The sequence below is a fragment of the Perna viridis genome, chromosome 15 (genome assembly GCF_037379345.1).
Source record: "Perna viridis isolate PV_CMFRI_1.1 ecotype Kerala chromosome 15, ASM3737934v1, whole genome shotgun sequence".
Lineage (NCBI taxonomy): Eukaryota > Metazoa > Mollusca > Bivalvia > Mytilida > Mytilidae > Perna > Perna viridis.
In genome coordinates this window covers 14,072,091-14,175,864 of record NC_142459.1, presented here as the reverse complement: position 1 = coordinate 14,175,864, position 103,774 = coordinate 14,072,091, and the positions used below count along the sequence as shown (strand labels likewise).

The 103,774-nt window shown below is 33.2% G+C and overlaps 4 protein-coding genes and 4 long non-coding RNA genes across 27 annotated transcripts in view; 4 read left to right on the top strand and 4 right to left on the bottom strand.

The window, feature by feature from the left end:
- Positions 1-7,803: 7,803 nt before the first annotated feature.
- On the top strand, positions 7,804-33,851 carry LOC148597049 (uncharacterized). 2 transcript variants are annotated; one of them, XM_088562675.1, is made up of 7 exons: positions 7,804-8,456; positions 9,143-9,204; positions 12,872-13,020; positions 16,738-16,821; positions 25,782-25,934; positions 26,308-26,448; positions 30,116-33,851. In XM_088562675.1, the coding sequence occupies exon 7, from the start codon at positions 31,845-31,847 to the stop codon at positions 32,433-32,435; it is 591 nt and encodes a 196-aa protein (XP_088418801.1). In that variant the 5' UTR covers positions 7,804-8,456; positions 9,143-9,204; positions 12,872-13,020; positions 16,738-16,821; positions 25,782-25,934; positions 26,308-26,448; positions 30,116-31,844; the 3' UTR covers positions 32,436-33,851. The 2 variants fall into 2 exon arrangements, with proteins under 2 accessions (XP_088418801.1, XP_088418802.1); XM_088562676.1 differs by lacking the exons at positions 7,804-8,456; positions 9,143-9,204; positions 25,782-25,934; positions 26,308-26,448 and having other exon boundaries at positions 11,836-13,020.
- Positions 9,612-14,025, bottom strand: LOC148597050 (uncharacterized). The gene is made up of 3 exons (XR_015918800.1): positions 13,540-14,025; positions 11,703-11,838; positions 9,612-9,871 (listed from the first exon to the last, which is right to left on the bottom strand). It is a non-coding gene; the product is annotated as an uncharacterized LOC148597050 (long non-coding RNA).
- On the bottom strand, positions 14,028-65,445 carry LOC148597048 (uncharacterized). 9 transcript variants are annotated; one of them, XM_088562673.1, is made up of 7 exons: positions 64,806-65,445; positions 57,773-57,819; positions 57,330-57,401; positions 46,561-46,692; positions 43,257-43,332; positions 38,044-38,098; positions 37,146-37,572 (listed from the first exon to the last, which is right to left on the bottom strand). In XM_088562673.1, exons 4-7 carry the CDS (start codon positions 46,569-46,571, stop codon positions 37,550-37,552), a joined length of 165 nt encoding a protein of 54 aa, XP_088418799.1. In that variant the 5' UTR covers positions 46,572-46,692; positions 57,330-57,401; positions 57,773-57,819; positions 64,806-65,445; the 3' UTR covers positions 37,146-37,549. The 9 variants fall into 9 exon arrangements, 2 of the variants coding, with proteins under 2 accessions (XP_088418799.1, XP_088418798.1); XR_015918782.1 differs by lacking the exons at positions 37,146-37,572; positions 38,044-38,098 and adding exons at positions 39,556-40,626; positions 41,084-41,963 and having other exon boundaries at positions 64,806-65,411; XR_015918784.1 differs by lacking the exons at positions 37,146-37,572; positions 38,044-38,098 and adding an exon at positions 39,556-40,626 and having other exon boundaries at positions 41,084-43,332; positions 57,335-57,401; positions 64,806-65,423.
- On the top strand, positions 46,151-69,203 carry LOC148597047 (3'-5' RNA nuclease TATDN2-like). 2 transcript variants are annotated; one of them, XM_088562670.1, is made up of 3 exons: positions 46,151-46,288; positions 53,639-53,814; positions 68,406-69,203. In XM_088562670.1, the coding sequence occupies exons 1-3, from the start codon at positions 46,232-46,234 to the stop codon at positions 68,779-68,781; spliced, it is 609 nt and encodes a 202-aa protein (XP_088418796.1). In that variant the 5' UTR covers positions 46,151-46,231; the 3' UTR covers positions 68,782-69,203. The 2 variants fall into 2 exon arrangements, with proteins under 2 accessions (XP_088418796.1, XP_088418795.1); XM_088562669.1 differs by lacking the exon at positions 46,151-46,288 and having other exon boundaries at positions 52,941-53,814.
- LOC148597046 (uncharacterized) lies at positions 67,352-73,895 on the bottom strand. The gene is made up of 2 exons (XR_015918801.1): positions 73,672-73,895; positions 67,352-68,514 (listed from the first exon to the last, which is right to left on the bottom strand). It is a non-coding gene; the product is annotated as an uncharacterized LOC148597046 (long non-coding RNA).
- Positions 73,896-79,215: 5,320 nt separating this feature from the next.
- On the top strand, positions 79,216-83,791 carry LOC148597045 (uncharacterized). The gene is made up of 2 exons (XR_015918799.1): positions 79,216-82,356; positions 82,992-83,791. It is a non-coding gene; the product is annotated as an uncharacterized LOC148597045 (long non-coding RNA).
- Positions 83,792-86,454: 2,663 nt separating this feature from the next.
- Positions 86,455-92,650, bottom strand: LOC148597044 (uncharacterized). 3 transcript variants are annotated; one of them, XM_088562665.1, is made up of 2 exons: positions 92,509-92,650; positions 86,455-88,295 (listed from the first exon to the last, which is right to left on the bottom strand). In XM_088562665.1, the coding sequence occupies exon 2, from the start codon at positions 88,289-88,291 to the stop codon at positions 86,777-86,779; it is 1,515 nt and encodes a 504-aa protein (XP_088418791.1). In that variant the 5' UTR covers positions 88,292-88,295; positions 92,509-92,650; the 3' UTR covers positions 86,455-86,776. The 3 variants fall into 3 exon arrangements, with proteins under 3 accessions (XP_088418791.1, XP_088418792.1, XP_088418794.1); XM_088562666.1 differs by lacking the exon at positions 92,509-92,650 and adding an exon at positions 89,416-89,533; XM_088562668.1 differs by lacking the exon at positions 92,509-92,650 and adding an exon at positions 89,120-89,380.
- Positions 92,651-93,175: 525 nt separating this feature from the next.
- LOC148597043 (uncharacterized) overlaps positions 93,176-103,774 on the top strand; it is a 13,004-nt gene continuing 2,405 nt past the window's right edge. Inside the window, exons 1-8 of one of the 8 annotated variants that reach the window (XR_015918792.1) lie at positions 93,178-93,465; positions 94,701-94,794; positions 95,108-95,243; positions 96,342-96,476; positions 97,582-97,799; positions 100,870-101,005; positions 102,104-102,238; positions 103,345-103,696. This is a non-coding gene — a long non-coding RNA (uncharacterized LOC148597043). Of the gene's footprint in view, positions 93,492-94,700; positions 94,795-95,107; positions 95,248-96,341; positions 96,477-97,581; positions 97,800-100,869; positions 101,010-102,103; positions 102,239-103,344; positions 103,697-103,774 lie in introns of those variants that run through there. The other 7 variants (XR_015918796.1, XR_015918793.1, XR_015918791.1 and 4 more) reach the window with 7 other exon arrangements.

The following is a 103,774-nucleotide window of genomic DNA, read 5'->3' as shown; positions in this document are numbered from 1 at the left end:
GCGCTGTGCCCAAGGTGGTGGAATGGGGTACCCCTGGCGTGTTACATGCTGGGGTTGTCGGGCTATAATACGGAAAACCTTACCGCAAACCATAGTAGTGCACCGTGTTGAGAAAGGTGCCACGTTCCTCGCACGTTAAAGAACCCTGCGGTAGTATTCGTGGTATTCGCCACAGGAGGCTAAATTGCCCGACCCAACCCATCCCTCCATTTTTCTATTGGCAATCTAAATTTGTTGACCCTATTATCCTTGTGTCCTCTCCCTTTTTATCATTTGATCGTCATTATCATTTCATGTTCATTTTATCATCTATTTCATGTTCATCGCCGGAATAAAATTGAAATATTGCTGCTCGGGCGTTAAACCACAACAATCAATCAATCAATCAATCCCTTCACGTGTGGATTTCGAATCGTTGGTGCTTTACACCCGAGAAGAACTTGACATATAACGGGCGTTTGATAAACGTGTTCATCGGAGATTTGATTCACGCTACTATGAACAGTCACATCATTGGGCGATTGTCAGTTGCCTTTCGTAAAATCAGGTTTTGGTTTCATGATCTCGGATGAAATCTCATTCACGTGTGATTTACTGTTAGAAATAGATTGAATAGATGATTGCACAATTTTACGACGCTCTACAGTAGTACTATCAATAGTAGTAGTCACCGATTTATATTTAGACAGGTTTCACTTTATTATGAAATTGTGGATTACATTTGTTACTTTGTATGTGTTATTTTAATTACTTTATATTCTTTGTTGTGTGTGTCTATTATCCATGCCTGGTCTTTGTCCCTGGTTTCATTGTTTTGATTTCCACTATAGTCTTGGTTTCCTGATTACTCTTCCAATCGAGTTTGCCATTCTATCTTCCAAACAACTCCCATTCAGAGAATCAGAATTCACCTTTTGTGATTTTGAAAACATTATTCAAAAGGATTGATTGATTGTTGGGGTTTAACATCCGAGCAGCAATATGTCAGCTATATTCAGACGATGAACATGAAATAGATGATAAAGTTAACATGAAATGATGATGAACTAAAAAGGGATGGAACACAAGGGCAATAGGGTCGACAAATTTAGATTGCCACTAGAAAAAAGGGAGGAATGGGTAGGATTGGGCAATTTAGCCTCCTGTGGAGGAGCGCAAAGGTTCCTACTCCTGTCGAATACCACAGCAAGGTTCTTGAACGTGCGAGGAACGTGGCATCTTTCCCAACACGGTGCACAACTATGGTTTGCGGTCAGCTTTTCCGTATCATAGCCTGACAACCCCAGCATGTAACACGCCAGGGGTACTATATTTACATTATATCCGAGCACAAACTGAAAGAAACATCCCAATATTTTCACAGAGGGGGAAGTAAATTCGAGATCATTTTCCGATAGTTGTTGCAGTCGAGTTGGACAAAAATCCGCACATTTCATTAGAACAGAGTAATTATTTTCCATCGTGTCATCGCGTCACAGAAAGTCAGATTGGTTTGTATCAAAATTACTGAACCGTTGAATGCTCTTAACACTGACATACAAAACGACGTAACAGACATGCGTATGATTCAGTTGTGTGCATTTTACATAATGCTTCTAACCTAGCTTTTCCAAAGAATGGCTTCAATCCTTGCACTAAACCTTATTGGACGAAGGAAGTGAAAGAAGCCCATAAAAATGAACGAATGCTGCGTATGGATCTCTGATAGAAAACCACGTGGTATGCAGTATGACAGCTACAGAAAATATAAGAGTGCAAAATATGAGTTTAGACACGTATACAAGAAGCTGCATGTGAACGGTATTTACAAAAATGCTTTAACGATTTGAATGAAACCGTGGAGTATGACATTCGCATGTTTCAGCGTCTGTAAAGCGTTTGTCGGAAGTATACCCCGACATTATTTATAATGACAATGTAAGCAATATACCAGAAAGTGTCACGAACGCTTTTGAAGCATACTATGAAGGTGCATATAAAGAAAGTAATGATGATTCCTTTGACTCAAATATAAAACATATATATATTAAATATACATATTCAGACATTTTACAAACATGTTGTAGGGAAGGCGAAAAATTACCGTGTGGTGTAATAACTGAAGATGAAACTTTTGATGCTGTCAGTAAACTGAAACTAAAGAAAGTTCCAGGTCGCAATCTAATTCAGAACGAGCATCTTAAATTTGGCGGGAAATCGTCAGGGTATTATGCAGTTTCTTTAACAGCATTGCGCACATTAGTGAAATACCACTACCAAAATACTGGAAACCGGGATTTAGAGTTCCAATTTACAAAGGTGGTGCGAAAAGTAAGACTATTCTACTCCAGAGAGTTACAGACCAGTCAGTTTACTCTCTGCGGTATTGAAATTATTTGAATACGTACTGAAACCCGTATCACATCCTTCATTTTCGACGATAAATTTATAAACCCTCAGCAGCAAGGATATCAGCAACATCTTGGGTGCTCAACAGCTTCATTCAATTTACATGAAACAGTTTACCACAATATTGAAATGTCAAATAAAGTTCATGTTGCATTTCGTGACAGCAAACAAGCTTTTGATTCTGTGTGGCGAATAGGGCTTATGTACAAACTTTTTAAGTTAGGTATTCGAAATAAAATGTGGTGTATTAATAATATGCATTATGAACTTCTAATGCAGTAGTCGGTAACCAGTCTACTTCGCCTTTTTCCCCGTGTCTCATGAAATGAGACAACGGGTAGTTCTTTTGGGTTTATTTTGTTTAGTATTCATCAATAATGCTGTTGGTATTTAGCATGGTGTAAGTTGTAGTCCTGCTTTAGCAGACGATGTTTCCTGCATTAGCTTATCGCCATCCGGACTACAGGACATGCGTAACATGTGCACAAGATATGCGTGTAAATGGAGACACAGGTTCAACGCACAAAATTCAGCTATTGTACAATTTATCAGAATCGCTCATGGTCGAAAATCAATTGATCCTTGGACTATTAATGGTGCCTTCACGTCAAAACCGAAGGAATATACCTACCTCGGTATTCTTATGCATCGTCATTTAGATTATTGGACCGTACATCAAACTCCTGTCGAAAAGGACGCAATTCCTTCAATGCTTTGAATGAACTTTAATGTAAATCCATAAACCTAGGTGTTCTCATAAAGCTTTATAATTCCGTAGTGCTACCATTTGTACTGTAAGGGTGTGAGGCTTGGACAAATTTACAATCTCAGACATTGATGCATTATATCAATTTCAACATTTCATAGCGAAACAAATACTTAATTTAAAAATCAAAACCAGATATGTGTTAGGCAATATTGGGACTTCATACAATTACTTTCCTTTCCTTACAGAAACTGATTTCCTTAAGTGACAGTCATCTTTCAAAACAGACATTTTTTATTCGTCTTTTTTCATTTCTCATCATTACAAAACATAGCAACCTTGGTTTTAATCCCGACGTTTTTGGAATATTATTAACATATGAACTTCATGGATATCTCAAAGAATTCTTACTGACCGGTCTTTTCTCATCTAAACGTCGAAAATCCTTCATTAATAAATCAATTAACAGTCATCAAGACCCCTGCAGGTCCGGGTGTTAAAAGAATAGGCCTGCAGCAGCGCTAAGCTTGTCGTATAAGGCGACTAAATACTGCTCAGAAACCTAGTCGGGGGCTAGGCGCTCTGCCCACAGAGCAACTGTGATGTGTGCCCCAGGTGGTGGAATGGGGTACCCCTGGCGTGTTACATGCTGGGGTTGTCAGGCTACAATACGGAAAACCTGACCGCAAACCATAGTGGTGCACCGTGTTGGGAAAGATGCCACGTTCCTAGCACGTTAAAGAATCCTGTTGTGGTATTCGATAGGAGTAGGAACCTTTGCGCTCCGCCACAGGAGGCTAAATTGCCCGAACTTACCCATCCCCCTTTTTTCCAGTGGCAATCAAAAACCCCAACAAACAAACAAACAAAACATCCTTTTTTTTCAGTTCATGTTCATTTTATATTCCATTTCATGTTCATTGTCTGAATATAGCTGAAATATTGCTGCTCGGACGTTAAACCCCAACAAACAAACAAACAAACAGTCATCAAGATAATAAATGGCAAAGACGTACCAGGTCAGGCAACGACTTCCAGAGATTTAACTTAATTAATAATCAGAAAGAAGTATCTCCGTTTTGGAAACTAGCGAAGACACACCATGACCCTAAAAACTGTTATTTTGTGACTAAACTCCTTGCATTTACAGCCAAAATATACCATTTTGATATGAAGAAATCATTACGTCTTACATAGTTTTACCATTACTATTTCTTATAAATGGACACAAATTTACCCAATTTCTATTTGTGAGATGTTAAATAGCTTGGGTTATCATTTTGTGTGACATACTCTATGAACGTAGATTATTAAGAAGCTGAATCTATCAGGTAAATATCTTTTTAAGTATATTTAGTTTTAAGTCTAATAAACAAAATCAAATACATGTACCACTGGTTAAAAGAAATTGCTAAAAGAAGTATACATTTTTTTTTCATGCTCCCATTTTTAGTGGATTTGGGGTTGCTCATTGACAAATGCTTCCGGGTGTATGTTTTTTATCAGTAAATTCATGTTCTTCGTTGTGTGTGTCTCGTTTCTTTGTTTAGTCGCTATTTTCTGAGTTCATTTACATTACTGTTCTAACTCCAGTTCTGATAATTTCCATTAACCTCATTGTGCATATTTTCCATGCTTTTTTAAAGGGTTAACAGTGGGCATATTTCCTGATGCCATAAATCATGCTATACATAACGACGGAAACATGGTAATTAGCAAATATTTTGTTGATGCCGTCTGTTCTTACTCAAATTTATCAGTCCACGAACAACTAGGATTTTGTTTTATGACAACTGTATTCCATGTACTCATGTATATATATATATATATATATATATATATAATTCTTTTTGTTTCCATATGAATTGAAATGTTTTTTTTCAAAGTTCAAATTTACTTTTAACATTTTTGTAACCTTAAAGAAATGACTATAAATCACAGAAAGCAGACATGCTAAATATAGAACCTTGTAATAGTTTGCACACCCTTTAAAATTGGCTAAATAAAGGACTGAAAATTCCACAATTTATTAATAACCATATATCTATACGTTTATATGGTAAGACCTCATTTTTGTATGTCGCTTCTCCTTTCGCGATAAATTAATAATCATGCCTTTGTGTGCTATAGATACTATACATAGTTGCATCCTCCTTATGATTATTCCGTTTACGTTATTTTGGGAGAAAAAAAATTAAGGGGTCCAAATATTGTTTCCGTTATCGGAAGCACATTTAAGTCATAGACAACATTTTTTTCCCCGTCAAGCTGCAGGTATCAGTCGTTTATTACGTACAAGGAATTGTCTTTTCCTTTTTTTGCAAATGATTATCATTTATTTGGGTAAAAAATATAGGTAAATATAAAACTATGATATTAAAACCTTGTTTTATTTTGTTTTTTTTTTTGGAAAAACATTTTTTTTTTTCGAACAAATAAAGCTTCAGAAAAAGGGTCTATTATATGAACTCAAAATAAAAGTGAAAGTAGAAAAAATCTATTTTTAGTTTAACCTGTTCTGGAATATCAAAGTTTTATTTTCTAAAATGCACCTAAAATGATTTTTTGATATTTCCTTAATTGAATATCGTGGTCAAAAGTTAGGGTTGATACCCCTTGTCTATTAAAAAAAATCATGAACATTTAAGGTTTACTATAGTTGCTTAGAGGGCAAAGAAACAATGCTGAGACTTGATAATCACAGTTTCAGTGGAAAGTGAGATTTTTCATTTATCTTATAAACTTTTTAATTTACAATGAATTATACTTTATACCTACCGGGGCAATTAAAATGAAAAGAAATATGCTAGGCCTCATTTTTTCTCTTGTGGAATGTTTTTACTAAATTTGGAAATTAGCTATATTATTTAGATGACCAATTGTTTTTGTTTTTTGTTTGTTGGGGTTTAACGCCCGAGCAGCAATATGTCAGCTATATTCAGGCAATGAACATGAAGTGGGTGATACAATGAACATGAAATGATGATGAAATGAAAAAAAGAAATGAGACACAAGGATAATGTGGTCGAGAAATGTTGATTGCCACTGGAAATAGGGAGAGGTGGGTAGAGTCGGGCAATTTAGCCTCCTGTGGCGGAGCCACAGGAGGCTAAATTGCCCGACCTTACCCATCCCCCTTTTTCCAGTGGCAATCAAAATTTGTCGAGCCTATTATCCTTGTCACCCATCCTTTTTTTTTCACTTCATGTTCATTTTATCATCCATTATATGTTCATTGTCTGAATATAGCTGAAATATTGCTGCTCGGACGTTAAAACCCAACAAACAAACAAACTGTGGGCAGAGCGCCCTAGCCCCCGGCTAGGGTTCTGATGACTATTTAGTCGCCTTTTACGACAGGCTTAGCGCTGCTGCAGGCCTATTCTTTTAACACCCGGACCTGCACGGGGCGTGGTGTATTAATAATGATATGCATCATGAAACTTTTAATGCAGTAGTCGGTAACCAGTCTACTTCGCCTTTTTCCCTGTGTCTCAAGAAATGAGACAAGGGGTAGTTCTTTCGGGTTTATTTTGTTTAGTATTCATCAATGAAATGTTGTCTAATTTACAACCGTTCATCAATAATGCTGTTGGTATTTATTATGTTGTAAGTTGTTGTCCTGCTTTAGCAGACGATGTTTCGTGCACTACCTTATCGCCATCCGGGCTACAGGACATGCGTAACATGTGCACAAGATATGCGTGTAAATGGAGACACAGGTTCAACGCACAAAATTCAGCTATTGTACAATTTATCAGAATCGCTCATGGTCGAAAACCAATTGATCCTTGGACTATTAATGGTGCCTTCACGTCGGAACAGGAGGAATATACCTACCTCGGTATTCTTATGCATCGTCATTTAGATTATTGGACCGTACATCAAACGCCTGTCGAAAAGGACGCAATTCCTTCTATGCTTTGAATAAACTTTAATGCAAATCCATAAACCTATGTGTTCTCATCAAGCTTTATAATTCCGTAGTGCTACCATTTGTACTGTAAGGGTGTGAGGCTTGGACAAATTTACAATCTCAGACATTGATGCATTATATCAATTTCAACATTTCATAGCGAAACAAATACTTGATTTAAAAATCAAAACCAGATATGTGTTAGGCAATATTGGGACTTCATACAATTATTTTCCTTTCCTTACAGAAACTGATTTCCTTAAGTGGCAGTCATCTTTCAAAACACATTTTTTATTCGTCTTTTGTCATTTCTCATCATTACAAAACATAGCAACCTTGGTTTTATTCCCGACGTTTTTGGAATATTATTAACATATGAACTTCATGGATATCTCAAAGAATTCTTACTGACCGGTCTTTTCCCATCTAAACGTCGGAAATCCTTCATTAATAAATCATTTAACAGTCATCAAGACCCGTGCAGGTCCGGGTGTTAAAAGAATAGGCCTGCAGCAGCTCTAAGCTTGTCGTATAAGGCGACTAAATAGTGCTCAGAAACCTAGTCGGGGGCTAGGCGCTCTGCCCACAGAGCAACTGTGATGTGTGTCTCAGGTGGTGGAATTGGGTACCCCTGGCGTGTTACATGCTGGAATTGTCAGGCTATAATACGGAAAACCTGACCGCAAACCATAGTGGTGCACCGTGTTGGGAAAGATGCCACGTTCCTCGCACGTTAAAGAATCCTGTTGTGGTATTCGATAGGAGTAGGAACCTTTGCGCTCCGCCACAGGAGGCTAAATTGCCCGAACTTACCCATCCCCCTTTTTTCCAGTGGCAATCAAAATTTTGTCGACCCTATTATCCTTGTGACCCATCCTTTTTGTTTCATTTCATGTTCATTTTGTCATCTATTTCATGTTCATTGTCTGAATATAGCTGAAATATTGCTGCTCGGACGTTAAACCCCAACAAACAAACAAACAAAACATCCTTTTTTTTCAGTTCATGTTGATTTTATCATCCATTTCATGTTCATTGTCTGAATATAGCTGAAATATTGCTGCTCGGACGTTAAACTCCAACAAACAAACAAACAAACAGTCATCAAGATAATAAATGGCAAAGACGTACCAGGTCAGGCAACGACTTCCAGAGATTTAACTTAATTAATAATCAGAAAGAAGTAGCTCCGTTTTGGAAACTAGCGAAGACACACCATGACCCTAAAAACTATAACTTTGTGACTAAACTCCTTGCATTTACAGCCAAAATATACCCTTTTGATATGAAGAAATCTTTACGTCATACATAATTTTACCTTTACTATTTCTTATAAATAGACACAAATTTACCCAATTTCTATTTGTGAGATGTTAAATAGCTTGGGTTATCATTTTGTGCGACATACTCTATGAACGTAGATTATTAAGAAGCTGAATCTATCAGGTAAGTACGTTTTTAAGTATATTTAGTTTTAAGTCTAATAAAAAATCTAATATATGTACCACTGGTTAAAAGAAATTGCTAAAAGAAGTATACATTTTTTTCATGCTCCCATTTTTAGTGGATTTGGGATTGCTCATTGAAAGAAGAACATGTTAAATGTTTGCTCTTGTTTACCTTTGTGTAATCAAGAACTACGACTTTGTGTAAATGGCTGTATCAGTAAGCAGATTTTAGATTATTAAGAGGCTCCTTTGTGTTAAGACTAAAAACGGAGGTCCAAACTGGACTTTTTGTGAATATGAGACCAAAAGAATTCTGGTATTCATAGAATAGCTTAGGCATTTTTTTCATTTAAACATACCACTTTTCATGTTAAGCAAGGTAACTAAGTATATTTAGCTTTAAGTCTAATGGAAAAATCAAATACATGTACCAGTGGTCAAAAGAAATTACTAAAAGAAGTTACACACCTTTTTCATGCTCCAAGTTTTAGTGGATTTGGGGTTGCTCATTGACAAATGCTTCCGTGTTTATGTTTTTTATCAGTAAATTCATGTTCTTCGTTGTGTGTGTCTCGTTTCTTTGTTTAGTCGCTATTTTCTGAGTTCATTTACATTACCGTTCTAACTCCAGTTCTGATAATTTCCATTAACCTCATTGTGCATATTTTTCATGCTTTTTTAAAGGGTTAACAGTGGGCATATTTCCTGATGCCATAAATCATGCTATACATAACGACGGAAACATGGTAATTAGCAAATATTTTGTTGCTGCCGTCTGTTTTTAGTCAAATTTATAAGTCCACGAACAACTAGGATTTTGTTTTATGACAACTGTATTCCATGTACTCTTATATATATATTTAATAGTTTATATTTTTCATAACCTGCTCCAATCGGTCTCCTTAAAAAATATCCCAGCAAGCCAATTCGGTTTCTTAATTGAAAACTCTGATAATTGTGAGTGTTTTTTCCTTATTACCGCATCGAATTGGTGAACGGTTTTACGTTTTGGTTTAGACTAAACCATATTCCATTTGTCATTCATCGTTTTGTCATCCGTTTTACGTTCTTCGCCCGGGTATAGATGAAATATTGCCCCTTTGGAGTTAAACACCAATCGATCATCAATCAATTTTGTGTTTGAAAATTCACACTACTGATCATAGTTCAAGGTTTTTCTAGATGATTTGTTTGCTTGGTATCAGTTAGTTGGTTAATTATTCCAGTATAAGTAGTGGAGAGTTAGTTCTGGTTGACTGTGTGAATGAAATAACGCGTAAAGGTAATTCAAAAATACCCATTCATCTTGCGTCTTTTCCACAAAGCACGAACCCTGATAGAAGTAATAGTTCATCTCAGGTCATTTTGATGTGGAATCAGTTTGTGTCTCACAAGGCACTCGCCTTCAAGCTTCTTTAAAAAAATACAAACACTATTATATTGTTTGCTCTTTTACAGTATGACGTTTTAAATGAATTGAAAACAATACTAACGAATCTTTTCTATGTGTTCAAGGGGCTGTACAATAAACCGAACCTACCATGCAAAATCATCATTTCAATCGTCGTGACCTTGTTTTATTTTATGGATTTTTGCACTGTCAATTTTGCAAAGCAAATATTTGTCGTTCCCTCCGCGGAACTCGAACTTGTACCGCTGTGACATCTATGGCAACAACGCCTGCACTAAATCCAGCGCCCTAGACCACTCAGCCAGCTAGGCTATATATCTTTTTCAATGTACATACGAATGGTATACGATTATTGGTCATTTTTGTTTTAATTCATTTTCATCATAAATGGCTTTTTTCTATTTGTTAATTCATTTAAAAAAATATTTTTTAAAGGTCTTTATTTGGAAAAAATGCATTGTACATATGCATGTAATCGTAAACATACAAATAATGACAAAAAGTACAAACAACTATCATATATTTATCATCCTGAAGCCGAATACAACTTAATTTAAATAGTATCCTAAATAGCTCGTTGGAACATCTTACGAATAGGGTATTCGACATAGAAAATAATGAAAAATGAATACAATTGTTTGAAATATGGAATATTACCGTCTATTTATTTGAACAACGTTAAGACTAAAGGTTGGGATAAAATAGTTCGCGTGACAGAAGACTTGACCCTGATTTTTTATGTATTATCTGTGTCAAGATTATAAAAGCACAATTATAGTACATCGAACTAATTAGGAAATAGACCATGTTTCATTTCAGAATGGAATGCTTCATTATTGGTGTTTCATCGGCGTTTAATGTGTTGCTCATTTTCAATGAAGAGCGCTTAATGTAAAAAAGCGCTTTATGTAAAACCTTGATTAAACCCACCATTTAGTTTGATTTGCCTGTACCAAGTCAGGACCATTCCAGTACCAGCTGCTCCAATGGTGTAATATATATTTTGCCAGATTTTATTTTGAACTTGGATTGATTATGAATCGGATTAGTGTTCGGTAACTTTGTTGTTACTTTTTTTTCTAATAATTACAATTTATATTTGTATCTCATTTTGTTTCTATAATATTTTAGATGTACATAGAAATAGACAACTTATAGTGATCAATAAAAGTAGTATTCTTAGTTATGGGCGAGGTCTTTTTTAAATAGCTCCAAAATATGTTTCATTGACTCACGTAACATTCTTTGAAAATCACAATTGAAGCAGATTATTCCATGAGATAAGCGTATTATAAAGATATGCGCAGTATATTAAGGCATGGACGCCATATGTAAAGATATTTATTTTATTCTTATCTGTCAAAAAAAATATTCCATCAAACGGACAGAATTCCAAAATTGACAATGTAATAATAGGCAAAAGCATCATACATTACTTCCAAACAGACTGAAATTATTATTTCGAGAATTACAAGCAATTCACGCGCGTTATAGTACACCATCCGTGACACTATGTGAATGCCTTATAGTATTTATTAAATTTTAAAAATGTTCCTGTTTGATAGAAAATAATCTGTGAATAATATTTGCTTTGTTTTTGTTTATTATTAAATTATTACAGGACAGATGTGTACATTCAAAACTATTATAGAGATCTAATTTGGATCCATTTATAACACATGCAATGATTTTCCTTTATCATGACGACAAGTCGGAACCAATTGAAATTTGAATAGCACTTCAACAGTCAACTGTTTCCTTTTATGCTTGACATGAGTGATGTAATACATTATATCAATACAAAATTAAAAAATCAGGTGAAATTATACTTACCACATTTGTGTCATATTACATCACTTCACGTTAATTACTAAAGGATCCTTGCGTTATTTGCGATTTATCACATTTACGGCTTGAGTCCGTCGAAGAAGTGGGCCTTCTTTGTCATTGGATAACTACTTTCGCTTTGCTATCAGATAAAAAAAAGGCGACCCTTTCAGCCCATGTGCGGTTTAAGGTCACAAGGGTACAAGGGTTTACGTGCATACGGATTTTACCTAGGTCGACCTTTTGCCTTCAAGGCGATATATGTATCGACATCTATTGTTTTTATTATATTCTTTTGATAAGCGCAATAACCTTGGTTCCCTTGATTACTCTTAATGCATTTTGTTTGTGGATGTCAAAAGAAAATATACAGGTTAAGTACAATATAGTAGAAATAATTCAAAGTAAAGGCATATTTCTACAGGGAAAAAAAACATTACGAAAATGACAGCTAGGGGAACTTTCAACCAATATAATAAAACAAAACCTTAAAATGTATGGTTACATATACATCTTCACGTAAATTACAATTGGATATTAACACTAAATTAATCATGCATATATTGTGAGCTACTTATGCAATAAACTGAGGTAGATGTCTACTTAGGTTGCTTGAGGTTTACATATCTAATAATTCAACCAAACACTATTCAATAAGTAAACATATATATAGCCTCATTAACCACGTACAAAAAGGTGTAAAAGTGTAGAAAGAACCAAACGGTAGGTTATTGCAGAACTTCACAAGGTCACCACAATGAAACTGATGATTTTCCATGGTAAGTTTGGTTTTTGGTATAGCCGTTTTAACAAAGATTTATTCATGTTTTTTTTTTTCAAATTACCCACCACCCGGGTATGCTGAAACGAACAAAAAGGCGTTTGTTTTGAAATAATCATCAAGAAGGATGAAAAAGGCTCTCTTGTTAGACACACAAACTTCCTAATTAAAACAACTTGAGATCAACTATTGTTTGTTAATGCTTTTAGAAAAAAGGTTCAAGAAGACTGAGTTTTCCGGCAAAAGTTTAACGCTCTATTTTATTTACAAAGTTAATCAGCACTAACTCTCCGTATTCACAAGGTTAATGTTCACCACTTATAGAGCACACAGTCCAAATAACTGATGCCTACAGAGATCCTGAAGTATGTTCTGTATTTTTTTGACATAAAAGCAAATTGACCAGTGTATGACAGATGAGTCCAACTAAATGATGCCTATAGAGACCATGAAGTATGTTCTGTAATTTGAATAACACAGAAAGCATATTGACCAGTGTATGGCAGATGAGTAAAACTAACTGAAGCCTAAAGTGACCCTGAAGTATGTTCTGTATTTTGAATAACATACAAAGCATATTGATCATGGTATGACAGATGACACATGTATAAATCCTAGAGGGTGGAACAAATCAAATATTTAAAGCAATGATAAACGTAAGCGGAAACCGAAAAAAAAAATCCAATAGTCTTAAATGTCAATGAATTAATCAAATTAGCTTCTGAGACATTTTTAAGCTCAATTATTGGAGAAGTTTAACATTTGTTCCCCATGCGCATAATTTTTCGAAAAAAAACTTGAAATACTACCTTAAATCTCATGTTGTACTTCTTATTACAAAACATGAATAAATAAATAAACAGTAAACTCTGCGCATATTATGTTCAACGTTCTACTGATCACAACCGAGACACTCATTATTGTAGAAAAAAGAAACAAAATGTAACATAACGTTCCCAAACTAGAACACCATTTAAAGGTAAAACCCTTGCCTAAACAGCATGTGTTCTCAATTGTTTGTACAAACACATCGTCATATTTGTAGATTAAAATATTGATTACCTGGTGAAAAGTTGTTGTCAATACTGCATTCATCAGTGTCAGAAGTGTCACATGACCTGTAAACATGTTGTGGAGGACATTCAGACGGCATGTCAGTGTTGTTGTTGTCGTATCCGTTGGTCGTTCATCGAACATCATCACTATATAAATTGTCGTCGCTATATGGATTGATCAGTTTTAAGTTTTTAAGATTAATAACATTTAAATCAGAATTTAATGCTTCACAAATAATTTCTGAACTTTCATTGGCAATTTTGCGCTGTAGAACTTCGTTCATAACGTCTTCAATGGTATTATCTTTCACCGGTGAATCGTTTTGTTTTCATTTGACTCGAAGGTATTTACATTTGATTTCCATTGAACTCGGTTTTCTATTATATCACTAGTAACCTCGGATTCTGAAAATATTTCAGTTTAGCTTGTTGGTGAAAAAAAAGAATTATCTTCAATTATCATGGTTGTTGCATATTATATAATTGTATTATAACTGGTAGACCACTTTTGTGTGTCTTATTTTTACTTGTATTTCATAACGTCGCAGCCTATTTTCTGTGCCTTCATTTTCAATCGAAATGTCATATTCAGGAACTGAATCCATTTCACCACGAAACATCAAATAGTCACACAGTTGTCTGTTATGGTTTTTGATGGATTCGTCGTTATATTCGCTTATTTGTTGATTTTCCCAATCAATGTCTTTGAACGTGATGTCCGTCGAATTATTTGAGGAACAGTCGACACTACCATTTATTGTACCGGTTTCAGAGTGATCATAAACATTTGTTCTTCTTTCATCTGTCCCAAAATACAATTTTCGATATTTCGACTAACCGTAACAGCAAGACATCGTTGAAATTATGATAACTACAGCTCCAGTCTATCTGAAAACAATATTGGAACAGGGTTATGTTGCTACATGATTGAAGTCATCACTACAGAGGTCGTGGATCGTTATGGTGTATCCATCAGCACCATGAAAAATGATTTATTCAACGGGTCATAGTTTTCCTTTCCTCGTTTGTCTACCCCGGACTTGACTTTTTATGAGCAACTCGGTGGGTGTTTCTAGAAAAGCAGAGGACGCTTACCCTACCGGTGCACCTGGTCCATGCTCCCAGTTTTTAGTGGAGTCCGAGTAAAATGTGGGTTATTTTCAGAAATGATAAATCAAGTTGTTAAAAACGATATTTTTACTCGAAATGAAAGGAATTCTTAATCATTGTATTTTAGACGGTTTAGCCGGAATCGATCCTTCAATACATGACCTTGGGAAGCAGAAAATGCACATGATCAATTACAAACATCACCCCATACACAGATATTATCTAGAAGAAATATATTGCACACATGTTACTGATGTGTATCTTTCGCATCTTACGTTGATGCCAACTTGAACAACTGTCGCATAATAAAAAAATTATGACGTAATTCACACAAGTTTACATGGAACCCAGGATACACGCACTCATACAGTACTTGTCTGGTGAAAACGAAACATTAAATGTTATATAGAGGATGAAGAATTGGGGAAGTGGAATGCGAAAGGGGGATGGAGATGGTGTATGGGAGTATAAGGATTTTCAATTTGGAAAATAGGGGAATTATTTCTATGCATTCATTGATATGAACGTAATCAAATCATTGATATGAACATGTGTATTATCTTTTAGTAAAACCAGGAAAATATTTAAAAAAAAAATGAAAATATAAAATTCAGTTTGATAATAAAAATATTCGATTAAAAAATATGCAATAGGATTCTATGAGGGATGGATATTTTTCAATTGTGAATGGGGGATGACATATGATGTAACTGTAAAATTTGTGTCATTCAATAGCTTTATCCGTAAGAGTAATCAAGGGAACCGATGCTATAGCACTAACCAAAGGAATGTAATCCAGGGACAAAGACCAGACATGGAAAACCGACATACACAACACAGAACATAAAGTAACTACAATCATACATACAAAGTAACAAAAGCAAATGAGAAACTCGGACTTCACTAAAAACTGAATCTAATTTTCCATTATGGAAGATGCTCTTAGAAATCTTTAGAATTTCGGTGAATATAAAATGATATTTATTTATTAAAAAAAGTGTGAGTTTCAAAATAAATAAATACCGGTTTGCCTAACCAATCCACTTCGTGTAATAGCGACATGCGCATTAAATGACAAATACCGGTTTGCCTAACCAATCCACTTCGTGTAATAGCGACATGCGCATTAAATGACAAATACCTTTTGCGCTCATTTTCATTTACTTAATCAAACACTTTTTCGGTAACGCATTTAAAGTTTGATATCTAGTCAAATTTGATACAGACAACTAGTGTTACGTTTTGTCACAACTGCACTAATGTTGTAAGTATATATTTTCCAAATTAACCTGTCATAGCAATTCTATCACCGGAAGAAAATAGATAAGTACATGTGTGTACTTCAGGCGTTAAATGGTTCCTATTATTCTTGACATGTACAATGTACTTGAGGTGTTCTACCATTTTGTCTATTACAAATACAATCTAATTTTCGATTGGGGAAGATGCTCTTAGAAATCTTTAGAATTTCGGTGAATATAAAATGATATTTAGAAAGAAAAAAAAAAAGACGTGTCAGTTCCAAAATAAGTACTCTTTTAAGCCAGTGTCAGCAGCAAAGTAGACATTACTATTATAATCTGTTTTTCGTATATATGTCTGCATGTTAACGATTTAGTTTCTGATTTACATGAACATGCCAATCTCTGTCGTATTAAACCTGTCACAATTACAGGTTTATAATTACAGCTCTGCATATTGTTGTGTCTATTCGTACACTATATTTTTTAAATCCTCACGAGGATTTCCTGGTGAAAAGTTGTTGTCAATACTGCATTCATCAGTGTCAGAAGTGTCACATGACCTGTAAACATGTTGTGGAGGACATTCAGACGGCATGTCAGTGTTGTTGTTGTCGTATCCGTTGGTCGTTCATCGAACATCATCACTATATAAATTGTCGTCGCTATATGGATTGATCAGTTAACATGCCAGGGTGTTTATTGGAAATATACCACAATCCCTCTTCAAATGGTTGATCTAAAAAAAATCAAGTTTATGTTTCCTGTTATGTATGAGTTTTATCTTTTTAACTTTCAAACATTTGTTTTGGTTAGTTTTTCAAATTCATTTTTTTAATTAAGTTGCATTTCAGCTATAAGAAGTCTGCAGTTTACTGGTGAAGTACGTGTAAATACTTATTGATTTCAGATAAGTCGTGTCATAGTCATAAAGGAAGGTAATTACTTGTTTTATCAACTTGTTTCGTTCCTGAAGCACCCTTCCTTGTAGGATTGTTATTGTTTGTTTTTTTTTTTCATGTTTACCGTTGTGTTCTCGTTCCTATGTTTATAGCGTTTTATTTTCTTAAAAGGAAACTGAACTGCAGAAAAAGAGAGATTAAGCTTAAATTATCGGGAACAATGAACAATTTCTGTGTCTTGGAAGCCATCCATATACGAAATTGAATTACCAATTATAGCTGCTTGATTTTTGATATTTGTTTGAAGGACGAAGATAAAACTGCAAATTATCTATTTTTATAATTCTGAACTTTGTTTTAATAATTAGAATTTGTAAGGCTTGTGATAGGAAGTGGATTGACAAAACAAATGAATTCTCGGAATTAAGTCATTCACATATTCACTTATACATGTTTTTTTTTAAATGATGACACGAGTATGTACATTATTGATGCCATTAAAGCGCCATCCGAGCTGTCTTCATCGGCACCATTAAATGTGTTGAAACAGTACAATGTGTAACACTTCCTCTTTATCTGGAAAATAGTTTTTTGGGGAAATTAGTTCGGCTTGTATACTCTGCACTTTAATAAAAAAAATTATTACCTGAAACATATACTGTACAATGAAAGTTTTGTATTTTGATGTAATTATTAGAATATGAGACTTTTTTTCTATGCACATTCCCCGTAAATATACTTTAAACTGTTCGAATGACGTGTCGTAAAATTGGATCCTTTAGTTTTTATTAAGCAATCAATACTTAACGGTACAAAAATACAGTCCCAGTATGGGATAACTTTGCACTTGCCGCATACCTTATTTCCTCATCCCCTACGCCCAATTGCCCCATGTCCCATTCCTCGAAGCCACATTGCACCATCCTCCCATACCCCATTTCTCATAGCCCAATTCCCCTTTGCTCCATTCCCCATTGCATCGACTTATTTCCTGTTGTCCAGGGCCTATTCCCAATTCCGAAAAGAAATTGCAAAGTAAATGTTGTACTACAAACATATAATACATTTGGATGTACACAATATTGTGCAATCAATAATGATATTTGAATCTCGCCGCCGGTTGGAAGTATCGAAATCACGCGATACTTGGATTGTGTTTATTCGCAACTCCAAGTCGCTTAAGAAACAATGATGCAAAATATTAACTACAGATGTATGTATAAAATGAGGAATATTTTATTGTTTTAATGATTCTTCATAATGGATATTTTTGTTTTACTTCAAATTAAAAATAAGGAAACAATAATTTGATATTTATACATATTCAGTCCCATTTCCACATGTTTCTGTAAAAGCTAGAGTTCAAACAAATTTAATTTCAATAATGGACAGATATGATTGCTTGAAAAGAAAAACAAAATGTCAAAATAAGCATCAAATGTGTGGCATGGACACTAATATTTATAACATTTCTCAAAAATGACATACATGTCATATTTCTGCAGATTGTGATCAGTTTTAATTTCAATACTGGTCCAAAGTGTTTAAAACATTAAAATAACAACATTAGTCTCCAGTTAGTGGTTGCGACACTCATATTTCAATTCAAAAGATTTAAAATGAGATAATTTCTGCAGATTGTAAGGGTGCGAACAGTTAAAATTTCAATAATGGTCCAAAATTACTGTTCAAAATATTACAAATGGCCATATTGGTATCCAGTTTGTGGTTTCGGCACAAATATTAAAAAATAAAATATTCTGCAGATTCTAAGGTTGCAAAACTTTATATTGCAATAGTGGTCAAAATGTTTTGTTTAAACTATTAAATATTGCAATATAAGTATTCAGTTGATTGTAGCGACACTCATTTTTCAGTTCAAAAATTTTACACATAACATATTTCTGCACATTGTAAGTTTGCGGCGATTTAATTTCAATAATGGTATAACAGAGTAAACAAGGGAAAGTCGGTTAAAGTGGTAATCAAACGAATGTAATCCAGGGACAAAAACCAGACATTGAAAACAGACATACACAGCAAAGAACATAAAGTAACTAAAACCATACATACAAAGTAACAAAAGCCAATGAGTGTAGGTGGTAACAACACTCATATTTCAGTCATAAATCTTCAGAATGACACGTTTCTGCAGATTGGAAATTTGCAAACAGTTTTAATTTCAATAACGGTCCAAGATTATTGTTTGAAATATTGAGAAATGACAATATTATCATCCTCTTCTTTGTTGCAACAACTGACATATTTCTGCCGATTGAAAGGTAATCAACATTTTTGTAAAATAATGGTTTTGTTATTATTGGTTAAGTTTTATTTATCAATATTAAAATCAGGCGTGTGACTCCGACATAAAATTATTTAAGTCCAATTTTCAAAAAATGACGTATGTTTAGAAATCGTACATTTGAAATCTATTATATTTATATTTACGAAAAAAAAAACAAGAATCAAATAAAATCATTACGTGGCGCTGAATGTGTGTCATAGAAAATATCAAAGCTATACATAAATATATTTATGCGCATGCTTGATTTTGTATGTATTCATGCAATCGCGTTATTATTTCTGTATGAGCGTAATTTTAGTATCGCGTAATTAATTCTGCATTTTTTGTATATAATTTTTGTATATGAAAAAAATAGCCGTGATAGTTTACTTTAAAAAAAGATCAATCAAATTAATATTGATGAAATAAAGCCTATCATCGCTAGGGTAACGGAAAAGTTAAACCCGTATCAGGCATACAATAATAATAATAATATCTAACTTTCTATGATTCTAGACTAACTCATTTACAAAAAATACCGGGACACTTATAATGGTGATATATTGTATGCATGCATCATATATGTTGTCTACTCTATGGACATGAATCATATCGCGTAAATATATCATATAAATAGCATTTCCGTCCTTATTATCACATATCAAATGCCACATGCTTTTAAAAATAAACAAACCAGGTCGAGAGGAAGGAAACATTTTGTCATAAAACAGGACAATTGCTATTTTTGCATTTTTGCTATTTCAATTTCCTTTCGACAAGAAACAGGCAGAATGTATCTAAATGGAATACGTTTTTAATTCATCTATATTTGTTGTAAAATGCCGCAAAGGATAATGTTTTTTTTTTATTAAAAAATATCAAAATCATTACTTGTCAAATGTACAGCAAATAGGTTAATCTCTGTTTCTTTTTTTTATAGTAATACATATATTATATATGTGATTGCTTTACTGTATTGATTCAACTATGCCACTTGTTTGCACTAAAATGACAGGTATACGCATTTTAGTATGGGATATCAATTTGTGTTTCTATGTAAAGAACCATTCTGAATCCAACAGGTGTTAAAGTCCCGTGTATTTTATCACAAACGAATGCTATGCATTTGCAATTAAAAACTATCCGTCCATGAGCAGATCTCACCACTTAATGCTATTATATATGTCTTATGGATAGTGCAAAACATTACACCTTAGGTGTATATAATTGGTTTTTACTTTTTTCAACATATACAAATTACATATAAATTTGAGTATTTCTTATAAAATTCCATTTAAAAAACAAAGATGAAAACTTCTGTTTTGATCTTATAAATGGAAACATTTTTTTTCAGTTTACAGAAAGGAGATGATTTCCTTTCTTCTAGTAGGCACTATAGAGCTTTATGTACCCTCATTATTTCTTTCATAATTTGAATTTGTTTTAAAAAATGAAATGATTTTTTTTTTGCCCAATTTTTTAGCGATCCAAATTCACTACCTTCGTGTACATAAACGGGGTATATAAACCATATGTTTTTCCTTTAAACGCAATATCTAAGCAAATTTATATATCCATTAAAACAATTATGATTTCAATAAATTAAAATACTGCATCATATTATATCCTTAAAAAAATGGCCCCGTGCAGGTCCGGGTGTTAAAAGAATAGGCCTGCAGCAGCGCTAAGCTTGTCGTAAAAGGCGACTAAATAGTGCTTAGAAACCTAGCCGGGGGCTAGGCGCTCTGCCCACAAAGCAACTGGGATGTGTGCCCCAGGTGGTGGAATGGGGTACACCTGGCGTGTTACATGCTGGGGTTGTCAGGCTATAATACGGAAAACCAGACCGCAAACCATAGTGGTGTACCGTGTTGGGAAAAATGCCACGTTCCTCGCACGTTAAAGAACCCTGCTGTGGTATTCGATAGGAGTAGGAACCTTTGCGCTCCGCCAAAAGGAGGCTAAATTGCCCGACCTTACCCATCCCCCTTTTCCAGTGGCAATCAAAATTTGTCGACCCTATTATCCTTGTGACCCATCCTCTTTTTTCATTTCATGTTCATTTTATCATCCATTTCATGTTCATTGTCTGAATATAGCTGAAATATTGCTGCTCGGACGTTAAACCCCAACAAACAAACATATATCCTTAAATAAAAATATAAACATGATGTTACTTTTGACTGCAAATGATTCGCCGCCATCCTCAAATTTATTGAAAATTTAGTAACAAACCAATGATAAAAATATATGCATTTAAAGTTTAATTTTAAGAATGGAAGTAAAAACGTTATTTCAATATACCGTTTGAAACTTAATTTGGAATCTGGTTATCAGTACTCTATTTTGTTTCGTTCAAAAAAATACAGTGAATTTTTAGAAAAAAAAAGTTTAGGAGGGCTATCTTTCAAATCATGACAAGTCAATGATGAAAAAGTGTGGTTGACGTCTAATCACGCGCACAAAACGTGACGTTTTAAGTTCTTTCCGGAAGTAACCAAAATCTTTGTAAAATAACATATACGAATATTTTTAGTATTAGTAGACCAGCAGAATGCAAATTGATTGACCAATCATAGTTGTTTAACGTTCGATATTTACTTATTTTGAAAATAAATTTATAGATAAGAAAAATGCTGAAGGTCCTATTATTTATCTATTTATTTATTTTTTTGTTTTGTTTCTTGGTTTGTTTTTTTTTATGTACTTCCTTGATAACATTATATAACACTTCCTCTTTATCTGAAAAAAATGTCGGAAAGTTATTTTAGATTTAAAAAAAAAATCTGATTAAAAAAATTCATAACAATTACTAGACAAATACACTGTTCAATGATGACCTTGTTGTCAGTTTTGTATTATGAAGTAATTAGCTTAAAAGTTTTTTTACATTCTGGCATTGTCATTATCATTATTGATTTTCTTTTTTTACTACCACTTGACCTTTCCTATAAAAGTGTCATCACATTTAAATAATTTCGATTGGTTCTTTTGTAACTGTTTTTTTTTTTTGTCTTGTTTTGTTCTGTTTTTTGTTTTTGTTTTTGTTGTTCTTGTGGTTGTTGTCGTTGTTGAATGTTTATGTCTGTTAACAAAGCGTTTGTGTGTATGTCAAATATTATATCAGAAAAAAAAGGATATACACTTTAAAACTATTATGTTAAGCAGTTGTGGAACAAATGATAAAGCATAACAAAGTTTGTGTATTATTATTTGTTTTTTTTATCAAAATATTAATTAAATCATAATTCATTATTTGCCACATTTATCATAAATGTAATATTAATTGGAAACGATGTGTTTAAATATTATATTACAGTTATGACTGCTATATTTGTTTCGGTCTATGAGTAAATAACCTCAATCACGTGGTGCACACACATCAACTAATGTAGCAGGTTATTCTTATGTGTGCGTCATGGAGTTAATGTTATTTCTTTCTCTCTCTCTCTTTGCCTTGATTATTCTTTCAAATGAACAGGAAAAATATATATGTCATTTTTATAATTTAATTTTTAAATAAAAAAATAAGGAGTAAATCAGTAAAAAAAAGGTTGAAAACGTCACAGTCGAATTTAAAAAAAAATGTTTAATGAGATGATGTAAAAAAATCGCATCCATTAAGATCGTGTTACATCAGAAATTAAAGTATTAACATATCATGAAAGAAATTTGAATTGATTACGCTTCAGTTCTATATAACATGGACTTGATATCAGGCAAATAGTGTAGTACTTTTAAATGAGAAATGTTTCCTTACATATACAATCCGTAAATATAATTAAAATTATGCAAGTTAAGTTCCGTAAAATTGTATACTTCTAGCTCTACCTAGCAAAGGTATTACAGATTGTAGATAGATGTCAAAAGAAGTATATTTTTTGCTGCTAAAAAAATGTGATAAAACAATAATGTCACCTTTCTAGTATCTTAATTATAGGAAAATGAGAAAGACTAATTCTCAAGCCTATGTGCTTATGTGATGTGCCCCAAATTCTCGACTTTGTTTAGCTATATAGCAAAGTAGTGTTCTTTCCAGTCAAAATCAATGAGAAAACGATGAGCTTTCAGGAGAGAAAACGACCCGAGATAACTACCTAGAAATGTGGGCAATTTCCATTCTTTCCAAAAAAGAAAAGAAAACAGTTACTCTGCTACTCGTAGACACACAAATCCAAGCAAATTTACGAATAATCAAATACAAAAAGCAACATCATAACCAACACTAGAAAATTGCCTGTTCAAAAGACGGTATAAAAGTATTTTATTGTTAAAATAGGTCAATAATTATTTGGGAATTGACTAAATATAGCATTTATATCAATTTTCCAAATGTATTTTGTTCATTAATAGTATCACAACTCTTAGCATGTTTATATGATACTTCAATCGAGCGACAAATCGATAATACAAAATAAAAACGTTTCAGTACATTATGATAAAACACAAAAGCTTTATCGAAGTCTATAAGCGAAAGTAAACTTCCTTAAGATATTCTTCTAAATGATGCATGGATAAAAAACATATTAAAGTGTTTTCCCAAAAAGCGCCCTTTTATAAAACTTAAATAGGCATAACTCACAATATGTGTTAAAAAGCTCTTTAATCAGATGCATGTACTGATGTGGCTATCTTCATATCTATATACATAAAAATAAAAGGTCGCCAATGTGACATATATGTCCAACCCCCCTCTTTTAGAAAACATTTAATCATACTGATATTGTACATCTGAAAAAAAAGTCCCTCCTCATAACCACAACTCTGAAATCTGTAAACAAATAACATGTAACTCCCCGAAAGATTTTTAGAATTGATAAATAAATCCATCGGACCAAAGTCTCGTTATTTTTAAAATATTTTTAGAAGTAATCCACATTAATCATAAGTAAGATAACCCTTACAAGAGTAATCCATATCGTCAGAGAGGTGAACATCATTATGAAATAAAACACAATAGTTATTCTGCTATCAATTTCAGTGAGGCTAAATATTATCTCCTTGAAGCGTATAAATTATCATAAAAATGTTTTTGCTCATTCTAAATATCAGTAGCATTAAAAGCAAAAAAAACTCATTTTCTAAACATAAAATATAATTATCAATACGTTGATTTCCGTATTTTCATCGTTTGTAAAAAAAAAAAACAAAAACAAAAACTAAAAACAAAAACACTTTTGATCATTATATGCCAGCTCAAAATTATTATTATAGCATTTGTTTTTATATCTCCAGAAGTAGTCTATTTGATTTTGTAAGACAAGGTAATGTTGTCGCCATGTAAATAATCACAAGGTAGGATTACAGGTCCTCCATGGATCTAGTAAATTAAATGTTTCCATAAATTTTTAGCAATTTTTCTACTTATCGGGTTTAGTATCCGAACTATAATTTTGTTCAGGAAAATTATGTGCTCGAGCACTGATGATAACAGCCGATTTCTTAATTTCGTAACAACAAGTCCAAAACATGAACATATACGTTCTGATGGAACGGAAGTTCCTGATGTGCTCAAAAACTGACGGGCCAAGACTGAAAGAGTGGGGTGTTTTACAGAGTTTCCAAGAGACTGAAACATTTTTTTTTTCATATTTGATTATTCTTAATATAAGAAACTTGATGTGAATATATATACTTGTGCAATTACCTTGCTTTCTGCTATTTTTTTTTGTCAATAGTCAATCAAAACTCCCTGCGAAAATTCATGTACCTATTACGTACATTTTACTTTGATCCGTAAGGATATTTTGAATATCGAAATTACTTTGTCATATAGAATAATTTGATGGATGTTCTAGCCGCACTAAGATATAGCGCGAACAGCTCTTTTTTCTCCTCGCAGTTGGGCAATCCTTGACACAGGTGTATATTTGGGATTGAAAGACAGGTGTACATGTAGGATTTCGTATTGTGCAACATGAATATACATTTATGTTATTGAGATTATAACACGAAATGCAGACAAAAATGAAACGACACTACCTTACATAAACACACGTGTCTTAAGAAAAAAATTGGTGAAGTTGATTTGACGTACACAAAATATTTTCGGGGTTTTCAGTAAAAATATAATTTTGCAAGAAATACTTGCAGGAAAATGTGCATTGCAAGACCATAACTCTCTCTGTTTATTAGTTTTTTTTGTTTTTTTTTTAAATAGTTCAGGACACGAAAAAAAACGAGATTTTATATTTGCATGTAAGTGGATTTCCATTGTAGAATGTGTGCACATGTATTTTCATAACACGATTCCGTAAACAAACATCAATGTAAACTTTGGTTGTCGGCGCGAATTGATCCTCCAAAAATATATATACCATAATAATAAGATAAAATAAAGATAAAATAAATAAATAACGGTAATTTTCATCATAGTTATCACGAAAAAGTGCACGTAAAATATATTGGAGGTCAAAGGGAGATAAATAAATTAATATTTCTGTACAATGAACCATACTAAACAGACTAAACCGTAACGGCTACTAAACACACTGAACCCTTTACTGAAAACGTCTTTAATTAATCGCATTATATTTGTACTGAATTACTGGAAAATACTTTACATATTTTTATTCAGTTAATTCCAGTTATGTTCAGAGCATTTTGGCCGTTTTAGTAGATATTTGGCTTACAAGTGTAATATATCATTATTTTGCAATTAAAAATGACAACATACAACAAATCAACAGGAAGTGATGCTTTTTTTAAGAAATGCTCATTCTTACTGAAAAAGAGATCAGAACATAATTACAAACAACCAAGAACGCTGATGGATATAACATAGACGAGCAGTGCAGAGATATTTGAAAAACAATGATAGATATACATGTGATAAGATAACAATGAGTCTTATTATCTTTAGGTAATATATAATGATCGGTAATACATACGGTGCAATTATCATAATCGTAGTGAAACTTTGATATGAAAAGTGAAATATGCTCTTAGGCCATATTATATACATGATATATGCAACGAAATTTAATAACATTTGAACATTTTAAACGTTATACATTCTTATATAATAAAATATGTTGTTAACTATCAATCTTTGTCTAAGTGTGTCAAGCACGTAAATTCGGATTTCACAATTATGAAGTTAAGTACAGCCAGTGTTAGGATTCTGTTCTAGTAAAATTTATATTTAACATAAACACATTATTTCCATTAAAGTTGAAGGAGTTTTACCTCTCACCTGACAATCTATCCTTTTTCTACTTTTTTCAAACCTATAGATAATTCATGGAAGGCGAGTGAATATTTATACCAAGGGGATAGTTTTGTCATCGTCAGCGTGACAGATGAACACGAAGGATGTTATGTGTCATACTATTATTCCGAGTTACCACGGTGTGTCATTATCCTCAAGTTATATGGTAAGAGTTGTATCCCCGGTTATTTATGCATCCTAAAACCATGACAAAAATGATTGAAGGCAAGTAAACTAAGCTAAGAGTATGTTATGGCAAAACAAGTCGTTGCAAAGATTTATTTTTACTAAGTAATACATGTAAGTATATTATATGAGCAACAAGGCGGATGTATCTAACAATCATATCACGCTTACCCCGCCGGTGCAATTGGAAAATTTGTTTCCAGTTTGTAGTTAAGTCCAAGTTGTTCATTTATTTCTGTTACCTTGTATTATCTAATTTTGTTATTTTATATAATTTATTGGGAGTTTCTGTTTTCCATGTCTGCTCTTGATCCTTGGATATCATTTCTCTTACTTATAAGGAGCATATGAAAAAGGTATTTGTGATCTATATATGTATGTAAAAGTTTAAAGTGTATGAAACAAATAGAGCCGAAATATTATAAATGGAGATTATGAAAGTAAACAACAGCTGCAATGATATAATCATGCAATATCATTTTTTCCTGTGAAAGATAATGATTACCTATACAGAATCGTTCCCAAATGGTAGGTTAAAGGTACGCTGGAAAAATTGCACCATGCGTTTTGCTCATGTAAATCAGATCTTTTGCCATTTTACATAATTAAACTGCGATCAGTTCGGTCACCGGTCGTCGCTCATCGATCCGTCAGCGATTAATCAGTCAACAGTCATCAATCCGTCAAATTATGGCATGGATCGGTTTAAGGACTGTATTTTGAGAAACAAACAGAATACCTATGGTTCCAATGGACCTAATGTTAAATATAAATGGCCTAAAACCTCAAGCTCAACTGTCCCCCTTTCTAATCATACAACAGTAGTTTATTCATTCATGATCATATGCATATCATGCCAAACCTTCCTAAACAATCATTAAAATTTAATGAGCAGTCTAGGAGTCAAACTACTACTTGTTTAACTGTAAAACCTGTGAGTTAGATAATCTCTCTTTCGATTCTTCTGACAATATTTATATTCCTTTTTGCATTTTGAAATGTGATGCCTAAACTTCCAATTAAGTTTCATTAAAATGTCATAAAAGGTTTTTGGAGATGTCATGCTTACAAGAAATGTTGACAGACAAGTGGAAGGACAAGCAAATAGACTGATCTTTACAGAGGTTCATATACGTCCAAAACTTTCTATGCATGGATATATAAAAAATGAGTCCTGATTCACAATACTTTTGAATATGTTCCATATCTTTCTTATTTTCCTGCAAATCAAAATAACCTTTTTGGAAGTGCTGGAAATTCCATCAAAAGAAAAGCGTTTAAATAAGTGACTTTTCAAAGTTAAATACATGTACATTTCATTTAATGTGTTACTGAAGTTTAGATGATGGGTACATATACCTTCTGATTAACATGTATATAGGATCTGATGATGATGTTCTAAAATTTGTGTTTACTATTGCACTGAGTTACATAGTGACATACATGTAATCAATCAAATGCTCCATATGGAAATTCAAGTTTGGTACAAGATAGAAAGTGAATGACTTGTCATAATATATTAGATATCGAAGTATCCTTCATAAAATCTTAGGGGTCATTGGCAAGTGGGCCCCTGCTAATTTCAAACCCTGGGTCATTATATATTCATTACACATAACATCAAATTACATTGATGTAAACAGGAATTGTAGTCTTTTTTATAAGAATGTCTGATTTGGTGGGTCCAGATAGGGGCAAGCATTACAAAGTTTAATACACAGCTGCACCACAAGCATATGATACGCCCGTAATCTCGTGAATGAAAATAAAAACATCATAAATGTTGTTGGAATAACATGGGGTAGTACAGGATGTTGCTAAGTATATCCTGACTCATTCCTTAATCCTGCTCTTGATAAAAGAAAGAAACATAAATTGTTACAACATGCTTCGGTGTTCATGGTATAATGTTTCTCAAAGTGAAATTCTCCATATTGGTTCTTTCTAAGAGCTATCAACCAATAAACGTATGGGAGTCTTGCAAGGCAGTTTTTGGTGACCCAATCACCAATACATATTTTTAATGAATTCTTCTCAATTGGCAAGAAATGTGAAAGCCTCCCCTCTTTTTTTACAACAAAACTCAATAAAAATTTTAATAACTCAAAAATCAATAAAAATCATCACAAAAATTCATACATTTTTTTCAGATTAATATAACTAACAAGTGTGTAAATTTTATGCAATAATCATAAATAGTTCTTGAGATACGGTGCAACATGTAAAAAAAATATGACAGATCAGGTATTATAAAATTGTTTGGAACAAACCTGAAACTGACCTGGTACCTTATCAAAAATACATTAAGGCTAATAAAAGAACAGCATTCCAATGTCCCCCGCAACAAAAAAAAAGAGGAAACCTTTAATTCACTGAAATTGTCTAAGTCGAAGGTTTTGTGATCTCCAACCTGACAGATGAACAAGAAGGATGTTATATGTCATTTCTTTCTCCGCAATTAAGAGGTTATGTCATCAAGTTATGTAGTAAGAGTTGAATGCCCGGTTAGTTTATTAAATCCATGGTAATAATGATTTGAGGCAAGGAAACTAAATTGTTATAGAGCTTTGTTATGGCACAACAAGTCGTTGCAATTATTTATGTTTACTAAGTATTAAGTATATAATATAAGCAACTAGGCGGGTGTTCCCAGTTTGAAGTTGAGTCCAAGATGTTAATTTATTTTTGTAACTTTGCATTTTCTAATTTAGTTATTTTATATTGTTTATTGGGAGTGTATGTTTTCTACGTCTGGTCTTGATATGGATTACATTTCTCTTACTAGTAATGCAAATATAAAAATGATATTTGTGATTAATATCTGTATGTAAAAAAGTGTATGAAACAAAAAGAGCCGCAATATCATAAGTGGATAATATGAAAGTAAACAACAGATGCAATAAAATAAACATGGACTATCATTTTTCCCCTGTGAAAGATAATGATTACCTATACAGAATCGTTTTCACAAAGGTTAGGTTATAGGTATATGAGAAAACATTATACTTTAATTTCTTGAAATGGTTTATATATCAATATATCAGTAGAAACAAAATGGTGGACGTATAGAATAAACAGACAAAACCCACAGTTGAAAACCAATAATATGGAAATATTTTTATCTCAAATATAAGAACCTGAACAAAAAGTTTTGTCAAAGAATCGGAGTACAGAACATCATTAATAAAATGACTACCTTTATAAAGACATGTATAAGTAATAACGTAAATTAATATAGTTAAAAGAAAAAAACAGTAATAAGTAAAAGGAAAAGGTAATGTGAGGTAAATTTAGGTATAGCTTGTGAAGTTTAACGATGTAAAACTATTGAACCAGATGCAGGTAATAAGTAGGAATGGAGAAGAATTGACAAACACATTGTGATGGTTATATAACTAATTGTTATACAGTAATACAAAACAATACTAATACACATAAATTCCAAACAAATTGTAGAAACAATTCTTTGGTAAAAGTCTTGCAAGTCGTCTTTGTAACGTTTTTAATAATTCAGCATGTGTTAATTGGTAACATTATTTCCATTACATCTACACTACTGGCTTATATAATGACTCATTTCGTGCTTGTAATAGTCGAATCCTTATTGTTAAGGACAAAATGAAACTTCAATAAGTTATTATTTTCAGATATAGAAATATTGATAAATCAATACGCAGTCATGTGCATAGAAAAACCTACCGAATCTGGTTTAATCAAACGCCTCGAACACTGGTATGATGGTAACCTTTTCAGGCAGAATGAAGCGCTTGGGAACAAACCAGTCTCTTTACCAATGCAGCCAGTACCTTACGGCAATAACGGTGTTCATCGGTGTATAAGTTATATAGACAACAATTGTAGGTCAAAGAACACGTTATTTTTACGTATGGTGTAATTTGATAAAGTACCTTAATCAATAGTGTTATGTAATCACCTACACTATACTTTAATTGAATTATTTGCAGCATGTTTTGCCGCTTTTAAAGACATTACACTATACATTTTTACTGTCGTGTTCTGACTAAGACTTGTGCATTTAGTGCTGAGTTATTCATATTTCGTAGTGTGGGTGCATTTATTAATGATATACAATGTACTGTTATATTCAAATGTCCTGTTGATTTATGTAAATATGTTTTTTTTTATTGTTCTATAAGACATGAGTCATCAATTTTGTTTTGTTTTTGTTTATGTTTATGTTTTTTCTTTTTGTTTGGCGGATCCTACTCAGTGAGAATACCACAGTAGGGTTCTTTTACGGACGAGGAACGTGGCATCTTTCTCAACACGGTGCACCACTATGGTTTGCGGTCAGGTTTTCCGTATTAAAGCCTGACAACCCTAAAACCTTAAACTGATGAATATATGGGTGAACAATAGCGCTGGATTTAATACTTTCCAATTTTTGTTTAAGCCGAAGGTAAGTATTTACAAATTACTCGGCAAAAATTGCACTGATTTAAAATTAACTAATTATGATAATGGGCTAAGTTAAATAGACCAGTAAGTATGTGAATACATAAAGTTTGCAATTCAAAATTAAAATACAAATTAAATGAAATTGTTTAGCCTAAACAACTCATCAACCCTGATTGGTAGCAGTGATAGGCTGAGTCCGGAATATGCATTGAGTATTAAACAAATATCCAGACCTTTTAACCTAATTTTATATTTTGTTTAACCGTGTAATACTCATTTCCACCGTAGCCAGTTTAAAAAATGGGGAGGGTTTTGATCACGCCAAAATACTGCATTACTATTTTGCCTCTGTCCCATGTAAGGAATTTGTGGTCTCTGTATTTCTTGCGTTGTTTTCACTTTTAATCTATTTTATGCATTATAGATGATTAGTTCATCAAGGTTTTATCAATTACTATTCTTTGAGGGATTTCAATAGTCAGAAATAACTTTCAGTGGATCAAAGCATTCAAATACAAATGAAAATAAAGTTTACAAGAAGGAAAACATAATAAAATGATACACAATCTACATTTACATTATCAGATATAATATATTATTATTTTAGAGGAGCATATAATTATCAACAAGTACTCCTTTGCTAGTGTCGTCTTGAGATTTGTTGGAGTTGTAGTTATCATAGTTACAGCAATGTCGTGCTGTTTACTTCCGATGAAACATATGGTGACAAATGAGAGAAGGGAAAAAGTGTATAATTACGATGAAATAGGTACATTGGATTATCGCGTCTTGACCGTCCCTCCACCAATAATCAGTCGAAAGGCGTCTCCAAGGGAGACCGCAAGTAGGGACAATCAAATTATTAATGAATATAGCGACATTTAGGATTTCATCGAAAGCCAGATTGGAAGTTCCATAGCTATAGAGACCAGAAATCCCCCTGGACAACTTTTACCGATGAGTGATGGAATACATTTGATAACTAGAAATGAATTTGTGGATGAAATTGAAGGCACTCTAAATCGGTCTTCTAGTAATGAAAGACAAGATAATGATGCTATGCATACAACAGACAAATGCTACAATTTTCATAATAACGTTGATTTTTGTCAACCAGATCAAGCTGAAACACCTTCAGAATCTAATATAATGGACAACATTCTTCAAGGGAAAACAAATGTAAATATCTTCGAATTAACTGATGACCTTAGAGGTTCACTATTGGAAGAGGTCACAGTTTTAACCTATAAGAACGACGTTTTTTCTTTGGAAGTCGACAAAACTGTTTTTGAAACTTTGATTTCTGATATAAATATCAACGCTATCAAAAATGAAATTCAGGACCATCTAAGTAGCGACGACGACAATTCCTCTAGTAATGATGTTCCATTGACGACAGATGGGTACGATAATCCTTATACTCTCATGCCAACAAATATACCATCACAACATATTTATAAGTCATGCGATCCCTCTGACAAATGTGAAAGAGATAATGTACACAGCAATTCATCGGATAATAAATATATCAATCTGAAAGTATGGTAATGTTACACAGTAAATGTGATGTTCAAACAAGTGTTGTATATTGAAAGTGAAATTCAGTTAATGAAAATGAATCACAATAATTTATATTTTCGAACAGTGGTATATGTTGGTTGATTTTAATAGAACGTAGGACAATTTACTGATTTTTTCGAGTTTACCGACTATTGTTATTACATGCAGAAACACTCATGGGTAAAACATTTTACCATTTCGTTAAATTTGCACAGGTATATAACGTAACTTTAACACATTCCCTTCAATAGTTTGTTTGTGAAGAGAACCTTAAAATATATATATTGTCAAGACAACTAGAGGACACAAATATTTTAGGGTTTCATGTTTTTTCTTCTGTTTTCATCATATGTTGCTATTTATAAATGTTTAAAAGATTACTGGGTTTTATGATTCTAACGAACTGATTTGTAATCGCACAGTCTTTGTAAGCAGATAGTGTTTCTCTTTCGATAATTTTGATAAACTTTTTTTCTGTGCTTCTTGCGGATAAATACTCCATTGTATCAAACTGTTTAATGTGCGTTGTATTTTTGACATACAATCCCTTCAAATATAGTTTAAGAGCGTCTCCAGGAGAATGTTGGTTTGGAATCGCTTAATTTAGCGACTGCACTAAATGTAGTTAACATTTGCTATGTTCTATTTTATGTGGGGGAGGGGGCAGAGCATGCAGCCGGTTACAAATACCTTATTTCTCCTTTTATGTTCATTTTCTTTTTTTTTTTTAGATTTTTGAATTGAATATGTTTTTATTCATGTGATATCATTTTTACTGTCGGTATGTCATTGTTGAAAACGCACACACTCACTTTAAACCAAGGTCATTCCCAGGTAGTCCTGCGGGGGAATTGTTTTTATTCTCACGATGAAGTCAACGATGAAATACCAGTTACAACCGAAGTTAATGATAAAGAACATATTGCTAACACAAAACATATTTTCCTTGTTATGACTCCAACATAACCACCAATCTGGAACCAATTGAAATTTACAAATATGTCAAGTATAAACTGTGTTCGTTAGGATCAACATTAACATGTGTGCGTGTAATATATTCCGCATTATGTACTTCATTACCATCATGGCAATTTGTTGAATTGAAAAAAAAAATCCAACTGTAAAGTGCTTTTTTACAAATCACTTTATATCACTCTAAACTAGGCATTTGATATAACATGGTTTTTTGTCTTATTTTATTTTCATCCTTGTCATAGTTGATTTACTTCATCCATATACGTGTACATTAGATGCTTTTATTCAATTAAAACTGTTGATGTTTATTAATTGCAACATGTATAATTATGTTTTATTTAAACATCAAACTAAAGATTCCTACTTTTTGGTCGAATGACTTAAAACACATATTGATACATTTCAAACTAGATGGAAGGTTCCTTAAATATAGAATTTACAATGATAACGAGTTGATTAAGGTATTTCTCGCATCGAGTGAAATATATGTTATAGTTTTGATCACATGATGTCCGAAATTCATAATCAACAAGCTTTGTGTATATATTCCGTTTCTCTAATGCCCGAATCGTCAAATTTACCCAAACATGATAACAAACGCAAAGATCAGACATTGAAACCAGACAAACACAACATATAGCATAAAATAAATATAATGCATACAAAGTATCACAAGTAAACGAACGACTCAAATTACACTTAAAACTGGCAATATTGACCGGGTGTGCCGTCATTAATTGAGGAGCCCGATAAAGTTGAAGAGTAATCAAGGGAACCAAGGTTATAGCGGTAATCAACATAATGTAATCCATGGACAAGGTCAATCGGTAGAGTAAGCTTCCCCTGCTTTTCTAGAAACATCCGCCGAGTTACTCATGAAAAAAGTCAAGTCCGGGACAGACAAACGAAAAGAAAACCATGACCCATTGAAAAAATCAGTTTCCATGGTACATATAGATACATCATAACGATCCACGAGTTCATGATGACGACCATAAAACTTCTGTAGTGATGACTTCAATTTTCTGGCAATATAACCCTATTCCAGAACCAAGTTTTTTAGAGTTCTAGCGCGATACAAAGCCTGTGTTGTTTCGGTGAGCTCTGGCATAACGTATGAGTTATGATATGAATATTCCATACGAAGGTCGTGAAGAGATGTTGCCAAATATAAAGGTAAAGTTGACCATTCTGAATGAAAAGTCAACATGTTTGTCGTAAAGAGTAATCAAAGGAACCAAGGTTATAGCGGTAATCAAACGAATGTAATCCAGGGACAAAGACCAGACATGAACAACATACATACACAACAAAGAACATAAAGTAACTAAAATCATACATACAAAGTAACAAAAGAAAATGAGCAACTCGTAAAGTTTGGTTAATAATTTTCTGTTACCATCGATAAGCGTAGGTCAAGATATGAGGCTGACTTCAAAGTATCTGTAGTATCCTTTATTTCAAGTTCTTTGGGGTAGATGCAATGTATCAAATCCCCGTAATTAGGATTGTTTAAAGATAATACGTCATCTATATAGCGGAAACTGATATTACAAACGATATATTTTATTTCGGAACAGATCAGTTATACAGTCAGCCTCATAAAACCGAAGGAATAGGTGAGCAAGTAAAGGAATACAATTTGTTTCCATTGGAATGCGGACCGTTTGTTGAAACTATCATCTACGAAATCTTAAGTCGTTCTAAACATAACTTAAATTGCTTTCCGCATTAATGAATATTTCACTTAACCATTATAAGTACAACAAACCTAAAAAAAATACATACAATGCAATTACAAAACTGTTAACGTCGAGCAACACTTTTTCTTCTAAATCCAATCAGATTTGGAGCTGATGGTTGTCAAGTTTATATCTGAAAACTTTACATACAGGCCAACATATAATATATTCACTCCCGGAACAAGTAATCAACTTCTCTAAGACCTTAAATATACTTTGGTCTAGTTCAACTAGTACTTAAACGTTAATGTCTCAAACAGCTATATCGGTCTGAACAAGTTTGTCCTGTCTAAACAATTCTTTTTTATATTAATTCAGTCGTTCAGTAACTGTAAATACTGTTATTGGCCGTAACCATTTTAGTCGTGTTCAGTATTGTTTAGTTGGTTCAGTCTTTCTTATCAAGTACCGGTTCATACACTTTCAGACTATTTCAGACATGTGCCAAAAAATGTTAAGGCGGTGTCAGTCTGTGATAAGGTGGTTGAACTCTTTGTTCCGTACTATGTAATTTAAACAAAGGGCTTTAAACTCCGTTAAGTTAAGTTATCATGATAATGTGTGCTACTTATTAATTTCCCTTGTAAAATAAATGAAACAATAATAGTAAAATATGGTAAATAATGTTTGGATATGAATATTACGTTACCAAATAGAAGTAGTCGGAATGTCTCGTAAAGCTATATAAATTGCTGTGTTATCACATTCATCATGTTTTATTAAAACAATTTGTAAATTGTGGGCCGATGGTGGACTGCGGGACCTTTTAGTTACCTCTGACGTTTACGCTGGTTGATCGATTGCTTTTTAGCAATATAACTATGATATCGTTATGTATGTTATTGTATGAAACTCACATTGACCCTTTTCAAATCCGATCTAAATCATGGGGCTACCAACAATCTCCAACTTTTAAGTACTGGGACATGTTTTTTACAGCCGTTGAAAAATTGCTTCAAAATACAGTTTAGCTCACAAATGCACGGAAGATCTGGATGGATAAACAACCGCGTGAATTTTCATCAGGAAACAAAGACATCAGGAATGAGTCTATGCGAAAAGCAAGAAAATGTCCTGGTTGAGCATTTAGATCGACGATAGAAAAAAATGGTTGAGTTATTCATTGAAGGTGCCCTCTCGCTGAGGACAATTCGCAAAGTTTTTACGGGCCTATTTAGGAGTCAAAGCTAAAACATTTGAGGACATGACTCTAAAAAAATGAAGCTGAAATGTCAATCCGGGGAAAAAACTCGATGTCCATATAAACTCTGAACTAGTTTTTAGGCGTGCCGTGGTACTTGCAGACATATACAACGTAAAGGTGGAGTCTGTATTGTCATTTCCTATGGACTCCATTGGTATCTATATCTTTGTTGCATGACTGATTTACTTCATAAACTTTAGAAGGATTGAGAATTTTTTACAAATCTGCCAGGATGTGAACGAACCAAAATTGTTCATATTCGAGATGGCATGGTAATATTCATATTGTTAAAAACACAACACCTTAGGCGATCTTGGGAGATATCATGTTTGTTAACAGCTTGCCGATCTGCAGCATGCTTGTACAGTTGAGGACATATTTGACCGGTATAATTTGAAAAATTCAACTAAAGCTACAGTTAGGGAGCGGAGATCCGTATCTGGATATTCTGTTAATTCTTTTTCAAGTAATCGAAGGGCGAGTCATTCCACATTGGAAAAAAAATCCTTTGTTCAGGTGAAAATAAGAAGTAGTTGATAAGATTTTCGGATGAGTTCATTGTCAACGAAGTACGAGAAAGAAATGTCCTTAATGATGAGAAAACAAAGATATTGTCCGAGTGGTTAAAGGTCGTGAGGTCTTTAAATTTAAAACATATGAACATTTTAAGTAGGTCAATGCTACATGGATTTTCATAGACCACGATGTAGCAAAAACATTGTCTACGTCTACTACACATGAAAATTGTGTTGCCGTACCAGCAGACAAAGCTCAAAATGAGTTACATCCAATGTTTATTATCAACGATAGACATAGAAAATAAAAGCAGTGATAAGACTTATATTGCCGCTACACTTTTCTTAGAAAAGAATCATGCGACGAAAACAAAAAACAAAACAAAACAAAAAAAAATATAAAAAAAAAACAAAAACAAAACAAATAAAAAACAAAAAAACAAAACAAATGAAAAAAAACCAAAGAAACAACAATTCAGTTTACCGAGCAAATTATCAAACAAAAAATAACAATTACCAAATATCAGTAACCCAACAGTATGCACACAGGAATCTCACAGTTAGTTCAAATGCTATATGTATATATGTACATATATTATTATATGTTTTAATACTATTAATTTAAATTAACAATACAATGCAAATTTGACTTAACTTTCTAAGTGTCTAGTTCAATGTGTTCCACAAATCTAAAACAGAAACAACGGAAAACAGTAAAAAAAAACATGAAAATCGGGAAATGAATCACAAAACAATTTAGAGATTATATGTGGCACATTGAAATAAAGTATAGGTTATTTAGGAGTAGCATTATAAGGCTTTAAAATAAACATATCTTTAGAGGAGATGTTCTTTGTTTATTTTTGTTTTTGTTTTGCTGTATACATACTTTATTTAAAATTTTTAATTATACTACATATATGTTTTAATGTTGTAAATATATAGACTATGATGAGCAGCTGGGTAATATTCACATGAACATAAAAAAACTGAGTTAACAGTTATACTAAAATGTGGGATGCCGTCGGATGTTCAAGCTTGTAAACAACGCCGTTTTCCATATATGGGAAATAAGCAGAGCCTACTAAAATCGTACGAAATGCAAAATAAGCAAATTTCTGAAGAACATTTGAGCTGAAAACTGAATTTCAAAACATTACCTCCGGAAACAGAAAATGGATCAATTATAAACAGCACCCCATACACAGATGTTATCTAAAAGAAATTTATTGCAACCATTTATTACTAATTTGTGCCAATTTTACAACTGGCGCACAATACAATTTTATGACGTAATTCACACAAGTTAACAGAGAACCCAGGTTGCACGTACGCATACACTACTTGTTTGGTGAAAACGTAACATCTATGTTATATAGGGAATGAGAATTTGGGGATGTGAAATGGGGAAAGTGGGTGGGGATGGTGTATGGGAGTATGGTGAAATCATTTTTAGGCAATTCATTGATATGAACATATGTATTATCATTAAGAAGAAACATTGAAAAAAAATGAAAGAATATAATTAAATTTCAAAATGTAAATGTTCGATAAGAAATATAGGATCCTATTAGGGAATGACGATTTTCAATGGGGAATTGTGATGACAAGTGATATATGTGTGAAGTTTGTGTCATTAAAGAGCTCTATCCATAAATATTGGTTTGTCTAACCATTCTACTACTTGACACTTGCACTTGTTTTTAGAAAATAACACATTTATGTTCAATTTACTGCATGTATTTAAAAAAAGCAGAATGTTCGTCTTACAATATGGCTAGAGAAAGATTTATTAGAAGTCAAACAAATGCAGGAGATTATTGAAAATAATATCTCTATTGCATACCCATTTTTAATAATAATAAAAAAAAAAACCATATAGATACATTTAAGTGCTAGCGTTAAAATTAAAGTATTTAATTTTGCACTTGCGCAAAAAAAGAAGCTCTTTATTACAGTACTTTGTATTACTTGGATCAGTTCAGATACACCATATACGTATAATTATTTTATGTTTATATGTATGTAGAACAAAGCTATAATGATAAACTAATGTATTTTAATTTTCTACGTATGACCCTTTCAATGTGTTTACTTTTTCATTCACTTTTACCACTGCAAATTAATAAATCTGTTTTCTACAAGAGTTGCATAGATTTCTCTATCCATATTATTGGGAAATGCTCATGTGTATAAATGTAAAAGGGTGCAGTTGTTACAGTAAATGTAAAACCATAAATGTTACTAATTAAGAATGCTATCAGTGCCCTGCAAAAATGGAATACACAGGTCCATAATACTACATGCATGTGTCTAAATAACTAAACATACGGTTCATACAGACTCTGAGGAAATCAAACTTAGTCTTGTTCTTCTTTGTAATTTCATGTTCCTGTGTTTTCTGTTGACTTTCTTTATGAAACTGTTTGGCCAAGCCTTTAAAACCTTTTTTATTGCAACATCAGTGTGAGTTATGTTCTTTGTTGATGACTATATAGTGTTCCATAAGAACTCTCTCTTTTGTTGTTTCAAAGAAATGTTATGTACATCTTATATGAAATATAAGGTTTGTCCTACATGTATATGTTGCAAGAGCATGTACTAGCGAACTAATTTGCTGTTTGCAGTATCTTATCATATACAGTATACACGTACCTCTTAACATGTATATATATATATATTCGCCCTTGGCTTTTTCGGCGAATACGATATTTTTCCGACGTTAGAAGTATTTGTTTGGTCGAAAATATTGATTAAGTAATGAGGCATTTTTTTTAATATCGGATGTTATATAGTGTTATTTTTTGCTGGTCAATCGATTGGTCAGTTGTATTTTTAGTTTAATTTGATAAAAAAAATTCTCCCAATCAAATTTTGCCCTTATTATATAATATTCAAGTGAAAAAATATGTTTTGAAACATGGATAGGTTGGGGGACCAGGAAAAGAGGTTCATTTTTAGGGTAAGTGTAACACATTATCAACAGCAGCATTTTCGTTGAGATTTTACCACCATTTCAATAAAGAAAGACACTTATTCAAAGAATTGAAGCGCAAAATTTTCTCATGAAAAATTCTACGATTATTTGGGACTTGAATGTTCCACAACAGAACCTCGAAAGATAGCCACACCAATATACGCGTTTTTTTTTTCTGACTGTTATCTGAACATAAATCATTCCAAACAGGTAACCATCCTTTTTGCTATAAGGAATTTATCGGACATTTTCATAATTGAGGATAATTAAGACCCGAGTCTCATAAAAGCATAAAATACAACTAAAACAACGCTTTAACCAAATCCATTCTGAAATAATTGAAAAAGCACACAAAAGTTTATAATAATGCTCCTCCCATTAAGTTAAAGCAAAATATATAGCTTTGTGTTAATAAATAAGCAAACTTTTAAATAAAGAATAAAGTCTTTAATTTCACATGTATTTATTGTTAAAAGTTTTTATGTCTTCAGTAGTTAAAATATTATTGTTGTCACATTTAGTGGCATTAACAACACCAAGGACAGTCATTCTCAAAAGTGTTGAAGGATGAAATGACGATTCTCTATGATTTAGTGGTTCATCTTCTTTTATGATGTCTTGTGTAACATATGTACCACACAATTGACAATTTTATTCAGATGAAATTCCAGTTTTGATTTGGTCTCATCGTTAACAAAATATGATTCACTTGAAAGCCATGTTTTTACTTTTGTATGTTTGCGTGTAAAATTGGATTCTATAATTCCTGCCAAAGCCAAACAGAAAAAATATTAATTAACAAAAATCACAGAGAAGAAACGTTTATAACTTGTGAAACTCAAATATTGCAAACATCTTTATTTAATTATTTCAACATCATAACAAACTGGCCATGACTACCTTATAATGATGTTGAAATTAATTTTCAGTTGATATTTTGCAATATTAAAATTTTCAGTCATTATGAAACCTAAAATAGTGCTGTTAAAAAACAGTTATTGAACATCCTAGCAGTCAAACTTATTTGATTATATTTAATTCCTTCAAATTTGGTTTCAATACAAATTATATGAAATATAAGTGAAATTCATATACATATTTCATGTTATGGAAAGGTTTACTTTGACAGAAATGATAAAAAAAAACCTTCAATAAAATGTATAGTTGTTAGAATGGTTTGGACCAACATGCACACCATAGAATCAAGGAGAGGTAGTTTTTACCTTGAATATCTTCCGAGATTTCAGGTACTGTAGTACTTTTCCGTGGTAAACAATTGGGTTATTTTCCTCATCATCCCATACATGTGTGATATATTTTTTCCTTTATAAAAAGTAGGTGGTTTATGTTCGTTAACAGAGTCTGAGGAAAATGGTTCTGATACAGGATGAGCCAATGGTTTTGATGGAGGTTATATTGATGATGGTGGATAATCTGAAGCTGATGATGAATTGCATGATATTTTTAATGAATGATGTGATGAAACAGGTGGTTGTATCTCCATTAATTCACTTGACTGACAATTGTTATTTATGTTGAGTTCTGAGTTTTCAAGTAAAATTAGCTCTTTTAAATTTTTTACCAATTGGTTTAAATCAGCCCCTTTTCGAAAAATAAGTTTGTTATCGACTTTGTTTTGCTTCTCTTGTCTTTTCTGTACGTAATTTGTTGTTTAACAGATAAAATTTTGTCCTTTTTATAAGTAAATGTATTCAAAAAATCTTCTACTTCGCTTTCTGACTTCCATTTGCCACCCATTTTTGAAATTGCCTGATGGAGTAAACAAGTTTGGACATTATTTTTTTTTAATTTGGCTTCTTTTTCCTCAATTCTCGTTTTCAAAATTGAACCGCTCTCTAACTGTAAGGTCAAAAATTCCCTTATCTCTTTTCGCCTCAATTTTTCACCATTTCTTCTTGCTATTTGGATAATTTTTGCTTTGTCATGTTTTGTCTCTAACCAGTCTAAAGTTTTATAATTACGCAGCATAAGTTTGGCATTTATAGATGTTACATTGATATTGGTGGAAACAGTTTTTTGTCTATCGAGTTGTTCAAACATCCTTTCCATGGTTATGTTAGTTGCAAAGCAGCTTCCACTTTCCTGTAATTTTTTCAGGGTTGGTTGATAATATTTTCCATTTGGTAAACAATTTGAAAAAAACTTCCGACATTTTAACAACATAGCTCCAGTAACATCTTTAATGACTTCAAAAACAATTGAGCTGCATTCTTCCTTTAAAAGTGCCATCTGATATACTGGTGTATCATATTTCTCATCATTAAATAAATCATAATCATTGTTCAAAATAATTTCTGGAGTTTTGGTAATTTTTTCCAGTTCTTCAACAAATGTATTAAATATAGGACCCATTTCAAGTATGGGTATGTCCTTTGATGCTATTGAAAAATAAGGAGCTGTAATTTTAGTATTATTAGTTATCAGTGCCAAAAGAATGCAGTTGATAATATCATTTTCTAGAAGTTGAAGTATGGACCGTCACTAGAACTCACTTCAATGTAGTTAGAAAATTTATTATTTTCATAACTAAAAGGAGGCTGAATTTCTGCATCACTGAAACTTACACCTGATGAACATGCAAGAAGATCAGGTGGCATTTGGGTTTCAGCATCAATGAAGGATACTTCCTCCTGTTGGTTATATAAACAGTTTGGAGGCTGAGATGCACAGTGACTGTCACTGAAACAAATGCCAGGTGATTCTGCTACATGTTTGACAGCATATTCAGAATCAGACCACAGTTGACTGTCATAATCATCAAACAAATTTGATTGTGTTTGTGATTCTAGATTAAAGCTACTGGAATCTGATTCTGAAATTGCCATACTGCCTTCATCTGATGTACAGCATGTGACATCAACAGTGGATGAATCATCTGACCACGTGTCACTTAGATCAAACAGGGAATCAGATGAATGCACTGTTTCTGGAGCAACTATAACCCTTGCATTTGCCCTGCAATGGCAACAATTACAGTCACATGGGTATGTGCATGGATCAGCAAGTTCCCCTGCAATATTGAAGTCTGGGAAAACATCAATGTTTTCTCTGCAGACAAATCTATATAATAACGCTATTCTTGCATCATTGCATTTCCAATAATTGTGTCCTATATTGATATCTTGCCATTTTCTGTAAAATTAACATCTCATCAAATTTTCTATAAATCTATGTAACGTTATATATTTTCTTCAATATTCTAGTTTAAAATCTATAATGTTTGGATAAAATTAAAGCCAAAGACAGATGGAATTAATAAATGGTTTTAGAGTATGATTGTTTTCATAACTAGTCTAGGACATAAAGAAGAGAGCTCTTTATATGTTAGCCCAAGCAACTGCACAATGTTTCTAATAATACAAAATAAGTACATACCAAGTAAGGCCTGTTATACAGGAAATGTATCGTGTAATACAGGAAATGTATCGTGTTAGACCGGAAATGTATCAACCTAGAATAAATAATGTAATAAAACATCACCAAGGAAAGGAGAAAAATACTATGTTGTACTGTTTTCATATCAAATAAAAAAATTATATCATGCATGATAGATTTATTGGTTGCATCATGAAATTTATCACTTTAAAACTTGTCAAACAAGATAAATTCAGTTGTACATGTATTAAAGTTGTTTTAGTTGTCAAAATAAGGTTTTACATTACACAAATTAAAACATAAATTGTTTTTATTGAAATTAATAGAATTTTGACCCAAATGTATAGAAGAAAAGAAATGAATGGATGTTAAAATTCAAAAGAATGTTACATTTATAAAGGGGGATTACTCAGTAAAATTCATGATTTTTTTTTTGTCAGTTTTTCTTTTTTTTTTGTTAATTTGTAAAATGTTTTAATATGTAGATGATTTTTTAATAAATGCTGAAATATTTAGTATTTCTAAAATTAGGTTATTATATAAGGCATTGTTATGGGTTTCCATCAAGTTAATAGGCTTTAGAGTTATCTTCCTTTTCCAAAGGAAATCTGAAATATTTATGGTAAACTCAAAATAGATTATGTGAGACTATATTAGATTTCTATTTCTGCTATAAATTAAAGCTCAAAAGTATTTTGTTGCAATCTGTGGTAAACTTTTGCTATATTGATTAAATTATCTATGCACAACAACAGAAATATATTCAAAATTTAGAATTTAATTGACATACAAAATCATTATTAATTGGTCAATGAAACAAACGTGTGAGAAGCTGAGCCTGATTGTTTTTGTGCTAGACCAAAGAAGAAACAGCCCACAGGTAGGCAACCCAACCAGACACATTATTTTGATTCTTTAATCTCAATTTTCAGATAACTTCAAAATGTTTAACCTTACGAAGTGACTATAAAGCAAACATTTTCAAGTAGAATCTCCGTATACTATGTAATGTGAAGTATTTCTGAAAAATAAAAGATTGTTTCGCTGAGAAAAAGAGCCATACTTAATATTGATGATAATTTGTATATATACATACTAAGGGTTCTTCATGACCTCTTTTTGTATGTCGCCATATATTACTTTCCTTGCGCCATGAATTCAAAACAAGCGCGATGTGTTCATTTGACGTGCGCCATGTATTCAACAATTTGCGTCACACATTACAAATCGACAATGTATTTCCCAAGTATGCTTACTTATTAATTACCTATACCTGTCATAAGTTATTCTGGTTTAATTATTAAAAAAAAAACTTTTATAATGGCAACAACACAATGACCACACCTACTTTAATTCCTCTAGAGCTGTGGACCTGTTGTCAAGCCTATAGGGAAGGGAAAACTTCACCTTAGTATAACTGAGTTGGACAGTGCAGATAGAAAGATTTACCATAACTGTTGTTTATAAATTTTTATGTTGAAGCTTGTGCTATTAAATACGTCTCGTTCAACCTATTATACTTTCTTTGGCAATTTATTTTCTGTGTTAAAGGACATGCGCCACAATGAAAATGTGTCCAACCAGAGATTGTGCCATGTGTTCATTTTGATCCATGGAAATCCCTGATACTTACTTTAATTGAAAATGAATATTCATTTTTAAAATTTCACTATGTATTGACAGCAATATTTTATAATTATGTTTATTTCACATCAGTTTGACATCTATGGAAAAAAATGTATAATTGTTGATAAAAAATAATTTCTATAGTCTACATGTATTATATGTAATTGAGGTGCACAATGGATATCCAATTAAATCAACCATGTAGTGTGTTATCATTAAGGTAATATTTGTTTACTATATTTTTTCGAAATATTTTCAAAACTTCAGATATAATTGAAAAACCAGATTGTCATGAAGGTATAACTAGAAGCATGATTATCTGTAAAAAATGACTCTTATAAAATTGTACTAGTAATCTTCTTTATATACAATTTAAATAACTTATTTCTAATAATTTTTGCTAATAACAAGGGAAGCAATGCAACAAAGGAAAGGCAATCCCAGTTGAAACCCCCTCTATTGAATAAATAACCTACACTCTGTAAAACAGCATTCATTTAACATGCCAATGTATGTTTCAGTGAAGATGTATACTTATGCTAGTTGTCTACTGTTATTTAATATATTGATGTAATTGTCCAATTCCCCTCTTTTCTTTGTGTTCAATTTGTATATGTAATGTTTTCAAGTGTATGTAAAAAATATTTATATAGTTTTTTTTATTTTGATGATTTTTATCAAAAAAAAGTTTTTAACAATACACAGAGAAAAAAAAACTATAACCAAGGGAGTTAACTCTTAACCTCATATTTCCCAAATCAAGTTTTCACACGCATTCACATAATAATTTACAAACATTATCGTCTATTGGAAGTGCCGTTGAGTGCCAGCGCATATTACAAAAAATATTTGCAAAAGAGAAGAAAACCTCTTCAAGAAAAAAAAACAGGCAATTGCGCGTATTTGATATCCTTGTTTAATGTATGTATCTGTTATAGCTTTTATTTGATCTATTTCTTACCTCCAATTCAAAATGTCAACCTAACAAAATTATTCCACAACTGAATCATACGATTATGTCCTGCACGTGAAACATGAGGAAGACCAACGCAGGAATTTTCATCTAGAGTTGTCTTCCCTTTCCGATGCAGACATAAATTCCGGTAGTATTTCTGAAGTAGCTACCCGAGACGATTTGAATGTGTAATGACAGTACAGGCAGGTGACCAAGTCAAGTAAACCTTATTTAAAGTCGATAAATCAAATAGGAAATACAAGCTCTGTACAACTTTTTGTCGTATACACGGGTCATTAGTTATTCCCCCAATGGTAACCTCAATACACCGGCAACCTCCGGAGATAAACGAAGAACGAATAACATCTATTCGGGAACCAATTAGGAGCTTCAGATGAGACTTCGGGACACTTTAGCAACAACTCAGCAGATTCACTTCAGACTTCAACAGGTACACATATGTAATAAATTACTTAGTAATTATTCGGGTTTGGTAGGTTCATTAAACCTCGCCCCTTTATCGTCCACGCTTACGACAATTGGCGTCGTCGACAAGCGGTCATAATTAATCGTTTGTAGTGATATTTTCACTTTCATTTTAGTGAATTGTTTACCACGTGTTTCGTATCTCGGACTTTGTCATGCTCTAGATATGCGTTCCTTACACATTGAAAAATGAATGCATACATGACAAAATAAATACACTTCCATGCCATGAGTCACCTTTTATTCATATAAATAGTTCTTCCTTGGAATCTATCGTCAACATTTCTTCCTTGGCATCTATCGTCAAGCGTCTTTCAGTGAGAATCAGATTGTAACAGGTCGAGGTCGCCATTTTATTTTTACGATGAGCTATTTATAAAAGTTGTAAATAAAAATAAATCGGAAGTGTAAAAATGAATTGAAACAAACAACGTCTGCTATAGTTTTTAGGCGTTACGCTTTATTATTAAATGAATGATTGTCTGTTTGCTACAAATACACATGATAATTACAATGTTATACATCTATCATGTATTATTGAAATGATTGTTGCAATAAAAAAAGAAAACAATGGAGAAGTGCATGAGACAAAAATAAAAAAGGAAAATCAGAGTAAATCATGTCGGGCACTATACATGAATGCTAGTATTTAGGTTAAACGCCTTGTCCTCAGCATAGTAAATTATCAACAGACAGATAATGAAAATAATTATATTACATGAATATTAAATTATACAAATAGATAAAGCATACAAAATTTATAATTGCAAGAACTATTTCATCAGACTATTACTATCTACTTGTACCAACTGCTTAGAATAATATAATGGCGTACGCTATCAAATATCAAATATAATTCTTGACATAAAGACTATTAAAGACAATAAAATTGAAAAATGGCATTACTTCCAACATTAAATGTTCAAATCGCAACCGAGACTCAGTTTAAAAATTTAGAGGAACTCGACTTATCTAAGGCAAGACGTCTTATCAAGAAAAGAAATGAGATTGGATATTTGACCCGTGAATCTCTTGCTGAGTGTACAAGCATGGATGTTGTGCAAGTTGAACAATTAGAGAATAAGGGTTTATTTAGTTTTGAACAATTTGTTACAAGAAAAGACCTGATAGATGAAGTTAAAGCACAAATGGACAATTATGTTACAAAAGTTGAGTTTGAAGGTAGAATGGACATTTTAGAAAGAAAATTAGATGCTGTAATACAAAAATTAGATATAAAGTCTGAACCAGTAATTGACCAAATACAAATAAAGAATGCCATGCAAGAAGAAATTATGGTAGATGTCCATAGATTAGAAGATAGGGTTACTAGGCTAGAAATGTCTCATGATCAGTTTAGACAAGAAGTTAGGTCAGACATTATTAAACTTGTTGAAACAGTAGAGAAAAAATTAGTAATTAATGATATGCTAATACAAGATCAGAGAAAAAGCTTGCAATTCTATGAAAGTAATAATAAATCAATGTCAGAGGTCAATATCTATGACACCGAAACAAAGGTCGATGCTATCATCACAGAGAGCTGTATTAAACCTGCATAAAAATACAGTATCATTTGCACAAGAAGAAATTCCTTTAAAACTGGTAAACACCAACTCTGAAGTTAGAGTGTTGAGAGTCATAGTTCCTAACACCACAACTATACCAGCTAATACAGTCATGAGCATTCCTGGTGAGGTTGACACGCCTCCTACGGAAGATTATATAATAGAGCCATACGTAGTCAATAAAACATTTTAATATCCGCTGCACTTTGCAATGGTGAAATAGGCAGAGTAAATGTTATTAATGATTCCAACTTCTCAGCAAAGTTACATCGAGGTAAATGTATAGGACAAGCAGAATCTGTTGAAGAGATAGTTAAGAAAGATTCAAAAAAGGCAATGCAAGTACGGCAATCCAAAGTAGCTGTTGATCGGACAAAAAATTGAAATTAAAAGAAACACTAAACATGACTTAGACTTAGGGTGTCTTACTACAGTTCAACATAAGATAGATACTGGAAATTTGTCACCAGTAAAGCTTAAAATGAGTAGAACACCATTATGCTTCCAAGAGGCAGAAGAAAAACAACTTAATAAAATGTTAGAGGCAGGTGTGATAAGACCAAGTACATCTGACTGGCATCAGTACCTGCATTAATTAGAAAGAAAGACAACTCAGTACACTGGTGCTTAGATTACCGTCTTTTAATAATGTAAGACCGTCAAAGATTGCTTTCCATTACCGATAATAGAAGAATGTTTAGACACGTTGCAAGGGAACAAGTATTTTGGAATTTTGGACTTAGCCTCGGGTTATTATCAGATCAAGATTGCAGACGAAGACTGTAAGAAAACAGCAATCATAACCAAATATGGATTATTTGAGCATATTCGCATGGGTATGGGGTTATGTAATGCTCCAGCTACATTCCAGAGAGCCATGCAACTAGTTCTTAGAGGTTTGATATGGACAGAAGTATTGGTATATATTGATGATGTAATTGTTCTAGGGAAAAAATTGAGGATGCATTACAACATCTGAAAAATGTATTTGAAAGGTTCAGAGAGCATAACTTGAAATTAAAACCACGAAAATGTGAGCTTTTCCAAAAAGAAGTTATGTTTGTAGGCAAATTAGTCAATGCAAATGGTATTTCTGTTGCACCTTCCAAGATAGAAGCAGTAATTAATTGGCCTAGACCAACAAACCAAAAAGACCTAATGTCATTTTTAGGTATTACAAATTATCATAGAGATGATATCAATAAATTTGCAGATCTAACATACTATCTATATGAACTAGCACATGCCGAAGAATTTTTATGGCTTAAACGCCACGAGGAGGCTTTGAAAAGATAAAGAAGGCATTAACATCAGCACCTTGTTTGGCATATCCAACGCCAAACGATGAATTTATATTAGACACAGACGCTTCTTATAACACCATAGGAGCGGTGCTTTTACAAGTACAGGATAGACAAGAAAAAGTCATTTGCTATGCAAGTCATGTACTTTTAAAACCCCAAAGGAAATATTGCACAACAAGGAAAGAATTGTTAGCTGTTGTAAAATTTTGTAGACATTTTAGACATTATTTATTAGGAAGACGCTTCACTCTTAGAACTTATCACAACAGTTTAGTTTGGCTCTTACGGTTTAAACATATTGAAGGACAACTAGACAGATGGTTAGAGGAGCTAGCACAGTTTGACATGGAAATTATACATAGGCCAGGTAAAAACCACACAAATGGTGATGGGATGAGTCGAATTCCAAATGAACTTTCAGAATGCAATTGTTACATTGCAGGTGAACAGCTAGAAAATTTGCCATGCGGAGGATGTAAGTACTTCACAAGAGCACATAACCAATGAAGCAGATTTGAAAGTAATGTGGATGATGTCATTTCTTTGTCAAAGAAAGAAATTAAAGAACCACAAGCAGAAATTAGGATAGCAAAATCAAAAGAACAGCCTGTAGGGCTTGACGCCCTTTCAACACCCAGTGATCAAGATTTAGATATGACATTGCCATATATAGATGGTGAACCATTGCAAATAAATCATTCAGTTGACCCTAATGAAACTTTGTCATACTCAGAAGAAAACTTAGAAACACCAAATAGTAACTGGGCACTAGAATATTCCAGTTCAAAGCTTAGGGAAATGCAAGAAAATGATAATGACATATCACCTGTGATTCAGTGGTTAGAAACAGGTGAACAACCAACACAAGCAACCCTGAGACTTAACAGTCCAGCTACTAGATATATGTGGCTAAGTAGATTTTGCTTAGAATTCCATAATCATGTTCTGTATTACAGATATTTAGAAAAGACAGAAAAAAGCTTATGTTTAGTAGTTCCGTCAGATTTAAAGAAAGAAATATTACACCACTGTCATGATGACAAAGTAGCAGGTCATGTAGGGGTAGAAAAAACCTTACTACGAATCAAACAGTCATTTATTTGGCATCGCATGGGAAGTGACATCACAGACTATGTTCTGACATGTAATATCTGCAATAGAAATAAAAAGACAAATATTAACCCAAAATTTGGATTAGGTCCCTTCAATGGAAAGATTGCATATAGACATACTTGGTCCGTTAAATGAAAGTGGAGATGGTAATCGTTATGTTCTCATGATGATAGACCAGTTTACTAAATGGACAGAAATGGCTGCCATTCCGGAACAGTCTGCATTACTAACTGCTAAAACGGTACTAATTTATTTCATCACTACCTTTGGATGTCCTTTAGAAATACACACTGACCAAGGTAGGAACTTTGAAAGCAAATTATTTGCAACCTTATGTGAACTTTTGGAAATAGCTAAAACAAGAACAGCACCCTATAGACCTTCATCAAATGAACAAATTGAAAGATACAATACCGTAGTATTAGCAATGATCCGATGTTATATTGAAAAGAAAAAAACAGATTGTGGGATAAAGATTTACCATTAATTGCAATGGCACTACATTCTACAGTGAATAGAAATACTGGGTTTACAGCAAATAAACTAATGTTAGGAAGAAAGACAAGACAGCCAATACATTTACTCCTTGGTTTATCACCAGATGTTAAAACAGGCAAAGAAGAAGACCTTTGGGTTATTGAACTAGCTGAAAATATGAGTAAAATCCACCATTTTGCAAGAGAAAAACTGAAAACAGCACAGCTGAGGCAAAAACGGGTTTATGATTTGAGATTTGTTGAACATACATACAATTTTGGAGACATAGTGTATCTCTATGATTCATCGATTAAAGTTGGTCATAGCAAAAAACTTAAAGCACCCTGGAAATGGCCGTTTCTAATAGTAGAAGCCAATGCACCATTATACAAAATTAGAGATAGGAAAAATACAAAGATTGTGCACCATGACAGAATGAAACATTGCAATGACAGACATATTCCAGTTTGGATCAAAAGACTGAGATAGGAACTTTTTAATAGAGATGAGACAATTCCTGCAGAATTACTGGAGGATACAGTACTTGAGCCAATACATGACGATGACTTAGACAAAACATTGCCATATACAGAGGAGTTTTCTTAATAGCTTAGGTTTAGACAGTGAAATTGACAATCAAGTGGATACTAATAATACTGTTGTTCATGATGTAGACAATGTACATACTACTGTTGATGATTTTGAGGCAAATGCGCTTCATGAAGACAATGTAGATACTCGCGATAAAAAAAAAACACAAAAAAGGAAGGAAAGTAAGGAAACCTGAGTATTTACTCAACTATGAACTTGAGTGATTTTAAGGCTAAAAACCACTAATTCCACTTCCCATAGGCTTCTATGCTAATTTCACAATATTCAATGGCTTCTCTGGACTTTACCTTAACTTTAACCTGCAGAGGACTATATATCAGCATGATTCTACATATGTCAGCTCACAATCCTCAGAATGGCATGTGGGGTTAGCAGACTTGCAGTGCAGTACTGGTCACCGGAAGTGAAGTGTCTATAAATAGCATGGGAAATCCCAGTGTTTTCACAAGATAGGGGTATATTTAGAAATCATTATGGAGATTAGGCTTCACATCACAAGAAGCAAAATGCACCTATAAAATGTACAGAAATGTTTTTCCTTTCAGAAACTGTTTAATTTTTTTAAATGAGATGAGAACTTTTTTCACAGCACTATGAGGAACAGGGGTAATTTCTGCGTAGGACTATTTTTGCGTACGTTCCAAATGCTCATTGGTTGAATTGGTGGTCTGTAACCTAAATTAAATGCACATTGTGTATATCATTTCATAATTTTTTATCATTACAGTTTACAGTGTTTCAAAGATGTCTGATGAAGAAGATATACTTTCCGTCATTGCGTTTTCGTGGTCAGAAGATGATACCAGGGCAGAGAAGTCAGAATTAGGGGAGACAGCAGATGAAATCTCAGATATAGAGGATTTTATGGAAGGTGAAGATTGGCTAGTGGTTGATGAAGTGGGAGAAAGTGAGTCAGAGACACATGAGAAGGATGATGATGAGTCTGCTAGTCACTTCGATGGATTTGAAGTTACAGTAAATAAAGATGAGTGGACCAGAACTGTTAAGGTTGCACGCCTTAAGTCCGACATTAGACTCGGAAACCATACAGGGACATTGAAAAAAGCCACGTGGAGATCGTGAAGAGGAGCCAACTACCTCCCAGACTAAATTTCATGTCACATTTCCTTCAGACAATAGTTTACCTAAAGGTTTATCGTCTTATGAAAGAATTCCAAAAGAACTGCTACCAAGCAACATGAAATTTTGTCCAATTTGTGACATACCTAAAAAATCGCATATCAAGAGGCACATTCTTAGGACACATGTCCCATGGTTTTGGTCACCAACTACGGCGTGTTGGTAATGTGAGGCACAAGCTTGCAGTAAAAATAGTTTAATTTATCTTCACACAGTTCCTCATTCTCAAGATACAACATCATTTAATGAGCAGAATTTAAATCAGTGGTGTCAATTAATGAATGGTTCTCTTTTCCTCTTGTTACAATGGTTGGAACTTAATACATTGGATGAATTAGTTGATTTTATCACCAGTAGAAATATTAGAGCCAATGGCACATTCACAGAAAATTAAATTAAATGTATGAGATTTTATTCCAGATTTTACAGTAATACTCCTACAGAAATATTTACCATCAACCCTCCAAATCATGTAATATGTGTTCTTCATTTTGAAATTATCACTAGACTGTTACAAAGATGTCGTACTCCAACCAGACTCCAACAATTTGTAGACTCAAAAAATAGGCTAACTACTGTAGGACCAGAAATTAGACTGGTGACTCCAATTCAACACCAGACATATTACAACTTTATAGATGCACACTTTCATCTGGACAAACTTATAGCCCGTGTCCGTTCTTCCACAACAAATTTGGACTTCGACGATATTGAGAAAATGATAACTCCATTTCATGAACATCACCTCTTATTTGGCATTGCAAATTACGTTTTCCCTTATAACTGGCATTTATGGAAAGAACAGACAAATTTGAATGATAGAATAAAAACAACTTTTGGCATACATCCACATTTGGCAACCTTTGGCATTCCAAATTATCAATGGAGATCACTAAATGAATATTTGCATAGCCCACAGCGTGTAGCAATAGGTGAGACAGGTATTGACTATACTTCAAATTGTGAATGTATAAAACAGGGTCGCATATGTCAGTCACCAGATATTTGCAAAGAAATAAGACAAGCCAATCAGGAAGATTCCTTTATTACTCTTCTTCAACTTGCAGCTCAGTTTAATCTGCCTGTTGTATTACATTGCAGAGATTCAGGAGATGGCTCAGCAGCAGCCCGAACCTTACAACTTATCCAGCAACACAATTTCACCTTTTTGGCCTTTCATCGTCATTGCTTTATTGGATCCATAGCCGAATTAGATACCTGGAATTCCACTCTGCCTTATGTTGTTTTTGGAATCAGTATTGGATTAGACACAGGAAGTGAGATGATCTTAGAAAATTTAATTGCAAAAATTCCCGACAAAAACCTGGTTTTGGAAACTGATTCTCCATATTTAACACCTGGAAACACAAAACAGATCAACCATACGTGGAACATAATCAAGACTGCTGAACTGGTTGCTAAAACTCGTAACGTAATTGGATACAGTTAACCAAAATGCTAAAAGAATTTACAGACTTTAAATTTATTCAAAATTCCATAATTACAGATAGTTTGACAGTCCTTGTGAAATCAAGAACATTTCTAGGCTTTACGCCCATTCCGTTCATCTATTTTTCATTTGGTTCTATTGTTTCTTGTTGGATATGTCTTTTGCCACTAATAAGGTTCCACGCCTTTCATGTGGATTACTACTGTCAACTAAAATTTTAATTTCTCCACTCTTCATAGTGGAGTCACTCATGTCCTCCACTGTGATTCCACCAAAGTGAAAACTGGGATAAGAGTGCTCCATTTCAAAAGTTTTCAATTCTTATTTCTGTCAATTACTGAGATGTTATTAAACTGCTAGAACTATACAAAATACCTTGGTATACCAACAGGAGAAGCTAGTTATAGACAATTTTTGAAATGGTGACTCCACTGTGGAGAGTGGAGAAATTAAAATTTGTGTTGACAGCAGTGTATGAAACATATTTATTGTTTCCTTCCACAAACAATTCTTATTTTTTTGGGTTCAACCATTTGACTGCCAGAGTTTTCACTAAGAGTGTGCCAGATGTATTTTCAAAAATGTTTTCCTACCTGTTCCTCTGTGACATTCGTTGTGCAACGATTGTATGACGTGACAATGACGACTCCAATAAGAGGCGTCAAGAGGGTGGAATGAATACCACACACTTGTTTCCCATTGCTATTTTTAAGAAATTAAGAAAGCTATTGACAGATTTTAAAATTCACATTATATTACAAGTGAATAACTTTCCGATCCATTTGATATATGGACAAAGACAATGCCGATTGATTTTTTGGGAGGGGAACACTTCACCTTTTGTTTTGCCAAAAGTTTGATTATTGTGATAGAGGTGTTTAAGTTGACAAACCTAAATGTACAATGGTTAAAAAACTCTATTTTTATTATCTATTTTTTCTATCACTTTATACATGTATGTATCATTTTTTAAGAATATGAATATGGAATTTACAGTGTTAATCTTATTGACTTATGTAGAGTAAATTATGACCTGAGTATGAAAACGAATTTCAAGGAATGCTTAGATTTAATGAGTGTGAGGAACTTGATAATCCCGGCTCCAAATGGATGAGTTTGTGTCAAACTTTGGTGTGGGTTTATAAGGATGGGGCATACGTTGTAAGTGGTTTTGGCTGATCTCAACTATCAGCTTCCTGTACGAATTTTGCATGCCTAGAGCAAAACAATGCCTGCAGCTTGTTTTGGGAGGACCAGACGTGTGGCCTTCGGTTCTGTAGAAGAAGTAATAATAGAAAAATAGGACAAAAATTAAAAATGAAACATTTATTTCTAGCAACTGATATAAATCATATAACGGCTCAATTGCAATCTTAAAAGAAAAACAATTAATTGGGAAAGTGAGGTTCATATCAGCAAAGGCTCATATATTTAAATGAATGTGTGTACAATGTTTATTGAATTCATATAACTTCTTGTCTAGCACTAAAGGGTATATAAGCTTTTCATTAAGATAATATGTAACTGTCAGTGATTTAATTGTTATGATAACCATTACATGTAACAGCAGAAGAGAAACACTTGTTGACACTAGGCCCACCAGTCATCCAGCCAAGTAAATTAAAAAAAAATGATATTGATTGATAAATGACTGAACTACCAAAACTTTCTTTTATGGACCTGCCCCTTTTTGCCACTAAATGGCACGTTTTGTCTTCACAAAGGCCTTGCTACTTTGACACCTGTAAAACAAGTTTTTGATGTATCAGCCCTCTGTCACAGAAAGGAGTACTACTTTGGGCCGATGATCAACCCAGTGTAGCACCGAACTCTTTAAACTTGTTTGGAAAAAAATGTATTTCAAAATATAAATTTCTACTCCACAATTAATTTGAAAAAAAACTGTCATTTTAACAGGTCTCAAATTTGTAGAACCATGGGTGTATACCAATTTTAAAATTATCACTTTTTATACAAAATGAGTTACCTCCCCTGCAGTCTTCACATTTCCTGTAATTTCAACAGTACATTATTTTTTGCATAAGTTTTGTTTGCAATAGTTAAAAGAAATACTTTTTTTTTCCAAAATCCCAATCCCATACCCCACTTTCCCCTTGCTGTCATAATGGTCTATAACTTTATAGTACTTCACAAGGCTTCACATTTATAACCTTAAGAGCATCTCTAGCAAAATCTTTTTCAGTTTTGGCCGGTTAGATTAATGTGTACAGATACTGGAAATATTACAGTTCTCGATGGGTGGTGGGAATATTTTACACATATCATGTGACGTAAACAAAATTCAGATACAGCTGACAGCTGAGAACAAGACAATGATTGCCTTTCCTATCTTAGAAAAGCTATGCTTTGATTTGGATAATACATTTGGAGTTATATTTTTTTTCCAAGGCGAGGTAGGTTCTTGACAACAGCAACAGTGGAACAACGAAGATACACGTACATGTACATACATCCTGAAGTTTTTAAAAATATCACATTCACTGCTTGAAATAAATGTAAGTAAAAAAATAGGAAAAGGCTTGAAAACTATCAGAAAAGATGAATTTATTTTTACCAAAACGTAATCTTAACCTTATTATATATATTCATCCAATGACAGCAGAGCAGTCTACATATGAAGATACATGTATATACATGTATATTAAATTAAACCTAGTTCATACACTTATTACGTGACAGGATAAATAGTAGTTATGCAAGGGAGATTGTACATTTGTATTACTTGTACAGGGCACAATGACCAGTGTAGTTTATCTGCGTACATGTACAAATGTATATTAATTCCTACATATTAAAATATACATGTATCAATGAAAATTCATGTGTAATCGCACTATGTTAGGCATTAGTCGACACAATGTTGTAAGGTTCTAGATAATTTATTATGAAGCATTTAGAAATAAACCCTGTAACAAAATATCACAATTCGTAACAAGAAAATATATGTATAAGTTTCTGATTTTCTAAATATGAAATAAATCATTCTAATAGATTTACAAAACGTTTGTAATTCAAAAATTACAACTTGAACTGTAATTGCGTCACAGATTCATAAAATTAATAAATTGAATACTTAAATATTATCTGATCGAAAGTTACTTTTCTGTGTCCTTAGAAACAGTATAACACTTGCCAAAAGATGAAAATGAAAATAGTTACGCTCATTCGTTAACTTCAATATTATATAAAAATAAGCATATTAAAGAAAACTGAATTAGCAAAGCAAATAGCAAAAGCATCTAACTAAGCAAAATTAAGCTAAGCAAATCAAAAGCAAATCAAAATACTAAGCAAATGTAAAATAATCAAATACAAACTTACCATACCTTTTATGAGGTACAAAAGTTATGCATCATTACTTCATAAGGTAGATTACCAAATCTGTCATAAAACCTGTACAACAAATGTTATGGTATAGTTACTTTGCACAGACTTGTATACACTGAAATTCATATCTGCCTTAGACAAGTTTAATACAAAAAGTTTACCCATTTACCGCTCAGTCGCTCGTCATTCATTACGTTTATTTAAAATCACGTTTATTCAGGCATACATCAATAACTCTAACCTTAAATATTATGCCTGTTACAAAATTACATGTACTTTTAAAAGTTTACATAATTCACACACCATTCGCTCAATATACATTCTGACTACGATAACATGTTGAAATGGAAAGTTACCCGTGCGTGAAACGATGTACATCAATAATACAACCGAGTAGAATAATGACCGAAAATGTAAAGATAAAATAATAAACCGACCTGAATTAACTGTAGAATTCCTCCAACATGAATAAGAAAATATCAAACTGCAAATTAAAGCAACAGAAGAAATGAGATACGTGTGTTCAGCTTAAACATAAATCTGCAACTACCTGGACTTCAAAAGCGATTAACTCCCAAAAGAGATATGACCAATGAAATAGTAAAGAGTGTGCGGCTAAATCTAGCGTAAAAACTGACCATATAGAAATAGTAAGAGTGAACAATAATCAAGACGAAAACTGTCAACCGTCAAAGTCCGTCTATGTAAAATACACATTCATTATCAATTACAATCTGTAATTAATCTATGTTAAATAAAGACAAATGTTTCATATGAATATATTAATGATTTTATTTCAAACTAAAGTCAATATAATGAAATTAATTCAAATTACAAATAAGTATTCAAATATAAATTTTAATACAAATTCTGAATATTTACACACTATCACACATGTAGAGTAGATATAAGATAGAAATAATGTCAATTGTTAATAAATAGACCAAGAATTAGTTTGCAATTCTAACTATTACTAGTCTTCTCTGTTTGTCCAAACTTTAAAAGTTTATTATCCAACATAAAATGTATAGAAATGCCCATCATTTACAACTGGTAATTACGATTTGGAAATTCCTGCAGCCGGTCACTAGGAAACCACAGCCATGCATTACTAATTTAAGTATGGGGCATTAATAGTTGACCATTCAAAATGGTGAACATTTCTTACATTTAATAAGTGACAACTTTAATTAAGAGTGACCTAATAATTCAATTACGTGTAATTAGATTAGGAGATTTAAAGTTGTTGAAAGATGGTACTGGAACTATATAAAACTGGAACTGGAGTATATTGAATTATTATGTTTAATCTTGTACTAGAGATTAATTATTATTTTATTCATTTTTTTATGATTATTAGAAACAACACCATCATGATTTATTTTCATAAATATTTGATTCATCGAGATACAGATTTATTTTAAATTAAGGTAAAATCATATGTTTCAGTAGTAGATATAAAGTTGGTTAAAAAAAGTATCAATGCAAAGCCTTTTCAATATTGGCCCTGTAATATGTCCTTTGTATTAATAATAGCCTCGGATGGCTGTAATGGCCATTATTAATACCTCAGGCATGTGCCAGGACCAATACAGAAAAAGCCATACATTAATACTATATTAACATGATGCCCTTATTTTTTGCCTTGTGCAGTCAAATATGGTAGATATATATAGATTTGTGATATTAAATATCTGAAATCTACACATTTCATCTTCAGTGCTCTTAGTAATAACACAAATTGTATGTCTTTAAATGACATGAAATGAAAATACTTAATATGAGTTTGAATTTAAAAAAAACATGGCCACCATTACTAAAATTAAAACATAGGGGTCAGACAGCAGATTGTTGCATATACAACATGTATCTCCCAAACCAATTGCTGATATATCCTTATTATAAGGCCTACAAAAGTCTTTGAGGGATCAAAGTTGTCAGACGACTCTCTGTAAGGGTTATTGCCCTTGAGAGGTGAAAAATGCCTTTTTTTACAGTTTCGCCTATATCTTGAAAACTATATTAGATAGAATGAAACTTTCAATTGCTGAAATGATTCTTATTATAACTAATATAAGGCCTATAAAAATCTCCAGGGATCAAAGTTGTCAGACGACTCCATATTGCCCTTGAAAGGCAAAAAATTACGTTTTTTTTTGCAGTTTTCAGATAATATCTTGAAAACTATAATAGACAGAATGAAACTTTTGATTGACGAAATGATCTTCATGATATGTCCTAAAAAAGTCTTCATGGAGTCATAGTTGTCCAACAACTTTTTGTTACAGTTATTGCCTTTGAAAGGCAAAAATTTAAACAGACGAGCGATTTTGGCTCCTGGGAGCCTCTTGTTTATATGTTTCAGGCTCATCCGGTATTGAGTCATAAGTCAAAAATTCCTGATTGCAGAAACAACTCTTAACTTTTTTTCACTTTTGGTGTCTTTTGTCTGTTTATCATATTCATATTTCTCATTTTGTCTTTTCAGCTTGGTGACTGGATGCGAATTTGTCGGAAGTGGCAATATTCCCCTGGTCCATGATTAATCCTGCATGCACTTGTAGTCAGACAGTAGTTTGAATTAGTAGGAGCAGAATAGCTCCTCAGGTGAGTGGATTCTTTTGGATCTGACTTTCCATAGCCTCGGTTTACAGCCTCACACTTTTGCGTCACTGTCCCAAAACGAGTCTTAACCAAGTTTGTCCGACCAAATCTAATGTTGATTATATTACGCCCAAGTCTCTCATCATCCTCTGTCATGTGCAAGCATTTTGCTTCCACATCTGGCATAAAGTCTTTGCCACAGTGATCTAGCTCAGTATCTTTACATACATAGGAATATGATTTATACTTTTCTAAACAGTGTCTTGTATAACACGCAATGATACTATCTGTTGCATAGCTAAGTCTGTTTAAAAGTTTGTTCATATCTCCTGCACACTCCCTAAGACTAAGAGCGAAGTTGAACCCTTTGTGCAGCTGTTGCTTAAGTCAAAAGCAAACTGTTTTTGGAGCGTAGTGCAATCTGCTTTAGTTACAAACTGTAGCATCATTTCATTAAATTTGGTATTGTCACAGTCTCGCATTTGCGATTTGGCTAAGTATCTGGTGTCGCGAAGGTTCTCAGGTATGATAATTAAATTTTCTTCTTGTTTCCGGCTAAATCCTCTGAACGAATGACTGTCACCATCTGTTGTTAATTGTCCAAATATAAGTGGTCATTTAGCATATCAGCCAGTATTTCAAAATAACTCTCTTCATTGCCTATTGTAGCACTCCATTTCATGTTAGCTGAACAGTTACCAGGATAGCCTGGACACTCTGGATCTCGTCCAAGTGATCTTAGATTGCTTGCTGTCTTATAAGTTTGTTTGCATCATAAAGTTCTATAAGTTTCTTCTTTACTGTCACATTTCTGCTAGTGAGCTTCTAGCTTGGGTAGAAGGCTGACACTGAGTAGTTCTATGGTGACCGAACAAGTATTTTTTGTATTGTGTGTCAGTTTCAGCTAGTATAGGTGTGTTTTCTGGGAACCCATATCTTCAAAGTGCCATTTTAGCTCGCCTGGCCAAAGGCCATATGTGCTATTGTCATCACTTGGAGTCCTTCGTCCTTGTCCGTCGCCGTTAAACAATTTTTCAAAACTCTTCTCCTCTCACACTACTTGACCAATTGGTATCAAACTTTGTATGAATATTCTTTGGGGTATCCTGCATAGAACTGAAGTGGGGAATTTTGATCCATAAAAATGGCCTCCGTTACTAAAAATAGAATATAGGGGTCAGACAGTATTTTCTCCAAAACTGTTAGCTTTAGCTGATTTACAAACTGGATAAAAGTGTTCAGCATGATGAGATCTATCTGTGGTCAAAGTTTCATTTTTTTCATTTTCATCTGATAAGCCATGTTGGAGTTATTGCTCTTTTTCAATGTTTTTTTCCTATTTTTAATGTTATTTCTTTCAAAAATCTTCTCCTTTGACACTGCTTGACTAATTGGTACCAAACTTCTGAGTGGTCTTTGGGGTATTCTGCATAGAACTGATGTGGGGATTTTTGATCCATAAAAAATGGTCCCCGTTAATAAAAATAGAACAAAGGGGTCAGACAGTATTTTTTCGCATATATCTCCAAAACCATTAGGTTCAGCCAAATTCTTTCAAAAGATGATACAGGTTACAGACCACCAATTCAACCAATGAGCATTTGGAACGTACGCAAAAATAGTCCTACGCAGAAATTACCCCTGTTCCTCACAGTGCTGTGAAAAAAGTTCTCATCTTATTTAAAAAATTTAAACAGTTTCTGAAAGGAAAAGCATTTCTGTACATTTTATAGGTGCATTTTGCTTCTTGTGATGTGAAGCCTAATCTCCATAATGAATTTTAAATATACCCCTATCTTGTGAAAACACTGGGATTTCCCATGCTATTTATAGACCCTTCACTTCCGGTGACCAGTACTGCACTGCAAGTCTGCTAACCCCACATGCCATTCTGAGGATTGTGAGCTGACATATGTAGAATCATGCTGATATATAGTCATCTGCAGGTTAAAGTTAAGGTAAAGTCCAGAGAAGCCATTGAATATTGTGAAATTAGCATAGAAGCCTATGGGAAGTGGAATTAGTGGTATTTAGCCTTAAGCTGAGGCCATGGCAAAATGACAAGTTTCTTGAAATAGCTTTAAACTACTTGAAGATCTTGTTAACTTTGCCATGACAGGAATACACTACAAAAATCCTTCAAAATATGCATTTTTTTAAGTTATAGGTCCAAATTATGGAAAATTGGTCTTTTTGGCTGATTTTTATGTCCTATCTTGTAAAAAGTGTAGAAAATTTAGTAAAAATATCAAATATTAAACTTTGAGGGCTATATTTACCTAAATATGGTAGTAATAAGCACTTGAAATCAAGTTTTGTGTAGATTTGAGCAAAAATTAGGTTAGAAATGAGGAAAAACTCACTTTCATTACTGTGGTTAAGGCCATATAAGCATTCCCCTATGGCAACATGGAAAATCCATTATCGAGCACTTTTTTTGCTTTAGGTGCCCTTTACTGGTCATGTTTTAATGTGAAAACACTGTATTTACAAATTTAAAGCCAAATATATCACCTTTTGTGAAAATTTAAAGATTTAGGGTTTTTGACATGTGATCAAGAAAAAGGGGGAGGCATGTCAGAAATAAATTTTTAAAAATAGACCAATTTCTCAGAATATGATTACTTTTAAAACTATTTCTTCATTAATATTGTTAAAAAACAAGTTGTGGTTGATATTTTTTATTTGAAAAGTCAGAAAAAGTTCTTTGCAAATATTTAATGCATTTCAGTATGGTAGAATATTGTCACTTTTTTGCTCGCACAACTTGGTTACTCTATATTTAAAAATCAAATATTTAAAAAAGTGCTTGTCACATTTCACTGAAACTTTGCAGATGCATTCAGTATGTGTGTAGGAAGATACCTGTATAGTTATTAATTTTTTCTAAGACAAAAAGTGACTCTTTAGGTTACAGACCACCAATTCAACCAATGAGCATTTGGAACGTACGCAAAAATAGTCCTACGCAGAAATTACCCCTGTTCCTCACAGTGCTGTGAAAAAAGTTCTCATCTTATTTAAAAAATTTAAACAGTTTCTGAAAGGAAAAACATTTCTGTACATTTTATAGGTGCATTTTGCTTCTTGTGATGTGAAGCCTAATCTCCATAATGAATTTTAAATATACCCCTATCTTGTGAAAACACTGGGATTTCCCATGCTATTTATAGACCCTTCACTTCCGGTGACCAGTACTGCACTGCAAGTCTGCTAACCCCACATGCCATTCTGAGGATTGTGAGCTGACATATGTAGAATCATGCTGATATATAGTCATCTGCAGGTTAAAGTTAAGGTAAAGTCCAGAGAAGCCATTGAATATTGTGAAATTAGCATAGAAGCCTATGGGAAGTTGAATTAGTGGTTTTTAGCCTACAAACCTTATTTGTAGGACTACAAAAGTCTTTAGGCATAAGAGTTGTTAGATACCTCCTTATAAGAGTTATTGACCTTGACAGGGGAAAATGACAGGTTTTTCTTTTTTCAGTTTATAGCCAATGTCTTGAAAACTATGATAGATTTAAACTTTCATTTGCTGAAATGATACTTATGATAAGTCCTATCAAGGTTTCTTGAGTCAAAATTGTTGGGCAACTTCTTGTTTAATTTATTCCCCTTGAAAGGCAAAATTCAACCACGTGAGCGATTCAGCTCCTGGGAGCCTCTGGTTTTCGGTGACTTTGACCCTGATTTGATCAGACTACACACAGTATGATGATAAGAGTTGCCAGTGCCCTTGTTGACTTTATGGACTGGCGTATGGATTCAACTGGAAAAGTTCCTCGCATAGCTTACATTTGCTGGTACAGTACTTCTAATAGCGTGATTAAGGGGCCCAACTTCTTGAGTTGTAGTGTTTTTAGCAGCCTTATATGTAGCAAGCATCACTTTACCTAGGCGGTAGTTTATAATTTGTTGTAGAATATGTTTGGACTTCTCATTTGATTAAATTTCAAAATTTCCCCGCTTTAAGTAAGTATTTTTTTCAATCCAAGTCTTAGATTTCTTAATTTTTGAACATGCAAATAAATAAAGTTAACATTTTGAATGGTTACCACAGGAACAGTTCACTATGATACTATAGCATCAGTAACATATAATAGTTTTGAAAGAACCGCATCAGGAATTTTGTAGTGTCATGTATATGCCTGTGTGTATTCTGCTTGTCACCTTGCTGCTATGTCAGAAGCAAACAGCCCATTCAGGAGTTTTGGAGGGTTTTCAAGCGAGCTGGTATTATATCACACACACTTGACAGATTTGTCACAAACTTCCTATGGTTGGCTGACATGGGTCTTTTGTTGAGGTAATGTACTGGTTCAGTTGAAGTAAGGCCTTTGTTGACCATGCTTTCTGCGGCATTATATGCACTACTCTCTGGGTCTTTGGTTACTTCATTAAGCTCTAACCCATCTCGCAGTTCTTGCCCAGGCTTGTTCATTTCCAATACTGTCTTGCATGTTAATATTCACCTTTTTAGTTTTTTACTGTATGCTTTTTCTTTTTGATGAGCACAGCTTTGATTTTTGATTTGTGGCTACAACATAATGTTTGAATGTTTCATTTTCAGTTACAGAGAAGTTAGACTGTATTACTAAATGGAATGGCGTTTTTCCAATACCTTAATATATTTTGCTGATATAGGTTCCATCGGCCTGGACATTTATTGTCTTAGCCGCGTAGTCTTTTCACCCTTTTTACCTTTTCTCTCTGCATTTTCATGTCTTCATTTTTCGTTTCTATTATTTTAGCCACTTCATTTGATGTGTACTGCATGCCTGATACAGATGGAGGGGGAATATTTGATGCCATACAAACTTAATGGTAACTTGATGTACCTATTGGTGTGTAATGAAGACTCACTTGCCTGCCTACATTTATTTTGGCTGTACAACGACCGCGCTTGTTGCTTTCAACGTCTTCGTACAAGTTAAAGGTTTTTGATTTGTATTTGCACTTAGTAAACTTTGCCACTTCTCTCCAAGCTGAACCCCATTTCTGTTCTTTCAAAAAATCCTGTCTAAGTAACCTTTGTACTTCGGTGACATTAGTATGTGCTTCCTAAATACTAGTCCGAATTTCCTCTGACCCTGCAACCCTCCTCTTTTTTATTTGGATATTGATATGTCGGGTTGGGGTCAGAACGATGTGCCATACAAAAAGTTGGAGATTCAGCGGTACCGCGGAGTATCGCCCTTCACGCGCTTCTTACGACTTTCATGTTGAAATCGTGTAGGTGGTGATTACCTAGTTCGATTCGGGATTCACTTTTCTTTATGCTGATATAAGTTGTATCGGCTTTTTGTCATCAACTCTCGGTAAAAAGAAGTTTGAAAGCCTTAACTCAGGGTCAGCAGCCATTTACTTTCGATTTCCAACTTTCCGAGATTTGGTGGTATGCAAATGAGATTCCGTCATACACAGATGGTCACGTGAGATCAACAAACACCGCCTTCTTTGTGTGTCTAAACAAGCGTGTGTACTGGAACAGCATATTTTGAAAACACCTGGTTGGATCCAATTTACAATTGTTTGGTGATCCTGCTGCAATACTTTTGGTTGAACTGCGAGTTATTTAGATGCGTAAAATATTACATGTGGCACCCCATCCTTAGAATACCCTAATTTAATTGTTTAAACTCAATTTTCGAGCAGGTTATTAAAATATTTATTTGAAATGCATTGGGAGGTGTGTGTGTTTGTGTGGGGTGGGGTGGGCAGAGGGCAATCATATACATCTTCTGCTGGATTTTAAATTGCTCCATATTTTTTAATAGCAGTTTATAAATATGTTTTGCGCATGATTTTAATCTTCAATCGCTTAGACTCTTAATATATTGAAGTTTAACATCATGTTATTTCAATGTGAGATTTTAAATGGCAGTGTAACTTGTGGTAAACTGGATGTCTGTATACCTGTTTTTTTGGTTTTGTGAAACATTTTTTTCTTTCACTGCCAAACATCTCTGCATGGATTTATATATAGCATATTTATTTTTTTTTCATTATCTACATGTCTGACTTTCTATACAGAAATGTAGTACTTGCAACTAGCTAAAGACCATTCAAATTTCCTCTGATCCTGCAGCTCTAATTTGTTTTTAATTAGTTATGAATATGTTGAGTTGGGATATTCAAATAAAAAGAGGGTCGCAGTTTCAGAGGAAATGCGATCTAAGTTAAAGGTTAATATTATTTTCAGAAAAAAATTCAGCCATATCTCTTTGCATTTTATAAAAACTATCATTAATGCATATATGTACTACCTCATTTGAATGTATGGCTCATTCTTACAACTGAATACCAGTGTGGTTCTGTTGACTACATGTAAGTCCTAATAAGTTACCATAGATGAGGACATGAATTCCAAATTATACTCTTTGGTCCTAATAAACGATATCTACATGTATTCACAGGTCTGAGTCCAAATTATCTCAAATATTTATACAGCCCTAAACATTTTTCACTCGTATATTGGTTTGAATTTGTTGTGGTCATCTGGAGACACTTGGTTTTTGTGAATATTTTAGTATTACTTGGTTGATCTTTATAAATTTTAAAACAAGGTTGCAAACTACAACAGAAAGGTTGGTATAGATTTGGGGGTTAGAATTAGGGGCATAAATGGGTCCTAAAACAAGAAGTTCATAGAATTTAATATACCACAACAAACAGACTTGCATTGATTGTTTGGGTTGTGACGTATTTTTCAAGAAATAAAATATACTTGTTTATTTCTGGTTTGGTTTTGAAAAAAAATTGTAGATGTCACATCGAAATCCTTGCCTGAAGTTTTCAATTAGATTTCAAACATCTTTTACAGTTTACAAAGTATAAAGAAAGCCATGCCCTAACAACTCATTTTTTTTATATTTGGTGCATTTTCAAGTTTTTTTTTCATAACATTCCTTATGAAAGTCCATGATTACATGTTTCAATCAGATTTCAGATATTTCATACGTTTTTAGAGTAAATAGGTGCAATTTTGAAACTTTTTTTCCCAGTGGATGCCATTTGAAATCCAAGGCTAAATACAAGAGCTTTAAGAAGTATGTCTACCAAATTAACCCTATTTTTGAGATAATGAAGTACAAAGTGATCCATGAATGCACTCTAAAGCAGACCTTTATACTTATATTGAATTTCGAAATGTGCAATATTGTGTCCGAATGATTTGTTGTGTCATTAATGAACTGTAAGTCTCTATTGTGTCAATAACTAATATTGTGTGCATACTTGCAGAGTTTAATTGTCTGTGGTTGTATCATGCTGCATTTGGCAAAGCTTTTTTTTATTTTAACTAGGACACATTCTTGTAATGTAGGGTTTCACATTTTCTTTCAATTTGTTTAATTGCTGAGGAGTTTTCTTCACCTATGTATGTTATGGCGAAAGTTATAACATTCACATTAGTTAATTAAAATTTTATTTGGACTTTACCTGAGTACCTACATATTTAGACAAAATGTTGCACTTGTCTCTATTACTATGTGCATGCATCATAAATAAAACATGTTTATATACTAGTAAACTTAGTTACATCTTCCAGTGACAATATTCTTGTAGGATTTAGGGGGCAGGGATTTGATGTCAGATAAGAAATTTATGTAGCACAAGCACAAATATTTAGTTTTAATTCAGAAGCAACTGAAATCAATATTTCATTTTGAAAAAAATGCCTTGTTTAGTAATTGTGGAAACATAGAATCATTATTATTCTACTTTTCATTGGAGGAGTAAAATATTCCTTTCAGGAATTTGGAACATTTTTAAAAGATCACTCTCCCCTTGCTAATAAAATGGTTAATGCTTCATAGATTGAACAAAGACAGAATAATAAAACATTAGACATGGTCCATTTTACAAATCATTTTTGTGCATCAATGCCAAAAACATCATTCTGTACAAAAACATTGTGATTTTAGGATTTGAGAACCAACACAAATATTAGCTGTTTCAATTTGCAGATATACAAATGTACATGTACATGTATATATAACTTTTTTTTTAATTGTTTGATACAACTGACACATCATAGGCCCCACTTAGCTCCAATACAACAAGTATATCCTTTTAATGTGTTTTTTTTGCCACATTTCATGTTTATTCCAAGAATTCTGAGAAATAAACCCCCAAAACATATAAAAATAGCACGTTTTACAAAAATGTGACCTCTTTTATAAGTTGCGGTCAAGTTCTGGAATTCAAAATAAAGAAGTTTTTTGACAATTTTGATATATATGCCATCATTCTGACAAGTTTCGGTTAAATCCAACAACTTTTGATCCGGCAAATTGGATTCAAACACACCCACTGTGAGCCTTGCTTAACCACCTTCTTATACTAGAAAAAAGCAAAAATCTGAAAAAGACCACTTATTTAAAAACTTCTCTAACTTTTTTGTAAACAAAGATTTTCTCAAAAACTAAAGTGGTAATTATTCTTAGATAATTATGTTATCAGCTATGGGGACTGCTCATCCTGCTTCAGGGATTCCATGGTGTGTGGTGGAACAGAAACAAGTAACTGGTGGTTGCGGTCCTATTACCTGAGCTGCTATAACATCACTGTGCTAAAAATGGACAAAACAGACAAAAAATTAGTCACTGAACTGGTAAAGATGATACTAAGTGAAGAAGCAACCAATAGTATGGAAATGTATCACACGACGAACAAGAATGAAGGTTTCCACCGTGCACTGAGTGTAAGCCAACCTAAAAATGTAACCCATAGTAAAAATATGGTGGGGAGGTTACAATCTGCAGTTCATCGCAACAACAACAGGCCTGGTACATCAGCCATAAAAAAGCAAGAATTTGGGAATACAGATTTCAAATGACTGTAACACTTTCGTCGAAAAGATGGACAAAGACTTTGTTTACCACCAGCAATATGAAAAACGTACTGAGGTAAAAAAAAATCGACGACCGTCAACAGATAGCTCAAAACATGGAAGATCACAAGGCCTACAAAGAGCACAACAAAAAGAGACCTGATTACAAAAAGAGCCAACTTGATGCTGTACCAGGATTGCTGCAGCATAGCAATTACTGCAAAAAGATGCCCCAGTGATGAAAGAAAAAATCAAACATAAAGGTTCTTTTAAGGACAACCTAAATCTTTCAAAAAGATTCTTAGTTGATGCAAAAAAAAATAAAAAATAAAATAAACAAAGACTGCCTTCCCCTAGCCTGGCCTCCCCCTCCCTTAATATTGTCAAAAATACCTAAATCATTGTCCGTCATCCTGAGGGCTACTAAACATGGTTGCAATGTGACCAACATATTCCCCTTTTGACACACATATCTGCCTACTGTTGTAAAAGCCGTGAGGCTCTAACACCAAATGGGTAACATTAATGCACCTAGTGTTGTGGCACAAGTGAGAAACATCAACTGCAGGTAAATAAACAGATTGATGCTCTATCATGTATGCTAGCCTGTGCACATAAACTGATTTCCACCCAATGGCACAAGGAAATCTACAATTTATGATCCCATATTTGTAATTGGGTTTTGAAGTTCCTGTCCATATAATACATTCCCTGTTCTCTCCAAGGGCTGATTTATCTTGTTCTGTTTTTTTTGGTAAAATGCCTCCATTTTTCTAAAATGAACTTTTTCAGCATGGTTGTATAGGAATTTACCCCTAAACTTCAATTGGAAACCCCCTCTGACAAAAAAATTTGAAAAAAATTAAAATCTAATCCAATTTCCCCCAAAATAGCCAAAATTTCACAGAATTTCAGAAAAAATAAACTTCTTCTTACATATTGCAGTACCAAAAGACATTATCTACACAGAAATATAAAAAAAATACAAAAATAATCAGTACTGGAGCAATAACAGCTGATTTTATATGTGAACACACTCCTCTATTAGTTGCGGTCAAGTTCTAAAATTCAAAATAAAGAAGTTTTTTGACAATTTTGATATATATGCCATCATTCTGACAAGTTTCGGTTAAATCCAACAACTTTTGATCCGGCAAACTGGATTCAAACACACCCACTGTGAGCCTTGCTTAACCACCTTCTTATACTTGAAAAAAGCAAAAATCTGAAAATGACCACTTATTTAAAAACTTCTCAAACTTTTTTGTAAACAAAGATTTTCTCAAAAACTAAAGTGGTAATTATTCTTAGATAATAATAAAATATCAGTAATAAAGAAAAATAAGAAAAACACTTATTAGAAAATAAGTATGAATTATCTAATTCTTAATATGGTAAAAATATGGAAAAAAAAACACATTTACAACAAATAAAAGCAATTTTTAAAGTATTTCTTTGATATAAAAAAGTATTAAATTGTATTAATAAAATAAAGACATGATACAAAAACCAGACACAATTCACAAATTAGGGACAAAATGATTATCCCCTGTGTAAATAAATATTTTCACAACAGCTGATTTGACCAAATATTCAAAGGCTCAGGATTTAGAAGTTAACAACTTGTTGGCTTGCTCTACAGGACATTTGCATAATTTGACAATTTATTTTGACAAAATGAAAAGAAATTGACTTTTTCTTTATGTTTTTAATAAAAAAATGATAGTTTTATCACATTTTGTTACATTTAGACAGAAAAATGATGAAAAAATTAAAAAAAACATGCCAAAATTATTTATTTTTTTAAAATAAAATTCAGGAAGGCAAATCAAGAACATGTTTTTAATAAAACCACTAAGAAAATTTCTAAATCAAATATATTTTTTCCATTTCACAGATTTTGCACACCATATCTGATTTCTATTGATGTTTCTTTGATCCCCCCTGCACTCAGAGGGGTTATCCCAGAATCCTATTAGAGTTAATTTATCTGATAAAAGAAATAAAAGACTTCAACCTGAGCCTTTCTAAGACTAAACAAACATAAACAGCATAAAAAAAAAATACGTTCTAAATTAGCAAAAGAACTGAAAAGTATATAATGTGGCCATTTGAAAGCAAAAATCACATCAAAATTTGGTGCCAAGACTGACTGCAAAAATATTCCAAGATGTTTGCTCCTGGCAATCCTCCACACAACAAAGGTAAAACTGGTCTAAAGAGGAGGTCTACACTTAAGAATGCTGGATGGTACAAGAAAAGTCATACTCCATGGTTGAAAGGTCTTGTGTTTGAGAATGCAGTTTCACCAGATGAAGATAATTCAAAACTTACATCTGAATGAATTTGCAAGATCACCGACAAGACGATAAGCATGTTGAAGCTGATACAGAAGAACCGCATACCATTGGCAGTGACAGCTGTTCCCAGTTTGGAAATGATGATGATCCTGCTGTTGATAATTCTCAGAAGATGATATTGCAACCACTTTACCTGAAAAGAGACGAGACACAGACAACAACAAGTTCAAATTCTCATATCATTGATGAAGAACAGATGTTAGCTCTGTTTAACTCAGCATACGAGCAACACAGATTAACTCTACGTACCTGCAAGAAGCCTCAGATGGAATCCCATACCATTAAGAAATGGGGTTGTGGTGCTATGCGCAAACTTAAATGCAAGAAATGATGGTTTGTGTCAAATGAAGTAGTGAAGCTCTACAAAGAAATTGAAAACAACAAGGCAGGACCGAATCCTTCAAATTCAAATGTTGGATTGGCATCAGTGGGCTTAGACAGTCCAATAGGAAACAGGAAGACACAAGAGATTTTGGCCCGTTTCAATGGTCCACCACCTAGCAGAAGTAGCATGCAGAGAAACTCAGACAGAGTAGCAAAGGAGATGATAGACCTGAATATAGAAGACATGAAGGAGAAAACAGAACTAGTAAAAGCTGATAACAGAAGCAAGGGAAAGCCTGAAAATCTTGTAGATTGTCGATATCCTGGTTCAAGCCGCTCAAGCCGAAAAAAAAACCAGGGCTTAACGCTTCTCATTCACAGATGTTGGGGATAAAGCAAAACACAGACAGAAAATATATAATTGTTGCAGTGTCCCAAAACCTATTATGTTGGAAGGGAGCATGGTTATGAGGACTTGGTTTTGAAGTAATGTGTCCCGGAGACCATGAAGGATGTATTGCATCTCATAAAAGATTGGCACTTGTGTCAGAATATGAGATGGGAAAGGATGTAGGAAGCCAACTAGCACTACAGGGTATTTTAATTCGGTATGCTACTACTGATGGAGATGCCAGGTCGGCGCAAGGAGTTGAAGATGCTATCCAAGCCTTGGTACCTTTGTGGGAAGTGCAGAGACTTGCTGACCCGGTGCACCTGAGCCAACATCAGTTTCGTACAGGATTACGTGCTGAGTTTAGTGAGACCATGGTCCACGGTAAAACAAATATGGAAAATAAAGAATTGAAACAGAAATTTAGCTTTGATTTGAGATGTCGATGTTCGATGATTTTAAACGAACTTATGAATGATCATGAAAGAAACATAGAAAAAATTGGTAAAATTTTACCTGCAATTGTAACTGCTACACTAAAGTGCTATGATGGGGACTGCTCATCCTGCTTCAGGGATTCCGTGGTGTGTGGTGGAACAGAAACAAGTAACTGGTGGTTGCGATCCTACTACCTCAGCAGCTATAACATCACTGTGCTACAAATGGACAAAACAGACAAAAATTACTGAATTGGTAAAGATGACACTAAGTGAAGAAGCAATCAATAGTATGAAAATGTATCACACGATGAACAAGAATGAAGGTTTCCACCATGCAGAATTTGGAAATACAGATTTCAAATGACTGTAACACTTTCGTCGAAAAGATGGACAAAGACTTTGTTTACCACCAGCAATATGAAAAACGTACTGAGGTAAAAAAAATGACGACTTCAACAGATAGCTCAAAACAAGGCCTACAAAGAGCACAACAAAAAGAGACCTGATTACAAAAAGAGCCAACTAGATGCTGTACCAGGATTGCTGCAGCATGGCAATTACTGCAAAAAGAAAATGCCCCAGTGATGAAAGAAGAAAAATCAAACATAAAGGTTCTTTTAAGGACCACCTAAATCTTTCAAAAAGATTCTTAGTTGATGCAAAAAAAAATAAAAAATAAAATAAATAAAGACTGCCTTCCCCTAGCCTGGCCTCCCCCTCCCTTAATTGTGTCAAACATACCTATGTCATTGTCTGTCATCCTGAGGGCTACTAAACATGGTGGTAATGGGGCAATGTGACCAACATATTCCCCTTTTAACATGCATCTCTGTCTACTGTTGTTAAAGCCGTGAGGCTCTTAACACCAAATGGGTAACATTAATTACAGCTAGTGTTGTGGCACAAGTGAGAAACATCCACTGCAGGTAAATAAGCAGATTGATGCTCTATCATGTATGCTAGCCTGTGCACATAAACTGATTTCCACTCAATGCCAATGGCACCAGGAAATCTACAATTTATAATCCCATATTTGCCATTGGGTGTTGAAGTTCCTGTCCGTATATTACATTCCCTGTTCTCTCCAAGGGCTGATTTATCTTGTAGCTTTGTTCTGTACTTTTGGTAAAATGCCTCCAATTTGCTAAAATGAACTTTTTCAGCATGAGTGTGTAGGAATTTACCCCTAAACTTCAATTTGAAACCCCCTTTGACAAAAAAATTACAATAACAGCTGATTTTATATGTTAACACACTCCTCTATTAGGTACGAGGACACAATTAATTTTCACACCGAGTTAATTATAGCATTTGTCAAATTAAAACAAAAAACTACCGCTTCAAATCAATGCAATTTTGGGAGCTGAATAAACCATCTTACCTGAAACTTCCATAAAAAAAATTACCAATTTTCACCATCATTTTTCAATTTTAACTACCTGAACACAGAGACCCCCTCAAATTTGACCCAAAATGGCTTCCAAAGGCCATAAAGTTGACCTTTTCTAACCTCACCAAAATCACACCCTATATGTATTTTTTATTAATTCAAGACATCTATTAAATTATTTCCATTATTCTTCTTTCAGTTGAACCAAAAAAGAATAATAAATTCTAAAGGTAAGGTTGTCTAAATATTTAAAAAAAAAACGTATTAAAATAGGAACTATATTCGTATACAAGGAATAGCTAAGGGCAGATAATTGTGATCTCGTACCTACTAGGTCTCAGTATCGTATTAATTTTCCCATAGACTTCTATAGTGAAGTGCATATTTTTAGGATTTTTAAAAAAATATGTAAATTGATTCAATAAAACTTTCACTTATGTAGCATTTCTAAGGACATGTGAAAAAATAATTTCCCGCAAAGAAAATAGAGTGAGTCCACGAAGATCGGACAGAAAAGTAGTCTCAAACTATAAATAGCCATTTTCCCTACTTTCACTTTCGTTTTGCACTCACCAAACCAACCTTTTCAGTGGAACATTTTTATGATATTATGTTAGATTTTCTTTTAAAAAAGTTCTTCATCTTACAGTGTGATGTTTGCTCTATTTTATAAGTCATTGTTCATATCTTTTGACAAAATATTAGTTTGTAGAGAGGCAAAAAGAAAATGCACTATATTTTTATAGCATCCATGTTTTGACGTACACCTGCTCAGGGATATGCAATACGATACTGGTACCTATTACTAATAATCATTTCAATATAATCATAGAAGTTGTTGTTTTTCTGCTAGAGTATTCCTTTTCATACTGAAAATTCAGAATATCATTGCCCTGCTATAAACATGAGTTTTCTATTAAAATTTTTATATAGGTACCCTATTCCAGGCATGAGACTAATATCTCAATGTTAGCCAGAAAATATTACTTTTGATAAAAAGCTGCTGCATTAGTCAAACTAAGCAAATTTGTGGTTTATTCTGTCATGGTAGATACATGAGCTGTACTATGAGTTCCAAATCATTATTTAATCCCCACTTGTGAGTTCCATATATGGAAATATTAATATCCGAACCTCCTTTTTTGTCTTTAACTCAAGGGAGCCTCTTGTTTAAAGTAAAGTATAATGACCGGTACAACCAACTGTTTTAAACTATAGATATGGTCATTTCAATTATAATAAACCCCAAAAAAATTATACCAATATCATAGTTTTAAAAAAATATAGCTTTTCATATGCAGAAAATACAGATTTTCAGCCATTTTGGTACCCCAGGCAGATACAAATGGACCTCAATATGACAGGAAAAGGACTTTTTCTTTAAAACAGATAGCTATGATGCAAGAAAAATAGTTTATTGGTATAAATATTATAATAACAACTGTCTGCTTTAGATACTTTTTGAAAAAAATTAGTTTTTATATAAAAAAAACACCTTTATTTTTCTTGCCGCATTAGAATCTGTCCATTGGAACCACTAAAAAAAGTCCACTAAAAAATTGGCTGTTGATTTTTGTGACATTTCTGTGTTTAAATCAACCACAAAGTTCTATGGCAACTCATTTTAGCTATTTATTTGAAAGAAAAACAAAAAATATTCATTTTTTCATATATAAGAGGCAATGTATGGAAAATGACTATTTTCAAGTCCTAACCACATACTTAAAATGTGTTGTAACTTGAAAACTATCCTTTATGCAGGAGTATTACTTGATTTAGGTTACATGAATATAGATATTCTCATCATAAACAGTCAAGATAATAATTTTATTGAACTGATATTATACAAATTCATGAAAACAAAATGCATTTCCAAATTTGGTAAAGATTAATCATAAATGCAAAAAACCAGAGCTACCATAAAAAATCAGGTTCAAAAGTTGGCTAATTCATCTTAAAAGTGTTACCTGCATTGGGGTACTACTTTTTCAGCTGGTAAAGACCACTTGCTGAATATCCAACTTTACTTGAAAAACTGGCTTACTAGGTCTCAGTATCGTATTAATTTTCCCATAGACTTCTATAGTGAAGTGCATATTTTTACCTTAAGCTGATGTTTGGTTTGTGAAACTGAAACTACCATCTTGAGAAACAGATCATGTTTACGTTTTGTTCTGCTGATTTTTACCGAAATTACTTGCCTTGGACTGAGCAAATTTTCAAAAATAAAATTTTTGGGACTTTTTTTTCTAAACGCTTACAGATATCAAGCTGGTATTTGGTATGTAACTCTACCATGATGAGTATCTATAGGTTTTGTTCTGCTCCGCTGACTTTTACCAAAATTACAGGCCTTCGAATTAACAATTTCTTTTAAATCAACAGTTTTCAGGACTTTTTGTCTCAACATATTGAGCTGATGTTTGGTATGCGAGTTCACAGTGTATCATGATCAGTTACAGATCAAGTTCATGTTATGTTGAGATTTTCTATAAGGCCCCTGAATTTTTTTAAAAAATACTTTTAATTTGAGTCATATTAGTGGATGTGTGGGTTAAATTAGCGCACTCACTAAGGTTCTTTGTATTAAAAAGTGTCTGTTATCGACAGGTATTCAGGTTCAGTTAAGACAGGTTTAAGTGTTCTGTTTTACATATAAAAATAAAAATTTCACTGTAACTTATTAGTGTTCTTTGTTAAATACTAAGGTCATTAGTTCACTGATACCAGATTAGTGTTTAGTATTAGATATTAAGGTCATTTGTTCACTTGTTACTGATTTTATGCATGGAAGTACAGCGTTCTTATTCTTGTTCTTCTTTTTCAGGACATTTGTATCTCTAGTGGCATTGAAGAATTTGTCAGATGGAATCAGTCTGCTTTCATCTCAATTGTTCCATGTTCATCTTGACTGTGTATATATCATCTTCCAGTACTATGTGCAAAGGGCTGTTTGAGATTATGGCATTTCATCATCATCCGTAGATTCAGCAACTGGGGACCTACCATAGAATTTCTACTCTTCAATCTTCCAGAATGGATTTCAACTCTCCCTTTCTAAAGACAAATGTAAGATCAGCTTGACCTCTTGAGTATTCTAAAATATATTTAGGCCTTCCTTTTTTAAGAACGACCTAACCGCCTTTTTTAAGACCAGCCTAACCTTTTTTTTTCAGACTATCCTAATTCTCTTTTTTTTAAGACCAGCCAAAACCTCTTTTTTAAAGGCCAGCCTAATCCTCCTTTTTTTAAAACCAGCCTGACCTTTTTTTTTTGGGGGGGGGGGGGGGGGGGGGGGGGTGGGTTGAAGTATAACCAGTTAGGATCATCTTGTTACATGTCTGATGTATTTTTTTCAGTGTAATAAACTCAGAAGTGATTAAGGCTTTCCAAATCTGTAGGGTTTAGGCCATTTGATATGACAATTTACATTACAATTCACATATTACACAAACAGTGCAACTAACTAACAATCTGTGCCATTAACTCAATTAGCTACTAAATGAACAGTCAATTTCAGTAATTTTTTCTTGAGAACACAACTGAAACTCTCACATGTTTCAAAAACCTGAGTCAGTTTTTACTAGTTTCAGGTTTGGGCAAGCTGTTTAAGGCACAAAATGAACTGACGAAGGAATGTCGCAATATTTATTTATCTATGAGCATTATTTTATTAAAACTACATAGTGAGAAATCTATCTAAACCTATATATTTCAAATTTAAAACTGGCTCGGTTCAGACTTGTATAGGTGGTTGGTTTTCTAAGGTTCCAAAATGTACATTTACACTGATATAAAGATCTTTAAAAAAAGTGTTTGGTATAGACAGGTTTCACCGTATATGAAACCATCTTAATTTTGTGTCAAATTCTTTTTTAATGTGAAGTGAAAACTTTCTTGAATTACCTCCCTTAGACCATTTTTTAGCTTCTCTCAAATTCACTCTTAATATTTATAGTCATAATATTTGAAAACTTTTTTCACAACCCAAAGAAAACTGAGGACCAACACTATATCCATTTTAGGCACTGAATCTTTTTAATACTGAAGGTATAGGGGGTGGGGTCGGATAATTTGGAGAAAAGTAATTTTCAAAATTTAAGCCATTTTTTGCTCACCTGGCCAAAGGTCATGTGAGCTATTGCCATCACTTGGCATCTGTTGTCGTCATTAACAATTATACACAACTCTTCTCCTCTGAAACTACTTGACCAATTGAAACCAAACTTGGTATGAATGTTCCTTGGGGTATCCTGCATAGAACTAATGTGGTGATTTTTGATTCGTCCAAAAACATTGCCGCTGTTACTAAAACAAGAACATAGGGGTCAGTTTTTCACATATATTTCCTAAACCGTTAGGTTTAGCTAAATTCTGACATGGGGTAAAAGTGTTCAGCATGATGAGATCTATCTCAGGTCAAATTTTGGTTTTAATCCCTTAGGTCTCACTAACCACTTCCGGGTCAAATGGCCACCCCCCTATGTAGAACCAAAAACACACTGAACCTAGACATATGCATTGTAAGTGCATTATTTGTGTGTATTATTATTAAAAGTAGTCAAAATAAAGCTGAAAATGTGTACTTTAAAATCATATATGCAATTAACTACAAAAGTGTATAAATATTGTTTACATGTTTGAGTAACTTGCCTCCATGCTGTCAGTTAGCAGAACAGGTAAAAATATGGATTTTCAGTATTATTTATTCAAGTAAATTTTGTGAAGAATTTCTACAATCATCGTACCATTAGCATAATGATTTTGGAAGCCTTATTTTCAAAGCTTCACAACGGTATGCAACTTTAAGATGTCATTTGTCCTGGGAATTCACTGTGAGACTTTGAAAATTACCTTTTTAACATGTAAAGTAATGGAAACGTTAGAAGTGGTTAGTGATACCTTAAGACATGTTGGAGTTGTTGCCCTTTTTCAACGATTATTGCCATTTTCAATGTTATTTCTTTCAAAAATCTTCTCCTCTGACACTACTTGACTAATTGAAACCAAACTTGGTATGAATGTTTCTTGGGGTATCCTGCATAGAACTGATGTGGGGATTTTTGATTCGTCCAAAAACATTGCCGCTGTTACTAAAAATAGAACATAGGGGTCAGACAGTAGTTTTTTCACATAGATCTCCAAAACCGTTAGGTTTAGCAAAATTCTTACGATAGCTGAAATGATCCATATTAGGACTACAAAAGTCTTCAGGGATAAAAGTTGTCAGATGAGTTATTGCCCTTGAAAGGGGAAAAATGACTCCTTTTTTAACAGTTTTCAGTCAATATCTTGAGAACTATGATAGATTTAAAGAAACTTTCAATTGTTGAGAAGATCTTATAATAAGTCCTACCAAAGAATTCTCGAGTCAAAATTGTTGGACAACTTCTCGTTAAAATTTATTGCCTTTGAAAGGCAACATTCAACCAGGTGAGCGATTCAGGCTTCCGGGAGCCTCTTGTTTCTCTTCTTTTTCTCGGGCATTGACAGAAATAAGAAAGAAGAATTGAGTAGAAAAAAAAAATGATTTTCGCCTCAATGAGGTATTAAAATTTGCCAAAAAAATACAAAAATGCTTCAGTTTATCTCTTGGTGTCAAAAGATTCGGAAATGGGAGGTATAAGGGTACCTGAAAATCATAGTTTAGTTGATTAGGGTGGGGGTGTGCATGGGTGCTATCTCAGCTCACGCGCTATAGTTCCATATGGGGTATAAGGGTTAGAACCACCCTTTTAATAATTTTGTCTTCTTAGTCTAATAGATTTCCCTTTAATCTGTTTCTTGTACCAATTGTTAGGCACATAACATTTTTTGTACTGAGGGGGAGGCTTGGTTTGTTATGGAAAAAATAAGATTACTCCAAATTTGAGCCATAAGTATTTTACTCAGTCATTGATTGAAAAAAAAAATATTAATATTGTTTAATATTTCCACCATCCCTTAACAATATAGATATTCAAATACAATTTTTAACTACGGCTGCTGCTGAAAAAAGAAATACTTTTCGTGTGTGGGCAAAAATTAACTCAACATTAAATCCGAGCCCCTTCAAAAAGAAAATGGTCTGTGTCTTACTTTAATATTAAGCAAAAGAAATTCTTCGCAGGGCAATGTTTGATTAGAATGCAGATGTCTAATCATGAACAGTTGGGCCAAAATTTTACGCGCATTCCAAGCTTGATACAGATCTCAATTTTAATAGCAATTAGCCAGGAAAAGAACTTGATCCCAAAGTCCCTGTTTTGCCCTTTATTGCTCAATAAGCACAACCCCCACAATCAATCAAAGCCTTTCTTTTAAGGATAGGTATGTCACCTTGAGGCTCATTTATAAGATCTATTCATCTTTACTCAAGCTATTATCTGCAAAACAGGAAAATGTTTGTTTCTGATCCCTCAATCGTAAAATCAATCCCAGACTTTCTTTGGTGGTTTAATTTCATGAAAATTGATACACTCAATGTATACTAACATGAAAAATCTACAGACGACAACTGACGACAGCATGATACCATTATTCCACTGCAGTCAACAATGATGAAACTGACTATAGCATGATATCATTTTTCCACCGCAGTCAACAATGACGATAGCATGATGTCATTATTCCACCGCAGACAACCATGACGAAACTGACGAGAGCATTATACCATTACTCCATCACAGACGACAATGACGACACTGATGAAAGCATAGTACCATTATTCCACCAGACAATGACGAAACTGACCATTGTTTAAACCATTATTCCACCACAGACAACAATGATGAAACTTGACATCATGATACCATTATTCCACCACAGACGACAGAGGTACTGACGACAGCATGGTACCATTATTCCACCACAGACAACAATGATGAAACCGACTAAAGCATGATACCATTATTTCACTGCAGACGATAATGACGAAACTGACGACAGCATGATACCATTATTCAAATACTGATAACAATGATGAACTGACGACAAGCGTGATACTATTATTCCACCGCAGACGACAATGACGACACTGATGACAGCGTAGTACCATTATTCCACCAGACAACAACGACGAAACTGACTATAGCATAATATCATTATTCCACCGCAGTCAACAATGATGATAGCATGATGTCATAATTCCATCGCAGACAACAATGACAAAACTGACTATAGCATGATACCATTATACAACCGCAGGCGACAATGACGAAACTGACGACAGCATGATACCATTATTTGATGGCAGACAACAATAACGAACTAACGACAGCGTGATACCATTATTCCACCGCAGTAAATTATCTGTTTCAAACTTTTCTTGTGTAAAATGTACTAGTGAAATTGAAAGGAACCCTCTTTAATAAGGCCTCCAACATGGATCTCCTTAGTAGATACAATCAGGAAGACATGACCTCTTTAGGAGATAAAATCAGGAAAGCATGAAACATATCATCGTATGGTTGTGATAAATTGGGCACATCTTGACAAAACATCAACAAGACCACACTTTAACAGTCCTTCCATTGACACTAGAGCTAAAGCCAAGAAGAGATAACATGACGTCATACCATTGTGTTGGAAATGCGCAAAATTAACCCCTCATGGGAACATCTTCAGAAAATGGCCACAGACAGGCCAGGACATTAAAACTAGCCCTTAAGGGCAAACAAAGAGATTTTCGTAAAATATGTTTTATTTTTTTTTACACCAGCAGTCTGAATACTATTACATGACAATTTACACAAAAAAATATCAAATTTGCTTGGATTAGAAGTAAAATTCTGGATACTTGAAAAAACTCAGGAACAATAACTCTTCTCTTCTAATATGGAGGACTGCAATGGCTTGATAATGTTTCACAGTAATTTTGAATTGAAAGCATATTTAATTTACACATGATCAAAATTGACATACATGTATTATTAAGTTATTGCAATAGTAATTTTAGAACTTTAACTTCTATAGAATTAAAAAAAAAAAAAAAAAAAATAAGTGGTAAATGTTGTTACAATATTGTAATAAAGTGTACAAAAAAGAACAAAGAAAAAAAAAAAACGAAACAAAACAAAACAAAAAAAAAAAAACAATAAAAGTCCCCACTATGAAAAACATCTTGATGATTCAAACTCTTGTTTGTTCACAGAAACAAAATGTTACTACTGATGAATGATGGACAGCATTGACATGGAAGAAAAATGGATTATCTCCCTTAGAACTACCTGTACAATGTAATACAATATACTTAAGAATTAATATTATTGAACTGCATCTCTGTTGATACTAAATAATTAAGTGTAAGTTTTAAATCAGGAAAAATGCATGTCCATAACCCACAAATATGACAGAATAATTTTACTCAAGGATACTTTCTTTATTTGAAAAGATTATGCTTTGATCATCTGTTCAGAATAATTTTTTAAGAGAATGTAAGAAAAAATAAATTTTTGACAGAATTAGCAATGTTTTCCAATTTAGCCAATTACCAATAATGTTTTTAAATTTGGAAATCTCTACAACTGAATGAATAATTACAAATGAACACTACATGTACATGTATTTTATAAGTGTTATTAACTTCACTCTTCAACATGCTGAAGTGCAAGTTCAAACAAATAATCAAGACACAATGTATAATACATGAAAAACCTTAGATAGCTTATTTCTGCATAAATGGAAGTTCTCACTATAGTCGGCGTCACATAAATAACATACTGTTAAAATTTGAATAAAAATATTTTCTACGACTTTATTGACACCTACCGTCGTTTAAATTGTCTTAAATGACTTGCTCATTCGTTTAGCCAAACGGCTTCTCCCTAAACATTGAATCGTTAAATTCCAGTCAGATTTTAATTCTAGGTGGCAATATTTACATTGTAAAAAGTCGGCCATGTTTACAGTGATCGGGTTGCTAGGAGATGTTGTTTACGTTTAAATGGTTTGTCCAAAAACCGAAGAACCCAGAATGCAATTCGGCGTTATTTCGGATATCTCGGATTTATTTTACGCGAACAACGTATAATACCGAGAAGTTGATCAAGCAGACGATTGTCACCGGAGTTCGACGGGAACTTACGCACTTCCGTTTGTAAACAAATCGTCCCGTAAAAATCAACATGGCGGATATTAGTATGGGATTTTCCCGTAAGGATTTGTTACGCATGATTTAAGCTAATAAGCGACTTGTTTTTGAGAAGCTGTTTGGCTAAACGAATGAGCAAGTCATTTAAGACAATTTAAACGATGGTTGGTGTCAATAAAGTCGTAGAAAATATTTTTATTCAAATTTTAACAGTATGTTATTTATGTGACGCCGAGTATAGAAAAAATAATTCCATCTTAAAAAAAGAATCCAAATAGTTTGCCTTTCATGCGATAATCTTTATTGGCAGAGCACATAATTGAAGACTCCGTGAATCAGCAAAGTCTCTTGAACTATACGCAATCTTTAAATAGTTCATGTTTACTGTGTCCTGAAGATGAAAACATATTCCACAGACTCTATTGGAATGTGTCACATTTTTGATGGACATTAAATATTAGGTTTGTCATTAATATCCATATTGATCATGATAAAATATGTTGGATTCGCCCATTATCGGAAAATCCAAATTCACTAAGTGTTTAAAACTAACTTCCACCATGCCTTGGCCATCTACATGTAGATACACGAATATTGTTCCTAGTGTATCATAAGATAAATTCCAAATCATTCTACCATTCAATGTACATGAACATGTAATTCCATATGGCTAGGCCTTATTAGTTCTAAAATAAAAACTGGGTTTATTCATCTCAGGAAAAAGCCTTGTTAACAAGTCACTTGAGATTTCCTATTAAATTGTCAGACTTAGGTGGAATTGAACTATAAATAATTGATGTAAACATATTTACAGTGGGTATCCAGGGGGTTCATGGGGTGATAGAAAATTTGTGTTACATGTATCTTCATTCAAAATATCCAATGAGCAAATAATGACCTGAGTGCTCTTGGGGGACCCCCTTTTTTAAAATTTTTCAATCCAACTCTGGAAGTACATTGTACATACACACGAAAACGAAACATATATATTTACAAAAAAAAATAAGAATAGAAAATAAACAAATATTGTAAATAAATAAATGTGCATTCTACTCATGCCATGTACATTTATATACTGATAAAAATTACATTTAAACATAGATGATGTACTGTACACATGGTAAGTATTGAAGAAATCTCCATGTATTTACAATTAGTGAAAATAATTTTCAGTTTATTTACATAAAGTCAAAAATATTTTGAATTTCAAGAAAAAAAATGAATATACATGTAACTTCAGAAGGATTTATAAATGTACATTACATGTAGAAATGTATTTAAATTTAAAAAAAAATAAATAAATTTGACTTCATGTACATGTACAAGGGTATCACAAGTTGTCAAAGTTGAAGGTGAAATGTCTTGTAAAACAATTCAAATCCTGGACAAAAATAAAAATTAAAGTATAGTACATGTTTTTGCATAACTACTTCTTTTACAGTTTCATTTTAATTTTTTGAAAGTATTGTTTTTATAAATAGTCAGTAAAAGGATACATACATGTACATGTATTCATAATATTTATAACTACAATAAGATATAACTATTTGTTCACAGTGCCTAAAATGTTCATTGTTTTTGAGTCTTTTCAAAGAATATACATGTACATGTATATATGATATTCATGACAAATAACAAATAAATATTTCTTAAATCATTTGAGTATGACTAAATCAAAGATAGAAACATGAAAATGATAAATACAACTATATACATGTACAACAACAATGAAGTGAACAGATTTTCACTGATGACACATCTAGATACATGTATTTGAAAAACTTGATGAAGACCAAGACTTATTAATAAAGAAATATGAAATAATTTCCAAAAAAAATCAATCATTTTACTATATAAACTAATTTTGTATTATTTCTTTTAAAGATTTTTAATTAAGTTAATTGCAAAATGTATTACATTTATGTAAATAAAAAAGTAAAAAGTTATTAAAGATAATTAAGTCAATAAATTAAAACATGTTTCTGAAAAACATTTCTTAGAAAAAAAAAAGATAATTTCTGATATTGTTATAAAGATTTCTGATAAATTAAATCATTATAGATTAAACATATTTTATTTATCTTTATATCTGACTTTGTTTAATAAATTAATATTGTCTTAGTCCATCAAGAGAAAAAAAAACACCAAATCATTCCAAATGCACCATTCAAAGTACATATACATGTTACAATCTTATTAGTCATAAAAATATGAACTGGCATTGTTCCTCACATGAATCATTCATTAGGTTTGAACTAATTATAAAATACAGATATAGGTGTTAACATAATTACAGTGGTGGATCCAGGGGTTCAAGGTGTAACCCCCCCCCCACACACACACACACAAAATAATTATTAATTTTTGTAATCTATGGACCTTAATGAGCAGATAATAACCTGGCACCCCTCCCCTTTTTCATAATTTCTCCTTCCGCCCCTGTTAGTGCTTAATATATCAAATCAAATACACATACATGTACATATATATTTACAACAACTGACTTAAAAATCAACATTTATACATGTAGATGTACATGTACCTACATGTGAATCAATAAATTGGAGATACATGTATTCCTTTTAATTATTGAAGTTGCAAGTACATGTAATCACTGTTGTGGGTAATTTAATGTCCTTAGTAGCATCTTTCAATAATATACATGTAATTGATATTTCAAGAAAAAAAACAATAAAAGTTCTGAAATAAATGAACCATTTAAAAAAAATTTGTTCATTTTAGTTGAAGCAATGAAGACTTATAAGAATATCACATGTTGCCAAAAAAAATTCTATTAAATTAATTCAAACCATGACCAAAAAATGCTACATGTACATTACTTGACTGTACTTTTTTAATTATTGTTTTAAAGAAAGTTATTTTTAAAGGCCTACATCTAAATACTGGGTATGAATAAATCACTAATACAGTACATGTACATGTACTTAATTTTTACCATATTCATATTTTGATGTTGTAACTTGTAATGGTGTTAGATATTTACACAAAGCAATACTAGTATTAAAATTTTAAATTTTAATTATCTTCAGTTTTCAAACGAGAAAATTTCATTTATTTAGAAACATGAAAATGCAAATATATACAACAAAAGGCAAAAATTATTTTCAATGATGACACATCTACATGTAGATACATGTACATGTATTTGACAATCTTGATGAAGACCAACACTGATTGATAAAAAAATATAAATCAAATTTATTTTACACTGTACTCAATATGAAATTTCTGTACTATTTGAAAGATTTTTTAATAAATTAATAATTATCATATTTTTGTAATCTTATGCCAAGATAAAAGTAGAAAGTTCTGTCAAATATTGTTAAGATTTTTGAAAATAAAGTCCAAAAATTAAATCCTGTTTCTTTTCTTTTAATCATGTTAATTATCATATGAACAAATGTATGTTTATTTATGTCTGACAATTAAAACAAAGGTGGAAATGTCTGATATTATTAAAATTACTTTAGAAAAACAAACCTTATATACTCGAATTCACCTCAGCCTGTTTTTATTTTTTTTAATTATATCATTTTTCTCCTATTTACATTTAATGAAAGAAAAACCCGAAGTTCCGAAAGAAAATGTTACAACTGGTACCTAATAGATAACTTACCACATATAGTATTCAATTGGCAGGGAACCAGATATGTGGCGGGAAATCATGGTACTTCAACTCTTCAATTGTGAGATAATAGGGAACATTTCAAAATATCCATAGAAACAAGATGGCGGATAAACAATACGCTCAATGCAAAATTCTCATAAAAAATAAATATGGAAATATTTCGATCTCGGAGGTAAGAACGAAAAATAATTGTATGAAAGTTGTAGTACAGAACGACATGAATAAAATGGCATTTTTTTTAAAAAGAACTTATGAGTAATGCAAACAGGCTGAGGTGAATTCAAGTATACATATAAAAAATAAAACATGTTTTCTTACCTTGAAATCGAATTAATCTCAATAATTTGTTTATCTCAGTTTTGATTCTCCATCAAAAGTCAATATACAGTAAATATCCTGACCACCTTGCTCCCAACCACCCTATCAACAACAGTGAGGAGATGGGTCACTTTATCATAATGTACACACTGAGGGTAACACAACCCATCACCTCCACTGACTACAACTTCATGTTTATCTCCATCCCTTGAAATCAGTAATAAATTATGTTTGTAATAATCACACACAAAAACATTCTGCTGTTCATCCATTGATATTCCATAAGGCCATGACATTGTATTGTGATCCTTGAATGTAAAGATAACTCTGAGATCAGAATCCAGGACAGTAACTGTGTTGTAGCCAGGACAGGTATAACATATTCTGTTGCCATCTGTGTCTATACATGAATCACTAACAGTCTGGTCATCATGGAGTTTGTCTATTTTTTCTGTATCTATATTAATTTTTCGGATTCCTACCTTAGGTACACAGACGTATAAATGTCCATCACTATGTGTAATTCCTCTGACTTTACTCTTTATCTGAAGTGTTTTAATGATTTTACTCCTGTCTACATCTATGATGGAGATTGTTTTATGGTCAGGATTAGAAACAGCAACATGGTTCTCATTGATGACTGTTACATCCCATACTGCTCCTTGTCCTCCATTAAATCTGACTGATGATTTGTGTTGACCATTACTGTGTAGTATGTTTACTACACCATTGTCACAATCAGTCAACACCAGGAGTCCATTAGGCAGCGTACAACAACCACGACACAAACCTTGATCTACTGTAAACTGTTGTTTAAGTGTCAGTTGTCTGGGGAATCTTGTCTTCACCTCTGCCTGACCTTTGTTTGGTTTGTTTATGTCTATGGAGGTTCTATTTTTTTCTTTTGATACTTTAATGTCAAACAGAGTTTTTATTCCAAAAATTGTGTCGTCTGCTGTGATGTTTTCATTCATTTCTATGTCTGTATTATCAATGGCTCCTTTTTCATATAATTTGTGTAAGATTTCTTCTGATTCTTCAACTTCTCTCTCCATTTGTTTTGTTGCTATGAATGTTTCGAAATTTGATGCCTGTTTCTTAATGAGTTCCTCCTGTTCCAATAATTCACCAAGTTTTCTTTTATTTGATTCCAGGATTTTTGTGGTGGCTTTGATTTCATTTACATTTTCATTTACAACTGACTCTAACTCTGATAGTGTTTTGTTTTCTAGTTTCTTAATTTGATCAATAAGATTTTGTGTTCTTTTTTTCACCTCTGTTGATAGTTTTTCCTTTTTTTCCTGTAGGTTTTTCATATTTTCTTCCCTATCAATGATTGCATTCAAGACAGCTTGATGATTTGTTTTTATATTGGTCCACAAATCCTCGAAAACTGCAGATGATTTTACTTCACAGATGACATCTTCTATATCTAAAGTGTCTTTACACTTTTTATGGGACTCCAGTCGACATTTTTGACAAATAACACAATCGTGTGATCTACAGTAATATTGATATCTTTGTTTGTGTTCTTCACAGTCGAGTTGAATTTTTTTGTCGATGAATGATGCCATTTTTCTGCAATATAAAGAGAAAAAATGAATTTTAATTTTAGTCCAGGAGACAATTCTCTTAAAATCAATTATATATTGCTTAGTATTTTTGGGATTTGGCATTGGTTATATTTTTTTGTTTTGACGGTGGTGGTCAAAGCAAAAAATTTTCTCCAGCATCAAATCCAAAAACAGATAAAGCTTGTTACAAAATGTATTTTTTATCGACTTTTGAATGAGTTTAGACCTTTCATACATGTTAAAATCAGTTACATATAGCTGTGCTGTGAAACGTAGCTTTAACTATTATTTTGTGATTTGGCAATGGGGATTTTTTTTTCTTTTGACGGCGGTGGATTCAGCTTATTACCAATTTTTTTTATCGACTTTAGAATGAGTTTATATAAACCTTTCATCTTTCAACTACCCTGGACTTTTTATGAGCAACTCGGCAGGTGTTTCTAGAAAAGCAGAGGACACTTAACCTACTTTGTATGTATTATTTTATTTACATGTACTTCATGTTCTTTTTTTTTTGGTATGTGTTTTCCATGTATTGTCTTCATCACTGTATTACTTTCTTTTGATTTCTGCTAGGACCTTGGTTCCCTTAATTACTATTCATACAGCGGGTTAACTCTCATGGAGCGAGTGGTCAAAACACTAAGCCTCTTGACCTGACTTTGCAGATACGTACATCAGTCGTTTGAATTGTAGCGACAAATAGCAATATTTGACTCTTTTCTTGCTACTTGTCACTAATATTCAAATGACTGTGCGTACATGTATATTAAGCCCTTGTTTACCGTTAAAAAAATCCAAAGTTGTGATTACACAGATTAAACCTACTCCAGCAATGCCAGAGGCTATTTGGCAAGCTATTTTCTGACTTGGCGCCATCCTAAGAGTTGGGGTATGAAGGAACGGAATTCAAACTTCTTACGTTGTAGGAGTAAGGTTAAATCTCTCAGAAATCTCAAATTTAAGTACTGGCATCCCTTTCAGGATCGGTGGTGGTCAAAACAAAAATATATTTCCTGCACCGAATCCCAAAAGGTTACTGTCATGTCTTAATTTGGCACAACCGTATATATCAAGTTTGAAAATCAACACAGTTATTGAGGGACAATGTTTGTATGACTTACAGACATGCAACACAGTCAGGGATTTAAATTAGCGGTAGTTCTGCGCCTTTCAGACAGACGCGGAGTTTCTGTTTCAATGATGACGTCAGTCTGCGAGTCTCACTAATTGACGACAAGAAGTGACAAAAAGCGACAAGAAACAACAAGTGGAATAGCGCAAAGGAAATTTTGTTTTCATTTAAACAAAGACATACAATTGTTTATTTATGTGTTTGATTTAAAGCAAAAACAAAAAACAAAACAAAACAAAACAAAAAAAAAAAGAAAATATTGTTTTTAAAAACCAGGAAAAGAATATTTTTCAGGTAAACATGTGAAGATAAAAGGTTGTTTGAAATATTTCCAAAATGATAGTAGCCTCATGAAGATTTTTTATGAATATTCATATTTGGTCATAAAATAAGATTAAGAGATTGCTTTGGTAAATAAAGACAGGTCCGACAGCACGTGATACTGGTTTTTTTAAGGGAGCTCAACCCAGCCCTGGTATCACTGTGTACGTGTAGGATAATAAAGAGTAAAAAGTTGATATCTTTATTTACCAGGTACGTGAACAATTTAAATTTGATATTTTATTTCCAACTTTTATAATTAGAATTTTAGAAGTAAAGTTTTTAGTTGAAGTTCCAGTTAAAGCAACTAAGTAAATATAAATAATTAAATTCTTATTTATCAAAATAAATAAACGAAAAAGTATATTAATTAAATAAATAAAAGTATAAATAGTATTACGCTTATATTATTAAAAAAATATATTTTGATCATTACTTGTGTACGTTTAGGACAATAAAGAGTAAAAAGTTGATATCTTCATTTACCAGGCCAGCCTCGAAAGCATGCAGTGTCCGATGGGCCACGGACACAAAACAAAAATAAACGTATGCCAGAGTCACAGCAAGAAAATACCACCACCGCTCCACCAGACTCTACCATTAACTAGTTTTCCCCAAACACCAAAATGTCACTCGAAAAGAAAACTATAGTGACTGTCCATAAAAACGTGTCGGAGGGGGAGGCAGTCGACATCTCGAGGAGCCATGCCATGCCCTCGACCTCTCAGCTCCGACCACACAATTTACGACATACCAATACACCCAATTTTTTTTAGAGTAAGGCATATTGCTAATCTTGGTATTATTTTTTCAAGTTTTCATATCTCTCTAGATAATAACCTATTCTATAATATATTTTGAACTAAGTTCTTCTATAACAATGCATGTTGCTATATTTTTCTTTAAAGAAAAAAAATCACCCTTTCTTTAAAACATACTACTTAATATTGTTTCCAAATAATTTCCTTTTTTTATTTCACATAAAACATGTTTCTATACTTTTATCAATTTGAAAACACATCAAATCAAATCTAATATATATAGATATAGTTTCTTTATGAATTGTAGTATCTAATTTGTTCAAACGGTTCATTGGTCAAATTGAAAAGATGTTATTTTAAATTTGTATCAGTTGACTTTCGTTTTTTTCTAAATTTTCCTAAAAATAATTAACTCATTTTTTCAATAATTATCTCATTTTTTTCCTATGTCACTTTATTTTGCCTATAAATGAAAAAAATCGCTTTAATTTCTCGAATTCTTGACCTTTCTTGTCCCCACTTGACACCCCTTGTCACTAATTAACTATAAATTTCTATAGGAAACATTTTGTTATAGTTTGCCAAACAATGCGACATTGAGTCACGGTAAGATAGCTACTTGTTGCAGTTTGTGTTAAAGCTTCCTGGTTCAATCATAATACAGAGTATCAAAAGTACCTGTGAAGTCCGAAACGAACTCAATATAACATCAAACGAAACGAAGAACGAAATCGAAAGAAATGAAATATAACAGAACCCAGATCCATTATTTTAATACAGAAATTGAAACATGTCCCAATAATCATTTTAATTATTAGGATTTTAGGCTATGCCAATGATGGACGGAGCACTTGTGCAATCGTCTACTTCCGTCAGAATATTTTAGCCATTCATAGTTCTGGTCATGCATTCTACATACATTTATGTAGGTCGCTGACGCTCCGTTCAAACAATTAATTGTGTTTTGGGTAGGAAGGAAAAACTATTTGAAAATAATATACGTTGTGAAGTGGCTCAGTTAAACGTACATAAGAATAATGAATAAGTTAACAATAGCCACATTTAAAGGGAAAAAGGGAACTACATACGACTACATTCAAGTTACCTATTCATTTTTAAATGCATAATAAACCATTTGATGTTTAACTAGAAATGAAAACCCAGCGAGATTGTAAATAGTCTTCAATCATAGAAAAGGAATGATAAAAGGAATGCCGAGTACTAATTGGGAAAACTGTCTTATGCAGGCCTTGAGGCCTATAAATTTGAATTATTGAACAGACAGTTTCGACCTGGAGGTCGATAAACTGAATTTCGACCTGACAATTTAAAAACTGGGAATGGTCAACTAGTAGTTTGTAGTTCAATTATGGGCTATATCGGAGTGTTCCATGTAAACCGATATCGAACCTGAACATTATGCGAACTGGCACGCTACTATGATGCATTATAATGCATTTTAGTGTGTGTATTTTTAAATATCTTTCATAATCAGAATGGTGAATTTAAGAAAAATAAAACGATGAGTTTAATATTAACCATTTATAACAATAAGCTTATGTTAAGATACGTTTGAATTCGATTCCCGTACTTCCCCTTTATTCCATATTTTTGCAATACGACGAATATTTGAGGCGATAGAACGATCGATAAAGATTGATTCAGTACATGAGTACTTTGATTCTACACCGTGAGTCACTTCTACCATTGACAGTGTCTGAATTCTACGTGGATTGGTACTTGAAAATACATGTATTAAATACTTGTTATACATGAATTTAACGAGTGTACACTGTATGTGGCAGACCTCATTCTGTTTTGATATTTCCAAAAAAAAAAAAAACAAAATAAAAAAAAAAAACAAACAAACAAACTAGTCTTAGTCTTAAAGTTTGACCCTTGACATATTTATCAACAATTATGAAATAATAAAATACGGACAATATAAGAAGACGGTACAATGAACTGAAGTAAATGCTGAATGGAAAAGTAAATCTTACTCTTTACTGGTCAGTATTCCCAATTAACACAAAGTTAACTTATTTGAACGTGCCAGGAAAACGCCCTGTTGGTTTAGTATGGAATGTTATCTTTTTACTTCCTGGTATAACCACAGATTACACACGATTAGTTATGGAAGCTCATAGGGTACACCCGATTCCTAGTTTTTTTTTTCAAAATAAGTCAGAATAATTAGTTAAAACTCGTCTTGTCGACATTTCAAAGGTCAGAATGTTGTTTTATAAGCAAACATGTCGACTTTTATCATCAATTATTTCTCTTTTTTTCCTAGTTCAAATGATCGAAGTTTGTGCATTGTTTTTGTCAACTTTGTAAACCACATGTCCACATGTTTTATTTCAAAACACAATTACGCATGCGCAATCACGAATGTCGAACGCCTGTCAGATCGTTATTTACATCGGCTAGTTCTACTTCGCATCAACAAATAATTTGCTGAAAGATAATTTATTTGAACAAAATACAACTTGCTAAGCTAATATAATATAATTTCCACAGAAAACACAATATTAATGCTACAGGCGTATGCTTTTCTCCCACAGGCGTATGCAGTCGTATTTAAGTAGGACCGGATATATCTGCCAATCAAAATCGAGCTACGTAAAGGACTTCGTCGACATTAAAATGATATTTTTTAAATAATACTTCAATTGAGAAATAATTTCTTAAATTGTTTTTTTAATTAAACCATTCAAACAAATACTCTCTTCAAACTATTTTAAATCAGTTTCATTTTAAATTTTCGATTTTCGTCGTATCTCGAAAATGCCCGTATGTGTATACGATCAACGGCGGAATGCTTGAAAACGAAGTGCAACGAGAAAACAATGACATCTTGGTAGGTATCTGTCGAAGAAGAAGCGAAGTTATATACCAAGAAGAGGGATATACAACGACAATATTACCATGATGATTGAAGCGGAGTTCTGACGGAGGTGTCAACAAATTAAATCTGCACACGGTTGCTGTAGTCTGTACACATGTTAATTTATACTTATAGCACGACCGAACTTCGTCAAGTTCATGAAGTTTTTCACAAAATCAAATTCTAATATTGGGTAGGCATTGCCTAAATCAGCGAGCACCGTGAGCTTTACCATATATGTACCGTCTGTGCGAGACTCGTAAAAATATTAAAGGACGTTACAATGATTTTTTTTTTGGGGGGGGGTGTCTACTCGATGAAAATTTTTGCTTCGCAAGTTCAATATATTTATTAACATTTAAGCAGCAAGCAAAATCAATATCTCTATTTGAAAAAAAACTGTCTTGTTAATATATGGGGGATTTTTTTCAATAAATGAATAACTTGAACATCCCCCCCAAAAAAAATTCCAACCCCATACCCCCCTTTCCCCTCACTCACAAAATGGTCAATAACTTTACAGCACTTTGCAATACTTTACATTTTTTATCCCTTTAGGGCATATCTAACAACATCAATTTTAGTTTCAATCTGAACAAATACCGGAAATATTACAGTTCTCCATGTATGGTGGGAATATTTTACATTTGACATAAACAAAAGTTCAGATGACAGCTGCAAATTCCAAACAAGAAATTTGTTAGGTTTCCTATCTTAGAAAGGCTATGCAGCGATATTGATAATATAATCGGAGTTATATTTTTTCCGAGGCGGGTTAGGTTCTTGGCAACAACAACAGCGGAACAGCGGAGATACACGTACGTACATCCATGTGTTTCCCGAAGTTTTTATAAACATAGCATTCACTTCTTTAAATAATTAAAACAAATTAGAAAAAGACTTGAAAACTATCAGAAAAGATGAATTTATTTCTACTGAAACGTAATCTTAACCCATATTTTCTTATTTGTTTGATTGAAGGAAGTGACATATTTTCGCCGTAAGGACAGTCACTTTTTGTTACTTTTGGGACATGACTTTTTTTTCGTTAGGTATTGGGGAACCTTAAGGGAAATTTAGAAAGTACACATAATAACCGTAGAGCTCGCGGCGCTTGTTAATCATTGATTATTATGGACAAATGCATTTTGGCTTCAGAAATAATAAATTGGTGATTTGTAATTTAAGTAACGTACATTTCTCGACAAATTCTCCATGACAATCAAATACTGAATGGCAGTTTCTCAGTACTTCATTACATAGTGAAACCCAACAATTTAATTTCATACATTCATTCTTTTTAAGGTATGGGTTGCAGTATACAGAAATGGTGATTTTTTTTACTTGTAAACATTGAGGGTATAATTGTACCAACAAAGATAATCAAAGATAATGAATGGTGAGTTGCAGACTGTTATTGTCCAGTCTGCTAAATTAATTACATTACTTAAAACTAATAATGGAAGTGGTAACATACATACTGTATGTGTGGTATATATTTCATGCATTCTAAAGAAAGATGTTGGCATTTTCTCATGTAAATTCTGGATTGTGATGGGTATACAATACTGAATATTTCTTTAATTACCCTTAAGAACTCCTTCATTTTTATTTGTTGTGTGGAACATTCTCATGCTATTGACTGCTTCCTCACTAAGTATCATTTTCAGTAGTTCTAGCAGTATAATTTCATCAATTTCATCTATTTTCAGCACAGTGATGTTGTAAGTGCTGAGGTAAAAGGATCTGGTCCACCAGTTATCACTGACTGTACCTTTGCATACCACAGACTCCTTAAGGCAAGATGAACAGTCTCCACCATAACACTGGACTGTAGTTGAAAGGATGGTAGGTAATTTTTTACATACTTTTTCTGTGTCCTTGTTATATTCATTCATTAACTGGTTCAGTATCATGGAACTGCGACACTTCAAGTCCAGGCTAAACATTTTCTTCAAGTCTTTTTTCTCTTCTTTAGTTTGTCCATGAAACATGATCTCACTAAACTCAGCTTGCATTCCCGCTCGGAATTGATGTTGGCTTAGATGTACTGGGTCAGCCAGTCTCTGCACTTCCCACATAGGATACAGTACATGTATGGCATCTTCTACTCCATTAGCGGAACGTGCATCTCCATCTGTTGTGGCATAACGGATAAGCATACCTTGCAGTGCAAGCTGATTTCCAATTTCTTTTCCCATGGCATATTCTGATATTGGTATAGTTCCATGAAGGGTAGCAGTACAGCCTTCATAGCCTGGGCACTCTGCATCAAATCCCTTTCCTCTGAGCCAAGCTCCCTTCCAACATAGCTGGTTTAGTGAAGATGCTGCGACTACAAACTTCCATGGAGTATTTTGTTCAATCGCAAGCATCTGTGCCTGTGATGCATTTAACCCTGGTTTCTTCCTGCTGGACCTTGTTGCAGTTGGGTACCTGCCATCTTAGGTCACATCTATCACATTTTCTGGTTGTCCCTTCTTTTTGTTGTATGCCTTGACTTGTTCAACCTTATCTTTCATGTCGTCCTTGTTCTGCTTTACCATAACTTCGGTCGGTGTTTCTCTGCATACCACTCTTGCATGGAGGTGGAACACTTACACGCGCTAAAATCTCCTGGGTCTTGGTGCTTCCTATTGGACTATCTAGTCCTGCTGAAACTAGTGCAATGTTAGTACCGGCTGGATTTGGCCCTGGCTTGTTGTTTTCAACTTCTGAGTACAACTTTGCTAGTGTTGGAGTCGCAAACTAACAGTTTGCACACCGAACTCTGTACATGATACAGGCACCCCATTTTCTGTCACTATGTGGCTCCATCCATGGCCTGTTGCAAGTTTTTGGTGTTTCCCTGTGCTGTTGGTACACCAAGTTGAACATGTCAAACATCTTTTCACTCTCAATAATATGAGAATTATTTGATGTCATCTTTTCTTTGTCTGCTTTCAGGAACTGTGGCCGCAGGATCATACTGGATTTAATCACACCACTTCCATCTACTTTTAACACCTGTGAGCTGTCAGTCCTGGATACGGAATCAGCTTTGATGTCGTCTTGTTGGTGATCTTGCAGATTCATTCGGATGTAAGCTTTTGACTCTTCTTCATCTGATGAAACTGCATTCTCAAAAACGAGACCTTTCGACCATGGAGTATGACCTTTCTTGAACCGTCCAGCATTACTAACCTTGTGGCTTCCTGCTAGACCAGTTTTGCCTTTGTTGTGTGGAGTATTACCTTCAGTAAACATATTTGAATCTTTTTCTTGTATGGTTCCGCAACAAAATTTGGTATGATTTTAGTCTCAAAAGGGCTACTATTTATACTTTTTGGTTCTTTTGATAGTTTAGGTGAGAATTTCTAGATGCTGACAATGTTTACTTAGTTCTAATAAGGCTCAGGGTGCAGTCTTTTACTCATTAGATCAGATAATTTGATCCTAATAGGATACTAGATCGCCCCCTGAGTGATGGGGGGTTTTCAAAGAATCATCAAAAGAAAGCCAATATGGTGGTTTAATTCCGTATTATTGATAACAAATATTTGATTTGGGATTGTTTTTGTACTTTTTAAGTAGATACTAGTAAAAAAAATAAAATGCCTTTAGAAAAAAAAAATGAAATTGACCATTTTTGCACCACTATATTATATTTTTCGTTCTTTGAGACCCAAATGTGATAAATCAATTTTGTTTTCTTTAAAATGTGAAGAAAAAAACTTGCTGTGACGAAAATTTCCTAAAATACCTGTGTAATTATTCAAAAATTTTCTTATCTGAAGAACTTTATGTATGAGTATGCAACCCTGAGCCTTTAGATTATTGGTCATATCGGCACCTGTAGAAAATAATTATTTACACAAATACTTTTCAACTTATCAAGAATCTGTAAATTGGGGCTGTTTTCTGAATCATTAAAGTAATTTATAATATTTTTTTCTATTTTTTTGATGAAGTAGAAGTATTTTTAATTTTAGCTTCATTTGATTCAATTCTATTTTTTTCCATATTTGGAATTTGAAAAAAAAATTAAACCACTTTAAAACTATTTTGATAAAAGAAAATTTGTAATTCAAATACTATAATTATCCAAGAGAAAAAAACACTTTAGTTTGTGAAAATATCTCAAAAAGTAAAAAAGTTATTGCAATATTGATAAAAGTGGTCATATCTAACTTTTTGAATTTTTCAGATAAGAAAGAAGAGCTGAAAACAGTTTTGGTTAGCTGTCTTTGAAGCTGGTTTGTGGACATGATAATGGACCGATTTGATCGAAACTTTGCAGAATGATTGGAAATATGATGAAATAACAGAAGATGGTTTTTTATTACAATATTTTAACTTTAGCGCATCTAATAGAGAGGTATGTTTGCATACAAAAACAGCTGATATGGCTACATTTTCGTATTGGTGAGTATTTTTATGTTTCATATGTGTAGTAGAGGTTACAGACCACCAATTCAACCAATGAGCATTTGGAACGTACGCAAAAATAGTCCTACGCAGAAATTACCCCTGTTCCTCATAGTGCTGTGAAAAAAGTTCTCAGCTCATTTAAAAAATTTAAACAGTTTCTGAAAGGAAAAACATTTCTGTACATTTTATAGGTGCATTTTGCTTCTTGTGATGTGAAGCCTAATCTCCATAATGATTTCTAAATATACCCCTATCTTGTGAAAACACTGGGATTTCCCATGCTATTTATAGACACTTCACTTCCGGTGACCAGTACTGCACTGCAAGTCTGCTAACCCTACATGCCATTCTGAGGATTGTGAGCTGACATATGTAGAATCATGGTGATATATAGTCCTCTGCAGGTTAAAGTTAAGGTAAAGTCCAGAGAAGCCATTGAATATTGTGAAATTAGCATAGAAGCCTGTGGGAAGTGGAATTAGTGGTTTTTAGCCTTAAGCTGAGGCCATGGCAAAATGACAAGTTTCTTGGAACAGCTTTAAACTACTTGAAGATCTTGTAAACTTTGCTATGAGAGGAATACACTACAAAAATCCTTCAAAATATGCATTTTTTTAAGTTATAGGTCCAAATTATGGAAAATTGGTCTTTTTGGCTGAATTTTATGTACTATCTGGTGAAAAGTGTAGAAAATTTAGTAAAAATATTAAATATTTAACTTTGAGGGCTATATTTACTTAAATATGGTGGTAATCAGCACTTGAAATCAAGTTTTGTGTAAATTTGAGCAAAAATTTGATTAGAAATGAGGAAAAACTCACTTTCATTACTGCGGTTAAGGACATATAAGCATTTCCCTATGGCAACATGGAAAATGCATTTTTGAGTACTTTTTTGCTTTAGGTGTCCTTTACTTGTCATGTTTTATTGCGAAAACACTGTATTTACAAATTTAAAACCAAAGATATCACCTTTGCGAAAATTTAAAGATTTAGGGTTTTTGACATGTGATCAAGAAAAAGGGGGAGGCATGTCAGACAAGAATTTTTAAAAATAGACCAATTTTTCAGAAAATGACTACTAAAGGCTATCTCTTTATTAATATTGTTAAAAAACAAGTTGTGATTGATTTTTTTTATCTGAAAAGTCAGAAAAAGTTCTTTGCAAATATTTAATGCATTTAAGTATGGTAGAATATTGTCACTTTTTTGCTAGCGCAACTTGGTTACCGTATATTTAAAAATCAAATATTTAAAAAAGTGCTTGTCACATTTCACTGAAACTTTGCAAATGCATTCAGTATGTGTGTAGGAAGATACCTGTATAGTTATTTATTTTTTCTAAGACAAAAAGTGACTCTTTAGGTTACAGACCACCAATTCAACCAATGAGCATTTGGAACGTACGCAAAAATAGTCCTACGCAGAAATTACCCCTGTTCCTCATAGTGCTGTGAAAAAAGTTCTCATCTTATTTAAAAAATTTAAACAGTTTCTGAAAGGAAAAACATTTCTGTACATTTTATAGGTGTATTTTGCTTCTTGTGATGTGAAGCCTAATCTCCATAATGATTTCTAAATATACCCCTATCTTGTGAAAACACTGGGATTTCCCATGCTATTTATAGACACTTCACTTCCGGTGACCAGTACTGCACTGCAAGTCTGCTAACCCCACATGCCATTCTGAGGATTGTGAGCTGACATATGTAGAATCATAGTGATATATAGTCCTCTGCAGGTTAAAGTTAAGGTAAAGTCCAGAGAAGCCATTGAATATTGTGAAATTAGCATAGAAGCCTATGGGAAGTGGAATTAGTGGTTTTTAGCCTAGAGGTACAGTACTATTGAAATATATCAAATTTACTATATTTTGAAGAAATTTTGCATAATGTAGCCATTTTTCAAAAGATAGGGGTTGGATATCTCAAATTTGGACTTTTTTTTGTTGTTTTGAGGGGTACCAAATCCTCTTTTTGAGAAATATTCCTACTCAATCTTGCTTGAAAAAGTAACTTTACAAAATGGATGCCTTTTTTCAGAAGTACCATCAAAAGCTAGAGGAAAAATGTGCCCTTGGGCTAAATGGAGAGTGTTTTATTTTGACAGGGTCATGTACACCAAATGGCAAATGTGGGGTCATAAATTGTAGATTTCCTGGTGCCATTGGGTGGAAATTATTATATGTGCACAGGCTTGAATACATGATACAGCATAGGGCTGCACAGTTAGCAGCTGTTGATGTATCACACATGTGCCACAATACCAAATGCATGAATGTAGCCCATCTGGTGTTGGAACCACATGGTTTCAACAACAGTAGGCAAACATGTGTGTCGAAAGGGGAATGTATAGGTCACATTGCCCCTTTTCCGCCCTGTTTAGTGCACCTTAAGATGCCAGATAATAATTTAGGTATTTTAATGGATTTAAAAGAAAATGGGCAGGGGAAAGTGTTCATTTATTCATTAAATTTCATTTTATTCGTATCAATATAAGAAATCTTTTTGAAAGATTTGGGTGGTCCTTAAAAGGACCTTTGATTTTTTTAAGCTGTCTGTCTTTTACTTAGGCATCTTCTTCTTGCAGTATGCATCATGCATCAGCTCATCTGGTACAGGATCTAGTTGCCCTTTTACATAGTCTGGTCTCTTTTTGTGGAGCTCTTTATGAATCTTGTGTTCCTCCAGTCTGACAGCTGCCTGTTGTAACCTCCTTGTCTTTACTTCAGGTTTCTGCTCATAAGTCCTTTTGTAAGTATACTCTCTGTCCATTTTATCAAAGAAGGTCTCACAGTCTTCAGACACTTTAATGTTCAACTCTTTGCTTTTCATCTTGGCTGATGTACCAGGTCTGTTGTTGGTCCTGTGTATTGCAGAATGAAGTCTGCTTTCCATGTTTTTTCCATGAGTTACATTTTTTGGTAAACTCACACTCAATGCACGATGAACTCCTTCATTTTTATTTGTTGTGTGGAACATTCTCATGCTATTGACTGCTTCCTCAATAAGTATCATTTTCAGTAGTTCTAGCAGTATAATTTCATCAATTTCATCTATTTTCAGCACAGTGATGTTGTAAGTGCTGAGGTAAAAGGATCTGGTCCACCAGTTATCACTGACTGTACCTTTGCATACCACAGACTCCTTAAGGCAAGATGAACAGTCTCCACCATAACACTGGACTGTAGTTGAAAGGATGGTAGGTAATTTTTTACATACTTTTTCTGTGTCCTTGTTATATTCATTCATTAACTGGTTCAGTATCATGGAACTGCGACACTTCAAGTCCAGGCTAAACATTTTCTTCAAGTCTTTTTTCTCTTCTTTAGTTTGTCCATGAAACATGATCTCACTAAACTCAGCTTGCATTCCCGCTCGGAATTGATGTTGGCTTAGATGTACTGGGTCAGCCAGTCTCTGCACTTCCCACATAGGATACAGTACATGTATGGCATCTTCTACTCCATTAGCGGAACGTGCATCTCCATCTGTTGTGGCATAACGGATAAGCATACCTTGCAGTGCAAGCTGATTTCCAATTTCTTTTCCCATGGCATATTCTGATATTGGTATAGTTCCATGAAGGGTAGCAGTACAGCCTTCATAGCCTGGGCACTCTGCATCAAATCCCTTTCCTCTGAGCCAAGCTCCCTTCCAACATAGCTGGTTTAGCGAAGATGCTGCGACTACAAACTTCCATGGAGTATTTTGTTCAATCGCAAGCATCTGTGCCTGTGATGCATTTAACCCTGGTTTCTTCCTGCTGGACCTTGTTGCAGTTGGGTACCTGCCATCTTAGGTCACATCTATCACATTTTCTGGTTGTCCCTTCTTTTTGTTGTATGCCTTGACTTGTTCAACCTTATCTTTCATGTCGTCCTTGTTCTGCTTTACCATAACTTCGGTCGGTGTTTCTCTGCATACCACTCTTGCATGGAGGTGGAACACTTACACGCGCTAAAATCTCCTGGGTCTTGGTGCTTCCTATTGGACTATCTAGTCCTGCTGAAACTAGTGCAATGTTAGTACCGGCTGGATTTGGCCCTGGCTTGTTGTTTTCAACTTCTGAGTACAACTTTGCTAGTGTTGGAGTCGCAAACTAACAGTTTGCACACCGAACTCTGTACATGATACAGGCACCCCATTTTCTGTCACTATGTGGCTCCATCCATGGCCTGTTGCAAGTTTTTGGTGTTTCCCTGTGCTGTTGGTACACCAAGTTGAACATGTCAAACATCTTTTCACTCTCAATAATATGAGAATTATTTGATGTCATCTTTTCTTTGTCTGCTTTCAGGAACTGTGGCCGCAGGATCATACTGGATTTAATCACACCACTTCCATCTACTTTTAACACCTGTGAGCTGTCAGTCCTGGATACGGAATCAGCTTTGATGTCGTCTTGTTGGTGATCTTGCAGATTCATTCGGATGTAAGCTTTTGACTCTTCTTCATCTGATGAAACTGCATTCTCAAAAACGAGACCTTTCGACCATGGAGTATGACTTTTCTTGAACTGTCCAGCATTACTAACCTTGTGGCTTCCTGCTAGACAAGTTTTGCCTTTGTTGTGTGGAGTATTACCATCAGTAAACATATTTGAATCTTCTTCTTGTATGGTTCCGCAACAAAATTTGGTATGATTTTAGTCTCAAAAGGGCTACTATTTATACCTTTTGGTTCTTTTGATAGTTTAGGTGAGAATTTCTTGATGCTGACAATGTTTACTTAGTTCTAATAAGGCTCAGGGTGCAGTCTTTTACACATTAGATCAGATAATTTGATCCTAATAGGATACTAGATCGCCCCCTGAGTGATGTGGGGTTTTCAAAGAATCATCAAAAGAAAGCCAATATGGTGGTTTAATTCCGTATTATTGATAACAAACATTTGATTTGGGATTGTTTTTGTACTTTTTAAGTAGATACTAGTTAAAAAAAATAAAATGCCTTTAGAAAAAAAAATGAAATTGACCATTTTTGCACCACTATATTATAATTTTCGTTCTTTGAGACCCAAATGTGATAAATCAATTTTGTTTTCTTTAAAATGTGAAGAAAAAAACTTGCTGTGATGAAAATTTCCTAAAATACCTGTGTAATTATTCAAAAATGTTCTAATCTGAAGAACTTTATGTATGAGTATGCAACCCTGAACCTTTAAATTATTGGTCATATCGGCACCTGTAGAAAATAATTATTTACACAAATACTTTTCAACTTATCAAGAATCTGTAAATTGGGGCTGTTTTCTGAATCATTAAAGTAATTTATAATATTTGTTTCTATTTTTTTGATGAAGTAGAAGTATTTTTAATTTTAGCTTCATTTGATTCAATTCTATTTTTTTCCATATTTGGAATTTGAAAAAAAATTAACCCATTTTAAAACTATTTTGATAAAAGAAAATTTGTAATTCAAATACTATAATTATCCAAGAGAAAAAAAACCACTTTAGTTTGTGAAAATATCTCAAAAAATAAAAAAGTTATTGCAATATTGATAAAAGTGGTCATATCTAACTTTTTGAATTTTTCAGATAAGAAAGAGCTGGAAACAGTTTTGGGTAGCTGTCTTTGAAGCTGGTTTGTGGACATGATAATGGACCGATTTGATCGAAACTTTGCAGAATGACTGAAAATATGATGAAATAACAGAAGATGGTTTTTTATTACAATATTTTAACTTTAGCGCATCTAATAGGTACGAGACCACAATTATCTGCCCTTAGCTTTTCGTTGTATATGAATATAGTTCCTATAATAATAGGGGATTTTTCAAAAATTTTTTAGAAACACTTCCTTTCAGAATTTCTCATACTTTTTGTGCTCAAATGGAAGAGGAATAATGAAATTATTTTAGTAGATGTGTTGAAATGTAGAAATGAGAAATTTGACATTTAGGTTTTGATTTGGTGAGGTAAAAAAAGGTCAAGTTTGTGACATCCGGAAGCCATTTTGGGTCATTTT

Excerpts from the sequence above, each read along its gene's own strand:
- LOC148597049 (XM_088562675.1), top strand. The coding sequence starts at position 31,845 with ATGAGTGATGGAATACATTTGATAACTAGAAATGAATTTGTGGATGAA.
- LOC148597048 (XM_088562672.1), bottom strand. The coding sequence starts at position 42,706 with ATGGCAATTTCAGAATCAGATTCCAGTAGCTTTAATCTAGAATCACAA.
- LOC148597044 (XM_088562665.1), bottom strand. The coding sequence starts at position 88,291 with ATGGCATCATTCATCGACAAAAAAATTCAACTCGACTGTGAAGAACAC.
- LOC148597047 (XM_088562669.1), top strand. The coding sequence starts at position 52,941 with ATGAGATTTTATTCCAGATTTTACAGTAATACTCCTACAGAAATATTT. Across the intron at positions 53,815-68,405 it reads TATTGGATTAGACACAGGAA|CTATGGGGACTGCTCATCCT; the intron begins GTGAGATGATCT and ends TTATGTTATCAG.